We start from the raw sequence: 144,179 nt of genomic DNA, 5'->3' as shown, positions 1-144,179 counted from the left end.
CGCCATAGCAATTCGGATATCATTCGCGTAGATTTAAATTATTCAAAATCAGTCATTTACATAATGATGAGTATTTAGTCCTGTAAGGAATGAGTTAAATTTAGAAGACACCAACTTCACAAAAATAATAAAACTAATGCCCAATGCACAATAACTTTTGTTTAGTAAACATGTTTTTGACATTTCAATGAGAGTGACTGAAAAATACATCTAGTCATCTCGCTCATTCTCATGGGAAATTTTGAAAACATGTTTACAAACAAAAGTTATTGTGCGCTGGTCATAAGTTGAAATGAAAATATCACACTGTTTCAAAATATTTTATTTTTAAAGTTGATACTGAAAATCTCGAAGGAAGTCTCCCATTTATAAATGGAGTTTGATTCTCCAATAATGCCTTTCACAACCAACCGTTAAATGAAATTTTATTGGCAAAAAAATGTCGTTGATGATCGACGAATTCAAACTCAATTTTGAAATCTTCAAACTAAAATTTTCCCTGAAGGCTACGAAAATTTGCTATACATATCATAGAAGGAGCTATTTAAGGTATTACTTAGAAATTGTGTAAGCCAAGTTTGGTTCTTTGATATTCCTCACAACAAAGTAAAAACTAATGATGTTATTACAATGAAAAACGAAAATGTTTTTAGCAATTTACTGTTGTCAAGTGCTTCTACATAATTGATTTTTCTTTGTGTTCCTTCCTGTCACGTCACGACTTCTTTGATGTTTTAAAACACACGGCGAGGACTGGGGGAAATAGTCAGGACAGGAACCAACACAAAGAAAGGTCGATAATGCAGAAGCACTTAAGAACAGTAAAGTTCTAAAAAGAATGTTCAGAAGAAAAATTTCCCCTTCGGAAAACCATCTATTGGATGACGTCCCGTCAATTATTATGGAATATAAATAAATAAAGATTTCCCCTTTTCATGTTTCATTGGAATAGCACCATTATAGATGTTGGCACTAGGGTTCAGACATTTCGAAATTTGACAGAAAGTACAGTAGACTTTCTCAAATTCGGGGATTTGGGACCGAAGCCACTCGAAGTAGAGAGGAATTCGTGCGACTAACTTTTTAAAATGCAACGATTTTTTATCCATCTGCATACACATTATGAGTTTACACACTCATTTGTATAACGTAAATTGCATAAAAATCCCCTAATAATGTAAAATTACATCAAAACTATGACAAATCATGCTAAATTTGAGCATATTTGTTCATTTGATAATTATAATCAAACTTGAAAAATGACAACAAACCTTTTTCAAATGTAACTGCTGCTCGAATTAAAAAGTAGCCCGATCTTAAAAGAGCCGAATTAGCGAGAGTCTACTTTACATCTGTCACTACGCGGTCGATACGAGGATTAAAAATGTCTTTTCTTGGCTTTGAAAACCTATTTTCGATTTCTTTAACCTCTATTTAGGGTCGAAGGAACACCTCTTCGACAAGGAACCCCTATTGACACTATTGTCAACATTTTTAAATTTATTTATAAAGCATCTAATAAAATGTAAATATGACGATTTTTCCTTAATCTACGTTTTATGATAAGGATAGGTGTTCAAATTTCGTATTCCAAGTGGTACAATAAATCCTGACACGACTTTTTAAAGTGTCAATAGGCGTTCCTTTCACCCTACGAATGAAGAGATTTTGTGATTTCTAGTTTGGAGTTTTTGAGGTTTTTGGTTTATTTAATCCAATGATATCTTGTTGAATTCTCTTCTTACTTTCCTTCGCTAGGAACATGATAACACCGTCTCCAGCTTTATCTGACTGAACTTTCTTTCTGAGATCAGTCTTCAAAATACCCGATTATTTCTCATTCGAAAGGACCTCCGATGTGCAAAGTAAATTGAATATCATCCCCAATCATCCCATGGCCTTGGAATCCTTTGAGACGATGATCCTTAAGTGTCCGCGACCTCGTTTCATGTTGTTTGTCGGTCAGATGGGAAGCAGCCTGAGGTAAGTAGGTTATCAAACCATTTCTCTCCTTAATTTTCTGAACTAAGCTCTAAGGTCTAAGGTATTCCCATCTTTTTCCCAACATCTCTCACGGAAAGATTGGATTACTTCTCGAAAAGCTCTAGCACTTTTTTTCCAACCTCTTGTCCTAAAGCCCAGACTTTCGGCCACTTTCACCTGGAAAAATCTTAAGTTTCTTGAACCGAATTATAATCTTCCGGACGTGAAGTGGCTCTTCCCAATCATTATTGCCATCAAAACCAGGCTTACTCTTACTGGATTCTTGACATGAATATCAACATTTTTTTAATCTTTGAGTGCCCTTCGTCTTTTAGCAATTACTCAGTCAAAAATCAATATATTTTAACAAGAATTTCACCTAAGAAAGCTAACTAAACTCTCTTGAAACGGTAACGAATAAAAAAAAACAAAATCTAAAGCCTACATAGTGCTACTAATTTCTTGTCAAGCGGAATGGGAAAATTTTCATGCACACAATCGTGCATTGTTGTTTTCTACCAATTTTAAAAATTAATAACTTTCATTTTCAAAATAATCTTTATTTTGAAACACTAAAAAACTTTGGGATTGGCCTCAGAAGGCATATTCAGAGACAAAAATGAAAATTTTTGCAATATTGCTGCCACCTGGTAGGTGATCTTTGTAGACTGTCATGCTGAGTTCCAACTCGACGTCTTGAGGCCCCTCGAGTGCCTCCACGAGGCTCAGGAGGGCCTCATTGTGCATCTTTCGCAGTGTAAATGATGCATCAGTGGCTTTTTGAACACCAGATGGCGCTGTTACATGAACTATGCGCAGGAAAAAATCGATATTGTCGTACCAATTCGGCCCCTTGAGGTTAAACAATGCCCTTCCTTGAGGTGGTACTGACATATTGGCCACCAGTGTGATAAAATTGAAGGAATATGATGATGGTCTGGTGAAACATTCTAGATCATCGCGATCACATAGCAGCGACATGCGGCGGCAACGATTGCGACGTTCTGTGTCAACGGTGTAACCGCTGGGGCAGTGAATGGGATGACACCTGTAGCCACCGCGAGTGTTAGTGCAGATCTCATTGTAGTTCCGACAAACGTTACCAGAGGCGCATTCATCAATGTCCTGTCAAAGTCATAATGTTAATCAGACGAAATTCTTAAAATTTTGACGTTTAGGGTAATGTGGTACATTTCGGAACGAGGTGTATTATAGAACCCAATGAGAGGTATTTCCGGTTGCATCACATAAATCACACAAATATTTGTTTTCTTTTATTTTTAATTTTGATTTGCATTATTTAGCTCTATACGTATAAGAAAACAAATAATATATGAAGCTTTATTTAATTTAAGTGTGTAAAATGCGTGTGAAAACTAACAGTTAAGGAATAATGAAATAATAATAAATAAAATTATTTAATAATAAAAATTATTTTCCATTTTTAAGTTTGTTTCAATGATATAATTCAGCAATAATACGTTTTCGTGTGCACGAATAAGCCTTGTTCCGAATTACCCACATTTAGCTCTGAAATACCCACATGTTTCCAAAATGTACCACTTTTTGCTATTGTATATAAATAGGGTAAATGAAGCTAATTCAAAACCTGCTCCAAATGGAAATATATCGCTACTCCAAATGGAAACGTCATTATTTTCATGATAAAGACAGTACTAAATTGATATATTTATATATTCTCTATACCACAGTTTCATTATTTAGTTAATTTTGCTCCAAGTAAAGCGAAAATCCATTCATATTCACAAATTTTAATTTGGTAATTTCTCAGAAAAATTAAAAGTGTACCTTTTCACCATCGAATTTTTCATCGATCGATAATGTTTTCCAATGAAAAACACAATAAGGTGATTGTTATTTATTCGTTTTGTTTAACATTTAATGTCATATTTCTGGCTAATTGTAGTCAAATTAAGTGCTAATCATCATTGTTAACGGTACGTGAAGTTTAAAATGAAATAATTACGTATTTCGTAAACAAAAAGAGTTTTTCTGAAGTGTCTGTAAATGCTTCAATAGGAAACCCTGGAAATATGATTTTTTGGAGAGATTTTTCTATTGTTTTATATGGGAAAGGAGTAAAGACCAGGAATAAGAACAAATCCTGCTCTCAAGAGCAACTCAACAAGGTTTTGAAAGCCTTTCGTCGCGGTTTCAGTTACACTGTTTGTCTCCAATTAGAAACTTTCCCTTGTCTCCATTTGGATTAATATGTTTCCAGTAGAAGCATTTTACACTCGCGTATTTTTCTTGTATTTAAGAAGTTTTCAAATTATATGCAAAGAATTTTCACTAAACAGTGACGTCTAGAAGTGTCAAGGAGCAAATTTATGTAATTCTCTTCAGAAAAAATATGAACTTAATGTGTTGAATCTTCTGTCAAAGTTAAAGCGTCTGGAAATGGTTTTGAATTAGGACATTTACCCTAAAGGCCTCTACACATTGGGAGCAATTTTTTTCAAAAATTGCATTTTTGACAGAATTTTGACGTTTCTGCCTACAGCACTGCAGCCAATTTCCTTCAAAAAAGCAATTTTTGACGAAAATTGTGCTCAATGTGTAGACACCTTAATTATGCCTTTTCCAATCATTTTTTTGTAAGAATCTTATTCTAAATAGATTAAAGAATATAAATATTTATTTCATAAAAAGAAAAGATAATTTGTGAAGTCAATAGTGTGCTTGAAAGTTGAAAGTGCTAAAATCCGGTCTGAAATATACCACACTACTGACTTACCAAACAGCTGCGATTGTCCTGACCTAGATGGTATCCAGGTGGACAGGAGCAGGAATAAGAACCCAAAGTATTCTCACAATTGCCTACACACAGGTCATAACTCCGGTGAGCCTCGCATTCATCGATATCGAGACATGTTCGATTGTCTGGTGCCAATTTATATCCAGAATCGCAAGTGCACTTGTAGGCCCCCCAATAGTTGACACATCTCTGATGACAAATACCAGGCTGTTCGCTACATTCATCCACATCGACACATAGTGGTCTCGAGCCAGTGGCCGCTGCAAATCCAGCGGCGCATTCACAGTGGTAGCTACCTGGAGTGTTGAGGCACTGTGAATTGGTTGGGCAGAATCCTGACGTCGCACACTCATCGATATCCTCACACTGACGACTCTTGCCTAGTATGTAACCAGGCGGACAGTAGCATACATAGCCTCCAGGTTTGTTGCGACAAATTTGATCGGGGGCACAATTGGCCATTCCCTCACTGCATTCATCGATATCTGGAAATGGATTAACCAGGGGCATGACATTTTCTGGCTTAGACAATTCCTAATCCTCCTAATTATAACCCTTTCTTGTCCTTTCATTCCCATATATATGTATATATATTAGTTTCAGCAACACGTGCCTTCTTGGCCAAGCTGAGACTCACACCTCACCATGCTTGTTCCCGATTCCATACAACAACTGCCACTCACATTTTATGGTTTAAAAAGTAATTGTATAATTGTTAACATATAACATGTACAAAATTTGGCATATACGATCAGTGATTCAGTGGTTTCTGCCGTTTACCTGATGAGATCGGTAGTGAAGTCGGTCGGCAGCCGCAATCAAGCATAGTGAGAGAATAAATTGAATTGAATTGAATTGAAAATTTCCTATGTTTCCCATAAGTTTCTAGCGAGCCGAAAAAACTTTTGAGTTTATTAGCTGTTTTCTGTCATTGTAGAATGAATTCGCAAAAAATACTAATACAAAATAAAAGCCAATTTAATAATGAAGAGGCAACAGGAAACCCTAAATTGACAACCTACGTAGTTTTGAAGTTATCTCGTGAAATATGTACGAAAACAGGGAAAAAATTACACTAAAACCGGTCGCATTTTTCAGAGCTAATGTCACCCCCCCCCCCCCCTGGGATTAACATTGAATATGGTAATCCGATTTGCCACTCAGGTTCGTTTTTGCTGCCGATCAGACGATCATGGTAACTGATCGACGCCAATTACCCAATTTCACTCGCTAACCCTACGTAAAATTTCACTGACCTGTACATCTGCCTCTAGCATCAGCCCGATAGCCTACACCACAGATGGCGTTGCTGAGCTGCGGATAATGCGTATAGGTGGGTGATCTGTTGGGTGCAGGTTGCAAAATCGTTCTTGACCGTTCACATCTAAAGGATCCCTTAGTATTCTTGCACTCATATGGAGGTTCGCAGTTATGCGTACCAAGGATACATTCATCATCGTCATCACAAAGTCCAGTTCCAGCATTTAGGGTGTAACCGGTGCCGCAACTCTGTAATCTGATGCATGTGTAAGAACCAATGGTATTGTCACATCTCTGGCTTTCTAGGCATTCGTGATTATTGATTTGACACTCATTGATGTCAATACAGGCATTAGTTACGGGATCCAGAATGAAGCCTGTTCGGCAGTCACATCTGAAGCCACCAAGTTCATTGGTACAAATCTGATTTGTATCGCAGGCATCTCTATCGGTTTCACACTCATTGATATCGATGCATTTGGATCCGAGACGTTTGAAGCCCATGGCACAAGCCTCTGTACTCTCGGCTTCGCAAATAAAGCCACCAGGGGTGTTATGACAAGCCGTATGGGGTGGACAGCGAGCCTCATCGGAGCATTCATCAATATCTGCAAATCACAAATTATCACAGATTCTTTTTCCATGAAGATCTCTGTAGATCTTCTTCCTTCAACCCTAATAGAAAGTTATTTTGTTCCTTAACTCTTTCGTCTCCTTTGGGACTCTGGGTATCCATGGAAAAAAGTTTTTTTTTTGGACTATTTAGGATCGATAAAAAACCGATTCTTGTGGATGATTACAAACTATAAGGATGTCCAAATATAGGATATTTTTTGCAGGATCCCAATAAACTCCTGAGCTAATATATTTTTGATCAAAAATCGTGAATTTTCAATTTTCTGCTTCCTTGCAGATATTATGACTTTTTTTTATATTTTTAGATCAGAATAAGAAAAAACCTCTCGGGGTCAATAAGTATGTTAACTAACAATTACAGATTGCATAAATTCGAAAAATATTTTTTTCTTAAATTTTCAAAAAACTTGTTCAAACTTTATGGGTACTCTCGTCCCCAAAAATCTGGAGGTCAAATGTAAGGTTATCCCGCCAATGCCCGCCATTTGCTTTTTGACACCAACCTTGTAACAAAATTCCAAGCGGGAGCGACATTTTTCCAATATGGCCGATAATTTTGACATTTGGCAGTGAGGGAGATTGCTTTCAGGGAAGTTTTTCCTATTCTTCAGGATTTTGGTGAATTCTGATTGTCCAGGAAGTGTTTTTTGGCTCTTGAGAAAGCTTAATGTGTCTACAATAACATCACGTTGAGAGAAATGTGTTTTAAAGTGTTATTGTGTGAAATATTTTGAGGAATCTGTTGGAAAGCAGGAACTTGGTGTCTTCTTGGCCACTTCCTGGATATCTCAGAAGATACTGGTCAATAATTCTTCTTGTTTTAGTGATCAACCTTGTAAAGGAGTAATTTGACACGCAAAAATTATTGACAAAATCGATAATATTGGCTTTTGGAAAATTAAAGTTTGTCTCCTTTTCGTTCTTTTGGGGACGAGAGTACCCATGAGTATTCCAATTTCCCAGAGGCGGAAAAAAATCTTTCTCTACAAAAGTATCATATTTGTCCACTAAGACTTACAATAAAGTGAGTTTTACTGAAATTCGTTCGCTGGATATGTTGTGGTCAAGAAAGAGTTAAAATAGTCAGAAAAAAATGGTTTTTGTTTTTGGGACACCGTTACCCACTCGTCCTTGAAAGGTTTAAGTGGCCTTAACAGCAATATTTTTAACTAATAATGTTCAAAAAATAAAGATAATTTGATTACTCATTAATTCTTGAGAATATAAAAGGAATGCTCATTAGGAATTAGTTATCGTCTCACCTGTACACTGGTCAGTATTTGAGTCCCAAGTGTAACCATCATCACAGATTGGAACTGTAGCATTAGCCACTCTACAGGAATGTCCATCGTGGGTGAGAACGAAACCTGGAGTGCATCTGCAGGTATAAGAATGTCCAGTTGGTACACAAATCTGATGGCATTGAGCACTGGAGCAGGGATTTGATCCATTGGCAGCATTGGCAGCTGCCGCCTCCTCGCAGCAAGCTGCATAAACCTCTTGCCAAGGTGATCCGAAGGTCAAAAGGTCGCACTGTGGCACCAATTGAGCAGTCATAAGGCCTATTTTGCAAGATTCACAACAATCGCGGTAGTAGGCTGGCTCTGGGACACCAACCAGAGCATCGCGACAGGTAGCATCCCTACGTGCAGCTGATTGGCCCCCAATGCATTGTAGATGGCGCTGCTGTCGAACACAGCAGATCTCCACGGTCGATAGGCAAACATGAAGCAGCTCTACTGGTATACCTTCATCCAGGGACTGGTCGTATTCAGTGCAATTAGTACCCTCAGTTGCCCATTGACTACCTAGATGGCAGCACTGATTCAGGGTGTCATTTAAGGATACCAGAGCTCCTGCAAATAGCAAAAATTCATTTAGTTATGATATATTTTAGTAAATTTAACTAAATAAGAGCTAATGATATCACCACGATTTGAACAATTTTATAACGACTGCTAAGAACATGTTTATAGGGTAAGTGTGCCAAATTTCGGCATAGTTGCATGCAAGCGCCAAAGCCTCAAGTTTGAAATGTAATATTTTTAATACAAATTGATTTTTTTATTTTTTCTTTTGTAAGAGTATTGCTTGGAACCTTGTACAAAGTTTACCGTCTTTATTTACTCTAAAATCATTCTTAATACATTTTAAAATGAACAAAATATAGGCATAGCTTTGGTGCCCTATTTCGGCCACCTTCAGTCTCATTGTTCTTTGCCCTTCGGGAATTCTTCCAATATCTTTTTCACGTCATCTCGGTTGTCGAAGCTACATTTTCTGTTATTCTTTTGCATTGTATAATCTCTGGAGTACGTAAAATATAAAAGTTCATGTAAATTCGAGGAACAAAAAAAGTGGCCGAAATTGCAAGCTGGCCGGAATTTGGCACACTTACCCTATAGAATCTTCTCGTCAATTTTACTGTTTTCAGAAAATCAGATAGTTGAAAGATAATCAAAAACACTGATAAAGAAAAATTTCTAGTAAATGAAGATTTTACTTGCACTTGGCCTAAATTGTGAATTGCGTGGGTTTGGAAATTTATATTGGAAAATGTGAGGCGTTCTTTAGGTGACGTTCTAAATGGAATTTAGTAGCAATTGTGTGTGTTTAGTTTTTCAAGGGTGGCGACCTTGGTATGAAATCGAAGCATTGACCATTGACCTGCATTGAAAACGGCTGGTGACAATGTGAATTGGAATTGAGGGTCAAGCTGAGAGGTCAATGAAGTACTCAGCACTTCTTAACTTCTATTTCTGGGGACTTTCTGATGAGTGTCTCTGGGAGGTATGTCTTCTGGATGCAGTTCTTAGGGTAGAAGATTTATTATGCGATCGAATTTGCCAAATTTAACGATAATTTCTAATAGTTCTGTCACACTATTCTTTGTGAAAAAAATACAAGAGTTTTGGTGGGAAATTACACCTACTCACCGAAAGCCTGTGCAGCTGATGAAGCCAGGAATGTAATTAGGACAACGGGAAATAGCATCTTGAGGCTGTCAAAGGCAAAAATCTTCCTACAGCATGGGAGAATGATAGAGGCTTGAAGTTCCCGCGTTAATCGAAGCACAACACACCACAAACTGACCCAAACACTCACTAATGTAATGCTCAAGAGTCCAAAGAGAATGATTCATCGTACCTGCAGATATACACCAATAAACCATTCAAAACCAAATGACTACTGAACATAAAATTACTAATAATACCCAAAATCTACTATTCGTTTTTAGAAAAAAAAACTCTTTGGTAAGATTGCATTAAGTCCTTTACGTATTCCTTGTTTTGAATTTGGTTAAAATATACTTAAATTAGGGTAAGTGTGCCAAATTTCGGCATATTTGCATGCAAGCGCCAAAGTCTCAAGTTTGAAATGTAATATTTTTAATACAAATTGAATTTATTTGTTACGTTTTTGTAAGGAGTGTTTCTTGGAACCTTGTAGACAGTCTATCTTCCGGAATTCTTCGAATGTCTTTTTCAGATCATCTTGTTCGTCTAAGCGACATTTTTTTTGTTATTTTTTGCATTGTATTATTTCTAGAGTATGCAAAAACTAAAAATTTATTAAAATTCAAGGAACAAAAAATGTGGCCGAAATTGCAAACTGACCGGAATTTGGCACACTTACCCTATTACATTTCAAATTAAATAGAATAAAAATAAAACATTTTTAAATTATTATAAAAAAATATATATATAAAGCAATAGTTAAATTTTTTTAATTAATAATGGAGTTACATGTCGTTTTATCTTGGAGGAAGGCTCATACTATTTGGTAATAAAGTTTTTTGTTCATTCTTATTGCTTATATACCATAACAGTCCACTACACGGAGAGAACCATCGTGCTTATGATTTTGAGCATTGATTGCAAAAAATTTCAAAATGTTGTGACCCACGACCCCAATAGAGAAAAGTGGTTGAAAATGATGATGATTATGATCAATGGAATATATTTATTTTTTCATAGTTTTTACTCAAAAACAGATTTAAAAAAAAAGAATACAATATGTAATTAAAATTTTTCTTTAAATTTTTTTGACTTAACCTACACTAAGGGAAAGGCTCATAATTTTGCCCAGTTTCTTATTTTGGACACTTTGAGGATAAAATTGGACACTATAAATAAATTGATTAAAATTATGGATTTTTATTCCAATATTTGATAAATAATGAATTCTATCTAAATATTTGTTCTTTTTGGAAGATTTTAACACTAAATACGTTAAATTTTGAATATGATTTGAGTTAAAATTGCTTTGTTGCAAATTCAGTGTGAGCAATTGTTTACGAGAAATATGACAGAACTTTGTGTTTACTTCAGTCTTATTTAGCTGTGATGAAGTACTAACAATGTTTCTTCGCTTTTTTTGAGTCATATTATTAAATATTCATTGAAAATTGTGTTGATTCACGTTAGTAGTGATTTGTACATTTGACCTGAAGTGAGATTTGCCTAGTGTATTATTTTAGTGTCTTATTTTGAACAGGTGTTTTTTTCACGAAATTTCGTGAAGTTTTAGCTTTTGTGATGACTAAGTTGGACAAATGTCTGGAGAAGCAAAAGAGCATCATCTCCACGAAAGAGATGTAGAAAGAAAAGCCTTGAAAAGCTCCCGGAAAGGCCAGGGAATGAGCGAATCCGCACGTACTTGGAGTACCGAAGTCAACTCACTTTAATGAATGATATAGCAAATTTCTGGGCTTCTTGTGACATTCTAAGTTTCCCTTACATGAACAGGAAGAGGACTTGGTTAGATTGACTCATGAAATGAAGAACAATGGGCATCTTGTTGAGGCGGATTAGCTGTCCAAATTTACCGCCATGTTGTCCAAATTAATAACCAAGTTGTCCAAAATAAGAGCCAACTTCACCTCTACATATCAATTCATTTTTAAACGTATTAAAACTAATTTTAGTAAAAATAAGACGATAAATAGCTTGCCAAGTTTCTAAAGAACCCTTCTGAAAAGAGAGTAACAAAAAAAGTCAATTAGTATTGAAAATATCGCACTTAAAACTCGGAACATCGATGCTTATAAGCAGACTGTCCAAAATTATGAGCTTTTACCCTATTCCACAAGTGTAATTAAATATTCAATAGACAAATTATTGATCCAAAGAGGTATTTTTTGCTTAATGAAAATTTGATGACACTTAGTGTATTTGGTAAGAAATATTGGATTCGATGCACTTGCTTAAAATATTACTCTAAAAAATTGCTCAAAATCGTAAATTCAAAACGAATAATAACAATTTTTCGACTCTATACGTAGCAGCAGTAAAAATACAAAGAATTTTGCGAATCATTTATTTCACAAATCGCGAAAAATAGCGATTTCAATATAAGTGGCGAAAAATTGGGCACTGGCGAGAAGTGGTGATTCCACCCTACCTTGTGAAAAGAGCAAAGAGTCATTGACCGGTCAATTGCTTTTTGCTCTTAATTCGAGGTGTTTAGATTTGGCAAATTTTACTAATAAATAATTTTCTTTTTAAAGAATAATGTCTCAGAAAACGGAAAAAACATCAAATTGGCGCAAAAATTGGTTCGGTGCCGCAATTTTTTGAATATTTTTTCCACGTGTAAAAAAGCAATGAAGGCGTAAAAAAGCAATGACCATGTAGAAAAGCCCAGTCTGTTCGCTGTGATTATGTATTGACATTAAGGCAGTACTGCCAAAACTTGAAAACTATATCTTAAAAAATGGTATGCGTTTAGTACACTCCCTCATACGGTCTTCATTAAAATAATTCGATTAGTGTTTTTGTCATATTTATTTAAATAATCAAAGAATAATCCACTGCATTTCAAACTACCCGCGTCTCAAGTGTGCAATACATTAGTATTTAATTCAAAATAAGAATATTATTAATAAACAAAAAAACGTAGTAGTATGCGTTACTACTTAAAATAATTATAAGAAAACCAAGATTCAATGTTTGAGAATTTCTATCTGGAACACGAACATCTTCAAAACGCCAGTAATAACGCTGCTCTGCGGCAACATTATTTGGTGAAATTAATCGAACTTCTGTGTCCAGATGGGTTTCGAATATTCTTTGTGTTCTGACAGTTGAAAAAAAAAATTAATTTAAATAGAAAAGCAAAAACATCTGCGGACAAAATTTTCACATGATTTGTCAATATGTCACAATTTCTTTTATGCTCCAACAAATTTAATATGTGAACAAGAAAATGACACTAAAAGATTTTTTTTCTGTGACCACAACCACATTAAATTCCACAATTGATAAGATATTTGCATTTGGAAAAGTTTTGCTCTGCTTTTGGCTGTACACTAGATTAGTTTGTCGTGGACATTGTCGGTGTTATCTTGGATTTTGTGCAAGACATTGGGGAATGTCAGTGTAGACTTCTCACAATGACTGAGAAAGGGGACATTGAGTTGGGGTATTTGACTGAGAAAAGCATTAAGATGGGCCCTGTGGATGCTGTGGATGGTAGAAGGATCAACAAAAGTGAATATGCGTCAAAGAAAAGCGTGGCCGAGGGAATGATGGATATTGCACTATTGACTGCCAATGCTAATCAATTGCGCTTCCTTATCGCCTACAACACTGGATCACAGACATTCTATGTCAGTCTGGGGCTTCTTATCCTTTCTCTCGTGCTCCAGGTGGCTGTTGGAATTGCTTTAATTTTCAAGGTAAATAACATGGTTTTATCGAGTTGCTTAAGCAGTTCTCTTTATACAGAATATATTTATTTTTCTAAAAATCGTCTTAAGAAATATTATAAATTGAACCATACTCAGTATAACACGGATGCTGTCTTTTTTAATATCTTTAAGGAGTAGCTTACAAATCACAAATTTTTTTTGTCAAAATATTTCAACTATCGCATAATTAAAATATTTGACGAAACATCTTTTATATAAAGTCGAGAAACATCACTCATACTATCCAAACATATTGTTAATTGGAGAATTAAAAAATATACATTTATAGCGGGTACTCATAATGAAAAATGTTCAATAAAAATCAGTAAAGACATAGGAAGAGATTCTTGCCCATTGTTGCTGCGTGTACTCTTTCAGTACGTTAAAAAAAATTAAAAATATAATAGGGGAAACTGGGGCACCACCAAACACGGGGTAGCACCAAACACTGAGATTTTTTATTCGGATATTTGATTTCAAAGGACAAGACTTTTGAAAATTTATAGGCATTATAGGAATGCTTCTCCACTGAAAAATTGGTCGAGATAGTCCAAGTAGTTTAGAAATAAAAAATTAGTGTTTGGTGCTACCCCATGTTTCGTAGTGCCCTAGTTTCCCCTATTTTTTTTTGAGATTATTGTAGAAAATTATTATTTGACAAATTTCTTATAAAAAGCATAAAATATATGTACAAATATTTAAAATTGGCACGCGCCTGTGTACATAATAAAAATAACTAATAACAATCCTTCGATTTTGAGTTATAGAAATTCAAAAAAAAATTGTTAAGATATAAAATATGATTTTAAGGAGATAATGTTTTCTTATGACATTGAAATTTTAAACCTTGGGAAAAAATCCAATTTTTAATCCTTGTTTGTGTAAATGATAAGAGATATTATGTGCGACAGGTGATGATCCCTCTATTAGTAAGATTTCTGTAGAACTGTTTTCTTCTATTAGTAGTAGATATTTTAAGTAAAATTTATGCATTATTTCCAACACATCTCTGTAACTTCTTCGGCATTAGTACAATTTAAATTTTTTTTAATATTATCTACGTCTTGATTTCCTTTTATTAAACTTATCCCTGAACTAGGTCCTTTAAAATCGTATTTAAATGTGTATTTTGATTTCATGACATTCTTCTGAACCGATATGTCTGTCAAAGCAATTATTGACAAAATTTATTTTTTTCTGCTAGGGTCAAAGGAACACCTCTTCGACAGGGAACCCTATTGACACTTTTGTCAAAATCTTTAAATTTATTTAAAGTATCTAATGACGTTTTTTCCTTAGTCTACGTTTTCTGATAAGGATAGGTGTTCAAATTTCGTATTTCAAATGGTACAGAGTAGGATGTCAATAAGTCTTGACACGACTCCTTTCACCCTATTTTATTTTTTTACAATTTTATTTATCATAACGAAAAATCAAAGGGTTATGTGATATAGTAGTCTTTATATGGAGTTAGAGCAGCAATATTTTTTTCAAGATATGTTTTTTAATATTCCCAAATATGCAAGTGGATTCGATTTTCACTAGTTAGTAAAAAAAAAAAGCGAAATGTGATTTAAAAAAGTGAATGATGAGACTGAATTTAATATCAAATATTTGAATTTCTCTCTGTTTCATTTCCTCTCTTTCGGCTTTTTTTTCCAGAGGCAGATGAAAATCAAAGGCAGGAAAAATCAGGCGAGTCACATGAATGATTACATAGTTGGTGGTATATTTTTGGTAACAGTAATTAATGTGCTAGCCGCCTCGTTCACCATCACTGAAAAAGCTAATTAAATGCAATGATGATTTTTTTTTCCGAAATTCAAACAACAGAAACGGAAACATCGCAAAGCAGACGAACACATTAATGTAATTTTCACCAATCAGTTAGATGAATTTTATTTTTTACCAAAAACATCAGTTTATAAGATTATATGTCACCAAAATTTGCCACAGTAATTTGGGAGTAAGGGCAGAATCACATTGACAGTAAAATGCTCACCGTATTTCGTTAATTTACGCATTTTCATTGCAATTCTTACGTAAATTCTCGATTACCGTATTACCTTATCTCATACTCGGTGGCACTAGGTGAAAATAATATGAGAAAATTTAAGAAATAAAACGAAAATGCGATAAACGGTAAGAAAAAAATGTAAGATTAATTTCTCTTACATTTTCTTACTTACCGTTTATCGAATTTTTGCTTTCATTTCTTCAATTTTCTTACATTATTATATTTTCACCTAGTGCCACTGAGTATGAGATAAGGTAATACGGTAATGGAAAATTTGCATAAGAATTGCAATGGAAATTCGTAAATTAACGAAATACGGTGAGGCTACGGCGAGCATTTTATTGTCAATCTGATTCTGCCCTAAATATACAGGAAGGAAGGCATATTTTCTTCTATTGCTAATGCTGCTGTATAAACTTCTCTAACATTGACAGCATAATAAACAGTGCAATGAAACATGTTCAATCACTGATAGAATAAAATTATGTGATAGAAAAAAAATAAATATAAATAATAAAAAAAGTACGTACAACTCCAATGCAGTCGACGCATTATTGTTTCTTATATAATCTGCAAAGTTATGAATTTTAGTTAAAAATTGTCTGAGGTTATTACTTAACAAAAATAGTTTAAATCTTTGATATTAATACTGCAATTTTACATATTTCTTTACAGCGTTTAATATTGTAAATGGTTGTCTCTATCGGAGTCGTAGTGTAACCATGATAATAACAAAGTTATGCTGAAACTTGTGACTTAAATGCCATATCTCAAAATTATTTTTGCATTATTTACTGGTTTAAAACTAATTTGACCCGATTTACAAATCACTCAAAAAGTCGATCAAAAAACCGTAGAAAAGACACAATTGAATCTCGGTTCTTTATCGGTTCAGACATATTAGAATTTTCAAAACCTTTCCAATGAGATTAACATGATATCATTAAGTTGATAAATACGCTCTCTAACACCTTTTCAATCTTTGATTCAACGGTATTTTCATATAGGGGAAATGCTCATAATTTTGTCCAGTTTCTTATTTTGGACACTTTGAGGATAACATTGGACACTAAAAATAAATTGATTAAAATGATGGATTTTTATTCCAATATTTGATGAATAACGAATTCTATCTAAATATTTGTTCTTTTTGGAAGATTTTGACACTAAATACGTTAAATTTTGAATATGATTTGAGTTGAAATTGCTTTGTTGAAAATTCAGTGTGAGCAATTGCTTACGAGAAATATGACAGAACTTCGTGGCTTACTTCAGTCTTATTTAGTTTTGGTGAAGTACTAACAAAGTTTGTTCGCTGTTTTTGAGTGATATTATTGAATATTCATTGAATATTGTGTTGATTCACGTTACTGATGATTTGTACATTTGACCTGAAGTGAGATTTGCCTTGTGAATTAGATTTTTCGTGTGAAAAATGGGAAATGTTTTAAGACATTTACCAGTGAGGTGATGGCTCTTATTTTGGACAGGTGTTTTTCTCACGAAATTTCGTGAAGTTTTAGCTTTTGTGATGACTAGGTTGGACAAATGCCTGGAGAAACAAAGGAGCATCATCTCTACGAAAGAGATGTAGCGAGAAATGTCCTGAAAGGCTCCCGGAAAGGTCAGGGAATGAGCGAATCCGCACGTACTTGGAGCACCGAAGTCAACTCACTTTAATGAATGATATGGAAAGTTTCCGGGCTTCTTGTGACATTCTACGTTTCCCTTACATGAACAGGAAGAGGACTTGGTAAGATTGGTTCATCAAATGAAGAACAATGGGCATCCTATTGAGGCGGATTAGCTGTCCAAATTTACAGCCAAGTTGGACAAATTAATAACCAAGTTGTCCAAAATAAGAGTCAAATTCACCTCTACATATCAATTCATTTTTAAACGTATTAAAACTAATTTTAATAAAAATAAGACGATAAATAGCTTGCTAAGTTTCTAAACAACCCTTCTGAAAAGAGAGTAACAAGAAATGTCAATTAGTATAGAAAATATCGCACTTCAAACTTGGAACTTCGATGCTTATAGGGCAGACTGTCCAAAATTATGAGCACTTCCCCTATATGGGCAAAATGTCCGCCTGGTAAACCTCTAAAATATATTCAGAAATGGGAGAAAACATACAGCAGGTCTTCAAGCAATCTCCAAAATGTATGATTTTGAAGTGGAAGCGTAAAAAAACAGGGGCATATTAATCATTCGATCAAATTGATCCAAATTTATCCATCCTTTGCAAAAGGATCAAAATATGGATCAATTTGATCTTTTTATTTTTACCAGTATTGAATTGCGACTGAGACTGTAATTTGGAAAGGAAGAGCTTTTTTCTAGAATTGAGGAGTTCGTGATATCACATATAAATTCAATTAAAAACGCAACAATAACAATTAGGAGAAATGCTCATAATTTTGAATAGCTTCTAATTTTGGACACTTTGAGGGTAAAATTGGACACTAAAAAGAAATTAATTAAAATTAGGGATTTTTTCCCAATATTTGTTGAATAATGAATTCCATCTAAATATTTGTTCTTTTTGGAAGATGTTAACACTAAATGAATGATATGGAGAGTTTCTGGACTTCTTGTGACATTCTATACGGTTCCCTTACATAAAGAGGAAAAGGACTTGCTGAGATAGGTTCTTGAGATGAAGAACAATGGGCATCCTATTGAGGAAGATTAGCTGTCTAAAATTACAAGCAAGATGTCCCAATTTACAAACAATGTGTCCAAAGTTTGAGTCAAATTTACGTATTAAGCCTAATTTTAGTCAAAACATAGACGTTAAACAACTTGCCAAGTTTCTAAACAACCCTTCTGAGAAGTGCGTAACAAAAATTCAATTAGTATTGAAAATATCGCACTTTCAACTTAGAACATTGATGCTTATAAGTACTCTGTCCAAAATTATGAACACTTCCGCTATAGAAAAAAAAACAGTACGAAAGGACTTGATCAAAAGCATTCTGAACGTGACTGTCCTACTTTATAAAATTAAGTAACACGAAAAGTTTTATGGAATAAGATTTCTAATGTTTTCAATAAAATTTTATTACGATTGCAAAAGGACTTGTTTAATTAAATAATGTATTAACAAATAAAATAAAATTCGTTAATGGTATAATATTTTGAAATAAAATACCTCGGAAATGTTTTCACTGGTTCATTAAATATAATTCTGCAAAAGTTTCGTTCTTTATTACATAGAGGTTACATAGTAAAATTTAATAGTTGTGATAATAGTGTTTCCATTTTTCTGTACGTTAATTTTGTGTTTTAGCAGACTTCTTCTCGATGTACATATTTCATATACATACAAGGGAAGAATCACACCTCAAAAATTCGTGATCAAATCCTGTCCACCATCGAAAAAAAATTGTTTTTTATCACGGTTTGGCAAAGACGTTCGTCTATTCAATAACTATCTCATTAGATCCAATGTAAAATATAGTTCCACTAAGGAAACAAATTGGATACTTCTGCAGTAATTTGAATCAATCACTACATATCAGTAATTAAAATCAATAACCATTTTCAGTTTTGATTGAAATTTAAAGTGGCATAGGGGAAGTGTGCCAAATTTCGGCCAGCTTCTAATTTCGGACACTTTGAGTATAATTTCGGCCACGCAAATAAGTTAATTAAAATTATGTATGTTATTTTCGAATAGTCAATGAATTCATTTTGCTTTTAAATATTTATTCATTCTAGGATGTATTAACACAAAGACCGTTAAATTTTATGTGTTTCTAGCAGTCTTACGATTTGTGGTGAAGTGCAAAAGGTTTTCCTTCGGTATTTTTCATGAAAATTGATTAGTTTTCATTAAAGATTGTTTCTGTTTATGTTAATAGTGAATCAATCTTTAAATTTCGTGTGAAATTTCCCAGCTGGATCCTGTATTTCGCGTAAAAAAGTATATACTTTGTGAGCGTCTCTCCGGTGAGATAGTGTTGCCTATTCCGGCAACATCTTTTGCTTTCCTAAATTTCTTATTCATTTTGTGTTTTTTTTTTTTAAATTCTGAGTTCTACAATGTCCAGAGAAAACAAATTGCTACGAGAATCTGCGCGTAAATTTGAGATGCTATTCTTCAGGACAAATTACACGGAAGATTTCAGGGCTTGTGGGTCATATAAACGTATTAAACTAAATATTAAACTCGTTACGTTTGACGTTTTGAAATTTTCTATCCGTTGCGTCACAAAAGGTGGTCAGAAAAAAGGTGGCCGGTATTTCACTCAAAGTGGCCAGTATACTACTCAAAGCAATGTCCATATTATTATTAATTTTTCAATATTTTGGGAAGTGATTTAAAGAAAACAAAGATGATAAACTAGTTTTCGAGGTTCCACATAACCCTCCCGAAAAGGAAGTAACAAAAAATATCAATATGAATTAAAAATATTGCATTTAAAACTTAGAACTTCGGTGCTTATATGCAACTATGCCGAAATTTGGCACACTTACCCTATGTTATGTAAGGGAAAGCGCGCTACCTTCGGACGATTGAAGCGTCTAAATAACAATTAATTTTTTTCAATATGTTTGTATTAAATTTTATCCCTTGCAATAATTATATTTTAATACCTAGGCCTATGCCTAAAATTTTCTAGATAGAACCATGTGTCAAATCCATTAGAGACATAGAAAAAAATTGAGTTGTCGTAAACTTGAGTCTTCCGAAAATACCGAGCTTTCCCATACCATTTAAAGTTTCTGCCAATAAGCCCGCTTATAATAAGCCAACGACAGCCGCAACCCAAACATTAATTTTAATGAGGTGAAATATATAATTGAATTGAGTTAATTACGTTTGCCTTATTTAATAACAGAATTATTATCAATATTAATTGAAATTTTTCTTATGTTTCAAGACTTTTGTTGATTTAAGTTATTTTTTTTTTAGTTTCCATTGTTGAAAAGTCCATAATGGTTTTTAAAATGTCAGAAAAATAGTAAAAGAGTATTTTTTCTTATTCATTTAATACACTTTGTGGGGGCGAATGGTAATTTATAAAATGAAAAAATTAAGAAGATGCGCAATGATGAAAAATAGTAGCCACTTCTTGAACTATTTGAAATCATTCAATGTCACAGAGAATACTTGCATAAGAGGTTGTGATGCTTCACCCTTACCTGAAAGACTATAAGCCAAAGTGCATAAGTTTGTAAAATGGTCTTATGATGAATTGGACAGATGCGAGACTGTGATAAACCAAATGTAAATTGCAATATTTTACACAAAAATTGTCATTTATCATTTTAATTGTTGCCATCGGAGAATTATACTCAACTTATTAAAGAAATAAAAGGTAAGTCTTTAGATGAGACTCCAAGAAACTCGCAATTTTCTTAGAAAGAAATAAAGGGAAAAAAAGTGGGAAAAAGGTAAGGAAATTGATTCAGGTGAAAATGTTATGGTTTAGCTGGCACTTTCTTATTACCAGTGAAAAATGAGGGATGAAAGGTGGGTTGAATGTAACGGAAGAAAAATTGCCCTTTTTCCGTATCTTCCTGTCTCATTTATTGCTCCTGCACTTTAATATTATTTTTCACTATACCCACTTTCTTTGTGCACTTGTTCACGCTTGTTTGTAGCATTTGTTATCATGCTGTCACATATTTTACCATCACTATCTTTCTTTTGCTTATATGTCTCACTTCTGCAGCAGAAATAGAGATGCTTCCCCAAATGATTCAAAGTTTATATTTCTCTTCCTTTTTTTATGTTTTGCCCCAGAAATTTTCAAACTGCTACCATATGCACTTTCACCAAAGGGATGAGAATTCTAAAATGACAGAGTAAACTACAAATTTGTGGGAAATTGCATTTAAGACAGAACGTAAACCATGAGATTTCTCTAACTCTTAAAAGTGAATTTGAAATTTAGGCATTATTGGCCATATAGCTCAATTTCCCCATAATGACTTCTTATCTCAAGTAGTTCCTAACAGAACAACTTAAAGATTGGTCTCACTTCTGAGACCAAACTCAAGGGCAAGACTAATACACTAGGCATACTTGCGACTTAATCAGGCTCCCACTAATTAAGCCGTTTCTAAGGGCCTGGACAGACCTGAGGATTAGCAGAGAGACGGCTTAGCGTAATTATATTAGAAATAATGGTTAAATTACATTTCCATCACTTTCCACTAAGTTGCTTCTCGGCTTAAGCCGTAAGTGTGTCTAGGGCATAAGCTAACACCGAGAGACGGATCAGTCAGAAACTGATGACAATATAATCTTGTAGTAGGACTGATGAGCCTAGAGGAGTCGGAGGGAGAAAGCTCATCCTGACGAAGACTCTTTTAAGCCAACGGTACCCCAATCACTGTTCAGTTACGCCGGCTTCAGACTAGAGATTTAGCCCAGTTCCCGAAGGTCTCAAAAATATTAATAACAAGTAATTTTATTGATTTTTGAAAATCTAATGAATCATTTGCCCTTAATATTCAATCCTAAACAACAATTTCCTAAAAAATCATGCTTGATGAGAAATTAGAGGAGTTAAGCCAGATAGATAAGCCTTAGGTCTGAAGCCCGTATTAGGGTGGTGACTCTGAGGGGTGCTATAACGACTAACTTCAGAGGCACTATATTGCTAGTCTCTACGAATAGATGGAGTAAGATCGGCCGACAGATATATCCAAAGGCGTATATGAATCTACTTCCTCAACCGGCCTTCACCATTCAAACTAAAAGGAAGCCAGATTCGTGAGCTCTCGGGGAAGAGAAATGGAGGCTCTATTCCGGAAGACTGCGGACTGCATTTTCCGGTATTAGGTCTGTAGCCTTATTGCTACAATCTGATCATTATTTTGATTATAATTAGGTTAAGCCATCTCCCAGCTTAAGTCGCAATTGTATTTGAGGCATAAGATCAAGAAAATTTCCTTACAAGCGATTTCCTTAAAAAAAACAGAATCAATTCAAATTTTAAATTTTAAAGGGTTGCAGCAGAATGCTAAGTAAAAAAAATCAAAAATGGTAAGTAAAAAAATGCAAATTTGGTAAGTAAAAAATTAAAATTGGAAAGTAAAAACTCAAAATTGATAGGTAAAACATCAAAATTGGTAAGTTAAATTTCAAAATTGGTAAGTAAAAAATCAAAAATGGTAAGTAAAACATCGAAATTGGTCAGTAAAAATCAAAAGTGGTAAGTAAAACATCAAAAATTGGTAAGTAAAAACTAAAAATTGGTAAGTAAATAAATCAAATTTGGTAAGTAAAAAAAAAACGAAAATGGTGTGAAAAAAATCAAAACTAGTAAGTAGTAAAAACTAAAATGGTAAGTAAAAATATCTAAAATGATATAAGTAAGAAAATCTAAAATGGTAAGTAAAAAAAACCAAAATTGGTAGGTCAAAAAATCAGAAATGTTAAAATGTTTCACTGTTAGGACAATGGAAAATTTTCTGTTTAGGAATTTATCAGTAACGCCTGTTCGGGTTCGGGCAAAAAAAATTTTCTGTGTTTAGGAATTTATCAGTATCACCTGTTGGAGCAAATGGAAATTTTCTGTGTTTTGGCAAATTATTAGTTCTGCCCTTTGGGGCAAAGGGAAATTTTCTGTGTTTTGGGAATTTATGAATTTCGCTCTTTGGAGCAAAGGAAAATTTTCTATGTTTTGAGATGATATCAGTGTCACTTGTTGAGTCAAAGAAAAATATTTTATGTTTTCGGAAAATATTCGGCAAATTTTTTGTGGTTTAAGAAATTATTAGTTTCACCCTGTGGGGCAAAAGCAAATTTCCTGGGCAAAGGGAAATTTTTGGAAAGTTGTAAAATATTCTTGTACCATTTGTATCATTTTTGGTTTATTTACTATTTTTAATTTTTTTACTTACCATTTTTGATTTCTATACTTACCATTTTTTATTTTTTTTTCTTATTATTTTTGATTTTTTTTCTTACCATTTTTGATTTTTTTTACTTGCCAATTTGATTTTTTTTACTTACCTATTTTGGTTTTTTACTTACCATTTTTGATTCTTTTACTTACCAAATTTCTCTTTTTTACTTACCAATTTTGATTTTTGACTTACCAAACTTACAATTTTACTTACCATTCCAACATTTTACTTACAGAACCTAATTTTTTACTTACCAAAATTGATTTTTTTACTTACCAAGTGGATTTTTTACTTACCGATTTTACCAAAATACTTACCAAAAATGTTTTAGCCATTTTAAAATAACGTGAGAATTTGGATAACTCAGAAAGTTTTATAAAACGCGATTAAGTTCGCGAAAAAATCATAATGAATTTCATAAATAGCGGAAAAGTCCGTTATTTTCAAGTCAATATGAGAACCCAGCGAGCACCAAATGCTAACCGATTGCAATTCAGCTGAAAACATATGTATTTTCAGCTGAATTCTGCTAACCTTGAAAGAAAATAGGCGATTCAGTGCCATTTCCATATATTTGGTTAGCACTTTTTGTTCGACAACTGCTGATCAGTCAGCAAATTTTTGCTAGTCGATTCAGCAAAAATATGCTGAAAACACTACTTTTTTCAGCTAAGTGTGCTCGCTGGGAACTATAACTTTTCATACTGAAATAAACTACACGAACAATACTGGTCGTAAAAAGACAGATCAGAAAATAAATCGTTTCGGTGTTTTGTCAAAGGATTATTGTATGTAATGTGAATTTAAAATAAAACTATAAAATACCAGTTTTCAAAAAAAAAAAAAGAAAATGGCTTATTATAATTGGGTTTTCTGAAAATAAAACTACAATCAACCAAGAAAACAAATCGTGGGTATTTTGCAGACAACAATGTCAGATTAAAGTGATGAAGTATAATGCTTTTTGTACATATCCCACTCCCAAAATCCGGGAAACTTGACGAAGAAAAACAGGAATAAAACATTCAGTATAAATAAAAAGATTCTCTGTGTTATCCCCATTTTGGATGTGGGGAATTTTTGCAACTTTGTAGGTGGAATGAAAAAGCTTTAGTAGAAAGTGTGAGATGCCAAAATGTATATAGCTTATTCGACACATTGGAAAATGAACGGGCAGCCAGAGTGAAACAATAACACGCTAACGAGGAATTCCACGGTATTTATTTGTCGTGAAAGGGATGAAATATTAACTATTCATGGCATTTTGAAGGCTTTAGAAGACCAATGGACAACCACGAAAATCCGGCGACACGGGGCACAGTATCCAATTTTCGGGGATGATTTACGCGCCTCTATTTTACCAAAAACGATACCAACGACATCATTAATTCACACAGGAAAACAATCTTGTTAATTGGACCAAACTCACGGCAGGAATACCAAAAATTTAAAGGAACAAAGAATATTCGTTATACCTAATATGCAAGGAGAAAATTTCTCATTTAGTGGCGGAGAGAAAATTCTGCTGGACACCACCGTATAATATATATAGAAGTTCCTCGAGCACCAAGAAAAATTCCAACAAGAATTTTTAACTGGGAGAAATCCCCTCAGGAGCAATTCATCACACAAGAAAATTTGTTGGGAAAAAAAGTGTGAGGAGATGTGCTGAGAATGTAGGAGAGTTAATTGATAAGGATATCTCCTGATAAATGGCCAATGTTGGTAAATTTTTCAAGTGATAAATTTCAATGGGGAAATCTTCTGTGAAATATTACAGGATTGTCTACCATATCAATTTGTGGTTGTAGCTCCTGAAACTATCGAGTGTACGAGAGAGTGTTCCATATTCTCTGGGTGGCACTAATTTATTCACCCCTTAATTTTATTGTACCATCACAGGGGTTCACTCCCTGGGCTGCTGAAAACAAACCCCAAACCATTTTGCGGAGAATCTTGCTGTCTTGTCTTACATTTTAATACAACTTTCTTGTGTGGAAATTTATCTTGGAATTTAGAGAGATGCTGTCGCTTTCGATCTCGCAGACATGGGGCCAAAAGGATGCCCCAACTTAACCCTTGTAATCCACCATAAAGAAACCACTGATACAGTACATTCAGTATCATTCTTATTTCTTCATTATTCATCGATACAACAGCCCAGTTGCGTTGTAAAATTTTATTATTTATTTTTTTTATTATTGCATTTTTAGAGACTTTTTTCCACCAAAATATGGATTTTTCATTTGTCCTGAAAACGAATCCAAAGACATCTTCTCATTTTCGGATATGTTTTGCAGGTAACTCGTAAAAATATTTAGTCCATACTTCCTACACTACAATCTCCCCTTAATTATTTTTCAATACTGAATTCAAAACAAAATGAAATTATTCCACTAAAAGTAAAGAAAAGTGGAGCAGTTAGTAAATCAAAAAATCGCCCAACACGTTTTTGAGCAATCCCAAACATGGTTTAAGAGGGTAGCAGGAGGGGTGGGGCAAAATGAGACGCATATTAATGATCTCAGGCTTAAGTCTCAGGTCCCAAGTCTCTAATCTCTAATACCGGCTTCAGACTCGAGGTTTAGCCCAGTTCCCGAAAGCCTCAAAAGTCTAAATAACAAACAAATTTGTTGATTTCTCAAAATCTAATTTACAATTTGCCCTTAATATCCAATCCGGAGCAACAATTTCCTCAAAAATCTTGCCTGAAAAGGAATTAGAGGACTTAAGCAATACGGCTAAGCCTTAGGTCTGAAGCCCGTGTAACCCTTCGGTCTCTTAGAACTGGGAACAGCCAGACACACAGACGCACAGACAGACTAACAGCTTTACGTTAAAAAAAACTCGAAACTTCAGATTTCCAAAATTCTACCAAAATACTACCCCTTGGAGTGGTAATCAAAATATATACAGAACTCAAAATCTAGGGAATGTACAGCCCTCTCTGTGGAGTTCAAGCACTAATACATTTTCCTAACCTAAAAAAAAACTAATAACAGAAGCAATTTTCGTCAAAAATTGTTTTTTTTTTTTCAATTTTGGTGTTTCTGTCCACAACGATATTGAATATTTTCTTTAAAAAAATAACATTTTCTTTTAATGGGTTCTAGTGTAGAGGCCTTTATACAAAATCCTAGTTTAAATTCGAAATTTATTTTGAATGTTTCGAATGTGGTTGATGACATTTTTATACAAATACAATATCATTTAGCAATTTGATTTATAAAGTTTTCTTTGACAATATTTCTTACCTTTAGCAAATATCTGCAATATTTATCAGGCAAAGGGAGAATTTACATTCGGGATTTCAGTCCATTCCGGATTTTGTCTCTTCGGAAATTTGGTTTTTCGATTTTGGCACTTGGGATTTTAAACCTTGCAGCTTTGGTCACCATCTCACTAACATTGCAAATAAACTATTATATTTTATTATTCTAATATTTAAAGTTTAGTAAAATCATCCATAATGACGTGTCAAAATTTGATTTGAAAACTGGTCTTGTTGTTTGAAATGGATAAAATTGACTCGGCGCGATGCCCTGCCTCTCAATTTCAACTCAAAATCCAATTTTCACACTTTCCGAGCTGCAAGAATCTCAGCTTCCATAGGCTTATCTGGGCTTATTACTGGTCATTTTCTACTTTAAATAGTCTGAGTGGGGAAGGCTAACAAAGAAAAAAAATTAATTGAAATCGGAAAATAAAAATTAAAGATAGAGTCCGGTCCATTTGGATATAGTAAGGGTAGGGGTACAGTGGGTTGGGGTAGAGACGGATGGGACCCATTATTAGAAAGATCTTGCTCTCAGATACAATATATGCTATAATTTCATCGAAATCCCTTCATAAACACAGAAAACGCAGTCCGGTCAAGACGTTTTTAGTTATAGCTCGGGTCAGGGTACATCGAGGGAGGAGTGCAACCCACCTTTGGAAAGGTCTCAACCTCGATTAATCAAAAATCGATTTTTCGATTAATCGGACCTTCGATTAAATCGGATGAAGTTGAGGTGTCAAAAGGGTTGGAGTATTCCACAAGAGCCTTCCAAACCACTATTTCTTTTTAATTCTGAAGAATAGGACTGGAAATGTAGCTATTTCAAAATTCAATTTTTGATCCCTTATTCTTCTTATTCAGATTTTACCTCGGACCACAAAAGCTGAGATTGTAAAGAATCTCAGCTAAAAGAAAGTATTTCCAGACGTTTTTTTTAGTATATTTAGAACCTTCTAAATGGAACTGTTCTATGGAACCATTTTCTAAGAGGATATAAGAGCCCAAATAGACTGAGGCTGATCATCGAGAACATTTAGCCTGTTAAATTTGGCAGTAAAGATAATATATTGGGGGTACGAAAAAGTTCTCGCTGTTTTTTTTGTGAAAATCCAAGTTTTATTAAAGAAAATTAGAAAATATTATTTCATTCAAAATATTGTCCATTGCTTGCTACTACTTTCTCCCATCTTTTAGGCAGAATACGGATACCTCGTCGAAAGAATGAAGTATCTTTTCCCTCTTCGATTGATTGTTTTCGATAGAGGTGTCCTGTAATGGTTTCATTGGCTTTTAGGAGCTCATGATACACTATTCCCTCGTGATCCCACCAAATACAAAACATGTGCTTGGAACCGTGAATATTCGGCTTTGCCACCGATACAGCTTTATTCCCGATGATTTTTTGCGTTTCGGATTGTCGTAATGTAGAGTAAGTGTGCCAAATTTCGGCATAGTTGCTTGCATGCGCCAAGGCCACAAGTTTTAAATGCAATATTAATAATACAAATTGAATATTTTTATTACTTCTTTTTAAGGAGTGTTGCTTGGAACCTTGTAGACAGTTTATCGTCTTTATTTACTCTAGAATCATTCTTAATACATTTAAAAAAAAAATAAAAATGTTGACATAGCTTTGGTGTCTTATTACGGCCACATTCATTCTCATAGTTCTTTGCCCATCGGGAATTCTTCAAATGTCTTTTTACATCATCTTGTTTGTGGAATCTGCATTTTTTGTTATTCTTTTGCACTGTATAATCTCTAGAGTATGTAAAAACCAAAAATTCCTGAAAATTCTAGGAACAAAATATATGGCCGGAATTGCAAGCTGGCCGGAATTTGGCACACTTGCCCTATCTACTTTTGATCGCCAGTTACAATGCGATGCAAAAAAGCCTTTCTTTTTCAGCCGTTGAAGCAGTTCTTGACACGTGGAATAACGGCGATCGACGTCTCTTGGTTTCAATTCGCAAGGCACCCAATTTCCTTGCTTTTGAATCATTCCTAGAACCTTTAGGCGTTTCGAAATAGCTTGCTGAGCCACTCTCAATGATTTTGCAAGTTTCTTTTGCATCTGGCACGGAACGGATTCTTTTTGGAGCATCTAAACCAATCTCTGCATGTTGTTTCTGATGGAGCATGGTCGCCGTAAGTCTCTACAAGATTTCTATGTGCTTCAGTCGCAGATTTCTTTCGGCGAAAGCAGAACAACAGAAGTTCCCGCAAATGAGCCTTTTTCGGCCCGTCATTTTAAACTTTATGAAGAAATATGTTGTTTACACTTTCCCAAAACAAATGTATTACCAATTCCAATCTATTAATAAAGAATCTTTATGACGTTGGTTACAAATACCGCCAGTACGTACAAATTTTGACTTTTTGCACCCCTTATATGAAACTGTCATTAAGGGTTAAGTATTCTCGATTAAGGATTGTTTGCATATAGGGGAAAGGCTCATAATTTTGTCCAGTTTCTTATTTTGGACACTTTGAGGATAAAATTGGACACTAAAAATAAATTGATTAAAATGATGGATTTTTATTCCACTATTTGATAAATAATGAATTCTGTCTAAATATTTGTTCTTTTTGGAAGATTTTAATACTAAATACGTTAAATTTTAAATAATATTTGAGTTTAAATTTCTTTGTTGAAAATTCAGTTTGAGCAACTGCTTACGAGAAATATGACAGAACATCGTGTTTACTTCAGTCTTATTTAGCTGTGATGAAGTACTAACAATGTTTCTTCGCTTTTTTTTTGAGTGATATTATTGAATATTCATTGAATATTGTGTTGATTCACGTTACTGATGATTTGTACATTTGACCTGAAGTGAGATTTGCCTTGTGAATTAGATTTCTCGTATGAAAAATGGGAAATTTTTTAAGACATTTACCAGTAAGATGATACTCCTTATTTTGGACAGGTGTTTTTCTCTCTAAATTCCGTGAAGTTTTAGCTTTTGTGATGACTAGGTTGGACAAATGCCTGGAGAAACAAAGAAGCATCATCTCTACGAAAGAGATGTAGCGGAAAATGCCTTGAAAGGCCCCCGGAAAGGCCAGGGAATGAGCGAATCCGCACGTACTTGGAGTACCGAAGTCAACTCACTTTAATGAATGATATGGAAAGTTTCCGGGATTCTTGTAACATTCTACGTTACCCTTACATGAGCAGGAAGAGGACTTGGTAAGATTGGTTCATGAAATGAAGAACAATGGGCATCCTATTGAGGCGGATTAGCTGTCCAAATTTAAAGCCAAGTTGTCCAAATTAATAACCAAGTTCTCCTAAAATAAAAGTCAAATTCACCTCTACATATCAATTCAATTTTAAATGTATTAAAACTAATTTTATTAAAAATAAGCCGATAAATAGCTTGCCAAGTTTGTAAACAACCCTTCTGAAAGAAAGAGTAACAAAAAAATCAATTAGTATTGAAAATATTGCACTTCAAACTTGGAACATTGATGCTTATAAGCAGACTGTCCAAAATTATGAGCCTTTACCCTATAAATTAACTTTACATGTTCAGAAATTCTGGAGGATTAGCCTGAGTTTATTTAGACCATAAGTATATGAATTCGATAGTATTCAAAAGTATTCAATCTTTCAGCACTTATATCAAAACATATTTGTGTATCAGAACTTTCTGATGTTGCCTTTGTAATATCGTAATTTCCTTTAGTCTGGAGTAATATATTTTGTGCTGTCGATTGGATATTAGTGCGAGTACGGTAAGTGCAGAGCAACACCTGAGATTCTTGTGTAGAAGTTCCAAAAGCTTTAATTACATTATCCTGTAGCAGCGGCTTAAATTATCAATAGGAAAATTGAGGTCGCAGAAACATGTCATCAAGTATTAAATTTAATCACATTAGTTTAATCTCCTTTAAGTTCTTGGCATGGTTCTTCGCGATTTACCAAGAAAATTCTCCTCGTATATCACTGACTTTGTGCGGGGATTCTACGCTAAAGTCTCCATTGGATATCAAACACATGTGACGAACTTTATATCCAAGTGCTAAAGTTTTTGGGCATCGTGAGAGGGATGTAGAAAGAGAAATTTTCCACGTTGGTAGAACTTCTCCTATACGGGGAGGGAAAAAGCCATGCAGAAAAGGGATTGAAGTGGTGAATTTTTTACCCATTGCACTTGAGTTGCAAATTTATATTGGTGTGAACAATTCAATGATATTGCATGAAATATTTATTGTAGCGTACATGCAGAAGGATATAAAGAATTCTATGGGTGGGTGAAATGTGAATTCCAAATTGTCTCTTCGATTATTGATTTGACACGAAAGGAACAAATGGTTTGTAGGTAGTATGAGGGATTTCCCACCCCATATATCAGATTGATGGGAAATAAACTGGATAGCAAATATAATATTTTTACCACCCACTCCCAACGTGCCATTCCTCCCAGTAAATAGATTTTTAAACTTTTACAACATGGGTAGTATTGAGATGAAACCTCTTCTCAACTTTCTTGGTTGTTCGCGTGAAAGTACAAAAGCGTTTATGGATTCGTTGGAATTTGAGGAATGTATTGGAGTATAAAATATGAATATATCCGGACATATTTGCAGCCGCTGAAGCGATATATCGTATAACATTCTTGACGGTTACCATCTCAAATATTCAATGACTCTTTTCTCATGTTGGATTTCCACACAAAATGGATCTTCAAATAAAAATTTAATATCACTTCATCCTGTAGAAATTTATTGTTCATAATGAATTTTTTTTTTATCACATCGGAGGGTCCAGAACTTGTATAATTCTTGCGCGTGCACCTCAACATCCTCCCCCGTAGACATTTTCGCAATTAATTCAAATCACACAGCAAATCGCAAGGGACAATTTTCCCTAATCTTTGGTGAAGACGTAGCCCAGTGTCACACAGTGTCGAGATAACCCTTGATTGATTAAGAAACATTCTCCATTTTGGCCTCAACAATCAACCAGAACATGTTCACATTTGAAATTTAATTAGAATATCTGTGGTTAAAGGAGAAATTACTTTATTAAATTCCTCAAACATCTTTTTTTCTCTATTTTCCAAATTCACAGACGCTTTTCAACTGACCAAAACAACCCTTTATTCAAAATTGAAATTTCTCACATGAAATTTATATGTTCCACCACTCGAGATTAATGGTGTTATTTACCACATACAACTTAAAGAAGCTTTATCCTGGGTGCATAAATTGCTTCATTCCATGTAGTATTGCTAGACAGATACCTGCTCCCTAAATAATCCTTTTAGTGGAAATTGTGTGCTAATTTTAAGAAAAACCAGCGGAAGGTTTTATAAATTTTTATCTCTGTTAAAATCTCAAAGTAAAACAATCTAAATTTGTAATACTTACAAAAGATTTCAAGAAATTACAGAAAAACTAGCGTATTAGATACAGATTAAAAAAGAAAGCAATTTAAAATATAACAGACACTTATATTCTTAGTTTAACCCTTGTTAGAGACCCCAGAAATATTTTCGAGGCTTAAGTCAAATATTTATTACTCTTATAAAATAAAATATGTCGGTTACATTCTTGTAAAATCCTTTTTGGTCCTTTTATAAAAGTTACAAAATCTTTAGCTACCCTATTGCCATAGAGATTCTTGGAAAATCTGTTTATTTTAAACACGATATCTTGTTAAACAAAAAACTTTACATTCTTAAACAAAATTATTTTTTACTTACTAAAAAGGGGGTGGCGAAATGTTTAAACTCGTGACTTAGATGCTGTACATCAAAAGTACTCTCGCATTATTTATCATTTAGCGATTCACAATTAGTGATTCCAACAACGGTTAAAAGGTTTCGAAAAACCGGTTAACCTTTTAAGGACGATTGGGTCACCCGTGACCCATAGAGAAAATAATTTTTCCTGACTACCTGAAGTTATTTCTTTCTAATGTTTGTACATAATCACGAAGTATAAAGATGTAGGAATCTAGGATATTTTTTGCAAATCTCCAGATATTTGCTATATATAAAATATTTGAGCTCAAAAATAACGAATTTTCAAATTTTCACGTTACTATACTTGAATTATAATATTTCTAAATTTTTTTTAAGCAAAAACCTCTTGGGACTAGAAACTATAATAACTATACATAATATTTCTCAACAAAGTAAAATTTATAGTTTATTGGTATTTTCAAGAAAGCTTCATAATTTTCATGGGTCATATATGACCCAATCGTCCCTAAAGGTAAAAAACACCGATTTTGTCTCTAGTGGATTTTCGAAGATTTGAGGTTAGACTGTTTCATGTTTTTGTTTATATGTGCGCAAAATACTTAATTATTCGTGAGATATTATGTGATAATATCAATTAGCTGAGATTTCCCAGTGCAATATTGACTGAAGAAGGTAATACTTTGATAATTTATAAGATACTTCTGCGTATATGTTGTAAATTCATAAATTTTACTCTTGTAGATGACATCAAAAATAGAAAAAAAAATTTCATGATCAATGAACCCGAAATCATCCACATATTATGCCCGGAAGATAGCGATGATACCAACAGTTTTGTCCTGAACAAAAGTGATATAATATATTTGGAACAAGACGTGGATGAAATGGACTTTGAAGTCTTCATCTAGAACGCATCAATTCCGGAAGAACTCCCGGATTCACAGTAATGTGCAACTGTACGTCTGAAACTCCTAGAGACAAGCAACATTGCAACTATACCCATTACCATCAAACATGTTTCGAAGAAAACTGAGGTGCACATGGTGCTATCAGAAAAAATGGTTATAAGACCAATTGTATTTGTGAGGCATGCGACATTTATCTCTGTGTTACCTTACCAGTATGCGAAATTTGTTTCGATGAATATCATACATAAAAATTAAAAATGAAGTAAACAATAATACATTTTTTCATAAAAATTATTGTTTTTGTGTACCAGTCTTCAAGATTCTTTGAGACCAAAAATTGAATGAGATTTTTTAAAATTAATTTTTGATCGTTTTAATTTTTACTCGTACTGTAAATATTTTTTTTATTATTACAAATATATTCAAGTTATTTATCCTTCAAAAATAACAGAGCAAACGACTAAACTATTCGTCTGGAAAATTTTGTGCATTTTTACCTTTTAGGACGATTGGGTCATATATGACCCACAGTTTTCCAGGACTACTAGAGATGGGAAAATTTCTTTTTAACCGTAAATCTCTTATTTAGGCTAAAATATGGAGGGAAACTTGATTTCATTGAAGTTCACTCGGCGAAAAGCTTCTCGTCCTTAAAGGGTTAACCGCCCTATTTTGGGGACAGTTTTAAAACCGGTTTTTAGAGATAAAACCGGTTTAAAACCGTCTCCTTCCAAAAATTTTAAAATTTCTCTTAAGCTTTAGTTTAATTTCTTGAAAATCCAGATACACTGCAAAATATTTCCTTGACTTTAGTTAGGAACCTGAAGTGCAATATGATTTCCAAGTGTAATCTGTAGTATGGCACTATGTTAATAATATGTGAAGGATAGTAGTAATGGGTTTCCTGTACGTTTCGACTAAAAAATCAAATGTATACTGAGAAAAATATTGTAAACTATTTAGTACATGATTGTAAAATATTGTTTTATGTGTAAAAATAACAAGATGTTTACTTCTCTCTGTCTTCAGAGAGATTTTTTATTGAATCTTGTTATTTTTTAATGTAACTACACATCTTATTACATCCAAATTCACCAAGATTGTTACACAAGATTCTTGTAAAATTTTTGTCAAAATCTGGTATTTATAAGTTTCTCAATCAATGGAGTAAAAAACAACAAAGGTTTCCTTTTATAGTATTTCTTTTTTTTTTCTCAAAATGACTATGGATTTTTCGTTATCGAATTATTTGTGAATTTTGTGTAAATTATAATCATGATTCTCAAGATATATAATACCAAAAATTATGCATAGGTATGTTTTCTGTAGAGAATGATCTAAAAATTTGACTTTAAAAACCATTTCCGATCGAAAAATCTGGATTTAAAAAAAAATAATTTTGACAATACTTTTACAAGAATTTATAAAAAAAAACTCAAGGGTTTACTCAAGTATGGAATATCGACACCTTTTTCCGTTAGAATCCACAAAATCCAAGGAATCACTCATAAGATTCTAATGGAGGAATCAAATTAAATGAAAATGGAATTACGAGAACCAAATGGATTCACAGAATCATCCTTTCTTAAAACTCCGCGATAAATAATGATAAGCCAAAGTAAATACATTACAAATTCCTATCATTTTCTTTTTAATTTGCAAAAGAAGATTAGTAAATGGACATATTTTCACATTTTCAACTAAAACAATAATTGTAGAATATGTCTCATTCGAAGAGAAATATGATTTCTCCTGTGGAAGATGCAAGGTAAAAGACCTAGTCAGCAAAGGCGGTTAACTCTTTCGCATCACACTTTTATTCACCAAGTAAATTCATGTAAAATTGAGTTTTTCCTAATACTTTATGATCAAATATAATAGTTCTGAGAGGAAAAAATTTTCCATTGCGTGAAAACTTGGAAAAACTCCGGGTCATATATGACCCTATTGTCGGCAAGGGAAGTATACATACCATTTTCAAAATCTATATCACGGGCTTTCTAAGATTTTTTTTTTGCTTGGAGTTATTAATTTGGCCAAAACCATGGCAAACTGGATTGTCTTGATGAACACTGTACTCCTGGTGTTCAAGGAATCTTCTTGGTAATCCCTTGAACAGTCTCTGTCACAATATTTTGAGTGGTATTTGGCAAAAATAAACTTATCTACATATTTATCCCACCCACAATACAATTGCACGATATGGGACGCTTGCAGAATACTCTAAAATATTGCAAAATATGTTATAATTCATTAAATATAAGATGAAATGTCCAGGAGCAAAATATTTTCCTTCTGGATTTAACAAAGAAAAACAATGTCCCAACTGTCCGAACTGCATTGTTAGCACGAAAATACTTTCATAAACTTTTCCATTGCCGACAATAGGGTCATATATGACCCGGAAAATTATACGCGCTTTTCTTGAAAATTGAGAGTAGTTTATTATATGAAAATATGAATTCTACAATCTTTTGATATTCTATTTTGTGTTTCTAAAGAACTTTTTGCTGAAAAAAAATAAATGAATATAAAAAAATCGGAAAAGAAAAGTCATTTCACAAAGTTTGAAATTCGTGATTTTTTATCTCAAATATTTTCTTTTCCTGAATATCTGGAGTCTTGGAAAATTAGCCAAGAGTCTTATATCCTTCTATTTTTTCCCCGGGTCATATATGACGCCTAATGACGTGAAAGAGTTAAGGCGGACCCCCGGGATACCAAGAATAAAATCGTTAACGTTGAGGCACTACATTTTGTCTTATGTTCAGTATTTTACACAGATTGAGTTGTCCATTCTTTAGGATTGATTGATGCACCCTTGACTCTATTAAGAGTCAAGGGTGCATTAAGGATTTTAGCAAGATGGCACCCAAATTGGAGAACTATCCCCAACAGAAATAGTTTTTTTTTCGGACGCAAAGAACACGACTTTTCTCGAAAATATGAAAAAATAAGCCCAAGTATTATGAATTTGAGCTTATTTAAAAATCAATAAAAGGAAAAAGGAATCCACTTACGACCTGTTTATCGAGGTAATCACTATGCCGATTTATACGATTTTGTCAGATTTAGACAAGGGGTACAAAAGCGTTTTCATTATCTGAGTAGCTTACTGGAAATTATTTTTTAAACCTAAGGATCCCAAAACGATATTCTTACACACCAAAACGGCTACTTTTGGACTTTATAAACCTTATATGCTTGAAAAATCAGAATAAATTTAATTATAATCCGATTTTAATTATTTTAAGCAGTTCTGACGGCACATAATCAGATTTAATTGATTTCTAAAAATATATATTAGCTTTTTTGTTTTAAGGAAAAGAAATTAAAAGCACCTTTCGTTTTTTGTTTAACTTTTTTAGGACGATTTCGACAAGCTTTCTGATTAAAATTCACGTCGTTTCTTGATGATATCAAATTATTTTCAAAAACGAATACTTACAAAAAAATTCAGGTGGAAATTCTCCACCTCAAATAATGGCCAAAAATTAATGAAAATAGGGTAAAATAAATTTTTCCGACATTTTTCATTCTAATATCCGGCTAGTAAAATTTACTATCCTGCCAGTAAAAGTTACCATCCGGCTATTAGAATTTACTATCCATACAATAGATTCTACAATTTTTGACAGTCCAATTTAATATCGCGTTTGCTGGGTGACTTTTTTACTATCCGGCCATTAGAATTTTGTATGGAGGATGGTATTTTTCTCGGTGTATTCTACCATCTTTATAATTTTGTAAGATCTTGTGGTAATTGGAGTTCTTGTTAGTGTCAATCCAAGGTTAAGCCATTCTAGCTCAAAGAAATGTTATAGCAAAAAAAGACATACCAGATATAAATTTTTTGTAGACATATTCTGCAACGCCATCTGCAGAATAAAGCTGGCTTCAGTCCTAAGGTTTAGCCCAGTTTCCGATGCTCTATAAATTCAAAATAACAACCAATTTTATTGTTTTTTTTTTAATTTAAAAGATCTCTTGGCCATGTTGTCTAATCTTAAGTGATAATTTCCCAAAAAATCTTTATTAATAAGAAATTAGAGAAGTTAAGCCACATGGCTAAGCCTTAGGTCTGAAACCCGTATAAGTTGACGTTCTCATCCTTGAAAGGCTGAAAGATACAAAATGAAGAAAATCGCTCATTTTCTTGCAATCCGCAGAACAGACATGGTTTTGGAGGAAAAGAGTGAGCAATAAATGATTTTGAATTAAACTTTGTGGTGCATAGCACATTTTTTTTTATAATCAATCCCGTCAATCCAATAAGACACTATCGACAACATAATACTCATATGTGCTTTATTTGAAAAATTCTAATTCATTTTAGCCTCTCTAAATATTTCTATTGCATTTAAATGAATCATTGACCATAACAAATATAGGGCAGCGCGTAATAATACATTCCAATTTGTAATCTATATAATAGATTATTTCTAAATACTGAAATCAGTAAATTATGCATCACATAAATTTGTCATTCAAACTGCCATTGAAAGCACAATATCTGTTTGAAAATAAAGGTATATATATCTCTCAACGTATTTTGATAAATATCATATGAGGGCTGTTTTTGATAAAAACAATCAATGGTGACTTGTATGATGGAATTATAATATAATTCAATCTGCTGCATATACCAAAAGTAAACTTCGTGATAAAATGTAATTAATATACGGAAAATAAATTAATAGAGAACATCAAATAGCACGATAATACGTTGTCAATACAGAATCAACTGAATTGATGAAAATTCAGTGATTTGCATTGACACGCTGTTTATATGGGTAACACAAAGAATCTTTCGCATGCGAATTATGTCAAATGCAAAAACCATATTGGCGGTAAAATGCCACACAATATCAATTTTATGATACATCATGGTTGATAGTGTCAAGAGGACCAGAGAAATTACACGATAAAAGCCAATATTGCACGTAGTCTCTTGGTAAACTTTCATGAAATGAATTTTTAAACGGTCATGTTGTTACAATCAATTGTTTCATATAAAGGGGATTGGGATTATGATAATGTAATCCTATATATTCTATTTATATTATGAAAATTTAAACTTATAAAAAAGACATGGCACGGCTTTTCAGCTTTACGATTATAATCTAAAGTTGTCTTCAGACTAAAAATTTAGCCCAGTTCCCAAATGTTTTAAAATTCTACATATCAATCAATTTTACTGGTTTTGAAAATCTCATTGATCATTTACTTTCAGTACTTTAATCCTAAATCAATTTTTTCTTAAAAACCGTATTAACCGTATAACACCATGTCTAACACTTGACCACATCCTTACACTCCAGTAAGTAGCTTTGCATAAATTAATATAATATAGTTGTGATTGGGATTCAGAGAGAAAAAACTAGACCAGATCTTAAATAAGGTTCGTTCAGATGCTTCGGTCTTTAGAACCGAATAGAACTTGAACTCAGAACTGTAACAATTGAACCAAAGATCTCATCATCCAAGAGCCAAACACGACTACACCTTAAGACTCTTAACTGAAAATAAACTTTTCGATTTGTTCGTAGAGCAAAGGAAAATAGGGCACCACCTAATACGAGGTAGTACCGAACACTGCGATTTTTTAATTAAATATTAGACATCAGAGAACGAGACATGTATGAGTTCATAAATGTAGGAATGCTCATCCACTGAAAAAATCGCCGTCATACTCTAAGTAGTTTTGATATAAAAATCAGTGTTCGGTATTACCTCATGTTCGGTGGTGCCCCAATTTCCCCAATGAATTTATAAAATAATTATTTATGCCACCGAAAATTTTTTGACTATTAAATTTAAAAAAGGATAATAATGTCGAAGCCGGTTCTTCTATAATTCTTGCAACTGTCATATTTTAAAATTCACGAGCACTTTCCTCTCGATAGAACGGCACCGAAAGGAGCGTGTTCATGTAGAGGGGAAGTCAGTCTTGGTTGGAGCGAGAAAGAGGATGGATCGGGCTCCGTGTCCTGGGTGTAATACGGTGAATAAACGGCATATCCCAAGGCCCAGGGCATCAATAAAGCTTTCCATACTTTACGAAATATTCAGACTCGTAACTTAGATGCTGCTTCAAAAGTACTTTCGAATTATTTACCGTTTACCAATTCACAATCTATTTTTAAATCATTCAAAATATCACTTAAAATATCTTAGAAATAATGCAATTGAATTTCGGATTAAAATTAATTATCGGTTCATAACCGCGAGGCCTAATAAGCCCAAGCGTAACCCAATCCGGCTGAGGCTAATTATAGTTTTTTTTAATCTTTGGCCTTGTAAAATAACCAGTGTTAAACCCAGATAAACTTATGGTAGCTGATATTCTTTACAAGGGGCCTCGGAATGCGTAAAAATTCGATTTTGAGTTGTATTTTAATGGGGACTCAGTATTCTCCGCTATCCATCGGTCTTTAGTGGCGTTGTCCGGTAGTTCGTCTTTTGTATTTTTAAGTTCCTTTTCGTAAGGCGCCTCGGACTCTAATTATAGATGTTAATGCCTGGGGGTCTTGCTCGTTTGCTCAGTTGGATGGGTTCTCTTCCGCATCAGGGATTCAGCCTCTTCTCTGACTGCCCCCCCCCCCTGTACAGTGGAAGCCTAGAACGATGAACCCGGGGGTGCAAGGGCGCCGAGGATACTGTTGGATGCGTTTCTTTGTGCCGTTCGACGGCTGCTGGGGGGTGATGAACCCTACAAATCCCGCAATGGGGTGGGAGTACCTTGTGATTCGTAATACCTCTTTTTCCTCTTACTACCTTCAGGTGCCTCGGTTATGATGAGTCCTTAAAACTAGGATCTTAGAGCCCTGAACAGGTGCTCCTTCGTCGTCTTTCTCGAGGACCCTGTGTTTTTGCTCTCTTATGCCCTAGACACACTTACGACTTAAGCCGAGAGACGACTTAGTGGAAAATTATGGAAATGCACTTTAACCGTTATTTCTAATATAATTACGCTAAGCCGTCTCTCGGCTAATCCTCAGGTCTGTTGAGGCCCTTACATATGAAATTTTTCAATTAAAAAAAATTGTTTCGTTTTTTTTTAAATTTATTTTATTTTCTCCTTTGCTTGACGCGACACAGCGGCACCAACACGTACTCTTTTAGAGTCCTGCTGCCGTTTATCTCTCCTGGTGTTTTTTTCGTGTTTTTCCGATATCACTGATAATGTGTAATCAATGTGCTGCGTATTAATATACTATGTAATTAATATCATTGAAATGTACCTTATACTTAATATGAATTATAGTATTAACATTGTAAGTGGCTTATACGACCAGTGATCCAGGAGTTTTCTGCCATTTTGCCTGATGAGATCGGTAGTGAAGTTGGTCGGCAGGCCCAAGATTGGAGATGGAATAAATTGAATTGAATTTTCGGAGTAAATGGAACGGATAAAATTAGCTCGATACAATCCTTTGCCTCTATAAAATTCAATTAAAAATCAAATTTTCACACGTTCCGAATTGTAACCACCTCAAGAAGCATGCATTTCGAGGTGATCTATAAAAAATCACAGCCTAGCATAAGCATATCTGGTCTTTATAATTTTTAACACGTTTTATTTTCTTGAAGTTCATCTCTCATTTCATAGAATTTCCTTTTTTTCTAACTTAATAATGCAAATATAGCAATTGGTTTAAGTGGCTATCATTTTGTAAAAAAAACAATGGTATCACTATCTTTTGTATCACTAAGTAATAAATTCATTTTAAAGCTACTGACTGATATTATTTGGCACGTATGTGAATCACACGAGGATCACGACAAAAATTGAATTCAACCAAAAGAATTTTCTTCACACTGAAAATAAAACTGCTTTACATTTTAATTCAAATATATAATCTTTAGTTTGAATTAAAAAGTAAATCAGCCTAATTTTAATCACACAGAACTTAGCTCGTTAAAATATCTTAAATTATTTCTTAATCTTTTTTGACTTAATAATTACATTTTGATGCACAAAATGGATTATGTACGAATTATAAAATTACAAATATTACAATATTCTGGCATCATATATGGTTGAATCGCATTCAGTGAACTTCACTGTACTTAAATTCAATTTATTTGAAAAATAATTTATTTAAAATATTATATAATAAAAAAACAGGACACTCACCCAATTTAAAAAAAAAAAATCTGCTTCACGTATACAAACTTCAGTTCATCAGAGAGCTTGAGTTTCCTTAACTTAACAAATTCATCTATACAATATACTGCTCTCGGTTTATCACGAATTCTATTATCTCGTTTTAATTAATGAAAAACAAACGTTATCAATTGCATTTTTTTATTATTTTTTTAGTGTCACAAAAACCAAAATAACGAAACACATATTATTTGAAATGAGATTGTAAAGGCTCTGAGCGAATTCATTTTTGTGTTGGAATATCAGGATATCTTCATTTAATTGTAATTAATCAGTAAATGCACCAACAAACAATAGGAACAACCCTGTAAAAATAAAAAGACACAATTAAAATTAAAATGATAGGTCTTAAATTCTGCTAGAAGCATCTTCGTACCTAGAAGAAATTGAAATAATTCAGCACCTAGAAAAAATGGTTAACATAAGATTTTAAACAATTATATTTTTTCTTATGGCACAAGTTTATACGTGGAGAAGCTTTTCATTTTCTCTCAGTATATCATTTACTTTGTCCGTATCAATTTCATCAAAATGAATAATGAATTTTAAAAAGAGTTATAGAGTGTCCTAGATTTGCAAAATATTTCGGCTTCAATGTCACACACTAAATATAATTTCAAAGAGGTTTAATAGAGTTCTAACAACTCATGGGGAAAAGGATCGTATTCATGAATTCGAGCATATTGCAAAATTTGGTTTTTCACACAAAAACTGGGCGAATAAAGATTTGCCTGTGAGCCCACTAATTTGATAATTCTGAAAATCAAACATAGTCGAGATGCTTTGTCACCCTTGTACCAACAATGACATTTCAAGAATACGATTCACTTGTGAATATAAACGATCGTAGAATAAAACTATACGTCGAAACATATCTGAACTACTGCACTGATAAATATAAAAGGATCAAATTAAATCATATTTGATCCTTTGCAAGGATCACTAGTGTCTCTTGAAATTGTTGTATGCAAATTTTTCATGTTTGATTATGTTTAATCGTAAACTAATTGCTCATATCATATTTTGCTCATCTGAGCGAACACTAAAGATGACTTTTTTTTGTTTTCAATTGTTTATTCCGGAGTTAAATAAATGTCAACATGTCGGTAATCCTTTCATTTTAACCGGTGTGCAACTTACCACGGATCGCAGAAAGCTTGCTGTGTCACGTAATCAGTTTTCGGCTATGAAGATCACTTGACAACTTCACAAAAATTTAGAAAACATTATATAAAAAAAAATCAAACAATTCAAATAAGAATGTAATTTTACCAAAGGATAACAAATATTTTAATAGTGAGTTCATACTTGAAATTATAGCGTAATTTCTATACTTTAGAACACACAAGTTTTGTTTTGAGTAATTATAATCTAAAGAATTCGGGGTTCTTGCTTGTAATTTAGAAATTGAAAATCTTCATAAATAAGAGATTAAACCTTGAGTATGAAGACCATCTAAAACGTTTATACTACGTCTCAGTGTACGATTTTTTAACGTTGCACACTTCACGTAAAATCATTACCGTCAATTTTAATTTCTGTTTATAAATTTCAGTCCTTTGCACAACAATTAAAAAAACACAATTTAGAAACTTTATAGGGAGCATATGGATAAGAAAACAGTTGGCATACCCTTCTATTTCGCACTCACTTCAAGGCTTTGCTATTAACGCTATGATCCCATCTAACTTTATATTATATTCTTCACAAGTTTCATATTGAAAATTGGGATTCTGAAATTAGTGGATTAGAGTCTCCATATAAAATTTATTATAATTCTGACTAAATATCCCTTTTCACGATCACTTCATTTCATGTTATTCGATAACCTTTAGAAGAATTAGAATTCTTTTTTGTAACTTTAAAACGAATATAGTCGCGGAACACTTAAATTGTAAGCGAGAGCACAAATCAGCCCATAAAGCTTTCCACTTTCACTTGTAAATGATTTGAAACTAGATAATTTGATTATACCTCCTCCTAATCCTCCTAACATCTCAGAAATATCCTCAGGATTAAAATTTAAACCACTGGTCATTTCTCTCAAATAGTCTAGATTAGGTAGTGAACCTCCTGTAGCTCCGCCTGGAAATTACCCAAAACAGAAACAAAAGATGAGATCTTCGCAAGATATTATTCAAAAAACTTTTTTTTACCTGCAAGGCCTGTAACAGCTCCAAGAATGGGAACGGGTTTTGCCATTGAGAAGTCTGAAAGATTCCATGTGAAGAAAATTAAAGGTAAAATCATGAGGACGTAAGTTTTTGGTGGATTAATTGAACTTACCAAGGAAAACCACCAATAAGGGGATAATCCAAGTTGGCTTAAAGAAAAGTCTGGGTCCTTCCATTGCGAATGAACGAATAGTTTTCTGCGCAAATTTACAAGTAATTTATTCAGTTCTTCACAAATGTTGTTATCTTTTAAATAAATCGTGTTGATAGGACTATAAAAATATCCAATTGTTTTATAGCAAAATCGTGAGGATTGTGCTGCTAAAATTCTGTGTAACCAAGTGGAATCCGTGAAGTATTGAATTATCATAAGTTTGTCGTTAAGTGATTCATTCATTGACCCTATTGGACCTATTATGCCTAAAAGCTCTAAAAGTCATCGTCAGTAATTTAAAGATAAATCAGAAATCTTGATTAAAACCTTGCATTTTGATCGTTTTCTTAAACTTCAAGCTTTAACCCTTTAACGACGAGACACTTTTCACGGACCGAAAAACAATAATAAAACTTTAACCGATAAACAAAATCAATTAAACGTCTTACATCTGACTTTGGAAAATCCAACATAGTCTAATTCAGTGTATTTTTGTCATTATGAACGATAGGGGCAAAAATAGCCCAAAAATTTAAATTAATTTTCCAACAATACCAATTAACTAATAGTTTTCAGTCTTATGAAAAATATTATGTATGTATTGTAGTTTCATTTTCCAAAACGATTTTGCTAAAAAAAATTGGAAGTATAAAAAATAAAAAAAAATATTTTTTTAAATATGAGAATTTAAACCAGTGATAAGCCCAAATACTTATGATAGCTGAGATTCTTAACAGGCGACCACGAAATGCGTGCAACTTGGAGTGTTTGCAACTTGGAATGAGTGAAAATTCGATTGTGAATTGAATTTTATGGGTAAAGAATCTCGTCGAGCAAACGGTTCTCGCCCGTTTGCACCGAATGGATTAAATTAATGAATTAAATGAATGGATTAGATAGACCGAAATGGATAAAATTGGCTCGATGCGATTCTTTACCCCCTAAATTCAACTCACAAATCGAATTTTCACGCATTCTGAGTTACAAGCACCCCGAGTTGCACGTATTTCGAGGTCGCCTGTAAAGAATCTCAGCTAACATTAAGAATACAAACATGAATTTGACTGTAATATCGGACAAATAATCCGCCTCAATATGACATCCATTGTTTTCCATTTCAAAAACCTAACTTCCCAAGTCATCTTCCTGTTTATGAGAAGGAACTGCAGATGGGTTGGATATCCTAAGGAGCCCTGAAACTTTCCATATAATTCCATAACTTTGATCAATGTATTTGTTATACCCAACTTTACCATCAAAGTGTCCAAAATTACAAGCTGTCCCAAAATACAAGCAGTTAATTATATTAATATGATTTTCGGCGTATTTAGATGTAGTCTTTTAATTTTTTTTGAAATTCTGTAACATCTTTATAAAACAAAGCGTCGCCGCTTTGCCGAGTGCACGAACTCACGAGAAAAAGCTCTCCACGTGTTATATTTTCTCATACCATTTGGGTGCTTACCGCTTTACTACCGACATTGTCTTTAGATCCAAAGCTAATTGGTTCATAAATTTAGAAAACCTTTCTGAAAGAAAAAATTGCTTAAGAAAAGCATATTTTAAAAAATTTTAGAAAAAAATAAAAAGCTTACGGACCATATGGATACATTAAAAATTAAATGCCAGAAATGTACAGTAGAGTCTCTCAATTTTGAATCTCTCAAATTCCAACGACTGACGTTTGGATTCAAAATGTCAATTTTGGGGTTATGTTAAAAAATTCGTATTTTCTGGATGAATGAAAGTCATACAGTAGACTCTCTCAAATTCGGGCATATGGGACCGAAATGTCAGCCGAATTAGACAGGAATTCGGGCGACAAACTTTATGAAATGCAACGATTTTTTATTCATGTGCATACAGATATTGAGTTTACAAACTCATTTGTATCGTAAATTGCATGAAAATCGCTCAATAATGCAAAATCACATCAAAACTAATGGCCTCTACACATTGGGAGTAATTTTTGTCAAAAATTGCTTTTTTGAAGGAAATTCCCTGCGGTGTGGCTATATGGACCCGAGTGAGTCCGACAGCCTTACATAAAACAGAAGAAGAAGAAGAAGAAGAAATTCCCTGCAGCGTCGTAGGGGGAAACGTCAAATTTTTGTCAAAAACGCAATTTTTGACGAAAATTGCTCCCAATGTGTAGACGCCTTAAGACAAATCATGGCAAATTTGAGCATATTTGATTCATTTGATAATCATAATCAAACTTGAAAAATGACAACAAACTTTTTTCAAATGTAACCGCTACTGCCCGAATTGAAAAGTAGCCCGATCTTAAAAGAGCCGAATTAGCGAGAGTCTACTGTATTTATGTGCTTCGTCCTGAATGTTTACATACATTATGATCGTATAAAATGGAAAGGAAGTATGTTACCACTAAGACTTGTGATAATAGGAATTTGATTCAAAGTGCAATTTAATCTCACACAAATTTCGTTAGTTTTGAAAAAATCATTCGAATTTCCCAGCGAGCACCAAATGCTAAGCTTTTTCAAATCAGCTGAAAACATATATTTTTTCAGCTGAGCTCTGCTGACCTCGAAGTTACACTAGCGATCGTAGTGGCAATTAGTCAAAGTTATTCTTTTTCCCCAATCGAGTGAGAGACTTTAATGCACTTGGTTTTTGTCTTTGATGAGTTGAGTAGAAGCTAAGGTTAACCTTTTCCATTATTACAATTTTATGATTCTTACAATAACCACATTTGACATTAAAAAATAAAGAAAAAAATTTAAAATTCACAAAAATTTTAAAAAATCATATTTATAATATATTTTGAATAATATGTATTCTTAAACCTTTTCCGACCAATAAATTTAATTTTTTTTGTCTAATTTTATCAAAAAATATTGTGAATTCATTTATAAAAAAATATACTACACCTAAATTAAAATTGCATTGCCAAGAATTCTTGTCCGCTGTGATTTTAGAAAATTAATAACCCAAGAAATTCTTGGGAATTCTCAAGATATTTTGATATTTAATGAATTCTAAATTCGAGAAATATTGAAAAAACTTCGGAACCTCATGGAAATACCAAGAAGATCAAGAACATATAGAATTTAGAGCCTCTATAATTTTATTTAATGGTATACACAGTCTACTCAAAATTATTTGAAATTATTTCCAACAAATTAGCATATTTTCCTGACTTTAAAGGTATTTAAAAACTCTCTTCTAAAAAATATAAATGCATATCATTTTAATTTAAAAAATGAATCATCAAATTGAATAAATTTTTCATTTAAAAAAGAATACGTACAGTATTAAAAAAACGATAATTGTTGGTTTGTTATTTTACCACGATAATAAAAGTAGTTTTTTGCGTAAAAATGCGCTTTAGAAAATTTATAATCGAAAATTTATAAATAGAAAAGTGCAGCATATACATTATGCATATGCATCGTGCACGGATCATACATTTATTTCACTTGTAAAATATAAAACATTTTATAACATAAAAAAAAATATATTTTCCGCATTTGCCGCAACAAACAAAAACGCTTTTATGTAAATTTTTCAACTTAAATTGTGATAAAACAATTATATTTTATTTTGTAGTATCCATAGAAATTTTTTGTAGTATTTTTAAAAGGCATTATTGAACTCATTAACTCTTTCCGGACCGCAGCATATACTGTAAGCCAATTTCACTTTTTTTTTAAATCAAAAATATCTTTGCTCAGAAATTAATTGGGGTCCTACAAAAAAATATTTTACATTTAGACATCCTTATAGTTTGTAATCATTCACAAGAATAGGATTTTTATCAGTTCTGAATAATAAAAAAAAAAACATTGTTTTCCACAAAGTATTCATATGCTGCTTTGTGTACTCAGAGTCCCAAAAGAGGCGAAAGAGTTAAGTGGGGGAGTCACAACTTTTAAATGGATTTTTTTAAATGCATCTGCAACTTTATTTACCATAAAAAAGTTAAAAAAGTAGAAAAATCCTGTTTCAAGATCAATTACAATAGTTGTGACCGACTGTGAGCATAATACATCAATGGCTGTTCCAGGAAAGATGCCAATATTTAATTGCGAAAATTGAGGAAAATATGCTTTTTGCAAAAGAAAAAACATATTTTTCATAAATAATGAATAATTTTATAACCCCCGACTGAATATTTCCTCAGAAAAAAATAATTTTTTTTCACGGGAAAATAATGACGCAATTCACTAAAAAATGCAACATTTTTGGTCGGGAGTATGTTTAATACTCTTATTTGGCCATTCTCTATAGGCAGCATACCGCAGCATAATTCCTATAATAATATAAGTTATAAAAATCGTGATTATAATATCCCCCAAGTTGGTAAATAATTTCAGGGGAAATTCCAAGTCCATTTTGACATTTTGAGAGAAAAAGAAAAAAAAATGAAAGAGAAAATTTGCTGCTAAATGCTTCCTGGCGCCATCTACCGGCAGTATTTAGTTCTGCCATCATCCACTGCGAGCGCTAAACAGTGCCATTTTCATGTATTTGCTTAGCACTTTTTGTTCGAGAGCTGCTGATTGGCCAGCAGACCGATTCAGCAAAAAAATGCTGAAAATCCTATTTTATTCTGCTAACTGTGCTCGCTGGGTTGTGAGGTGAGAAATGTCAAAAATACCCCCCGAGCGTTCGAATTTAAAATCGATTCAGTCAGCTGGAAAATTTGACCTTCCAAAGGCTGGAAAATTAGCCGTCCAAAGTGGTTAAACTCTAACCTTCGAAAATTTTATATCGAAATGGTTTTCTAACATAGGTGTCTATAGGGGAGACTGGGGCACATGTAACCATTTTGGATAGATGCGAATTTGAGGTGATTTTCCAAGGACACCGTGATTTTTTGGAAAATATTTCTTAGCTAATGTTTTACCCTTGGGTATAGGCAATACATCGAAGGTAATGCGGATGCTGGAAAACAATTGAGTTTTCCATAAAAATAAAATTTGTGTCCCTGTGCATTTTTCTCTTTTCACAAAATACCTGGGGTAGAAGTAACCACTTTCTGGGGAGGATGTAAACACCTTTTTTCCCACTCTTAAAATTAACTTTGCACTACTCTCGATTATTTTAATTACTTAAGAGATATATAAAGACTGTATATTTTTCAAAAAATCATGACACTTTTTACAAAGAATAATTAAAATAGCAAAAAAACTAAAAGCATGCATATCAAAGACATTTTTCAATGGATTTTCCCCATATTTTGACATCATGTGACTTTTTATTTAACACAGCGCCACCAATTTTTTTCGTAATCTATGAATTATAGATATTTCGCATGAAGGTCAATTTCCCGCTCTTTTACCTACTCATTTTGTGAAATTGAAATTGCCTGGTTACATCTACCCCAAATGCTGTTTTCTGACCAATTATTAATTCTTTTGAAATAATGAGAATCTCAATTTGTCTAGTAAATCCATAAATATAATCCTAAAAGATGTAGGTAAGAACTGGTATTGCTACATTTCGATTATTTTACACAGTTTTTAATTTCCAGGTGGAAATCCAAATGACCAAAATAATTGAAATATCAACATTTTCGGGAAAAATGATTTTTATTTTTAAAGTATTAGGATTTTATTGACCAATTCTTCTGTGGACATACATCCCCATGGTATCTATGAATGCTTATGGGTTTTATCCTCTGGAGTCTTAAAATTAATGAAAAAAATCACAGTGTTTACAACTACCCCAGATTACTACTGCCCCAGTTCCCCCTATGGACAAAATATTCGCCTTGACTACCTCCACAATATATTCGAAAATGAAAAAAAATCTAGGAGGTGTTTTCGAAATAAACCAAAAAACAGGGTTTATTAGGGGAAGAAGTGGAGAGGAGGAAAAAAGATAAAAAGACTGTCCTGGATAATATTGACTTATGGGGGATCGTCGAAGACAGGAAGTCAACATATTTTACAGTAGAGCCCCGCTATAGGCCATATTTGTTTCCAGATTTGACACTTGGGTCGCACTATAGTCCATGTCATTTTTTAAATATCAACGACTTTTAGTATTGAAATTGCTCGACGGCTTCCACTTTCTTTGCGATTGTGGTACTTGTCCTCGCTGTCTTCATTATGGATCACAATTATCACAACTACTCAATAAAGTTTGCCAAAAATATTAAAATAATTATGACAACATTTCATGTCGCGTACTAAAAAACATAACCAAACCCAAAATCAGTGTTTTGAAATCAACGGTCGATAAATTGTGTCTTAAAATTAAAAATAAAAATAAAATTTAGTCTCTAGCAGTGTCACAACGTCACGAGTTGAAAAAAAGTCGATTATATAAAATGCTCTCTCTTTGACTTTGAGCAACAAAGGAACCAAAGATCTATGTAGGGAATTTGTCTAACATTTTATTAATAAATTCAATTAAATTTGTGCAGATTTCCCCTGTAAATTTTTCTGCCAAAGTACCAGAATTCCATATAGGGGAAATTAAGTTTTTAATTGCGTGTAATTTGTACAAAAAATGTTTGTATGAGGCTGATAAATATTTCAATGAATACTAAGGGAATTATATATTTAGAATAAAGAGTGATTACCCCAATATTCCTTCCAAGGCAAACTATAAGATACCACTATCTAATACTATAGGGGGAGGCTTTGATGTTTCGCACATACGCTACCATCGGACACTTCGAATTTCTCCGGTATTACTTTATAACTTTCACTGATGGCTATATATTTTAGTAGCTAGTCTTAAATCACACCTTTCCTGAAAAAATTGGGAGTCTAATCCTTTTCCCCTAGTTTTAGGAAACAAAAATTAAAAACAGGTCCAAAACTGTAATTTTGCTGTGCAATATTTCATACGATTGTGCACAATTAATATCACTTTTCTGAAAAACTACTATCACACAGGGTAGAAGGGTTATTAGGAATCAGATTTAAGTAAAAATCTTTTAGGCTGAACAGGCACTTTTTGTGGGTGGAACAAAATTCACAAACTTGACTCAGATTCATCGATCGCACATAGAAGACATGGCTTCTCTCACATTTTCCAAGAAACTTCATTTTAGATGCGATCCCTCATATTCACATCTATTGTAATCTACCGATTTGATCCACCACTAAAAAGGAAAACTTAAAAATCGTAAAGTTGATAAACAAGAAGTAATTTGACTCAAATAGGTTGCAGTTGAGTAATTATTAAGCAATTTTGCATTTCTTTGATATAAAAATATTTTTCAAGCTTGCACAAACTGAATGTGTAATGAAAGAATCACATCTACAATAAGCTCACACAGTTTACAACTGGTTTTTGACAATCTTTGACATAACCTCACTATTGTGTTGTTTTTCATGTCAAAGAAAAGAAATTGTCCGTAAGAAGATGTTTTGTGAAAATTTTAGCTTGTTCACCTGCTGAAGCTCAATATCTGTGCTAAATCCCGATTCCTGCAGCTGCAGGAACAGGGAAATCTTCAATGATGCGCATTCAAAGGTTTTTGTGCATATCCGGCTCCGTGGAGGAATGGTGGAATCTTGTGTGGTCTTCTCGCTTGCAAAGTTTTAGTCAATTTTTAGCTTTAAAAACTTATTGATTCGTGTAAATTTGGTGATATTTGGACTTTTCAAGAAAGTATTCATCAGATTTAACCGTTTCCGGAGTGAAATTCTCGTAGAATCAAGCAAAAAAATGGTTTTTAATGTCAATAAAACATCTCTCATAAAAGTTCCAAAAAAGTGATATTAAAATGTTTTATTCCTTATAAAAATGGTTTAATCAAGTAGATTAGAGTTCCCTTTAAACAATGATGTGCAACTTTTAGTGTCCGGTGCAAAATTTACGGTGAAAATGGGGTGTTCAATGATGGCGTGAATCGTGTGCGATAATAGAAACTTGATTCATCTATCGGACAAATCGCCATTCAATTTTCATTTTCCTCTGGAGGAAAATCTAAGGATTTCCTGGGATTTTGTTTGGTGGGATTATGAACCTTATAAGTAAGACATTTTTTTGGCATAGTTGGAGAATCCATACGGTTTGCATGGTAGTCAGAAAAAATCACTGAACTTGAACATCATTTTTGTGTGCGAAAGTTCAAAGCCTCCCCCTACGTGGCTAATCTGCCCCGGCCTTCCCTACTCATATTTTGTATATTTTTTACTTTCCCGGGCTTTGTTGTCCACCGCCATCTAGTTTCGTAAATTGAAATCCAAAAGTTTTAGTACTATGAACTGAAGGAGGGGAAATTGAGCACATGGTAACTCACACACTTAAACGAAAATACGTTGTTTGCAGGGGAATATTCTTTCTCAATCCCCCCACCATCTCAAATGTCAAAAAGTGGCGTTTTGAGACTGTAAAAGCTGCTCTTAAATATTATTGATATTCGTGTGTTTATTCCTGATTTTCTAACAAATTAAATCCTGTGAAGTGAAAAAGAAATGATAGGTTATGAATTGTTGTAAGAGTTGTTAAGAAACGGTAAGTTTTTGAGCTAAATTCGGGTTATTTTGTATCATCCCAACTTCAGGTTGTCAAATTTATTTTTAAATTTCCAAAGTATAATAATTTACCTGTAATTTATTGTAGGTGTAATTTATAGGTTTTTATGCAATATCGAGTTTATTTACATCGAAATTTTTACATATAATTTTTTGTAGTTAATTCAATTTATCCTTATTCTTTAACAAAGGGTAGAGTTACTACTTTACGACACTTTAGGTTTTAATGATTCCGTAAATAATGAAATTCTTATCAAAATAAAAGAAAATGTTAAATTTGTTGTAAGCCTCATTGAACAATACACTTTTTCGACAATTATTCTTTTTGCAATACTTCTGGCTACTCTTGTTTTAATACGATTTTTATTTAACACTATACGGGCTAAACACGAACAACTACATTTCATATTACTATCAAATTGTGTCAATATTTTTCGCTATTCAAATGTTCAAAAAAGGTCTTAAATCAGCCTCAAAAACAAAGAAAACCTAAAGAATGTCAACTTTTTTGTTGTGAATTATGCTGTATTTTAGTATTAAGTCTAAATGAAATTTAGCATTTAGAAAAGGAAATTTTCAAAAAACGTCAAAAAAAATACAAATCAACCTTTAATGACTAAAATTGGTTCAAGGCTTAAAGATTTGTCTCAGAATTGCGATAATACATAGGTATATTAAAAATGCAATGAATAATAAATTCCTCTTTGTACCTGATATTTTTCACATGTCAGTCATATTTGTGTACGCAACTGCATAGTAGATTTTCACTTTCTTACACAGTTCCTTTTGGGCCTTTTGTCATTTCAGTTTTCAAATATCAAACAGCTCGTCCTAATTCTGTTACTACGAAAGAGATTTTGATTATTCTTGAACTAAAGGTTTAAATACACGTCCAATGGCCCAATGCGTGATTTCATCTTGTGGTAACCACAAGCAGAGCCTGCTTCACAAATTTCCAGTTGATCGAAAACTGAGGATAGCTTGGTTTAAATGTCTACTCAATCAACGTTTGTCCAATGCTGTTCAAACGCCATACTTGTGTGAGAGGCATTTTAGAAGAAGTGATTATCTTTTCAGCACGAAAGTAAAAGGTAGAAAGAAACTGAAACCGAATACTGTGCCATGTATATTTGAATACCAAGATCTCTGCAATATCAAACCAGTTGTTTCTTTAACTACAAAATCCAAGAGAACAAATCCATCGGATGTGGTTGATTTTAGTGAATTCAAAAAGAATTTCCGGCAACAAGTTTCATCATACACCTTGTCACAGTATACCATTAAAGAAACGGATGACTTTGTTAGTTTCTACATAATGTCTTTTACACGTGGTGTGCCCGTAGTCAAGGTCAATGTGTCCATCACTAAGAATTTAAGAGTTGCGGTTTATATTGCAAATGAGAAGGTATATCCCTGCAATTTATTTTGGGTCCTTTCCAAGGATGGAAAGTTGACGAAATACACACAACTGGATATTCTGTTGAGATACTACAAAGATGGTAATCAAGTTTTTGTGCAAGGAATAAATAAGTACATCAACAATCTCGAGATGATTGACTCTTTGATAGATCAACTTTGCGATGAATGTTATGTTTATGAAGGTGAAAGATCAAGCAAAATGTCATATGTCTTATCAATAGTTCAGAGTCAGGTGAATTTTCTATTTGGTGAGAAGGAGTCAGAAGATCTGATTGAATTTTCCGAAGAGCTTCTCGGTATTTCTGAAGATGCATATGGGATTGCTAAAACGATGCTGAAATTGCCAGAAGAAGATCCGTCACATTGTCCACAGCATATAGACAAAAATATTGATATGTTTTCGGATTTGTAAACAACAACGAAAAAAGCATATTTATTTTTGTATATGAAATTTTAAAGGAAAAATTATCTTTGTTTTACATCCAAGTTTATTGTCGTACATAGTATATTAGATTATTATGTAATTTAAGGTAAATTAAAATTTCAGTAAGTATAATAAAATTGTTTTAATTGGAACGTCTTTGAAATTGTTGAAAACATTTTCTTTCTTACAAAGACTTGTTACATTGAAAAACAAGTTGACATTGCTCTTAACAATACCGACCGTATAGTTACAGGGTGCTTAAAAAGCACTCCTGTGGACAAATTCTATCCCTTAGCAGGAATTACCCCACCACGGGTGAGGAGACCAAAGTCAAGTCCCCTTCTCCCCATGAAGCAGAAGAGAACGGATAAAGACACAAGTATGGGGTAGTTTGAATTACCCCAATTACAAAAAGAATGTCACATTCCGAAAAGCCTCATCGTTGCCTGTTGTCTCTAGATCGCGCTACGCTGCTTCTCAAACGATTGAGAGATTTCCACGTCGTCCGGAAAGACTTTATTCAAGTCTGGCCTCCTCCGGATATGGGTCAACTGGTTTGACAAAGTAACAAAAGTTCTTGCGAGACTTCAGTTTTGCTGTTGTTTTTTTTTTGTCATCACAGAGAAGATGTTTTGTTTTGGAAGGAATTTTGAAAATCTCACTCACTACTGATGATGATTTGTCTCCTCAGGTAAGTTGGGTTTCAAATGACGTGGTCCGCTATTGGGCAAGACATGTGTAAATTTTATGCCTTGACACGAATAATAATAATTAAGAAATTTGGTAAATTGAAATTTTATTGGATTTGTCATTTAGTGCTGGTCAGCCTTTCTCTAGTGAAGGACAAGGTAGAAGTATCCAATGCCATAAATATTAGTGATATTAGTGTTCTTGCGTAATTCTAGTAAACTATTTTCTGAGACATTCTGTGAATAAAAGATATCTGACGAAAGATGTTTTTTTTAATAGGTCCTCGAAAAGATTTAATATGATAGGTAACGAAAGATCTTGTAATCGATCCTCGATGAAGACAGGAATTCTTCCCATTACTATTTACTATTGAAAAGATTTAAGTGATTTAAATGTAACTCGCTCAGATTGATGATTCTTTGTTCAAGAATAACTTTTCTGTAGCATCTTTTAAAGCTAAACTAACTAAAAAAAATGGCGGATGGAAAATTCGACATCCCATCAAATTTGTTAAAATTGGCCTTCATCCTCTTTCCTGATTAGAATTATGATTGCCAATGTGTTTACTTGGATAGTTACTCTATATAAATAAATAAAGTTTGTAATAAATTAATGTACAGAATTTAAATTCAGTGACCGTTAAAACGTGTGTTTGACAGAGGCTCCCCGCGCCCCCATAATAGATCATTTTTTTCTTTTCAAAAAAATCATCTATTAATCTGTAAGAACATAATTCCAAAATATAAATATTCTACCTCAAGTATTTCTAATCCATTGACTGAAAGGGTTAACTAGGGTGGAGTAAGTATTTTTGGCCACTTTAAGGTTTCATGTCCTTGTAATTTTTATAATCTTTATTTAAATAAATCGAAATTTTGTACAAAAATACCTTAAAGCCGTTTCTTCATAATAATCCAAGATAATTTCCAAATTTTTTGGATATTTTAGTGAAAAATGTATTTTATGCAACTATGCATGTTTCGGTACTTTTAGCCACTTTGTAAGCACTTTTGGCCACTTGTTTCCAATAGAATTTTAATAAAATAACAGAAGAAATAGCTTTCGAAAACTTTCATAAATACACAGCACAAGTCCTATTTTTCTTTAACACCAATTTTATGTGATTATTAGAGTATTTGAAACGACTTTTTGCACATTTTCTATTTGATGTAAAAATCAGTCAAAAGTCACGATTGAAAATCTAATTGAGGATGATATCACAATAGAATTTAGTTCATTAAGAAATGGACTTTCATTGAATAACACCAAAATTTTTATCAAAAATATGAAATAATGCAAAATATTTCTCTTAACAAGTTTTTGAGAATCCCATTTTTTTTAGTAATTGTTTACCTTGTCGAGAATTTCTTTTAATAATTTATAATTAATCGGGGGAATTCTGTAACCCTGTGAAGTAATCACCTCTCAAAATTGGTGAACGCTTCACTAAAGTGATCGCAAAAGAGATTCTGTAACTTGCGACAGCTTCGCGTGAAGGGATCACTTTTAGGTTATGTGTTTCGCTTGTCAATTTTTAAGTGAAGATGATGTTATCACTCGGTGAAGCCAATGAAATTATTTTTCATACTCAGCTTGAAAAACAGCACTACATCATTTCTAATACTCAATTCTAGTGTTTTCCATTGTTATTTAGTTCAAACATTGATGAAAATCATAAATTGAATAAAATTTTCAACACACTTTCCCTCTCTACTTCACGCAAAGTTACAGAATAACTTTTCTAGCAGTCGTGAAGAGAAGCCCGTGAACCTTTCACTAGTGAATCGTTTACTAGTGAAGCGTTCACAGAGTTAGAGAATTCCTACCCAGGTCGATACAAAATCAAATATGGTTTTCTGATTTGCTAGATTAGAGGTCACGAAATAAGACCCATTTTCCTGTTCTAAATAAACTCATAACTGCCTCACAATGTGATTTTACTTTAGGTGGCAAAAAGTGCTTATATGGCCAAAAGAGCTGACTCTACCCTAAATTGAATTTGGCACGATAAGTTCGAAAAGAAAAAGTGCAAAAGAATAGGATAGACTCATGAAAATAATTTGAGAAGGAAAAGGATGTGAATTTCGACTTCTTGAAATTTACTTCATCTAAATCTAAAAGGTGTTACCAGCACCGTGAAAGAATAAATATTTAAAAATTACTCCATTTTTTTTTAAAGTTTTTATACATTTTATTACTCGACCGACGTATCACGTATAATTCTTGTAATTTAGTGTCATTGAAGGGGAAATATAGTACTAAAAACGTACATCTTCATAACCTCATACTTAAAGTGAAGTTGTGTGTTGTGTTTATGTTTTGATAGCATTTGGACATTCTTTTGCAATAATGTTTCCAGCAATGTTGCAATTTCTCCTTCTGGAGGAAATGTATCAGGAAGAACTCTCCAATCAAAGGAGTCAGAAACGCAGAAAAATTCGCAAACAAACTGCAATGGAACTTCCTGACAGCCAGTAAGTTCTACAAAAATTCTAATGCGTTCCAAAATAATTATTATCGCATTCTAGGTTCATCAAGAAGTATGGAATTACCAAAGGGATGTTCAGTGAGATCATGAACATGATTGAGGATGATATTCCAATGCCCAGCAGAGTCTCTTCCTACTCTAAGGCGACACAAGTTCTTTCAGTGTTAAAGTGGCTGGCGAGTGGTGAATTGCAGAGTGAAGTAACTAAGGATGTTACAGTCGCAGGAAGTCAGAGTAGTATCTCGAAGATCATTAATAGAATTCTTCCTATTCTGGAGAGAAAGATCTGTCCTGCTTTCGTCCTTTGGCCAAAGTCAAAAGACAAAAGAAAAAGGATAAGGAATGGATTCCTGGAGAAATGGAGCAGTCCTTTAACTATTGGCATCATTGGTGAGTTCTTTTCTTCATTGATTAGGGCGAATACCCTCCCACCTCCTACCCTGTTTGCTTGCGTATTACAATTTTTTTTCTATTAGGGTGGAGTAACCACTTGTCGCCATGTTTAGGAAAAATAGGAATTAATTTTATTATAACTTTTGAACTCTTATTACAAAATAATTCAAATTTGACACAAAATTACTTAGATGTATTGGCTCTAGATTCGTGAAAACAATAGTCCTACAATTTAACCCTGGACTATACTTAAAAAACTGATTTTTATTAACAATGCAAAAATAACCACTTCGTCGCCACTTTTCGCCAGTTTTGTAACCACTTCCCGCCACCCATTTGAAAAAGTCCAAACTCGATTATTTTAGGCAATGTTATAAAAAGAATACATTCAGAATATCTTTTTCCTCATGATCACCTTAATATTACTCTCTTTAAATGATTTTTCTTCACTTTTATTTGAGAAATCAAATTATAGGTGTATTGCAGAAAGTAAACAATGTAGATTTGACAACTGAGAATCTACAAAGTGAAGTTAGCGTCTGGCTATATGGACCTGATTGAGTCTGACAGCCAAAACATAAAAAGAAGAGAGAGAGAGAGAAAGTTAGCGTCGCCTGAGATGGCGACAGGTGGTAAAATCAATTTCAAAATCCTCTCGTTCAGTAATAACCTTCCCGATTTGAGAGCTCTCTCCGGTTGAGGTTTTTTCTTTACCGATTCGAAGGTATGGTATATCAAAGAGAACTTACCTAAAAACCCGTTGGAAGTTCGGACGTTTAAACCAACGAGTTACTCAAAAGTGAGCAAGTTCATGAACAGAACTAATAAAATTGCAATTCAAGCGTTGTTCCCGTTCTGTCATCCTGAAATTCTACAAAACTACACAAAAATTCTTCTTCTTCTTCTCCGCTTTAAAGCTTTAGGCCGGACGTTCTGACAACATCCACACAGCCCCCTGTAGCCGATCGGCCGCAAAGCTTCACAGTAACAGAAAATTCCCTGGAATTTATCTTCTATTTTTCCGCGAGAGTTTCCGTGGAAATTTACGCTAATATTCCGCTTGGAATTCTGCGGAGTTATCAGCTTTTTTTCGCGTGGATTTCCTGGAAAAAAAAGTGCGAGGAATTTTCTTGCAACATATCTGAGTGCATGCCTTCAAAATTTCCTTTGAATATTCCAAGTATATTTTCTGATATCTTTCCGACCAGGACTCCATGGAAGTAAGCGCGACAATTCTGCAATTATTTTTCGCACTAACGCTATAATTCTTGCGAGCTAGACATACTCAAATTTCAATATTTTCATATGCAATATTTTCAATTCAAAAGTAGAACAATTGAGTGTTCGTCTGATAGATGAACGCTCTCCAAGTTCTAAGCTGCTAATTGGCACTGATCGTCCATTATTTGTGAATGTTTTTTTTTTCTGGAAATTCTCTATGAAAGTTCCACGAAGATTTTTAATCAATTTTTGGAATTATTTTGAAGAAAAATATTTTTTAAAATCCACTGGAAAAGTCGTGGAATTCCGTAATATTAAACCACTGAAGCCTCTAAGGCCGTTGCTTGGAAATTTCCACGGAGAATTTCGTGGAAATAAAGAGGATTTTTCCAAATTTTTAAAGGGCTGTCTGCCAATTATACGCTAATAATCCATAGGAAAAGCCGTGGAAATATTCGTCAGAGAAAATTCCATGGAAACTCGCAGACATTTCTTATTAGACGGTCCTATAAAATAAAGAGTTCCACAAACGTCCATGGAACGCTAGGAAGAAACTTAGCGTCAAGTTCTTTCTCGGAAGCTTACACGGATTTTGAGCGGTAAAATCCAGGGAATTCCGCGCGGATTTTTAGCAGTAAAATCATCGGACATGGCAGAAAAAGCTGCTGGAAATCCAGTGGAATCGCTGCAGCCGTTGGCTATAGGGCCTACACAAAAATTCACTTTTTGCAGCAAACGTTTGCACACTCTGTTGTCGACATTGTTGAAGATTTAAATGTCAAGAATATCGAAATTGGAAATGGCAGATCAATCAGCGCTAAAGCGGCGGGTATATGAACTTGCACTTTAGGCTTCCGGTAGATTTTCAAATGGGTTTGGCTTGGCTTTGGAGTGGCTTTGGAGAGCCAAAAATTAGACCCCCGATTTCGGAGGGCTAATTTTTGGCTTAACTCTTTCCGGACCACAACATATCCAGCGAACAAATTTAAGTAAAACTCACTTTATTGTAACTCTTAGTGGTCAAATATGATACTTTTACAGAGAAAGAATTTTTTCCTCCTCTGGAAAATTGGAAAACTCAAGGGTACTCTCGTACCCAAAAGAACGCAAAGGATACAAACTTCAATTTTCCCAAAGCCAATATTATCGATTTTGTAAACTATTTGTGCATGTCAAAGGACTCCTGTACGATGTTGATAACTAAAACAAGAAGAATTATTGACCAGTTTCTTGTGGGATGTCCAGGAAGTGCTAAAAAAGACACCCAGCTCCTGCTTGCCAACAGATTCCTCATAATATTTTACACATAACACTTTAAAACACATTTCTTTCAACACGATGTTATTGTAGACACATTAAGCTTTCTCAAAAGCATGAAAGACACTTCCTGGACAATCAGAATTCACCAAAATCAGGAAGAATAGGAAAAACTTCCTTGAAAGCAATCTCCCTCGCTGCCAAATGTCAAAATTATCGGCCATATTGGCAAAAATGTCGCTCCCGCTTGGAATTTTCTTACAAGGTTGGTGTCAAAAAGAAAATGGCGGGCATTGGCGGGCATTAGCGGGATAACGTTACATTTGACCTCTAGATTTTTGCGGATGAGAGTAGTCATAAAGTTTGAACAAGTTTTTTGAAAATTTAAGAAAAAATTATATTTCGAATTTATGTAATCTGTAATTGTTAGTTATCATACTTATTGGCCCCGAGAGGTTTTTCCTTATTCTGGTCTAGAAATATCAAAAAAGTCACAATATCTGCAAGGAAGCAGAAAATCGAAAATTCACGATTTTTGACCAAGAATATCTTAGCTCAGAGGGGCAATTCACGAAATTAACCAGTCAAAATTTTGACTGGTTACTGCATGTTTTCTGTGAAGCGAATTTCGCCAACCCGGTAAAAGGTACGTCTCCTCGCTAAAAATGGAGGGTGTACAAGGTTTTGGGTCTTGTACCTGCTGGAATTTCTGGGTGTACCCAGACAATTTCACCCACCAGCTCGAGACCGGCGGGTACGATTTTTTTACCAAAATCTTACGAAAAAGTTATTTATTTGCATTATTTCATTTAAGTAAAGATATCCAGACACAACAACAATAATAAAATATTGTATTTTAAAATTTTATAAACGTTAAATACTTCATGCGTTCTGAAAAATAGATTTTGGGAAAGTTCAGTGATTAAAGGAATTACTATTTAGGGATTTTATAGGTCTCAGATTGTTTATCGTTAAATTTTACATCTGACATTATTTTTCATCAAGCTAAGACTTCTACATTGATATTAAAAAAATTGTGATATCAAATTAACCTTCTCAAGACCACTACGTGTCAATAAATACACGCATCAAATATATTATATTTACAACGTTTGAAGTACCATTTACCACGTTTAAGTACAAAATGAATAAAATTTTTATTATCAGAATAAATACAATTTTTCTGATGCTACTCCTGACTCCCGGGAGGTAATTGGTCTTTACAAACTTACAACATTTATTATAATTCTTAGAAAATATATGTGACGACATCTTTAATACCCAAATAATTTTTTAACATTCTAATATTTAAAGTTTAAATTGTATTTAGAATTTAAAACGAACTCAACGTTATTTTGGAATAATGGATTAAAATATAAACATTTATATTTGCATTAAACCAATATTGCGATATTTATTTTATTTGATATGAAGGATATGAAGCAATATAAGTAACACCATTCAATCTTAAACAAACTACAACAAAATATAAATTATATTGGTATTTGAATTAGAATTAGAATGCTTCTTCAAGTTCTTAAAATATTATAATGACTCCCAATTTTAAATACGCGCCATAAATTACCTACCAATTGCGTTTTGCCTACTTTTCGGCGAATAAAGATAGACTGAAAAATGCATTAATTAGGGTTATTTCACTTTTCGCCACACCAAATGTGTCTCCGCCATATTCGCCATCCAGTCAATTTTGACTGGTTATTTCGTGAATTGCCCCTCAGGAGTTAATTGGGATCCTGCAAAAAATATCCTAGATTTGGACATCCTTATAGTTTGTACTTATCCAGAAGAATCGGATTTTTATCGATTCTAGATAGTCCAAAAAAATTCTATTTTCCATGGGTACCCAGAGTCCCAAAGGAGACGAAAGAGTTAACTTTAACTCTAGAATAACGCTAATCTGTGGTACAACTGAAGTTATTCTTCGTTTCAACATTCAGCTGTAAAGGATTAACTATGGAATAAATGAATAAAAACAGTGAAAAAGTCATCTTTGGTGTTCGTTCAGATGATAAAAATATGATACGAGTAATAAGTTTACGATAAAACTTAGTCTATCGTGATAAATATGCACGTAGTATACCTAGTAAACCGTTGAAATGATCTATCCTTTTGGAAAGCATCAAATATGATCCAACTGGACCCTTTTATTATTACCAGTGTAAAAGACCCAATTGTTCTAAAAAAAATCAATGCATTTCAAATTTCAAAGTATTTCCTACGGTTTTTCCGGGTTCCTATGTCTCTAAATTTCCAGTTTTCCGGAAAAAATTACGTAATTCTATAACATTCTCCATGGGCTTCCCAGGTTACTAAACGTTTCCTGTTGGTAACTCGATTTGTAAAGCGTTTTCCGTAGCGTCCGTAGGTATATTATAGTACACCATGCGGTTTCTCAATCTGAATGGAGAATTTAAATTAAATGGAATGTACAAGTTTTTCGGAAGTTTATCAGGCTCATCAGGTCATATCTCCCATTTATAAGTTCGACTACTGACCCACATCGGTGCAAGTTGGAGTGCCATCCATCATGCTCATACATTGCTATTTCCCAGGAAGCCACGAACCGAGTTTCCTCACAGGTTAATCGTTAACGGTTGAACGCCGACTAAGGAGCCGATTCGTATATAGCAGGTGAACAAGAACCGTTTAAAACCGAAAAAACGTCAAAATAACTTTGTCCAAGTAGCATTTTGACCATTAACGTACAACGGTCTTCGGGATAATTCATCGGACGCTCAGCACTCCATCTATCGGCGACATAATACCATTTGTAGTTAGTCATTAGCATCTCTCAGAGTCACCACCGCAAGTGAACAGTGTTGGTATCGTTAGCTTATAACGGTTTTTGTCAGGACAGGCCTTCTCCCTTTAACCGCTCGAGGCTCAATAGTCCTACTACAAAACTGTATCTTTTTAAACAATACGATGCTTACATTATTTTGATTTTATTTATCTCTTCTAAACGACCTAAACGACCAAAGGTGGATCTAAGCTTACCGCTAGTTTTTTACTAAATCTTCCAGCCTGTACACACGTTGAGATCGGAAAGCCTGACAATGCACACTTGCATATGAATCAGTACGATAAATACAGTATGAATGTCTCTCTAATTTGCGACGATGAAGGTAAGTTTATGGCAGTAGATGCAACGCATCCAGGAGCTACACACAATTCCGAAATTTGGAGTATTTCGGAAGAGAGGCAATTTATGGAGGACTTGTACGACGATGGCGGGGAGAAGTGTTGGCTGTTGGGCGATAAAGCCTATCCTTTGGAACCATGGCTTATCAGTCCCTACAGAACGTACTCTCAAGAGGACATAGAATTCAACAAGAAATTCACATCAATCAGATCTGTAATGACGCGAAACATTGGGATTCTAAAGAGTCGCTGGAAGGTCCTCTCTAATATCCTGAACTATAGTCCTGAGAAGATTATTCGCATAGTCAACGTATGCGTAGCTCTTCATAACATGTGCAAAATGCACAATCTTCCGGATTTTGAAATCGATCCTAAATTGCCGGAAGAGGAGAGTGTGGAGTTTGATGAAGTCGATACGGTTCACGAGGATGCTGAGAGTCTCCGAGAGGAAGGTGCAGTAAACAGGGAATACATCAAGAAAATGATAATGATTTAAATTATTCATGAGATAATAAAATAACAAAAAATGAATAAAGGTATTCTCTGAAATTTGACTTTTTGACATTTCTTTTGGTAAAGGCATCCCCATGACATGCTCTCTTTTCTAGGGGAGACTGAGGCACATGTAACCATTTTCGATAGATGCGAATTTGAGGTTATTTTCCAAGGACACCGTGATTTTTTGGAAAATATTTCTTATCTCATGTTTTACCCTTGGGTATAGGCAATTCGTCGAGGGTAATGCGGATGCTGGAAAACAATTGAGTTTTCCATAAAAATAAAATTTGTGTCCCTGTGCATTTTTCTCTTTTCACAAAATACCTGGGGTAGAAGTAACCACTTTCTGGGGAGGATGTATAAACACCTTTTTTCCCACCCTTGAAATTAACTTTGCATCACTCTCGATTATTTTAATTACTTAAGAGATATATAAAGACTGTATATTTTTCAAAAAATCATGACACTTTTTACAAAGAATAATTAAAATAGCAAAAAAACTAAAAGCATGCATATCAAAGACATTTTTCAATGGATTTTCCCCATATTTTGACATCATGTGACTTTTTATTTAACACAGCGCCACCAATTTTTTTCGTAATCTATGAATTATAGATATTTCGCATGAAGGTCAATTTCCCGCTCTTTTACCTACTCATTTTGTGAAATTGAAATTGCCTGGTTACATCTACCCCAAATGCTGTTTTCTGACCAATTATTAATTCTTTTGAAATAATGAGAATCTCAATTTGTCTAGTAAATCCATAAATATAATTCTAAAAGATGTAGGAAAGAACTGGTATTGCTACATTTCGATTATTTTACACAGTTTTTAATTTCCAGGTGGAAATCCAAATGACCAAAATAATTGAAATATCAACATTTTTGGGAAAAATGATTTTTATTTTTAAAGTATTAGGATTTTATTGACCAATTCTTCTGTGGACATACATCCCCATGGTATCTATGAATGCTTATGGGTTTTATCCTCTGGAGTCTTAAAATTAATGAAAAAAATCACAGTGTTTACAACTACCCCAGATTACTACTGCCCCAGTTCCCCCTATAGAGTTCTTTGAAGCCATTCCGAAATCCTAGAAAAGCTATTAGAGCGCCTCATGTGTCTGAAAATTTAACTTGTTAATCATAGTAATGCCGGAGTCGGCGATATTTAAGGTTATGAGGTGTTGTGAAATTCTAAGCTCTAAGAAGGTGAGAAAAGTTCATAAAATCCATAAAAATTGTGAAAGTGTAGTGTAGGTTTCCTTTTCAGGCAAAGACATGAAGTGGTTGTGGCTTTCTGTAGTGTTTCATCAATAAAAGAACCCCAGAAAAGCGACATTTCACAGGTGAGTGTGCAATGTTCCAAAAAAGTTCCCTAATGTGGATCATTTTTCGTATTGCTACATGCTTAAAAAACTTATTTAAAAAGGGTAGAATCATTTAATTATAGTGAAATCGAGAAAAACCCCTTAAATATAATTGAGAAATTCAATTATCGGGATTTGTGGCTTAAGCTCTAATTGTTCTTAGAGCTGTCCGACAAGTCCAACGATATTTCCACAGAGCCGCCATTGGACCAAACTATTTTGAAAATATTCTACACTAGACTCTCACTCAATCGGCTCTTTTTCAATCGGGCGACAAATTTTGTTGACAATTTTCACGTTTAATTATGAAGCTAATTCGCTCAAATTCGCTGTATTTCTTCCTATTTTATCGTGATTCTTTATAATTGAGCACTTTTTGTGGAATTTACAAAGGCTTTGACGCTCAATTCTATCGCTAAACCGGATGACATTTCGCCCCATATTCCCGATTGAGAGAGAGTTTACTGTATTTCTTGAAAGCTAGATTCCCTAAATCCACTTAATGAATTACATCAAAAATTTTACCTCGGGGTACCTAAATTTGGCCTCGGGTTTTAGAGTTAAAACTGTTTCTTTTTTATTCTTCCAAAATGTGTCGTATTTTGATAATTTTGGTGTATATTTCGTCCATATGAAAATATCTTCAAATTCCGTGAGGACTAAATTTTGAGGTAAATTAAGCAATTTAACACAGCGATGCAACTTTATTTTCGTATCTTATAAGATAAGATGTCAAATTTTGAATTATAAGAATTTGGTATGCAAGATTAAGTTCTGGTGAGATTCTTTGAACAAGACTGCCATGCACCATACGAGAAGACAATAGATTTTTCTTACAGATCTTTGAATTCTTTTGCAAAGAGGTTCATCAGAAAGGGTTTGTTGGCATTGCAGGGTACAACCCTGAGGTATTGCTTGCATACTTGTTAAACTTTGGAATAGACTAATACTTGAATGAAACAGGAGGATCAAAGAGGTCACCGGGAGATGAAATAGTTGCAGAACTGACACTATAATTTATCCAGCAAAAGAAGAATTGTGCATAACTTGAATCAAGAATTGGTGAAACAAGAGGATGGTGCTGGACGAATGATTTGTTTTAATGAACGATCTATCAGAGATTGGACAAATATTTCATTCCTAGCGAGTGGGTTGGATTATGAAGCGAATATAAATGATCCAACGCCCAAAATTGCAGTCTTTTTCATCTCCCGGAAGTGTTTTCAGATTATTCTAGACTTGATTATGCGACCAGAAAGGATAGAATAATCCCCTTAACCGGTAATAATGTAAGCAGAATTATCAATCCGTTCGAAAAAAAGAATTGGGATTGTTAGTCAATTTATAAAATAATATTTTCTAAAAAATATATAAATCCAATTTTCCAAAGAAAAAAATACTTTATTTTACTGAGTTAAATATTTATCAACATCAAATAAAGAAAACAAGTAGTAAAAGAATTATTCTTTATTTTTTCTTCACTTCTGAAAGTGTCCAATAGTTATGAGACGTTTTGAGGTTGGAATTCATATTTTATAAAATTCACCACTCAGGGTTGCATCGCAAATCTCTTAAGTTAATAGACTAGACGAGATCTGTAAAGTTGCATCGCTCTGTAAATCACTTATAAGTCAACTGTAAAATAAACAAAAACAAAATGAAATTAAGAAAAAATTATGCATAAAACATCTATTCTGTAAATAAGACTCTTTCTCAATCGGGCACATGGCGCAAAATGTCATCCAAATTATCGAGAGATTTTGGCATCAAAATCATTGTAAATTCCACAAAAAGCGCTCAAATATGAAGAATCACGATAAAAAAAGAGGAACCACAGAGAATTTGAACAAATTTGCTTTAAAATCAAACGTGAAAATTGTCTACAAAATTTTGCGCCCGATTGAAAAAGAGCCGATTGAGCGAGAGTCTACTGTAATCTCAGTGGAGACGTTAATTCAAAATTCTACGTCTGAAAAATAATCGCTCCGCTGAGTACTAAAAGGTTTACAAGCCCTGAGAAGTTTGACAGACCGGTAGAAACATAGAGAAAGTCATTGCATCTATCTGCATCAAGTTTAGAGATTGTGAAGATTTTAATAACACTTTCATCAATTTATAAGGTAAGTTTGCTAATATTGATAGATTTATTTGGTCCGTTTGTATAATTTAGATATTTCCCACGTGTTTCATTACTATTCCTCCTGTTATTCTACTTTGAAACGTATGTTTTCTCCAAATAGTAAGTTTTGTAGTAAAATCAATGGCCGTCAGGCAAAATGTTTCTTTGGGTGAGAAAGGTATTTTTGTTTGACAATCTTACATTTTTACAAGTGCATCAGTTTTTTGTGTAAAAAACTGAAATATTAAAATAATTTAGTAACTGAAAAAATGGCAATCATCTCAGCTTTTAGAAATGCTCGAATAATTCACGAAATAGAGCTCTCCGTGAATTACCTTTTTGGGCGGTTTTTTGTCCATAAAAGTGTAGGCGTAGGAGGGGAAAGCGCGCTACCTTCGGACGATTTATGCTTCAAACAAATCATGTTTTTCAATGTGTTGTAAATAAATTTGACCCATTATGATAATATACTTTAATAGCTACTAGTTCAATGACTCAAATTTACAGAAAAGGCAAATGGGGTGAAATTCATAAGGAACATAGAGAAAAAATTGAATTATCCGAAGCTTGAGTCGTCCGAAGGTACAGTAGACTCTCGCTAATTCGGCTCCTTTAACATCGGGCTACTTTTTAATTCGGGCAACAGTTAAGTTCGAAAAAAGTTTGTTGACATTTTTCAAGTTCGATTATGAATATCGAATGAAGCAAATTTGCTCAAATTTGCCATGCTTTATCTCAGTTGTGATGTTATTTTGCATTACTGATGGGCTTTCATGAAATTTACAATTAATATGAGTATGTAAACTTAATATGAGTATGCAGGTAAACAAAAGATAGTTGCATTTCAAACAATGTGATGCCCGAATTTCTCTCTAATTCGGTTGACATTTCGGTCCCAAATGCCCGAATTTGAGAGAGTCTACTGTAGCGCGCTTTCCCCTACTTTTATATGTTATTCCTGGGACTGAGATCTACTACTGGTGAAAATTTGGTAGTCATCCGACCTCTGGGTATTTTTCGAAAAAAAAAAAAAAAAATACACGAGAAGAATAAGAAATCGCCAACTTCAAATAGTTCTCTTGAAAAGTCATTTACGGGTACTTTATCGATTAATTGCCGAATTAGTATGGTGTACTCGAGTTCAAAATTTCAAAACCATTCCAAAAAATCCAGATTTAAGCAAATCAGTTGAGAACTATACCATCCTTATTTGATTCTTTTCAGTCAAAAGTAAAACACGAGATCGTTATAAAGATTGCAATTTTTTAAATTAGATATTAGACTTCAAAGTACGAATTTAACATAAAATAGAAAAAGAAGAGAATACATCTAAATTCACACAGTTTTAATTCGAAAAGAAAGATAAAAATATTTTAAATAGAATGATATGGAGCTGAATAAGTCTTCAACTTATGATTGGACTCAAAATTTGAAATCTAGGGTGGAATCACCAGTTCTCGCCAGTGCCCCACTTCTCGCCACTTACATTGAAATCGCTATTTTTCGCAATTTATGAAATAAATGAGTCGCAATTTTTTTGTATTGTTTCTGCTTCTACGCATAGAATCGAAAAATAATAATTATTCGTTTTGGATTCACGATTTTGATCACTTTTTAGAGCAATATTTTAAGCAAGTGCATCGAATCCAACTTCTCTTACCAAATGTACTAAGTGTCGTCAAATTTTCATCAGGCCAAAAATATCTATTTGGGTAAATAATTTGTCTATTGAATATTTAATTGCACTTGTGGAATACATAAAATTTGTATTTAGTCAATTAATATTTCATTTTATATTATTTTTGTATAAAAATGAGGCATGGCGAGAAGTGGTAATATTCTGGAATTGATTTTACCACCTGTCGCCATATCTTTTCAATAGGCGACGCTAACTTCACTTCGTACATTCTCAATTGTCAAATCTGCATTGTTTACTTTCTGCAAAAGCCCCATAATTTGATTTCTCAAATAAAAGTGAAGAAAAATCATTTAAAGAGAGTAATAATAAAGTGATCACAAGGAAAGAGAAATGGTGAATGTATTCTTTTCATAGCATTGCCTAAAATAACCGAGTGTGGTTCTTTTCAAGTGGGTGGCGAGAAGTGGTTACAAATTTTACAAAACTGGCGAAAAGTGGTAAAAAGTGGCGACGAAATGGTTATTTTTGCATTATTAATAAAAATCAGTTTTTTAAGTAGTCCAGCGTTATGTTCTAGGATTATTGTTTTCACGTATCTAGAGCCAATACATCTAAGTAACTTTGTGTCAAATTTGACTTATCTTGTAACAAGGATTCAAAAATTATGAATAAATGAATTTAATTTTTTCCTAAACATGGCGATAGCCGGTTATTCCACCCTACTTTTCGGAATGTTAGTTTTTTAAATAATGTTACACGAACACTTTCGAAAATGCAGTAAAGATTATCAGATTTGACAGAACAGTGCCCAATTTTGCATAAGATGAATTTTCATGCTTCTATTTTTTATTCTTTTGTAGTCAATTTTATTACAACTCCTTACAAATTTGTACTATTATTTATAAAATAATTAACCTTATAATGATAAACCATGTTTTGTTTAAATATTTATTACAAATTTAAAATAAATTGAATACCTAATTTCACATTTACAAATGCAGTTTCTTATTACCTAAAAAGTCGACACTGTGAAAACATTATACTTAGTTCTACTGTTATCTAATTGTTGTTAATGCATTCTAGATGCCTTTCAGGTGCACAGTAAAGGGATGTCCCTCAAAAATAAGAACACAACCAGGAGTTTCTCTCTTTAAGTTTCCTGATGATCCAAATGTTTTCAACGATTGGATCAAAGCAATACCTAAATCTAACGATTGGGAATATAAAACATCTCATAGAGTATGTAGTCTGCATTTTGATGACCTTGATTTCCATCCTCAACTTGCTACAGAGAAACGGAGAATTCTGATAAAAACCGCAATACCACATATCTTCTACTACTACAATTATGTAAGAATTGTCTTCTGTTGTCCAGTTATTATTCTGACTTTCATTTCTTTGTTAAGTTTTGAAAAATCCGTTTTTTCTCTCAGAGAACATATTTGATAATATGTACTACTAACTTTATATTTTTCTATATAGAGAAAGTTTGGAGAATCTGACGAAGATTCCGATAATATGCCAGATTCGTGTTGCGTTGAATACTGTCGCAAGAAGCGAGGAAAGAATGCGGATGTGATTCTTTTCCGTTTTCCAAACGATGAAGACGTTAGGAAAAAATGGGTAAAGGCCATTCAGAAAATTTATCCAAACTGGGCTCCATCGAAATGTCCGAAGATTTGTATAGATCACTTCAAGGAAAATGACTTAGCTGGGACTGGAGGAAAAAATTCTTCAAAAAAATGTTACTTGAAGAAGAATGTAGTACCGTCACAATTTAAAAGTAAGTTTGCAATTATCGCATAATAATTAAATTTTCCAATTCATAAACGATGATTTATTCTGTAGGAAAAGTGGATAATTCCTGTATAACCACAATAGAAAATTATTTGAAGGTAAGTAAAGATTTCAAAAACTTAGAGCTGAATGTTGATGAGAAGAAATTTTGTTGTGTGTTTGGTGGGATTGGACGGGAATCATCTGACAAGGGAATTACTCGAGTCTTCAAATTCAGAAAAATCTGTGGCTTTGCTCAAACACGCAAAAAGTCATAAAATGAAACGTGGTATATTCAAAAAGTGCGAAATTTGGTTAATTCTTTAAAAAAAAAGTCATCAAAGTTTAAAATGACACGTTACGCAGCACACAATAAAGAAAATTTGTATGACGCTGTGTGCAGCGCTAGCACAGCGGTATAGGGCAAGACAATTAACGAAAGTGCCACGGGTTCGATCCTTGGCTCTGTCACGTTTTTTTTCTTTCGATATCTTTTTTTTTATAATAAATATATTTTATTTTAGTTGTCAAGGCATTCCACAGTGTTTTGTTTTTAAATATAATTCTTTGTCAAACAATTATGATGCGAGAAATTATTACGTATACCCAAACGAATATATGTGGTATCAAGCTCCTACTTTGGCTTCACGAATATGCCATACAAATACGTAGAACTGAACTTGCCATTTTGTTCCGGCCGGGATATTTCAAAGTGACAATGTTGAAGACTGACAACTTCAATGGCTCCAGGGTAATCATTTACAGCCCATTTAATGTTACAGCCTCAATATTATCAGTTAAAGCAGCTTTAATCACTTTCCAAGGCATGCCATAATGGCTGCTTTCGTACAAATCGACATCAAATTTTTAATTTCCTGATAAGCAGAAATTGGGGCCTTGATACTTTACCGATTAATTGCCTATTGAGTTTGGTACAGCCGAGTTCAAGACCCTTCCAAAAAATCCAGATTTAAGCCAATCTGTTAATAATATACATGTTGCAGATTCGAATTTGAAATGAGTACTAAATGTGAGGGTTCAGTCATTCTTCTAGTTTAGTGTTGCCATAGAACAAGTGAAATGTCATTTTGTGAAAAAGATTCCGAGGACGAACACGAGATTTAGAATCTGTGAAAATCTATTGAAAACCTGTAAATAGGAAACAAGGAAAATCGGGGTTATGAGAAACTTAAAGATGGTTCTATGTATAGGGAAATTTATATTGAAAGAAAAGCGAGAATTTACTGAGATTTAAAGAGAGCAAGTTGACTGCTCAGGTATGTAAGGTTAGGTTTAGATAAAATAGGCAATCATGACTGAGTCCCTCTTTTCAGATCTTTAATCAGACACTCATACAGTTTAGACATTGAAATTATCGCACTAGAAGAATTTGAATTTATTAAATAAAGAATATTCCGATGGAAGAATTTGACAACACAATACCCTCCTTATTTACTTGAATTTTCGAAAACTTGATAACGAGACTTTTTCAACAAATACTATAGATATCCTTGTACTCTGAAGAAATGGTAAGATAAGTAGTGCAGACATAAAAGTGAGTCTTCACAACTACCCTATGTTTACTACTGCCCCAGTTTGCCCCTGTGTAATCGTTAATCGATATTTCTTCTTTTGACATTCAGCTGTTAATATGTTTAGTTTTTGTGAAGTTTTCAATAATATTTTCGAACAACAGACCAGAGCTGCATGTATAGTTCATGATTGCGATTCACATCTCAGTGGGGAACCTGTCACTCACCTAGGCCTTCCAAGTACACCTGAATTGAGACAGACTTGGATAAAAGCGATTCCAAGGCGTCAAGGGATGTTTTTCAATGATAAAACACTAATTTGCATTAATCATTTCAAGACTACAGATATTATGCGTCGATCACGTACCAATGGTATCAGATCACTGAGACCAAATACTGTTCCTTCAATTTTTCCTCCAAGTGCTGTTCTTCTCAAAGAAAAAGAACTAAATGCCATTAGGCTTGAACAAGAACGAATGGAAAAATCGAAACAGTATTTCAATGATCTTACATCAAACTTTGAAAAACTCAAACAAACTTACCTTGAAAGGATCAAGAAAACCATTCTTGGGAAGTTTCGTGCCAGAATCACAGATACCTACATCACCTTCTTCCGGATTGATTTTAGTGCTAATGGTGTACCAACAATAAAATCAACTTTAACTGTGTCCGACTCCATGGAAATCACTATCACTATCAACAATCAGTTGGTTCATCACAAATATTTTGAACAGTACATGACCCATGGGACAAAGTTAATAACCTTTTCGCAACTCGAAAATCTTCTCAATGCAATTTCCGTTGACTTCGATCAGTGTCCAAGGCCGCAACTACCTTACAAAGATTCTCTGAAGAGTCTAAAGAAAACCATTACAGATATGGTTGAAGATAGCGATGATTATGATGATTGTGACTCAAATGAATTGCAAATGCTGCTTATTAACCTTCGAGATATTATTTATGCTCAAGGAAATACTCCAAGATATCCTGTAGAAATGATCGTTCAAGGAGCAAAACTACTAAATATGGCTGGCACTTCCTATAATATGATCCGTCGCTTGATTCTGTATCCTGGAGAGAAGAATATTCTCAATTACATTTCGCCAGATATGAATCAACTCCCGTGGAATTCTAACGAAAGAAAAATATTACAACGAACGGATGAAGAAATGAATACTTAGATGTCTTGGACAAGAAATTTTCGAAAATGTGACATTTTCGAAAATGTGTGATTTTGTAAATAAAGGTTCAGCGAATTGAAGTTTGTTGCAATTAATTGGATGAACTTGTGTTGTAGTTTTTTTTAGCCCATCAGTCGTTTTTCTGTGGAGGTGAGTTATCGGCGCTGAGACGGCGGTGGACGTAAAATATCAAATCGAAGATAATCACATAGTACTGCGCTCTGCTCTATGGTCAATGAAATAAAATATTTATCTAATAGATATACCCCTAAATTCCGAAATAAAGAAAACCTAAAAAAGATTCAAGTTAAGTATTTGGTTACAAATTTAGGAATTGTAAACGCAAGTTAAAAGACTTGGGGTTTTTGGTCGGTTGAACTGATTTATTGGCAAAAATCGATCACCTAGAATAATACATATATAATGTATAATAATACATAAATTTTGCTTACACTAACAATTTTATTATTGAGGGGAAATTGGAAATATTGGAAAAATCGCGGGGAAATTTGAAATATTGCCGGTATTTATACTAATACATGCATATAAAACTAACCGTTAATTAATAATCACAATATAAATTTTGATAATATGCCTTATGGCTTATGCTCTATTTATTGATCTTATCGTTTCATTATAGTGAAGTTTGTTACATCTTAGCTCAAAAGCTTAACGAAATTTGACACTTTGTCCTTATCGATCCACGAATCGCATTTTAACGGCCATTTGAAAGTCTTAACACGTACTTAAGCTTCTTAGAATTTGCTGAGTTTTAAATGGTAAAGGTGCCTTTAAGTTTGAAAATAATTCTCTGAAAATCATAATTATTACATGGTAGATTATATACGAGTACATGCAAAACAAGAAAGCGTCTTATAGAAATTTTCGAACTTTTAAGTGCTCGAGCGGCTCGAGCTCCAAGAGAGAGCAGTTTTAATAATCTTTAACTCGACCTTTACCTTTAAGTTCACATTGTACTGAATATTTGTCTCAGTGTTTTAGCACAAACGCACTGAATCCCAACTATGTGAAGAGGACTACTAAATAGCCGAGATTCTCACCATTATTTTTTAGCCTGCATTCAAGTATAAAGAGGGGAAAAATTCGAAACAAAGGCAATCGAAATTTCGAACGAAATGTCAAAGTCACTGTGCCATTTGTGTTTTGTTTGTGTTATTCAAAGAGAATTTTCTTAAAGTATTCAGTGATTTTTTAAGGTAAGTTAATAATTTCTAATATGATTTTCAATAAAAACAATACGTTATCGCTTCCACCAGTTGATATTGCAAGAGGTATACCAAAATATGTACCATAATTTATTAAATGATATTAACGATATTGGCTCAATTTGCGGGCGGGCTCAGGGAAGGTACAGCATTCATTGCAAAAATTAAACAAAATGCTGACCCGGTGTTTAAATATTTCATCTGTTCATATAGTCTATGAGTCAAAAAATGCTTTTAAATGATAAGTATTGATAAGCCTAGATCAGGGTATTGTGGGTAAGATTCTTTAAGTCTGTAAACTTGGATTACATTGAAGTTCGATTTGGAGTTGCAGTTAGAAGATACAGTAATTTTGAGTCAAATTCCTGAAACAAATGCAAATTGTATATTTTTAAAATGTAGACCGGAGTAGGGGAATATGCCCATGCTTGGTACTATCCCAGGCTTCGTAATGACTAAATTTTTCCTATTATTATTTTTTTTTAATATAAATGTGACTACGCAATATATGTATTTTAAAAACTGGGCACATAACCCTAGTTCCTAAAATCTGCGATGAGACATATTTATTTGAAAACATAGGAAAAATTTAGTCATTACGAAGCTTGGGATCGTACAAAGCATGGGCACTTTCCCCTATCCTCTATAATTTTCCTTAAGAACATAATCGACTCCAGAGCCGCTCCTGGTGTCCATGTGACGAACTACACTATAACAGAGAATGATAGAATTTTGAGCTGTCTTTCTTTCAACCTTATTTTAAGTACTGTGGTTGACAAAAAGTGGTCACATCAATAATTCGTCAGTTAAATCAGTATTTGTCGTAACTTCATTTTTTGCGATTTTGAGATATATACATATTTAGAATCGGCGTAATTTTGTTTATTAAACGCACTTGAGAAAAAGAAACTTTTATAAGCCCATTAAAAATAATTTAAAACAAAAATTATCGTAAGTGCCCTCAATTAATAATAAAATTACAGTAGACTCTCTCAAATTCGGGCATATAGGACCGAAATGTCAGCCGAATTAGACAGAAATTCGGGCGACATGTGCATATAGATACTGAGTTTACACACTGATATATATAGTAAATTGCATGAAAATCCCTCAATAATGCAAAATCACATCAAAACTAAGACAAACCATGCCAAATTTGAGCATATTTGATTCATTTGATAGTCATAATCGAACTTGAAAAATGACAACAAACTTTTTTCAAATGTAACCGCTGCCCGAATTAAAAAGTAGCCCGATCTTAAAAGAGCCGAATTTGCGAGAGTCTACTGTATCAGAATTCGTCCTAACTTTCATTTTTAGGGAAATTACGACAAATTTTCATACAAAATTTTCTCTGATCAGCACTTGCCGTAACTTTTGCTCGTTTGCGTGGTTTGTAATTTGCAACAAAAATGTAATATTTCTCATTAAAACGTTCGCAAACTCTTCCAAATATTCAAAGATAGTGAGAATAATGCACCATTAAAACATTTTAATTCAATTTTGTAAGAAAAAAAAGTAAGAAATAATCCCTGCCCATCTGTCATTAATTCAAAACAAAACAAGCGACGCGTCGCATAAAATTTATTGAATAAAATTTATGAAAAAGCTTTTAGGGACAGAGATAAGAGTTTAATTGATTAATTTAGTCAAATTAAATCGCTTATTATCACAAGAGCAATTGAAATTAATATAATGCATTTTTTAAAATTGTCGTAACTTCCAAGACCTCCTTACATTGGCAGTTACGGCTTTATAAACGATGGAAGTTACGATAAAATCTTATTTTGTTTCTTCTGACTTATTCTTCTATAATATCTGCTTTTAAATTTTTTTTTAAAAGATTTTCTCGAGTTACAGTTTATTAGTGCCACTTTTATTATTTTGCCTCAAAAGTATTAGATTCGGGGGTCATTTTTAAGAAAAATGATGCTGAACTGAAAATATCGTCTCCTGAAAATTTATCAAAGGGAAGTTACGACAAATGCTGATTTAACTGATGAATTGTGTAGTGTACTTTCACAGCGTTATTCAGAGATAAAGACAGTTATTTTCTACATTAACCCTCTAACGGGTAAGACCGCCTCCAGGCGGTCTTCATAAAAATCACCTTTACAGCGACAATAAAGGTTTTATTTATTTAAAAGTGCTCGGTTTTATTTATTTAAAAGTGTCCTCGGTAATAGTTTTGTAAACATCTCTTGAAAGTTTGAACTCATTTTGACTCTTCGTTTTGTTGCTATTCCCAGTTTTGTGTGACTGGTCCGAGAAAAAGCAACAAAATATATTTGTACAAAAAACTCATTTCCAATTTCCATAAAAATACCGATTTAAAGCTATCTGACTAAAATAAATTTATTTTTTACTGAAAGATATGTCATTCTACTTTGTATATTTTATTTAAAAAAAAATGAAAAAACTAAAAATGTGAAGTTTAGAAACAAAAAGAGTGTCAAAAATTTTTTTATATTTTCTCACCTAGCGCCTAAACTAATAAAGATAATGAAGAGTGGATTGTTTTTTCGACTTTATTGGATCATTATTATCCTAGAAAGCATTGTTTTAGAACTTTTTTCGCATAATAAAGAAAACACCGTTAGAGGGTTAAAATAATAAAATCGGACAAATGGCATAATATGAGCAAAAATTTATGTATGAACGAAATATAAATATGAATACCATCTACAATTAGGACCTTGACCTTGACAGACTTGAGGATTAGACGAGAGACGACTTAGCGTAATTATATTCGATATAATGGTTAAAGCGCATTTCTATCATTTTCGACTAAGCCATCTCTCGGCTTAAGTCGTAAGTGGTGTGTCTGGGGCATTACGCCACAATAATCATCAAGATCGATTATGCGGATGTTAAGATAATTGAGATTATGTATTATGAAAATTGCTTTTTCGACTGCGACGCCTCTAGCGTTGGTCCCACAAAGTTCAATTATTTTAGACAGTTATAGTATAACAAACGGACATATCACATTTTATATTTCGTGAACTTTGACTCCTTATATCTCCGGTTCTATTGCAGCCACAGCAAACCCACAAAAACTTTCGAGAAACTTCATAGCCTACACAGTAAAAAATTGTGTGAGAAATAAGGTTGTGTATGGGAAAAGTTGTGTAATGTCACAAGCATTTTGGTTGTAAATTGTACAATTACACAGTAAAAAATTGTGTGAGAAATAAGGTTGTATCTGGGAAAAGTTGTGTAATGTCAGAAACATTTTGGTTCTAAATTGTAAAACACTCTGAAATTATATCAACTTGCACAATGCAATGGCGTCTTTGATCAAAATGAGTTTGAATTTTGACCACAGCGCCACCAGTGGTGATTTTTTTATGTTAAGGTCAAATAGAACCGGAGATTTGACTATTTGAATTTCGTAAACTTTGACCCCTCATATCTCCGGTTCTGTTGTAGCCACAGCGAACCTCCATCACTTTTTGTAAACTTCATAGCCTCTAAAATTTTATCAAAATGCACAAGGGTATTTTTGAAAAGCTAAGTTTGAATTTTTACGTTACCCGTGCATGAAAGGGATCATCGAGACGAATACACACCTAAAAAGTTAAGTGCACAAAATGATAACTGGAATCAAAGTTACAGGTTGGTCAGTTTCCAAATAAATAAAATAATTATCAAATTCTTAGGGTTAGAACCGTAGCAAAAAGCATTAATCCTTTAAATACGAATGGGACACCGGTGTCCCAAAAATAAAAACTAATTTTCTGGACTATTTAGGAGGATGAAATATCTTTCTATAGTCAAAAAAATTGTTTATGTGTTTGAGACACCGGTGTCCCACTCGTCCTTAAAGGGTTAAAGAAAAAATTTACTCCATCTAGCTCAGGCAGGGGGCATTACGTAGGAACTGATATTTTTTAATGAAAGCTTTCATGCTCAGTTGTCGTAGCAAAATTTGAGCCCGTACGGTGTTATAGGATCGAAGTAGTTGAGAAGACGAAAAAGGGTAGTTTTCAAAATTTCGTAAGATAAGGATTTTGGGTGAGTTGCTAATGCACCAAGTTACAATTTTCATTCAATATATAACCCGATTTCGTTTATATAACTTTTAGTCTGTATTGGAGGAAGCATAACGAATACAGTGGGTCCTGGGATTATGCACATTTTTGGGACCGGAAAGACCGCACGAAACGGTATTATGCATCCAGAAAAATTGTTGCATACTTGTAGGAGATCTTTTTCAAATAAGTCAGCTGTAGAACGAATTTCACGCTGAGTAAAAGTAGTCTGTACAAAAAGATTTAACTCTTCAAAAGAAATGCATTGTAAATAGTTTTTGTTGGCCTCGTTCCATAATAAATTGTTAAAATATTCAAAAAAAAAAAAAAAACTTAATAATTGTTTCTTTCTGATAAATGAAGTATTTTCGAATTTTCCGTGTCACATTGAGGCGTATTTTTTTTTTAAATTATTTCTCAAAATTGGCTCCTAATGGTAAGCAAAAATGCATAATTAAGTGTACGTACATAATCCCGTCAGGTGCATAATCCTAGGGCCCCTTTTAGAACGTAAACCTACCACAACAAATGAGGTTGTAACAATGCTTTATTACTCAGATGTCAGTTTGCGTGGTGCGTGGTTGTAGCTCAAGCGGCCACCATATTTACGTATTTCCGGAAGATGAAGAAATGAGAGAAAAATGGTTCAACAGTTTCGTAGGAAAGGAACGCTATCGTGAATTTAATAAGTCGCTTGCCGGAATTTGTTCAAAGCACTTTAAGCCTTCTGACTTTGAAGAAATCGAACTAGACACAATGCATGGCGAACTGAAATTCGACGCTGTACCGTCTCAAAATCTCTTCAGACCCGGTCAGTGTTTGACAATTACTCTAGATATGTCTGACAGTGAGGAGGACGACCTAGTTTTATCTATTGTTAAAGATGAGGAAGAAGTAGTGGATGAAGCTGATGTCAAGGTTACATTATCAGATTACATACAAAGTTTTCTAGAACTTCAGACTGAATACCGCAACCGGATTAATGCATCCCTTCTGGAAAAATACTCAATTGAGTGTCTTGACAAGTATATCACCTTCTACAAATTGGACTTTGAACCAAATGGTCAAGTAAGCATTTCTACTAGCATAACAATATCAAGGAACTTGAACATAACAGTGTTTGCCCATGGTGAACAAGTCACAGAATCCAGTAATGAGTTACAGGTAACTGGAAAAATCAATCTGTATTCCAAGCTTCAGGACATTCTGCAAGCTTTTGTGGATTTTAAGAGTAATTCCCTCCGGAATTCCCCGTCTTTCAAAAACAATCTCGCCCTAAGTATTTATGCACTGGATGAGATTCTAAAGAGTCGACAAGAACTATCTGATAGTGATACAGAACTCACAGTAACCAATATCAATACCATCAAAGATCAATTGCTGCAAATTCAGAACAGAGATAATAAGTTTTCCGTCTCAACGATCGTCAATTGTTTTAATATTCATGCTGCGTCTCCTGATGCTTACGAATATCTAAGGACCCTGATGTTTCTACCTAAGGCGAATGAACTTAAAGAATTAATGAAAGCTGAGACTGCAAACATGTCAACTGAGAATACTGAAGGAGATCAGGGAAATGTCAATGAAGTATCTTCAGATGAAGGATCAGACGTTGAAATGCATTTTCACAGTTGCAAATAAATTAGTTCAAGTGATTCTTACAAGTTGCGTAGTTTTATTTTATCTTCATGGGTTAATGGCCTCTACACAATAGGAGAACTTTCTTTAAAAAATGCCTTTTTAAAGAAAATTTCCCCTATCCTTGTAGACAGAAACGTCAGAATTTAAAAAAAAAAGGCTATTCTTGACGAAAATTGCTTCTAGTGTGTAGTGTAGACAGACACTAGAATACAAAATGTATGACACAATATCGTCGGTTCCGAAGAAGACTATCGTAAGTCTACTTACAATAGTATAAAAAGATGGTATCATTGGATGCAGAAACCTTGCTTAGATCTTATATCGCCACAAAATTTTATGTTGATTAAGATATTCTTGCAAAAGTTACAAGGAAAAAACTTAAAATCAGCCTGCCAAATTATTGAGTTTTTTGCCCACAATTTTGCTATAATTAATTTAAAAGTAGTGTTAACTAGAATATATTCAATGCGTAAGTATGATGGAATAAGTTTCAAAAGCTGAAAGTATACCAATTGCAGTGAAATTAATGAAAATAAATTTTAGCTGTCAAACTTTAAACCTCTTTCTGTAAAGTTTACATTTTGGACTTACAATAGTCTTCTTCGGAACCGACGATATGTCATACATTTTTTCAATGTGTAGGGACCATAATAGAGAATATGGATATGGCTCTAATCATCCGATCACTAATACTGATTCGTGCTGATTTACTCGCTGACACTTATCCAGTAACTTTGAAAATGAAACTGAAGGAAAGGACGAAACGGTAAGTAATATCGATTTGTGATTCACGGGACACCTTATATGTATATTTATCACTGCTGCTAACCTTAGCTCGCATCATTGAAAGAATCAATTAATTGGTCCCTACTAAGGTTAGTATATCGCCGGTTGCATCAACTGCTATCATATTTGCATTTCCTTTGTGTCGGTATTTCACTCAAGATGCGAGGTCTGTAGATTATCATTTGTTCTAGTCTCTAACATAGAGGTGCAAAATATGAACTTCGCAGAAGCTGTCAAAAATCACCTTTCAACATCACTCAAGAAAAAAACAGACTTTTCTTTCAAAAATGGAATTTTCTAAGCTCTTAGGAGGACAGTTTCACATCGAACAGACTGGGCTTTTTTACATGGTCATTGTTTTTTTACTCCTTCATTGCTTTTTTACTCCTTCATTGCTTTTTTACACGTGGAAAAAATATTCAAAAAATTGAGGCATCAAACCAATTTTTGCATCAATTTGATCTTTTTCCGTTCCCTGAGACAATATTCTGTAAAAAGAAAAGGATATTTTAGTAAAATTAGCCAAATTTAAATACCTTGAACAAAAAGCAAAAAACAATTGCCCGGTCAATTGCTTTTTCTTGACACTTTCATATTACATAGTCCGTTAACATTCTCTATTTGAATTCACTGTTCGAAATTTCATCGACCACCATCAAAATCAGCTGATGCCGGGAAAAATCAAAACAAAGGAAATTTTACTCATAAAACTCTTGTGAAAACTTTTGAAATACATTTAAAAAGTGTCTAGGCTTAGTGAAATTAAAGTTTAGTATAAAATACATGTGAATAATGTGAACTACATTGTTTTGAACAACTGAATATATTTCCCGCCTTGGACATTTTACTTACACTGGATGGCGCTGTTCTCAGTGAGTTATCTAATCGAAAAAAATGAAGGTGTCATATCACTTCTCCATTGCTTCTTTGAAAATCGATTAAAAGAGCAATGGCCCAGTCTGTTCAATGCTTTTGTTGTTAAGATCAACTGATTTTTCAACAAGGTTATAAGTATTTGAAACTTGTACAGGATTGGCACTATCAATGATCTGAGCGATCTGAGCATAACTCGAAAGGGATTTCTCTTACGATTGCACTCTTCTCATACCTGCATTTGGGCGAGCTCTATATTTTTATTTTATTAATTTTTTTTTGTAACTTATTAGGCTTATTAGTATTTTTTTGGGGGCGTGATGTATAGTGTTAAAGTTGGAACGCTATGTCCCGGCCTATTATCCCGTACCGAGGTCTCTCTCTCTCGGCTTCACCGAGCTCTCTCTCCGCTATTTGTAACAGGGTCGAAGGAACACTTCTTTGACAGGGAACCATTATTGACACTTTTGTCAAAATAATGAAATTTATTTAATTAGGTGAGATTCTTAACAATCTCACCTACTATAATCCTAACAAAATTTCATGTCGTCCGATCGACCTCAAATTTGGCCAAAATGTGTTTCGCCACTTCCTGATTCCGAATATATATGTGGCTAATTTACGTTCCCGGCCGGCCGGCCGGCCGGCCGCTCTTTGGAGCTTAATAGCTCCTAAACTAAAAAAGATATCGACTTGCGGTTTTCGGCAAAGGTTATATATCGGGTGAAAATTGCAATTTGCTGCATTGACCCCCCACCCCCCACCCCTCCTTCCGCCATTTTGAAGACCCCCCTTTTTTTGTTTTCTCAATAGCTCCGCCCCTATGGCATCGAGCGGGCTCAAATTTTAGTATGTTATAGCTGGGCCTTAGAGCTTTCCATCAATACCAAACTTAAGGTCCCCCGACCCCCCTGACCCGAGCTATAAGGGTCCAAAAAAAATTTCTTAAAATGGCCATAACTCCGGTTCTAATTGTCAGAATTTAAAAAATGAGGGCTTTTTGGAAAGCTCTCGTGAAATGCCACTTCCCCTTCTAACATCGCAAGTTCATAAAACCACCGCTGGGGGCGCTTTTTTTAAAAAGAAAATTTTTAAATCTTAAAAGTTAAATAACTCACAAATTCCATTGTGCATCGGGCTGAAAATTTAGTATGTTGTAGCCGTTGATTATACCTATCAAACAAAAAAAACCTTAAGTCGATCCATAACCCCTGACCCGAGCTATAAGGGGTCAAAGTTCGAACATTGACCGGCCTCTATCTCCGGTTCTAATTAACATAGCGACATAAATTTTACCTTTTTGGTTTCGTCTCGATGAGCACTTTCAGATGGAAGTTCAAAAAGTCACCACAGGTGGCGCTGTGATAGCGTCAAAATTCATCGAAATTCAAAGTCACTTTTCTCAAAAACGGCATTGTGCAAGTTAATGAAATTTTAGTATGTTGTAGTCCAGTCTAGGACGTTTCCAAAATGGTGCGTATGCGCGCTGTGGTTAAAACAGAACCGGAGATATGAGGGGTCAAAGTTCACGAAATTCAAAAAATCATATCTCCGGTTCTATGTGACCGATTTTGATGAGTGAGGGCTTAAACGAAAGATCTCACCAAATGCTACAACTTTCTAGAATATTTGAACTTCGTGGGACCAACACCAGGGGCGCCACAGTCGAAAAACCAATTTCAATATCACATAACCTTAATTATCTCGACTGTCGCTAAACCGATTTTGATGATTACTTCGACACTATTGTAGAACACATTTGTCTCTACATTTCGTCCATACATCATTTTCCGCTCAGACTACGCTATCACTCCGATTTTGCCGTTTAAGTGTGAAAAAAATGATTTTTCCCATAAAAACGCTTTGAAATCACTCAGATGCCAATTTGACTGCCTCTACTCCACCAAGACACTTAAAATAGGGGTTTAAATGGAAAGTCCCACAAAATACAACAATTCTTTGAAATAGTTGAAGCTCAACAAATGACTACTTGGGGCACTCTGGATGAAAAAACGAGTTAAGAAACAAAAAACCTCGATTACCTTGGCTTCTGAGTAATCGATGAGATCATGTTCTATGGGAAAATTATAGAGAACATTCTGGTCTACATTTCATCCATATATCACTTTTCTATCAGTTCATCCAAATCCTTGATATTTTGGTTTAAATACAAAATTTGTATAATTTCACGAATTTGATTCAAGATAACTGAATGGCGTCTCCCAACTTCAGCTCTAAATCGAATTTGCATGCACTCCGAGTTAGCTCACGTTAAGAATCTCACCTACATAAGCCGGTTAGGATTATCTGTCCCTTCTTCCAATAAAATCTAAGTAATATAACGTTTTTTCATTAATCTGCGTTTTTCAATAAGGAAAAGTGTTCGATTTTTGGTAATTTCCGACGATTAATTCAATAGGTGTGGAAACCGGTGAGCGTCGAGTAAGAAGAAGCAAAGAAAATTCTCAAATTCTTCCCAAAGCTTTCGGCTCGGACTGCATGCCTTCCTCAGTGGTCAAATTTTTAGTCTTTTCTTGCTTTGTCAAAGGGTCTTTTTTGTTCACAGGGCATGGGGATTTGGGGCACTGCATTTAATTTTCTACTTATTTTTAAAAATTTAGCAACTTTTCTCTCTTTTTGTGTGTCTTTCTTAATATTTCTTTGTGAAAGAAATATTAAGAAAGACACAAAAAAAGTCAACAAAAAAGACCCTTTGACAAAGCAAAAAAAGACTAAAAATTTGACCACTGATGAAGGCTTGGAGCCCGAGCCGAAAGCTTTGGGAAGAATTTGAGAATTTTCTTTGCTTCTTCTTACCCGACGCTCACCGGTTTCCACACCTATTGAAAAGTGTTCGAATTCGAGTAGGATGTCAATAATTTCTAACACGAGTTCATAAAGTGTCAAGAGGTGTTCCTTTCACCCTAGTATTGTAGAGCACGAATGGGCTTGCATCAGCAGGGACTGCCTTCTGGATCGCCTATTCTGTTATGTGGATTAGGGCGGCCGTGCGGTATCCTGAGTACTGATGTGCCTAGATTATGGATCCTATGATTAATGGCTTTTGGATTTAACTATCCCAGATTAACTAATTAGGTTCTTTTGTTTTTTTGTGTGTTTTTCTGTTTCTTTCACATAATTTTAACTTTTTTTCTCTTATTTCCTATGTTGAAAATCCTTTGAAAACTAAAAATCCCCTTAAAAAGTGATAGCAAAATCATCAATCTATTTAATTACTATCTGACAAATACTGGGGAAAAACGTACTGAATTTTAACTTGTAGGGGAAAGGTGCCTGCCTTTGAATCCGGCAGCCTTTCAATATTTAATTTTTTTCTTATTTTCCAAAGAAAAAACCTTATTCTCTAAAACAATAGTCCATCCAACTATTTTCTATTAACTTCGATTAATAACATAGAATATTTGCTTTGGGAAATAAGAGAAAAGAATAAATGTTCAAAGGCTGCCGCATTCAAAGGCAGACCACTTTCCCCTATAGTGACTTTTACACTGCACTAGGGCTCATGCCCGTTTGGCTTACAGCTCATTTGAGCTAGTCATCCTACTCTCGCAATGCCGTGATATCAGAAGAGCAGTAGTGAACTGTTTCGTTTTTTTCTTTTTAAATTGTTAAAGTATGTGATTTTGTAAAGAAAGTCTAAGCATGAAAGATCAGTTTTTCTGCAACGGATTATACAACGTGTGAAGGAGGATTTCCATCGTTTGCCTCTGAAAGTTTTTCACAAACGTTAAGACGGCGGTGGACGCAATGAAGGAAGATAAGTCTCTGTTTGTGTCATGTTGTTGCGTTTTAAAATGATGAATAAATATCTATCTATCTATCTTATAAAGATTATGGTAATTCTAAAAAAGATTAGATGTAGATATTTACTTTGAACACTGAGAAAAAAAAGAGGGTGCGATTAACTTTTTTCCTCATAACTTTAACACTTTTTAGGTATAAAAATATATCAACATTTTTTAATGTTAATTTTACACCTTTTGAGGGTAAAATCAACATGAAAAAAGGGTAACTTTAGCCCCCAATACACCTAAAAAGGGTAATATTTACACCGATTTCGGATCAATAATGGGTGAAATGATAACTCCGTCTAATTGTCCCATCGCTACTGTCGAGTGTCGATTATGGACAATCGAGATGATAACTTGCATTTTTTATCGCTAGTGTCGATAATTCTCGCCACTAATTTATCGACACCTCTGGAGCTGTCGATTTGTACTCTCAAGTGAAATTTTTTGAAAGTTTAACGTTTTTCGGCAGTAAAAATCTTTTATTTTACTCCTTTAATTTACATTTATTAATTGTTGTTAATGATAATATAAAATATAAATACTATTTATTCTGTGCCCATTATAAACCGCGCTATAGCATGGAAATATATTGGCCAAATCGGATGCAAAATATTCTATATCTATTCAATTAATTATGTTCAAATACAAAAATATCTTCACAATACACAAACTGGGAAATGCTCATGAGAGGAAGCATCTGTATGTGATTGAAGCTGCATCGTTTGAGGGACTGTCCAGGAAGTTGACTAAGAGTTTTTTTCGTGGATTCCTTGTGGTGAAATTGAACACCTCTAGCAGGAGCTCAAAAGCTCAAGAGCTATCGGAGATGACCACACTTTTGTCTGCTTCCTTCGAATCTTCTGCTCCTCTTTTGTGAACTGTAAAACGCCAGAGTGTAACAGGAATCCACGCATCGATGGAATGGAGGACGACGTATTATGAGAATTTTCTGGAATAATTTTTTCAGCATGTGTTCTTTCAGCAATTCCTTCAGAGTCAGTAACTATGTTGGAATCTGAAGAAAAGTAAAAAGATGTGCGTAAATAGATATAAATTATAAAGATGAACATTTGTTACTTACACATCTTCCAGAAGCTTCAGAATTCTCTTAAGGCCGCAATTTACTAGTCCTCGTCCAAAATGAAATTTGCACTCCCTCAGGATCACAATTTTCTTTAAAACTTTTCTTTGGGTCATCTTTTTTTTGATTAAAATCACTAAAATCACTAGAGAAAACTTTGATTGCAAATCAAAACAAGTAACTAGTGAGGTTATGTTGCACTGTCCTAAAGTGTCACAATAACGAGTCGACACAGCGAGAAGAGCCGACAGTCATTTCATCTCATCATTTGGATTTAACGATACTAGAGATTCGATAGTGTCGAATCGATACTAGCGAGAGCCAAAGTTATCATTTCACCCCAGGGTAAAATTAACATTTCCGGAATGTTATTTTAACTTTTTCGGATTTCTCTTAGTGAATGGACAACAAACTTACGCAAATATCAAGAAACCGCATTTTTAACCTTTAAAATCCGACAGTTTTTTTCATTGTTTCATAATTACAGTGCCCGCATTGTAATCCGGATGATTGGGAGACAATATGACAGATGTCCGCTTCGTAATCCGGATGGATTTTTTGAATTTGTTCAACGTCTCGCAAATATAATACAAGTTTTTTCTGTAGAATTAGAATATAAGTTTTAAAAAAGATTAAAAAGACATAATTAGAGAATTATATGCTATTATACTTCATTTATTAAACAAAAACATCACAGGATAACTCATTTTCATTCCTGAAGACGCATGCATACATAACCTCAAAATTATTTTAAATGAAACCGTCGATGACTCCTCCGGATTACGGCGATCCGGATTAGAGAGCGGGCACTGTAAATGAAAGATATTTAATTTTCTTAGAACAGAAAAATAAAGCAAAGGAACACAATATTAATATCTTAGCATTTTTTAATTTTAAGGATCTCAACCGAGGGGTATGTCATAACAGAGAAATAATTGACAGGTAATTTCTGTTTCTAGAAACATTGGGATACTGTTTCTTATTTTCTTTTTCCTCCATATTGTCATACTGCGATTCTACATATAGCGTGTTTCTTTATGATTGTTTAATAGATTAAAAATAACTTCATTATTATTTCAAATGACCCATCGCGTAGAGGCGTGGGACATGTTTCACTATTTCAATTTTATTTTTATACCAATTTTGTAGTTAGTAAACCGAGTTCAATTTTTTTTAATTCAAAATGCATATTCTAAAGATGGTCTTCAAACTGAAGGTTTAATCTCGTTCCTGAAGGCCTTGAATTTCTAAACATCGATGTATTGTAGTAATTTTGCTAAATACAATCCTATACAATCCTAATTTAAAATTTCATCAATCATTTCCATTTTTAATTAATTACAACAGTTAATCTATTTGGATAAATTCGATAAACCTTAAGTCTGAAGACCGTTTAAAGATTATGAAAATTTTATGAAACCTACATTTTTGGCCAAATAAATTTTCTATGTTTTCTATTGTGTATTCAAATACTCGTTGTAAAAACAAGCAAAATTAGTATTTATTTAAGTTAATATTTTCTTTTTCATTATCCCTATCCGAAACTAAACTATGAAGGAAAATGATAACGTAATAAGAATAATTTTCCCATTATTATACAGAATTTTTCAATAATTGGCGCTGTATTATTTTAAATGTTGATATTTTTAGCAGTAAAATGAATTGTGCCTAGCGCACAATAAATTTTGTTTATAAAATTGTTTTCAAATTTTCCTATGAGATAGAGCTAGATGACCAGATCTAGATCTCACTCACTCTCACTGAAATGTCAAAAACATGTTTACTAAACAAAAGTTATTGTGCGTTGGGGATTATTTTTGAAATAATAAACCACAAAATCGTGCTAAGTTACTTAATTACGAAAAGAATAAAAAAAGTTTAAAGTGTGATCTTACAATTAAAATGGTTTTTTCTGTGTAAGATAATATTTTATCCAGCCAACCTAGCTGTTTTTATTTTCTTAATTTCTTACTAATCTTCTTTGTTTTAATATTCGTTTGTTTAATCTTCTTTAAAAAATATTTGTTCGTCACTTTTATTACCTGAAAACACCTCTGAAGATGTTACGATTTTGGTCTTTTGGTATTTTCAATCCTGTGAAACTTACAATGCAACTCTTGGGATTGCAACTTCTTGCAGATCTGGAGACTCGGGCAAGATACTATCTACAAATACAGCCCAAGATGGAAAGACGTGAGATACTAGAGAATAAATTATGGTTGTATAGGTCACATCTGCCTGCTCATGAATTTTTACAGTTCCCTCAGTCACGGTAGCGCCTTCTCAGCGAGCTGCCACATTTGCTGATAGAAATTTCTCGTGACTCAGGAGCGCTAGAACTGATGCGCAGAGACCTTTTTCTACCGGGGAAAGTGCCATGTGACCACGCGTGAGTGAAGTTTTGACAGAGACGAAAAGGCAAATAAACCGCATAGAAACAGTCATTCACCCACGCTACCACTTGTACTAACACCTTGTCTCATTTTTTTTTTCGGGGAAATGTGCTTTTCAAAGAACTTTTCGCCATTAACACTTCAACTGTGATATTTGGCCAAAGAACTTCTGTGACACTCAAAGTGTAACATTGTGTGGAGCAGGAAAGACTCAAATCTTGAGAAGTGTAGATTTTTTTTTTCGTAAAAGTGGTTTCAAAATTTGTTGTTTCTCAGAGTGATAAGACATCCGTTAATAGTATAAATATTCTTCGAGGCATCTCTGCTGCTTTCTTGTGATTGTCCTAGTTCTTAAAAAGAATTTTTCGCCCCCTCGTGAATTATTATTGTCGCATTGGTGTCCACAGAAGCATGTGAAAATCAATAGGTTACATCCCCATTTGGCGCATATTCCTCGTAAATAGAACTCTAACGATTTCACTTAATTGCTCTGCGGGTTGAAGAGATGAAAAATTATTGCTGCATTAATAAAACCCTTGAGAAAAGTCCCCACAAGGATATTCAAAAATTGCTTTATCATCTTCCACAGTCCTTTTTCTCAGAAAGTGCTAAATTTTTCGTCACTGTCACGTCTAAGGGTAAAAGTGGTGAATGTGAGGGGAAAGACTCAGGTATTGTTCAATACCACGAAATAGCAGTCAAGGAACAGTAACTAAGACAAAATTGTACTATTTGTATTTCTAATTTCAATACTATGAAAAACACATGTAAAATTAAATTTTTAGACATAAAACTTAATTAAAAGTTTAAAGATTTTACAATTTTTTCTAGATTAATATTACAGTGGACTCTCTCAAATTCGGGCATATGGGACCGAAATGTCAGCCGAATTAGACAGAAATTCGGGCGACAAATTTTCTGAAATGCAACGATTTTTTATTCATGTGCATATAGATATTGAGTTTACACACTCATATATAACGTAAATTGCATGAAAATCCCTCAATAATGCAAAATCACATCAAAACTAAGACAAAAAATGCCAAATTTGAGCATATAATGATTCATTTGATAATCATAATCAAACTTGAAAAATGACAACAAACTTTTTGAAATGTAACCGCTGCCTGAATTAAAAAGTAGCCCGATCTTAAAAGAGCCGAATTTGCGAGAGTCTACTGTATTTATATTCGGGACAAAGTTTTCGTATTGAGAAAATGACTTTTGTTTAGAGTAATGATTAGCATTTTCCAAGGTAATGGTTATTCTGACTTAAATTAAAATTTGGAATGCTCTTTGTGGTATAAAAGAGTATTTAGGAAGAGCTAAAGCAAGGGTAAAGGCCCAAATAATAGATTAAGGCTGATCATTGAGAGCTCGTAAAATTTGGTAGTAGAGTATCAGGTTCGAGTTGAATCCATTGACCCCCCCCCCCCCACTCTCAAATTTTACGGGTTAAATGTTTCTGAGAATTACTTTTTGAGTCTATTTGGGGCTTCAGAAAAAGACTTCTGAGTTATACTGGCTTCAGACCTAAGGCTTAACCATGTGGCTAACTTCTCTAATTTCTTATCAATCAAGATTTTTTGGAAGATTATCACTTAAGATTGGACAACATGGGCAAGTGATCCTTTAAATAAAAAAAAAACAATAAAATTGGTTGCTATTTTGAATTTCTAGACCATCGGGAACTGAGCTAAACCTAACGTCTGAAGCCGACCTTATATGGGCTTCAGACCTAAAACTTAGCCATATGGCTTAACTTCTCTAATATCTTATCAGTCAAGATTTTTTGGAAAATTTTGACCTAGGATTGGATTATTAAGGGCAAATGACCTATTACATTTTGAAATATCAATAAAATCGGTTGCTGTTTAGGGTTTTGAGACCCTCGAGAACTGAGCTAAACCTCTAGTCTGAAGACGGTCTTACTGTCGCAAAGGATCATCAAACGATTAGTGGTAAATATTGGAAGCTTTAGATGAGCGCCCGCTCCCAATTAAGTTAACATTTGCACCACTTGGGTCTGGGATTTCCAAAGAATGTTCTGGGAGTTTTTGTTTTAGTTTTTGAATGCATTTCAGATGTTGCCTAAAGGCTTTAAGGATTCTGAACACTAAAAGTCTTTAAAAACGTGTGTTCAATCAATTTTTTGAACAAGTGTGCATTTTTTGAAAAACCTCTGAATCCTGAAAGAGTCATGATTATTATTATTTTATAATATACATAAATTCTGCGATATTGTAGAAAAAATTTTAAAACGAAATGGATCTATTTGAATTGGGAAAAATAAAAAAAAATACTTCGGAATGAAAAAGAACTCTGCGAGCAATTCAATTCAAACTCCTTCATGATCATTCGATTCACATTATTCGATCAAGATTATTTGCTCATACGTTTGAAAATTAAGAAACTTTATTAATCCACACAAACGATGCAAAATTAATTTTGGAGTATATCATCCAAGTCTTAAGACGTGTTTTGTGTTTTAGAATATTATATTTTATTTGGATAGTATTTCAGAATATCGTCATTTGGAATTCTAGTAATTCTTGTAACGTTTCTAATAACAATTGGGAAACACAAAATTTAGGCAAGATGTTAAGATTAACGTGATGAGTAATTTACGTTATTTTCTGATCCATTGACGACACGTTGTGGATGAATTTATTAATTGTAAATGTTTCATGTGAGTACTACAAAAATTAAAATTTAACGATGATGCTTTGATTCTGTTGAAATAAAAATACAGTCAACAAGTTTCTGCCCTTGATCATTTTTAAAATTTTATTGATAGAAAATTATGTCGTACCGAAAATGTAATCACTAAGCTATTTTTTACTTCCAGTGTTTATCAAATAAATCTGCCCATTTTGAAATTATATGGCAGAGTAGGGCCACATTGAATAATGCCCAACGCACAATAACTTTTGTTTATTAAACATGCTTTTGACTTTTCATATATATATATTCTGCGGCCACAATGAATGTGGCCGAACTTTCCGGTTACTTGTGGCCCGGTCGCCTAATTTTGGTGACGAGAGGGGACGGCTAGAAAGCGAGTGAGATCTAGATCTAGTCATACCGCGCAATCTCGTAGAAAATGTTGAAAACATGTTTACAAACAAAAGTTATTGTACGCTGGTCATAACAATTTAATTTTCCAATTCATATGTTTTTCAAAGCATAATTAAAACAATAATATTCAAGTAAACTATTTTTAAAACCAAACCATCAACAATCCATGAAGACCCACTGAGAGTACAAACAATAAGTTCATAGATCTCCCGTTTAACCCTTTAAGGACGATTGGCACACCGGTGTCCCATAAAGAAAATAATTTTTCCTGACTACCTTAAGTTATTTTCTTTCTAATGTTCATAGGTAATTGCAAAGTAGAATGTTGAAGGAATTTCGGAATTTTTTTAAAAATCCCCAGCTATTTGCTATTGTAGTAAATTTTTAAGCTCAAAAGTGAGGAATTTTTAAATTCTCATATTGAAAATTGATTTCATTTTTTTTATACTTCCAATTTTCTTTAGGCAAAACCGTTTTGAAAAAAACTGCAATACTCAAACATACCATTTTTTATTAGAGTGAAAATTATCAGTTATTGGTATCGTCAGAAAAATTACTTAAACCCTTGGACTGTTTTTGTCCATATCGTTCATTGAGACAAAAAATACACCAAATCAGACTCTGTTGGCTTTTCGAAGTTTAGATTTAAGATGTATTACAAGTTTTGTTTATTGGTTTCATTTTTATTGCTGATTTTCGGTCAGCGAAAACTGTCTAGTCGTTAAAGAGTTAAGCGCTAAGGGAAAGTACTCTCCTTTCGAACGTTCATGCCTTCGAATAATGTGAATTTTCTTTTAGTTTTCCTAAGAGACTTACACATTTATATTAAATATTAGTTGGCTTATCATCAATTGTTGATAATTCCATGATAATTTAGTGTAAATCTCTTACGAAAAACATAAAGAAATTCACATTATTCGAAGGCATGAACGTTCGAAGGGAGAGCACTTTCCCCTACTCATTTAGTCTTTTTGTTCGAATTTATGTGTTCACTAGGTCAAAAGTTTCTTACTTGCAACGTCGTTTTTAAGTTAGTCTTTTCAGATGCACCTTTAAATCGATAAGATCTTACCCTCTCAAATCTGGAAGTTCATTAAAACGACTATTACTAAATCGAAAGAATCATAAAAATGCATTTTCATTATTATATAAAGGAAAAGATATGGCAAAGCGTCCTAACTTCGCAGAGTGCTTGATCTCACGAGAAAACCTCTCCGTGAATTATCTTTTCGCACGGTTTGTGAATCTATACTGGTTTATATACTGGATGTATCGATTCAATAGATACATAAATTTAAAAAAAAAAAATTCCGAAATAAAAAAAGGCTAAAGAGAGCACATTTTTGAATGTTTTAGCATGAGGACAAATAAAAAAAGTAAATTCGAGAAAGCTCTAACATTTTCGGGTACTTTACCCATTCATTGCCGATTGAAATCGATGTTGCCGGAATGGAAATTTCAAAGCATTTCAGAAAAATGTTAATTAAGACAATCCAGTTAAAAAATAGGCCATTCAATATGATTCAATTTTGACCCTTGAAAATTCGATATCGAAATATTTTTCGGTTATAGGTGTCTATGGACGAAATATTCCTCTTCACTTCTTCCAACATATTCGAAAATAAAAAGACATTCTAGGAGCCATTTTCGAAACAAACATGAATCTGTGGGAACGGAAAGTATTAGGGGGAAGGAATAAACCGTTTGGAGATAATTATTTGCTTATGGAGGATTGCCGAAGACAGTAAGTTAATATCTCTTACCGTTTGTACTACTGGCCAGTGATAAATTTAGAAAAGTGGATGATATTACTGCTTTCTCTTTGAATTCGCGCAGTAATTATCTTTGTATTAAGTAAGGTATCAAGATATAAATTAGTCATTCGATATAATGATTACTTAATATTCAATTAGACTACATCTACCTATTTACAAGTAATTATGGTTATCAGATGAATTTATGAGTTTAATAAATATTGATGTATAAATGATTTGCAAATATGTTTTTCACATGATCATAGTGCTATCAGATATATCGCGTCAAAAAAATTATAACCTTATTTAGACGGAAAACTTGAAAAGATTGATGCTTCAATCAGTGTTACAATGTTGATATAATAGAAAATGTACAAATGATCGATGTTAGTAGCAATAACACAAAAGGGTTTTGCAAAAACTTCCAATCAATTTTCTTATACCTTTTATTCCAAAAAAAAAATTCTTTTCAATACGCGGAATCCCTTACAAAAGCCGCGAAATTGCAGCAAATTAAAACGTACCGCTGTAACAATCTTCACAATAATAATTGGCTCTTTCAGAGTTATACCTTTGCAAGAATCTTCAATAATTCTGTGGATAGAAGAAAAAGAATTAAACTTACTATCTTTGGATGGATTTTATTTATTATATCCACAATTAGAACTTCTACTCATCATCGCATTTTCTCGACTCAGATAATTTTAATCAGTAAAATAGTTGCTGTACAGAACAAACATGATCTAAGAATAATTCGGTTGATGCATCATAAGGTTGAAGCGTGACCCTTGTGATTGCATTGGAAGAAGATGCGCACGATAGATAAAACTAAATGCGTTTAACAAATTTAAGAAAGAGTAGAGAAGTGCGTTAGTTTATGCGATGTTTATTTTACAACAAAAAAATGTTTGTTCTGCAACGGATAAAGTTAGAGCAATTAGCAAGTTGATCTTATTTATTTCGAAATTCATTCTCTGTTAGGGCATCAGACTTGCAAAGAATTGTACAAGTCTTCGGAAATTGCAATTCTTCTTCATTCTTTTGAAGTTTGAAGAGGTTGTTTTGAGAGAGCAGTTGTGATACGGCTAGAAGCCAAACAATAAGAGATATCGACTTCCGTTTTTCGACGACCACCCCCTCCATAAGCCAATATTATCTAGGACCGTCTTTTTTTCTTATCCGCCCACCCCCTCCTTTTTCTTCAAAACCGTGTTTTCTTGGTTAATTTCAAAAACAGCTCCTACGAATTCTTTCATTTTCGAATATGTTTTAGAACTAGTCAAGACGAATATTTCGTCATTGGACACCTATGTTCGAAAACCACTTCGATATCGTATTTTCACAGATCAAAAATCACTTTGGATGGCCTATTTTTCATTCGATTTGCTTAAATTTGAAGTATATTTGAAAGATTTTGAAATTTGCAACTCGACTACATCGGACTTAATCGGTAGTGAATCGGAAATATACTTGGAGATGATTTACCTTTCACAGATTTACTTTTTTATCTGTTCGAAAGCTTGTTACTCATACTAAAATATACTGAAATCTACTTTTTTAAGCAATTTTTTATTTCTGCATGGTTTTTGAAATTTATGTATCAATTTAATCTGTAGTAAAGCGGTATGTATCCGTATGCGAAAAGATAATATATGGATAGCTCTTTCTAGTGAGTTCGAGCATTGCGCAAAGCTGGGACTCTTAGCCATCTGTTATAAGCTCTTATTTGCTATAACGTTTTGGAAATCATTTTCCTTTCATTAGGTCTACAAAACGTTTTTGAATACTTTTAACTACATATTGAAAATTTTGTTAATTTAGTGTAAAAGGCCTAATTCAAAACAATTTCCAGACGCTTTAACTTTCACAGAAGATTCAACACTTTAAGTTCAATTTTTTTCTGAAAAGAATTATATAAATTTGCTCCTTGACTCTTCTAGAATGTTACTGTTTAGTGAAAATTCTTTAAATATAATTTGAAAACTTCTTAAATACAAGAAAAATACGCGAGCGTAAAATGCTTCTATTGGAAACATATTAATCCAAATGGAGACAAGGGAAAGTTTCTAAATGGAGACAAACAGTGTAAGTTAAACCGCGACGAAAAGCTTCCAAAACCTTGTTGAGTTGCTCTTGAGTGCAGGATTTGTTCTTATTCCTGGTCTAAACAATAAGAAAATCTCTTCAAAAAATTATATTTCCGGGGTTTCCTATTGAAGCATTTGCAGACACATCAGAAAACAATTTTTGTTCACTAAATAAATAATTATTTCATTTGAAAACTTCACGTACCATCAACAATAAAAATTAGCACTTAATTTAACTAAGATTAGCCAGAAATATGGCATAAATATTAAACAAAACCAATAAACAACAGTCACTTTATTGTGCTTTTCATTGGAAAACATGGTCGATCGATAAAAAATTCAATGATGAAAAGCTATACTTTTAATTTTTCTGATAAATTAACAAATTAAAATTTGTGAATATGAATGGATTTTCGCTTTATTTGGAGCAAAATTAACTAAATAATGAAACTGTGTTATAGATAATATATCGTCAGTTAAATCAGCATTTGTCGTAGCTTCCTTTTGACAACTTTTCAGGAGACGAAATTTTCAGTTCAGCATTATTTTTCTTAAAAATAAGCCCCGAATGCGATACATTTGAGTCAAAATAATAAAAGTGTCACTAATAAACTGTAAGTTAACTCGAGAAAATCTTTATAAAATGATTTATAAGCTGAAATATTGAGAAATATGTTAGGAGAAACACAATAAGATTTTATCGTAAGTTGCATCGTTTATAAAGCCGTAACTTCCAATGTATGGAAATCTTGGAAGTTACGACAATTTTCAAAAATGCGTTATATCAATTTGAATTATTCTAGTGATAATAAGCGCCTTAATTTGACTAAATTAGTCAATTAAACAGTTATCCCTGTCATTAAAAGCTTTTATTTCCTAACTTTTATTGAATAAATTTCGTGCGCCACGTCGCTTGTTTTGTTTTGAATTAATGACAGATGGGTAAGGATTTTTTCTCACTTTTTTCTCGCAAATATTGAATTAAAATGATTTAATGTTGCATTATTCGCACTGTCTTTGGATATTTGGAAAAGTTTGTGAACGTTTTATTGAGAAATATTACATTTTTGCTGCAAATTACAAGCCACGCAAAAAAGCAAAAAAAAGTTACGACAAATGCTGATTACTAAAAATTTTGTATGGAAATTTGTCGTAACTTCCCCAAAAATGGAAGTTATGACAAATTCTGATAAATTATTCTTAATTAAGGACACTTACGATAATTTTTGTTTAAAATAATTTTTATTTGGCTTATAAAAGTTTCTTTTTCTCGAATGCGTTTAATAAACAAAATTACGCTAATTCTAAATATGTATATATCCCAAAATCGCAAAAATGAAGTTACGATAAATGCTGATTTAACTGACGATATAAATATTACTGCATTTATCATGAAAACAATGACGTTTCCATTTGGAATACAGAAAAATTTCCATTTGCAGCAGATTTTGAATTAGCTTAATTTATCCTACACAGGAAATTTACATAGGATAATTGTAAATGATATTAATTTGATATTATATCGATATACTTGACTTGCCTACTAGTGTAACGATATAGATACTCAATCGGTAATATAGTAGACCACTCGCTCTATGATGCATGTGTCCTGTGGGTTCGAACTTCCTTAAGATTCCTTGATCTAATTTAGCACTGAAGTTGTTCGAATTGCATACAGTGGAGCTTTACTTCACTTGATTCCACGGGACAATTGCCCCCTACCAACCCTATACCTGTAATAAAAGAAATAATAATGCATGTTCCGAGCTCCTCTTGCGGGAAGGCCTAATTCCTCTATATGGAATGTTATGCCAGCGTTAATGTTACTAGTGTAACGATCTACACCTTACATATTTCAACTCTTATTATTCTATATAAGCTTCCTGTGCAAAATGTAAAGAAAACCGAATGTGTAACCAGTTTTTTTTCAAAAAAATTTGCAAACCTGATGAAGACCATATCAGATTCTTGAAATGTTCTAACGAATACAGAAAATCCTCAAAATGGTTTTCATAATCACAATGGTTTTATGAATTAAGTCAAATCATAAAATATATAATCGAATCACTTTTTGATTTTTCGAAGCCAACCCATGGGGGGGGGGTTCGCCTGAAGGTCCAAAGTCTCTATTTTCAACCGTTTGGTAGAAAACGTAGAAACAAACACACCATGTCGTAAAAAGACTCGAAACATAAGATTTTCGGAACTCTACAAAAATACGACCCCATATGGCTTCTACACATTCGAAGTAATTTTCGTAAAAAAAACTTTAAAAAAGGCATTTCTCCCTACAGTAACACGGACAATTTGCCTTTAAAAAAGGCATTTTTAACAAAAAAATATGTGAACATGGCCCAGTACATCAAAATAAATTAGGAAAAAATTTAAAAGTATCTAAAACGAGTATCCTCTATTTTTGGCCTGCTCACCCTTTTTGCAACTAAAAATAAATATTGCAGGCTTTGAATTTTGAATGTTTAATTTAAAGCTTTATTAAAATTTAAAAGGTTTTAGTCGCTGTACTAGTCAAAGTTACTGGTCCTTGATCCTTCCTTCTTCGAAATTAACTGTGGTGATGGTGCTAATACAGACTGTCTTCTACCACATAAACACGTTTTTGTGGACATCAGAATTCTATGAAAAAACCAAACGATCATGAAATGGGAAATGTTTAAGAATTTGTATAGAACAACACATGAAAATACCAAAGAGTCGCCTGATTCTAAATGCTATTGACGTTTATCCCCTCTTCGTTCTTCTTTTTACTTTTTCCTCACATTTTCCTGGTCTACAGACATGCGCTCTCCGGACAAGAATCATCCCATCCTATGACGTCACACACCGGTGTACTTCACTGTATCGTCTACCACGAATATTTTTGACACGTGAAAAATTATTCAGTCTGTGAGCTTTTCCTGGCTATCATCACTGCCAGTATGAGCATTTTTCTACCATTCCAATCAAAAGACATTCTATCCAGAACATCAACTGGATTTGTGTAAAAGCTTAAATTAGTTGAAATAAAAAAAGTTATTGGACTTTTTTCGACAAGAAAAGACGAAGGAATATCTCAATGGCGGAAAAGTTAGGATGTTGAAAAAAGTTGCGTGAACCACAGATCTGCAAAAGTTTTATGCACTAGAGGCAGACCACTGAGAGATTTGCAGAAATTTTCCAGGAAATATCTGGAAGAAATATCACTATGACAAATCTCACGCATTTATGTAAGTTTGTGACTTGCTTATATTTTTGTGGTGTAGGAAATTTTAGAAATTATTAAGATGCATAAACAGAAAAATTGGGCTATTGGACTTTGAAAGGGGACAGAGTGAATGGCAGGAATGGAGAATGTTATTTGATAAAGAATTTAAAAGTATAAACAATACAAAATAGATGATTAGCATGGTATGAATGTTAAGTTAAAATGATAATGGAGTAATCTATCGCCACTTTCTGGATCTCAAACCGTATACATTCTGTCCCCAACCGTTGACGGTGAAGCCTCAGAAAATATTAGCTATTTTTCAATTGTAGAAAAATCGTTCGTTTAAACTCAAGTGGGTGGGCCTGAGGTTTCCCAAACCCAAAAGAAACTTCTGTTCTAATTTTGGATGTGTTTGTCTTTCGCAGTGGAGGAAGTGGATGGATACCTCCACTACCTGGGTGGACCGGCTGGGGCAATTGCTCTGACGGGCATCGCGGCGGCGTCTGCTTACTACTTCGCCTCGAGACCATCACCTGAAACACCATTAGTGCCTCTCGACAATCAGAGTCCAATACTTGAGGTAAATGCCTTCATAAAATATTTCTATTTTTCGAACACACGAAAGCCTCCTTCCCCTCTCGCATATTTCCCAGTCATATTTAAATTATTTATCTGTCCGACAAATCGATAACATTTCAAAAAAATATGATTCCAATCAGTGCAAAGCTTATTTTTTCAGCACCAGTCACACCATTAAATTGCTCAACTTTATTGTTCAAAACATTGCTCTATTTTGGTTATTTAAAATGGATAAAACAACGTATACGTATAATGCAGTCCATTGATTTTCTTCTCCATATACCCCCCGGTTTATGAATTTTCCGAGCGTGTTTGCCAAGAAAATCTTTTAGGCCATTTTGGGGCATATGAACAGGCTTAGGATTTATTAGCACACAGTACCTATTCATACAAACTTTGGCATATCGATCGGAAAACCACTAGCAAAACGATTTATCATTTATCTTCACGGTTGTCTGAGCAGAAAAAAATAGTCATCAAATGCGTAATTTTCTTTTTTGTTTCTAACAATTAAATATTTCGAAATATTTCGTTTGCTGAAATTCAATTTAGGGTAGGGACACCACTTTAGTCTCATGCTCTAATCAATGTCAGATAGCGGTATTATTTGAAAATGAGTCTTTATAAAATTCTAAAGTCAAAGAATTGAATCGGTAGGGGAAGGTTGGACATTTTCACGCACCTGAAAGATTTTGCAAGACTCATGTTTCAAAAAAATCTGAAGTATTTTCAAGCGAACGAAGTCGAGTTAGAGCACTCATTGAGTAAAATTAACCCTCTAACGGTGTTTTCTTTAATATGCGAAAAAAAGTTCTAAAACAATGATTTCTAGGATGATTATGATCCAATAAAGTCGAAAAAACCATCCGTTCTACAATTTTTTTTTTAGTTTATGCGCTAGATGAGAAAATATAAAATTTTTTTGAAACTCTTTTTGCTTCTAAAATTCACATTTTTACTTTTTTCAAAATTTCTAAATAAAACGCACAAAGTAGAACCACATATCTTTCAGTAAAAAATAAATTTATTTTAGTCAGATAACTTTAAATCGGTATTTTTATGGAAATTTGAAATGAGTTTTTTTGCACAAATATTTTTTGTTGCTTTTTCTCTGACCTGTCACACAAAACTGGGAATAGCAACAAAACGAAGAGTCAAAATGAGCTCAAACTTTCAAGAGATGTTTATAAGACTATTATTGAGAACACAATAGCACTTTTAAATAAATAAAGCCTTTATTGTCGCTGTTAATGTGATTTTTGTGAAGACCACCTGGAGGCTGTCTTACCCGTTAGAGGGTTAAGGAGTACTCACTCTATGTTGCAAGTGTCACGGGTTCGAATCGCCTTTCGGTTGCCTGATTTTTTTCTGGCATTAACCTTTAAGGACGAATGGGATCGGTATCCCAAAAATAAAAACTATTTTTTTTTAGAATATTTAGAGGACAAAATACCTTTCTTGGGCACTCAATGTCTCAAGTGGTTGAGCACTCGCTCTATGATGCAAGTGTCCCGGGTTCGAATCCCCTTTAGGTCACCAGGAATTTTTCTGGCGTTAAAGGTGTTCGGATTGCACCCAGTGAGCTTCACTGCACTTGATTCCACGGGCATGGGACTGACAACCTCATCTCATACAAGAAAAAATAATAATGTGTGTCTAGAAATCCCCTTGCGGGAAGGCCTTGTTCCTTCATGGAATGTTGTGCCAGTATTATAATTAAAATACCTTTCTTTAGTCAAAAAAAATGTTTTTTTGGGATGCCGGTGTCCAACTCGCCTTTAAAGGGTTAAAGATGTTCGAATTGCATCCAGTGAACATCATTCCATAGTGCATGGGACTGACAAATTCATTTTTACTGCTAAAACTCCACTATGAGAGCAGTTACTCGTTACCACCTAAGGAGTCGTATTCTGGAAAAATTTGGAAACCGGTTCCAATCGTTTATGAACCGATCATATGAAATTCAATTACTCCTAAACTATTTTGCTCAATCTCTTAAATGATTTATAAATCGTTATACTCTCCTCAATTCTTCCGGTGTTTGTCCGAAAATATTCCCCTTTCAAATTAAAAGAATCAAGTTTTTTCTCCAAAGCTGTCGACCCTTAGTATGGGTCTTCTTCAGTGGGTCAATTTAGAAACTTTTAAATATTTGTAAAACGTCTAACGTCTGTTTTTGTATTTTTTTAACGATTCTTTTTTGCTACTTTACTTGGATCTCTCACTATTGCTTTTGTCTACCTTTGTCTTAGTTGAATATCCCTGGGAAATTTAGAGCGAATGTGGCGTTACGTAGTTGTTAATCACATGTTAGACGTTTTGCAAATATTCAAAAGTTTCCAAATTGACCCTCTGAAGAAGACTCATACCAAGGGTCGAAAGCTTTGGAGAAAAAATCTGGTTCTTTTAATTCGAAAGAGGAATATTAGGTGAGATTCTTAACAATCTCACCTACTATAATCCTAACAAAATTTCATGTCGTCCGATCGACCTCAAATTTGGCCAAAATGTGTTTCGCCACTTCCTGATCACGAATATATATGTGGCTATTTTACGTTCCCGGCCGGCCGGCCGGCCGCTCTTTGGAGCTTAATAGCTCCTAAACTAAAAAAGATATCGACTTGCGGTTTTCGGCAAAGGTTATATATCGGGTGAAAATTGCAACTTGGTACATAGACCCCCCACCCCCCACCCCTCCTTCCGCCATTTTGAAGACCCCCCTTTTTTTGTTTTCTCAATAGCTCCGCCCCTATGGCATCGAGCGGACTCAAATTTTAGTATGTTATAGCTGGGCCCTAGAGCTTTCCATCAATACCAAACTTAAGGTCCCCCGACCCCCCTGACCCGAGCTATACTTACTTACTTATCCGGCGCTACAACCAATTACTGGTCTTGGCCTGACTCAGGACCCGTCGCCACTCGAGCCTGTTACGCGCCACTGTTCTCCAATTCCGCACCCCTAATGAGTTGACGTCCTGGTCCACGCCGTCGGTCCATCTGAGGCTGGGTCGGCCTCGTCTCCTCGTAGCATAAAGTCCGCCCCTAAAGACTTTCCAGGCTGGGTCGTCCTCATCCTTGACCCGAGCTATAAGGGTCCAAAAAAAATTTCTTAAAATGCCCATAACTCCGGTTCTAATTGTCAGAATTTAAAAAGTGAGGGCTTTTTGGAAAGCTCTCGTGAAATGCCACTTTCCCTTCTAACATCGCAAGTTCATAAAACCACCGCTAGGGGCGCTTTTTTTAAAAAGAAAATTTTTAAATCTTAAAAGTTAAATAACTCAAAAATTCCATTGTGCATCGGGCTGAAAATTTAGTATGTTGTAGCCGTTGATTATACCTATTAAACAAAAAAAACCTTAAGTCGATCCATAACCCCTGACCCGAGCTATAAGGGGTCAAAGTTCGAACATTGACCGGCCTCTATCTCCGGTTCTAATTAACATAGTGACCTAAATTTTACCTTTTTGGTTTCGTCTCGATGAGCACTTTCAGATGGAAGTTCCAAAAAGTCGCCACAGGTGGCGCTGTGATAGCGTCAAAATTCATCGAAATTCAAAGTCACTTTTCTCAAAAACGGCATTGTGCAAGTTAATGAAATTTTAGTATGTTGTAGTCCAGTCTAGGACGTTTCCAAAATGGTGCGTATGTGCGCTGTGGTTTCAATAGAACCGGAGATATGAGGGGTCAAAGTTCACGAAATTCAAAAAATCATATCTCCGGTTGTATGTGACCGATTTTGATGAATGAGAGCTTAAACGAAAGATCTCACCAAATTCTACAACTTTCTAGAATATTTGAACTTCGTGGGACCAACACCAGGGGCGCCACAGTCGAAAAACCAATTTCAATATCACATAACCTCAATTATCTCGACTGTCGCTGAACCGATTTTGATGATTACTTCAACATAATTGTAGAGCACATTTATCTCTACATTTCGTCCATACATCATTTTCCGCTCAGACTACGCTATCACTCCGATTTTGCCGTTTAAGTGTGAAAAAATTGATTTTTCCCATAATAACGCTTTGAAATCCCTCAGATGCCAATTTGACTGCCTCTACTCCACCAAGACACTTAAAATAGGGGTTTAAATGGAAAGTCCCACAAAATACAACAATTCTTTGATTTAGTTGAAGTTCAACAAATGAACACTTGGGGCACTCTGGATGAAAAAACGAGTTAAGAAACAAAAAACCTCGCTTATCTTGGCTTCTGAGTAATCGATGAGTTCAAGTTCTACGGCAAAATTATAGAGAACATTCTGGTCTACATTTCACCCATATAACACTTTTCAGTCAGTTCATCCAAATCCTTGATATTTTGGTTTAAATACAAAATTTGTATAATTTCACGAATTTGATTCAAGATAACTGAATGGCGACTCACAATTTCAGCTCTAAATCGAATTTGCATGCACTCCGAGTTAGCTCACGTTAAGAATTTCACCTACATAAGCCGGTTAGGATTATCTGTCCCTTTTTCTGATGAACACCGGAAGAATTGAGGAGAGCATAAAGTTTTCCCTCAGACTCCAGAAGAAGACATATAAATCGGTTTAAATCGGTTGTTAACCGGTATACGGTAAACGGTGCGAAAATACTTTTGAGGTATTGCATCTTAAGTCACGAGTTCGCAGATTTTGTAAAGCGGGAAGTTTTGTCACTCCTAACGCATGTTCCGAACTCTTCTATTGAAGATCTGTCTAAAGAACGTTGTACCAGCATTATTATCATTAATATTAAGTCCGCTTGGTTTATCTTAGGTATTTTTGGTATTACCTATTTAAATATATGTGGTATGTTCTCCACAAATTTATTTATCAGCCCTAAAATTTATATTTTCGAAAGTTATGCATGTTTGAAACTACCCAATCTTCTCCTATTTTTTATTGCAATTTAAATGAGGATAAGGTAGTTTTAGATTCACGTAACGTTCGAGAAAATAAAGTTTTGGAGTAATAAATGTATATATAAGTTTATAAATGTTTCGAAAAATAAGTCTTATTGTAGAAAAACAGCATTTTATTTGGGGAAGTATTAAATGATGCATTGCTCAAACTGGTTTTGCTTTTGTAATTTCGGTTTTAGATATATGACTCCATTTCTTTCTGCATTCAGAGAAAATTAAAGTTATTTGAAATACTGGCGAATCTCTAGAAATAAAGAAGCTCGATAGCCCAACATAAGATACCGCCACACATTTTCAAAGGCTAATTGTAAAGTTATTAAAGTCAGATAGTGAACATTCGATTCGATTCGATCTAACTCAAATAATTTATTCGGAGTCCATTTATTTATCCTGTTTCGAAACATGAAATAATTTTTTCGTGATAAAAGTTTTATACCTAATTAACAGCAGTAGTACCTGTTAATTTAGGTATTAGATGTTGTTCATTTTCGTATCCGCTTCCTTGACTTTCTAGTAAACCTTAATGACAGACGTTACATAAAATTTACCTTTTATAGTGACAAAACACAATATCTTGGGAAACTAAAAAAATTATACGTTCCTCTTTTCATGTTAAGTAGGGAATATTATATAATTAGCTAAATTTTTGTACATAAAATCGTTTTTCTCATTTTTTGACCCTGGTTATGGTTGTCCAAATAAAAAACAAACATTCACCTCATTAGAGTAAATATTCACACTTAGATCAGTGGATAAGTAGCGTTAAATTTCACATCATGGATAATTTTATATCAGTTTATTATCTGTTTCGGGATTTTCTAAAAAAGCTTTAAAAACGGAAACATGTACGAACACCAAAACAAAAACAATTAACTTGGAATTTATTGGGAACATATCTAACAACTCATAGTTGTTTCAAATTTAATAATATTGAGATATCAAGGAACATTTAAAAGTGTAGGGGAGACTGGGGTAGAATTAGCCACCAAATGAAATTTCTCATTGGGTATAGTTCGTACAAAAAATGTTTGTATGAGGCTGATAAATATTTCAATGAATAGTATGGAAAGTATATATTTAGAATTGTAAGCCCAGATGGGGCTCACTTAAATGGAATTACAAACTTAGAGGGAAATTGGAGAACTGAAGGTGCCACCCATTTTTCACTTCATGAGAGTGAACCGTCCACGGCGACTGATGCTCACTCACTGAAGACTGATGACATTTACCTAACAATAAAAGCCCCAAAGCAACCTTTCAGCACCCATAAGGATGGTAGGGGTTGGGCGTGTCAAAGGAATGAAGGATTAGGATTGGTGGGTTATGGCCGTCGACTGGGTTGACATGTGTCGAATAGGTCACACGCTCTACAGAATAAAAAGTGGTTTCCCCACTATTCCTTCGAAGGCAAACTATAAGATACTTCTATCAAATGCTGTATGTGGCTAATTCTATCCCGGTTTCCCCTACCTACAATTTTATTGTTATTTGTTGAAAATATGCTTATACGACCTGTTTAATTTAATATTTATCTTATAGTTTAGCCAAAACGTCTTGGCATCTTAGAAAATAAGGATCAAGATTAGGTTTATCCCTTAAAATAAAACAAATTAGAGGAGATGTAAAGACTTTCCAACTGAATCCTAATTTACGACAATCAGCTGAAAATTAGGTTTTTTTGGATGTTTTGGATTTTTTTTAAATTTTATCTTGAAACTTATCGTATCTTTTCAAGGTCACTGAAGCTTGTGGATGAAATGTTATAAAGTTATCTCTTTAGGTTGTCCAGTGTTCATTAAAGATAGTTTCTCTTTCTTAATTTAATAAAAATAAAGTTTTCTTCAGAATTAACGTCACTTGGTCGGGGTCTTCCTCATGACAAAGACCAAAAGGATTCTAGACAAAGTGATAGAGGGTGAGCTACCACCCTAAAATACTCAAATTATAAAATCAAAAGATATTTAAAAGATTATTATTTTTGTTAATCGGGGAAAGCCTTCTAGCTTTGTACACACTTGACACTTTCTATATTCCTTTGATGAATCTGACCTGAAAAAATAGATCAGATTCGTTAAATAAATATGGGAAAAATATGAAGTGTTCGAAGCCAGAGTGTGGACGAAGCCTGAAAGCTTTCTCCTAGTAGTGGCGTGATGTTTTAAGAAAACCGGAGAGAGCTATATAGAATATTCAAAAGATTTTAACTGAACCACGAAAGTCGTCGAAGTGTCGAATATTCTAGTCTAAACGTGAATTCTTTTACAGTCAAGTGTGCTAATCCGGGCGCTTCGTTATTTGGGTCTTTTATGACTAATCCACTTAAAATAATTATTTATTTTTATTTCCGTAATATAGTCACTACAGTAACATAATATAACTATTCAAGTTTAAGAAAAAGCAAATAAGGTAAAGTACCCTTACTCGACCGGGTTCCTCTATTCGACCGGTGGGTCAATTTTTGAATATTTGATGGTGAATTTCATCAATTTCTATGAATTTGTCACTGATTCGTATTATTTAAAGAATAATTGACCTATTAATGTTAGATCATACACAAAATATTATAGCAAATATAATTAAATTGAATAAATAAATCTACCGGTCGAATAGAGGAACCGGTCGAATAAAGGGTACTTTACCTAATAGTATTTTTATCCAGTTAATAAGTGTGTGTAATCGACTCATTTCAATCTTGTGCCAGTTGGGTTCGTTCTTCACTAAAAATTTTCTAGCAGTGATACTTTCGCTAATGACAGCTGGTTGATTGAAAATATTGATTGTTTTTTCCTTGTGAAAAAAAGTATTTCAAATCCAAAGGTTTAATTAAAAGTGAATTAGCGAAAAGACGACCCAGTTAGTGTATGCTGACTTATTTCAGTATTATCTTTATTTTATAAATTTTCTTTAATATTTTTAATAATTTTTTTTTTATATTATGTTTCTGAATGAAACAGTGAATAATTCTATGGATTTAGAAGAAGTAGAAAAGAACTTCATCAGTCCAAAAACAAACGTTTAAGTAGCACTCTTCGGAAAACGATCCAGTTACCCCATCTTACTATAATTAAAAAATAGAAGTCTCTGAGGAACACAGTAAGACCTGAAAAAAGCCAGACTTAAATATTATACAGTTACTTTTAAATTGTACCTAAAAGTAAAAAAGAATCCTTGTAATCATATTCCAAAAATATCCTTAAATAGTTTTTTTAAAGAAACTTGGCCGAAGGAAAAATTAGAATCATATACAAATTATTATTCTAGGTGCGACGTTTTTCTCAAAAGTTCAGTTAGTCTATTTGTGAATTGGAAATTATTTCCCTTCACTGTTTAGTATCGGTGATTCCCGTAGATTTTCCAGTTTATTTTTTTCCGTGTAGATAAGAATACCATACTTGTATTATTTTTGCTTTATTTTATGCGATGTAAAGTTAATAAGTAATTAAGGAATTAAAAATAAATGTTAAATACAAAGTCTAATTATAAGCTTTTTGTTTAATTCAAATGAGTTCGTGGGAAAGAAAACACGCCAACAATTATTTGTTTGCTTGCCGGTGACCTTTGTCGATTGATTAGTTTATCATCTTCGTTTTACATCAACTGTCTGGTTCTATTAATTAATGGGATCGAGGATTATTAATTGATATTGAATTATGTTATCTTTAACTTTGACTTGGTAATAAATCATAGATTATGTAATCCTAATATGCTTGGTATGATATTTCAATGTCTTTAAGGAAATTTAAAGTTTTTTTCTGGCCTTAAAAGGTACTAGAAATGCAATCATAAATTTCTTGAATGTAAACCATTATCTTATGGTGTTAAATTCTAGCAATGTAAAATCTGTTTAAAGAAAAACCAGGACAAAAAAAAGTAATTAAACTTTAATTCCATTTTCCACTAATGAGAAGAATACTATAAACTCTTATTTTAATGCATTAATTAAATGGCATTTTTCGTTTCGTTCATGACGTCTATATGAAAATAAATTTCTAAGTAAAATTAACCCATCAGGTTTTTCTTCTCAAAAAGTCGATTTTTCTAATAAACGGAGAGCTGAATTTATATTTCAGATAATCTTAGAAAAAATTTTTGAAAATTTAACAAAAAGTTTGTCAAAAAGATGTTTTTTTTTATGAAAACGAGAAAACGTTTTGGCAAATTAGAAACCAACATTTCCTTAGCAAGTGTTACGAAATATTCAAATTTACAAAATATTCTCTCAAAGTAAGGTAATGCTCCGCCTTAATAAAGTTATCAAATTTAATAGTTTTTTTTCTCTTTTATAGGTTTTTTGTGGTAAATTCGTTGTTTTTTTGTAACGTTATCATATAATACAATGGGTTAAGGTGGTAAAAGATTTGTATTATGATGCCTGCAAGTATCTTTCGATCAAACCTCCTTATTTTCTTATCATCTGCCCTGCTAAGTTTTAGTATATGAAGAGCAAAGTAAAAAATTATAGAAAGCAGAGGGGAAAAAAGTAATAATCCGGGAAAACGATTATATGTAAATTTACAATGCCTCTGTGTATCACTGAAGGGCAAATTCAGGTTATAAAGGAGCAGTTTCCAAGGAACAATTATCCTCCCTAAGTTGAAAAACTGCCGAAGATTTAAATTATTAGATTACATATTTTATAGACTTTAACTTATATTATAACGTAAAAGTATCATTTAATGCCACAACCGGTTTGATGCCAGTCCTAATAAAAATTTATATCTAATTTTTCAGTATTTTAGCACTTCAGCATTGCAAAATCAATAAAATATTTGATTAATATAATGCACTTCTAAAATATTGAAATAAATTTAAAAAACTGTTTATTAGGGGTGGCAATAAATTATTCCTCTGTCCTAATAAAAGCAAGGATTTTATTGTAGAAGTTTTCTGCTATTTGTTTATAAGGTTTATAAGTAGGGTGCGTTGCGTAGCCAGGATTTTAGTAAAAGGGGATCTAAATTTAAAAGTATTGAAAAACCAAATAAAACTCTTTACTAGGACATTATGTCTTTTGATATTTTGGAGAAAAATTCACATTGGAATTACTTTTAGATCCACTTTTTCAATTATTTTGACAATTTATAGCTAATGTCCGATAGGAAATGTTAGACCAATATAAATTTAGACTTTGCTTCAAAAATCGGAATAAATCCTTTCAATCCGGTTTTGATGATTTTAAATGGTTCAGATGGTTGATAAACTTTTTAGCATAATAAACTTTTCAAGAAGTGAATATGTGTCGTTTGTTTTGTTTTTCTTCAAGACAAGAACCCAAAAGTATATTCAATTCTTCTCTGAAACTCCCTTCAAAAAAGCTTTTTTCTTAAAAATTCGACATTAATCCATTTTCATATTACTTTTTATGATCTAAAAATTGTCAAGTAAAGGCAAGAACATTATTCCTAAAGAAAATACCAGAAAGCTCAGCTAATTGATCAAAACCTGAATGTAAAATGCTCTTTTCGAATCTCAAAAACTTTACAGCGAAAGTTTATTTCAAAAATTCACCGAAAATTCAATTTTAATTATTTTGTGGAGGGAGAAGGATAGCAATTTTGAGAATTTGGGGAATTCTCTATAAACTCCTCTAAGACGAGATTTTAAGCTTTTTTCAATAAAATATGACTAAAGGTTTCCCTAAATTTATCCTAAAAAGTTTATTTTTTTTTTTAAATATTAGATTTTGTTTAGAGTTAATTCAATTTCAACATATTTATTTTGTGTAAAAATATGCTTAAGATGAACTTAATCCTAGCGGTCTTAAATCATTTTTTGTGTTATGTTTTTTTTTTTTTTATAAATCGTTAAGTATCGTCGCACAGAGGGTAACCGGCCCTCCCTAATTATACCGTTGTTTATAAGTCGGAAAACATAATACTTAGTCAAATCCCTCATAAATTACTCGATCTTGTAAAAAATGTATGCATGAACATGTTTCGTACATGACTGGCATCAGTGGCAGCCAAAATCCCGAAAACCAAAATCTTGAAAGCCAAAATCCCGAACGTCAAAATCCCGAAAAGGCCAAAATCTCGAAAGCCAAAATCCCGAATGTTCAAAATCCTCAAAGGGATGAAATTATATGGAGGTAAATGTTTAGAATAATTTCCCAAGACACAGAAGATTTCCCTTTGGCTCCAGCAAGCGCGGGTGCAATCGTGGGAGTAGCTATGACACTTTTAAGAATTCGGGATTTTGGCTTTCGGGATTTTGGTCCATTCGGGATTTTGGCTTTCGGGATTTTGGCGTTCGAGAATTTGGCTTTCAGGACTTTGGCTTTCGGGATTTTGACCGGGACCCGACTGGCATACACAACCTAAGAAAGAGCTTTTCCACCGTTTTGCTCTGTGGGTTGGTTACCAACGCTAAGACGGCGGTGGACGCTAAAAACTACGTGGTCTATCTATCAATCTGTGCATGAGAATCTCGAGTGTATCTTTCACCGAGATAAATTTGGATGGTATTTTCTACCAATCGTGTCTTTAAATTCTACTGCCTCAAAAGATAATAGAAAATACCATCCTCCATAGAAACTTTCCTTTAGAATCTACCATCTTGACATTTTAAAATTTACTATCCTATGGATAGTAAATTCTAATAGCCGGATGGTAAAATCTACTATCCTCCTTTAGATTTTACCTTGACCTCTATTAGATTCTAATATCCGAGTAGTAAATTTTACTGGCCGCATATTAGATGTTAGAATTTAACTAGAAGACAGTAAATTTTAACGGAGTATAGTAATTTGGATTGAAATTACTATCCAAACCAGTAAAATTTGCCATCCTGCTGTTAGAATGTCATTTTGGAATATTGTGTGTGCCGATGCAACGGTTCCCGATATGCTTTAAATACATTATAGCAATTCGTGGCGCAGCTGCAATACGCTGGACTGTCATCACAAAGGTCGCGTGTTCAAATCTCGGCGCAGTCATCAATTTTCACGCACCAAAATGACTTGAAATACAGAGAATATCATCCAAGAAGGGCCCCAAGCCCTCAAACAATGGCCAAAAATCAATGAAAATAAGGAAAAATAAATTTTCCCGACATTTTTCATTCTAATATCCGGCTAGTGAAATTTACTATCCTGCAAGTAAAATTTACCATCCGGCTAGTAAAATCTAATATCCGGGATATTAGAATTTACCATCCGGCTATTAGAATTTACTATCCATGCAATAGATTTTACAATTTTTGACAGTCCAATTTAATATCGCGTTTGCTGGGTGACTTTTTTACTATCCGCCCATTATAATTTTGAATGGAAGATGGTGAATCTTACCATCCACATTTTTCTCGGTGTTACAAATAAATAAAATAAAATAAAAATAAATTTTGATAATTTTATGTTCGAAGTAATAAGTGTAATGAAGTTCTAATACTCATCGGAGTCCAATAACTTATCATCGTAACGCTCAAGGACTTGCTTGTTTCTCAGAATTATATTTTATTAATAAATAATTTTAATAATATATTTTGTAAGAGAACAAGAACAATTCGAGAACAATTCTCGTCCAGTTATCATGTTACGAACAACATAGTACAAACTTTTACGATTTTGTAGTGGGTTATACGTTTTACGAGCATTTTGTGATTTCGCTGTAGGAATTTAGAAACACTTACGAACAACTTCGAGAAATACTTTCTGTTTTTGTGTAATTAGAAAGTGAAATATTACGTAGTCTTCTTGCAAATTGAACGACTTTTTTTTTAATATTTTGGAAGTTCTGCCAGACCTTAGGTAAGGGGGGAGTGTCAATTAGAAAGCCAAAACTTAGCTGTTTTTCGCGATTTTTTGGAGGACAAGGAAACAACTAAGATTCTTAAAATTTTTGGTATATAATTTACACGTATTTAGAGTACTTAAATTTTTTTTTTCGAGAAAAAATATTATAAAATGGCGGACTAATGCGTAATCCAATAGAGCACCTCGTCGTAGTACTCCCTTATTTGTGGGAAATCTTCAGCTCGTAATTTTTGTCTGAGAAACAAAATTAAAAAAAAATCAATTTTCATTAGTGTATTTCTTAGTTAAACGGTTAAACTAAGAAAACCCGAAGAAAATCGCGAAATCGGAATTTTTTCAAGATTTAAAAAAAATGCATTTTCGGGACATAATTTTGACTTTCACATGCTGTAAAAGAAAAAACGAAAAATAGGTTTTCAACAATTCTTTTAGTGCAACTAGAAGAGAATTTAATGCTCAAGAGAATAATCGTTTATTCATTTCATTCGGTCCATAATTTTTTTTTAATCTTTTCCGCAAATTCGACACCATTTTAAAAATGAGACATGGATAAAACACACCTCAAAGTTTTGGATATGCGCTCGAGCGCATACAATTTTACTCAGCGCTCATTTGCTTTCGGCTCTGTATCTTCGAATAAGCTTCTGAAATACTTATGGTATATTCTTAGATGGCTTATCGATTTAAACAATAAAAAAATATAGACTACTTTTGACCTTTTAATTGACACTCCCCCCTTAAGCTAATACAGTTGATGGGTTAATGTTACAAATTATAAATATTTTTGTTTTCAAATATTTCTTTCATAATCTATACCTGGTTTCAGTCTACACCGTCTAGGCGGTGGATAAAGTTAATAAATTTGTCGATTGCGCCGTCAAAACAAATATAATTAAGGGTGATTTATTCAGAACGTGGTGGTAGTGCATTTTAATTGGCAAGTTTATTCTAACATATACTCGGTGAGTGGACTTTCTTTTTCATCGTTGCTGTAAAAGTGTGAAAAAGGAGATTGTCATCTAATGAGAACACTTGAGAGATTTGTTAAAAGCGTTATTATAGGAAAATCACATGCTTCTGATGATCAAGCTCCTTGTTGTCGCACACATTCTCATCATGTGTTATTTTTGTTTACAAAATATCACAAGATGGGCAGATATTGCAATATAGCCAAAATCATCCAGATTTATAAATAGGTTCGCGCTACTTTTAGTCATATGACAGTAGAATTTATAGCAAAAGATTTTCTTTTTGTCAATTGTAATTGCGGTTGTTGATGCAAATGGGGACATGTTGCAGACTGTTGTTCATTGACTCTTACAACATTGTGATTTCTGCGGTGGAATTTATCATTCATTGATAAGGTATTTCGTTTGATTTTAAATTTAGCTTTTTCGTATAAATCAATCAGTTAGTTGGTTAGTCGTCACTTTGTGCCAATAAACTGCTTTTAAAAATTAATTGAGATTGGCAGCCCAGTAAATTAAACGTTTCACACGCGATCAATGATGATCAGTCCGTGGCTACTGTACTTTCTTCCTTGTTGGCCACTCATGTTGGTATCTTTTTGGCAAAAGTGATCTTAAGCCAAGTCGTTGCACGATTAATTTTTCGTCTTACACGATCGCTTCAGTTTTATTTCGAAGCCAGCTGTTGGCAGTTTCTGTTTAGCGATCGTACCACTTAGACAGAAAAAACCTCTGCGTTATGATCCTCATAAAACCCATACCGCACTCTTAAATTTTCGAAATTGTTTCGCGATAGCAAAAAAAAAATTAAATTAAGTGTTTTATTGACAAAGGATAACTAAATACTCGTTATTTTTTTTTTAAAGCGTTGAAAAGGTGTCTTGTGAGTTCAATGAAGTAAAAAAAAAGCTGCTTACACTCCTTCTTGAAGCATTATTATTAGATCCATTGAGTGGATTCAGTGTCTTCGTCGTCTTGTGTCTAATTCGGTTCACCCAGATCTTTATATTAAAATTCGTGACTGTGCGGCAACCTTTTCCACTTACATAATTCAACAATTTAAGTTGATCCTCAAAACACCTCAATTTCATTTGTTGTGCCCTAAAAGAAATATGCCGGAAATTCTTGCAAAATGCCTTGGCTACTCGGAAGTGTTTAAATGATTCCTCAAATCAAAAAATAATCCACTGTCCGCCATTGTGAAGAAACTTCCTCTGAAAGCTTTGTCCAAAAATAATTTTTGAAATAATAAAATAAGAGGAAAAGCTCTAAGAATCATTGAAAAATGTCCTGCTGCAAGTCTATAGAGCCCTTGAGGCCACCAATTGACATGTCCAAACAAACGGACGTGATGAAGGTAAACCTATATTGAAAAGCAATTAACATTTTAGCATCTTATCCTTGACACTTCTCACGTATCATCAATGGGAATAAAAGGTGATCATGTGAAGAATACAGGAAAGAAAAATATTTTTTTCTAACAAAGTAGAGAGATCATGGTTAAGACTTTAAAATTGTGAGTGTGTAATTTGGGCAATTGCCAAATATCTTGTACCCCAACTCAAATATTCTCCTCTGCACAAAATGCTTTTTTTCTCTTAATTCTTCTGTGTAAATAGAAGAGAAAGTTGATTTATAAAATCATCGCCCGGGAGAACTCGATAAAATATTTATGCCTAAATTGAGCAGAATATACATAAATCATTCATAATCTCAACGGATGTGTAAATGAAACTTAAACTATCTTGATCTCATGGATATTTCTGGACAGTTAAGATTACTAAATGGCAAAATGGTAATCTAGTCATAAAGTATCACTTAGGGCACCATATTAGGAATTGAGCGTGAGATTTTGAAATTAAATCAAGGACTTATTATTTCGGATATACGAATTAACAACTTCGAATTTTGACATCCACTTGTCACGCCATCTTCGCGTTAAGTGGTCTTCAGAATAAAGGTTTAGCCCAGTTTCCGAAGATTTCAAAATCCTAAATAACAATCACTTTTACTGGTTTTTAAAAATCTTGAAAAAAATTACTTTTAATATCGATCACTCAGAATAAGAAACGAATAACTAGCAGTAGGCAAATTTTACAGGAAAGCGATTTGAAGCTGAGATTTTATATTTCGAGTATAGGATTTTTGAGATTTAAAATATTAATAACTTTGAAAATAATTTACTTTGAAATATAATATTCACAGGAAAGGTAGAGGGTATAAAGAAGTATTCAAAAAACGAATAAAACGATTTTTGTAAAAAATCAGGTTGTACGACTTATATTCTAATAAGTCGATATTTAATCCTCAATGAGCCCAAACAGAAGTAGATTTTGATTCTCCAATAGTGTCTCGGATAAAAGGTAAATGGAACTCAATTTGCACAAAAAGTCGTTGAAGTTCGAAGAATTCAAATTCAATTTCAAATTTTCATAATACAGTAGAGTCTCGCTATAGGCCATCGCTCTATAGTCCACAATTTATCGACCGTTGATTTCAAAACACTGATTTTAAGTTAGGTTATGTTTTTTAGTATGCGACATGCATAATTGTGATCCATAACGAAGAGAGCGAGGATAAGTACAACAATCGCAAAGAAAGTGGAAACCGTCGAGCAATTTCAATACTAAAAATTGTTGATAATTTTAAAAAATTACATGGACTATAGTGCGACCCAAATGTCAAATTTGAAACCAAATATGGACTATAGCGAGACTCTACTGTAAGTTTTCGAACAAGGTGGGTAAAATTTATCAAATATCACACTAAAAATCTGGCAAAAGAGTTACTCAGTGATTATAGAGTGATTAAATAATGGGAAAAGAACAATAATCGTCATTGTTCTGTTTTTCTTCTTCACAACAATGTTAAGACCGTCACATTTTGACACTTGAGCACTTCGAAATTCGAACAGTATGTAACTTCCGCCACCTTGCGAAAGTATTAAGAAGTAAAAAAGTCTCTTTTTTGTATCTTCAAATAGATTTTCGAATTTTTCTATATCTACTTCTGTACGGAAAGGATCAAAATTTTCCCAAAAACCTTGACCAACAACCTGTTAGAGAACTTAAGCCATTTGGCTAAGCCTTGGGTCTGAAACCCGTATTACACAAAATACCTATAGCTTCTATCACTAAAATACTCAATTTTTTATGCTTCTTTTTTGCTAAAACGGTCTTCAGACTAAAGCAGAAGTGTGCAAGGACCATTGAAAACGAATACACGTCAAAATAAGTTTATTCTGGTAGCGTTTTGACCATTTGGCTATATGGGCCCGAGTGAGTCCGACAGCCTTACATAAAATAGAAGAAGAAGAAAAGTTTTGACCATTGACGTACATATGTTTCATTTGACGTTTATTCGATTTTAACGCGATACTTGCACGCCTCTGGACTAAAGGCTCAATCCAGTTCCCGAAGGTATCAAAATCATAAATAAAAACCAATTTTATTGGATATTTAAAATCTAGTGGATCATTTGGCCTTAATAATCCAATCCTGAGTCAAAATTTTCCAAAAAATCTTGCTTAATAAGAAATTGGAGAAGTTAAGCCGTATGACTAAGCCTTAAGTCTGAAGCCCGTATAAGATCAACTCTAATATTTGAAGATTACTCATGATTAAGAAAAATATTGCCTTGAAAAGAATTTGACTTTTGAAACAAAATAAAACTAGTTTTAAGACGATGTTTATTTTATTTAGTACAGTTTAACATTCAAAATTCTTTTTAAAACAATTAAAAAAAAAGTTACTGTGTTATAAAACCTACAAGTACAACAAACCTAAAAAACTGCACAAACGTAAGCTCAAAATGTATTTCTATATAAATCACTTTGTATTCGGTTATGGAATAAATCCCTCATTCTGAAATTGTACTTTATGATTTAAATCTTAAAGTAGGGGAATATTTGCAGACTTTGCAGTCACTCTAGCTTCGTACGCTTCATTTTTTTTTACCATAGTGCCTTAATGAATATGACCTATGGCTATATTGATAACTAGTTTAAGTCACACATTTTCAGTTGCCTGAAAATGTGAAGTGTTAGAAGCCAAAAGGTTCATTCATACTTAATTTTCGATGTAAATCTTTAAAGTTCAAAATTACTTTGAGCTTAAAATTTAAAACGTAACAAATTAGAATACCTAGGCCAAATATAACAAGACAGACATAAGTCTTTTCTCAGAAGCTTCTAGAAGACCTAATATATTTCTAATCAATATATTTTTATAAGCAATGATACGTTTGATAGCAATTTCGGAAAAGTTTCTCATACCTCAAAAGATAATGGGCTATTAGAGTCATATTCCAAAAGTTGATTTTGTGAAGTTATCCTAGATATGCGACACTATAGAAATGTTTCTCTGTTCAATAATTAAAAATGTTCGTATGCCAGATTGCGACTTATGGTGCTATTCAAATAAAAATAAGCATAGTTTTTAGAACTTTATTGTTGTCAAACACAATAGATTTTCTTTGTATTGGTTCCTGTCACGACTGTTTGGTGGTTTGAGAATACGGGAAGAACTGGGGAAAATAGTCAATACAAGAATCAGCACAAAGTAATGTCGATAATGCAGAACCACTTAAGAACAATAAGGTGCTAAAAAACATATTCATTTTTCAGTGGAATAGGACCATTATTCCTATGGGTTTATCGAAGTGAGCATAATGCATCTAAGTTTACTTTAGCTTGAATCATGGGATGAAGATCATTCGCAGGAACGCTAAAATGTCTGGGAAAATTCTTGGCGGGCAGGCAGCTTATTCTTCTCTTCTTCGCTTTTCAATGTTTAAAACTGAATCTAAAATTTCGTATAATTTGTAGTAATTTATTGCAAATACATGTTCGGGGTTTCTTTATTGCAACTGTCATCAAGAAATGTTAGAAAATTAGGATCATTGAGTATGAGTATCAGTCTTAAAAACCTTTAGGTCTGTACGGCTTTCAAAGTAGTTTATGGATAGTGTTCTTGCCTGCCATTTTACCTGTCATCAATATCAAATATGAATTGCTCCAATAATATACAATTATAAGAAGTCATAACTCTGTCACATCATCTTAACTTATTGCCACATTCAAGTGTACAAGTTATCTTTCTCAGTATTTATGTATAAAATTTCATTTTCAGGAAACAGACTCACGAAGATCGGTTTTGTCTTAATTTTGCTACAAGCATATGAGTTAGTAAAAGTCTGATGTGAATTATTGCTTTAGGATAAATACTGTTAGAATTATAGGGAATACCTGCCCATGACGCAAGTTTTTCATCTAAACATTAGCAAACAATCATAAATATATTATTCACAGCCAATAAACATCTGTGAAATATCTTTGGGGAGATTTTCGCATACATCAAAAAGAGTAATTGGGCAGTCATTTATTTTGCCTTCTTTTTAACTGGCTCGAGGTGAATACAGTTCAAACAGGATGTCTAAACTAGTTGAGGAATGATGGGAAGAAATTACGGCAATTTCCCATTGAAATTTTCACATATATTAACTTAATGCAGAACCTGTCAATCGAAGATTTAAAGCATTTTTAATGTTTTGTTTCAGGGTCCGGAGCAGATTCACGTCTCCAAGTTCTACAAAGAATCAAAAACTGGAAAATTTGTGAGTTATATCACTGATGATGCGACAACTCTGTATGAGACCTTCAGAAAGGGTGTTTATGCATCGAATAATGGACCTTGTCTGGGTTGGCGCGATAACCTAGCATCGCCCTACCAATGGATGAACTTCAATGAGACCCTGCTGAGAGCGAAGAATTTTGGATCGGGTCTGATGTCTCTGGGGCTGCAACCGCACAATCTAGTAGGAATTTATTCACAGAACAGACCTGAATGGATTCTACTGGAACAAGGTGCCTATTGCTACAGCTTAGTTATTGTACCGCTCTATGACACATTGGGACCAGATGCTTGCGCCTTCATCATCAAGCAGACAGATATGGCTGTGGTGGTTGTTGAGGATGACAAGAAGGCCAATCTACTGCTGGACAAGTGTCCTCGAACACTCAGGAAAATCGTGGCGATAAAACCTATGAGACCGGCTACGACGCAAAGAGCAAGAAATCGTGGAATTGATATATTTTCCTTTGATGAAGTCGAGAAACTAGGATCACAAAAGGCCCATGTTGAGGTCCCTCCGCAACCGCAGGATCTCTGCACAGTCTGCTACACATCAGGCACAACTGGAAATCCTAAAGGAGTTATGTTGACGCATCAAAATGTTGTAGCAGGGGTATGCGCTGTTCTTTTGCAATTGGGTAAGATCTAGTGAATTGGCTCAAAAGACTGTACTTATTTCACATATTTTCGCAGGTGACCACAGACCACGAGTCGGAGACGTGATGCTATCTTTCCTACCGTTGGCACATATGTTAGAACGTTGCTGTGAGAACGGCGTGTACTACTCCGGAGGAGCTGTAGGCTTCTACTCTGGTGATATTCGAGAGCTCACCAATGACCTCAAAGCTTTGAAACCTACAGTAATGCCAGCCGTACCACGTCTCCTAAATCGTGTATATGACAAAATCCAGACGGAAATCAGTCAATCTGGCCTCAAGAAGATGATCTTCAACATGGCACTGAGGTCCAAGGAGGCCGATCTAAGGCGCGGTATCCTCAGACGAAACAGTATCTGGGATAAAGTCGTCTTCAAGAAAGTTCAGGAAGCTTTTGGAGGCAATCTCAGGCTAATGGTCGTTGGGTAGGTTTGACACTTTACGCTTTCTTTTACATTTCGTGTAATCTCTACTGAACTTCTTTCAGTTCCGCTCCCTTGGCTGGAAATGTTCTAACCTTCATTCGATGTGCTTTGGGATGCGTCGTGTGTGAAGGTTACGGTCAGACAGAGTGTACAGCTCCAGTAACCCTGACAGTTCAGGGTGACTTTGTTCCCGAGCATGTTGGACCACCAGTTGCATGTAATTGCATTAAGCTGGTTGATGCACCCGAGATGGAGTACTACGCCCATGAAAATCAAGGCGAAGTATGCGTCAAAGGTACTAATGTCTTTGTGGGATACTACAAGGAACCCGAAAAAACAGAAGAAGTAATCGACGAAGATGGATGGCACCATACAGGTGATATTGGAATGTGGCTGCCCAACGGCACCCTCAAAATCATCGATAGACGAAAGCACATCTTCAAACTAAGTCAGGGAGAGTACATTGTGCCTGAGAAAATTGAAAATATATACTTGCGTAGTCAGTATGTTGAGCAAGTTTTTGTGTACGGAGAAAGTCTCAAGGTAACTGCCATTGAGATTGATTATGAAAAATTGTCGACTAATGATACTTCTGTGTTTTGTAGAGTTGCATTGTTGCTGTTGTAGTGCCTGATGTGGATGTTCTCAAGTGCTGGGCTCAGGAAAATAATATCCCAGGCACCTTGAGCGTCCTCTGCAATAATCCCAAAATTAAGGAGCTCATCTTCAACGACATGCTCACATGGGGACGTGAAGGAGGTCTCAAGTCATTTGAACAGGTACTTTATACCACTTTACACTATAATACTAGGTGGAATTGTTAATAATCTCACCTAATATAAACTATATATCTGAAGTATTACTGAGAATGAGGAATACGTGCCATTTTGTGTTACTTTTATACATCGCCATTTTGTCTAATTATTTTGCAATTAGTAGGTTCGAAAGACTGTATTTGAGGAATTTTCGAATGTCACATTGTAAAATTACTTTTACTCCATTCTTAAGTACAGTTTTAAATTATGAAAGCATTATAATTTAATAAGAATAAAACAAAATGCACTCAACCGAAACAGCGTCTAACTCGGTGTGTAAACTCAGCAAGATGACAGATTAACGGTGTGAAGTTTGTTACAATACAATTATTGTTGAATTTTTTTGATCTGCTCTCAGTAGGCCATGTGGTTATTGACAATATTCACGTTCTTCACGTATGACTAATTTTGTCTATTGAAGGAAATATCTTCAAATTTTCTTTGATTTCCCTTATGGCCTGTACACGCTGGAGAAATTTATGTCCATATTGAAGACTTTTTGCTACACAAGCGTAGGAAATTTGCTTCAATATGGAAATAAATTTCTCAAGGGTGTAGAGGCCATTACTTTCATCGTGATTCTATATTATTTAAGTTTCTTTGCGGGTTTTTCAATAATTACAAACATCATGAGTTTGCAAATTTAATATGAGTTATGTAGTTAAAGGAAAACTCGTTGGATTTCTTCAAACGGTTTCACGGTCAAAGTTCTTGGTAATTCAAGTAACATTTCGCTCCAAATGCCCAATATTTTTAATTTTAAATAATTTTGATTAATACTAATTAAATTAATAAAACAGTTAAACCTTAAAATAAAGAAAATACTTAGTAAACAATAGCGAAATTGATCAACATTTCATGGGCTAGGGAGCTAGATCAGTAAATATGTGGTTTTGTTTCTAAAATGGGATAATGATACCAATCATCAATAAGTTCATAGGGTGGAATCACCTGTTCTCGCCAGTGCTCCACTTCTCGCCACTTAAATTGAAATCGCTATTTTTCGCAATTTATGAAATAAATGAGTCGCAATTTTTTTGTATTGTTTCTGCTTCTACGCATAGAATCGAAAAATAATAATTATTCGTTTTGGATTCACGATTTTGATCACTTTTTAGAGCAATATTTTAAGCAAGTGCATCGAATCCAACATCTCTTACCAAATGTACTAAGTGTCGTCAAATTTTCATCAGGCCAAAAATACCTATTTGGGTAAATAATTTGTCTATTGAATATTTAATTGCACTTGTGGAATACATAAAATTTGTATTTAGTCAATTAATATTTCATTTTAAATTATTTTTGTATAAAAATGAGGCATGGCGAGAAGTGGTAATATTCTGGAATTGATTTTACCACCTGTCGCCATATCTTTTCAATAGGCGACGCTAACTTCACTTCGTACATTCTCAGTTGTCAAATCTGCATTGTTTACTTTCTGCAAAAGCCCCATATTTTGATTTCTCAAATAAAAGTGAAGAAAAATCATTTAAAGAGAGTAATAATAAAGTGATCACAAGGAAAGAGAAATGGTGAATGTATTCTTTTCATAGCATTGCCTAAAATAACCGAGTGTGGTTCTTTTCAAGTGGGTGGCGAGAAGTGGTTACAAATTTTACAAAACTGGCGAAAAGTGGTAAAAAGTGGCGACGAAATGGTTATTTTGCATTATTAATAAAAATCAGTTTTTTAAGTAGTCCAGCGTTATGTTCTAGGATTATTGTTTTCACGTATCTAGAGCCAATACATCTAAGTAACTTTGTGTCAAATTTGACTTATCTTGTAACAAGGATTCAAAAGTTATGATTAAATGAATTTAATTTTTTCCTAAACATGGCGATAGCCGGTTATTCCACCCTAAGTACTCAATAAAGCAGGTTAAGTAAGGGAAGATTACCCCTTATCGGAATGTTGAAAGACATGCTCCATATTTACTTGAAAATATAATCCTCAAAACACTATTTGATATTTTTATGTATGCTAATTGGTATTTTAGTTATCTCTTTAACTATGGCCTCAATTGTGAGACCAAGATCAAGATCAAGAAAATTTCAAAATTTTGGTATTCTGAAATCAAAAAATCAAGATCAAGATGTCAAATCTGTCAAATGTCTTGGAATCTTGAAATCCAAGACACAAACCGTGTGGATATCAAGATTTGCAATTCCGGAACCAATATTTAAAGTTTTCAAGACGTCAAATTTCTTGTTTTCTTGAAATAATTCCAAGAACCTCTCGGAGGTGCTTGGAATTTTCAAGATACTAACAATTTGAAGAGTATCATGCGGAAATTGTTTTTGATGACGAATATTTCCATAAGAGATGATACAAAAAGAGAAAATCATCATGAAAAATGCTTTTGATTTTGATCTTGTAATTCAATCGTAATGGTACGTATTTCTAGATGTACGTTTCGAAGTACAACACCCTGAGAATACCTGCAAGAGAATCACATCTTGAATAAGCATTTTCGAGTTTATCACATGTCACAAGTTTAGTTTCTAATTCTTTTATTCTCAATTATGGACTGTAATATATTATTTAATACAACATATAATTAATTTTTCTAATTTATACGGCGAAATTTTGACAAATTCGGCAAAGAAATGAAGAAATTTGTCAGAAGTGACGTGTCGTTAAGTGTGGAAAATCTTGAAGTCTTGGTTTTTAGCTAAGACATTTTAAGTTTTATTAATGTTTCGCGTCAGAATATGAAATCTTGATCTTGGAAATATTTGACAGCTTGAAATTTTGATCTTAATCTTGGTCTCAGAATTGAGGCCTATATCTATGCATTTGAATTTTTAAAATATGTGTAATTGCAAACTTACAATCTGTATTCAGGATTGTCAGGAATTTAATCAGGTGTCTCTCGGAAAATTGATTTTATAAATTACATCTGAGCTAATGCCAGGGGCATGACGTTTCCTATGTTTCCCATTTGTTTCTAGCGCGCCGAAAAACTTTTGAGTTTATTTGTTGTTTTCTGTCATTGAAAAATGAATTAGCAAATAATACTAATACAAAATGAAAACCAATTTAATAACGAAAAGGCAACCGAAAACCCCAAATTGGCAGCCTACGCAGTTTTGGAGATATTTCGTGAAATGTATACGAAAACAGGAAAAAATTTACACTAAAAATGGTTGCATTTTTCAGAGCTAATGTCACCCCCTGGCTAATGCAATGTGAGAGTTAAATGGTAAAAAGTAGCTAATATTTTTAAAAATTCATTTGGTTTGGAGCAACAAAATGCGATATTAACCTGACGGTCCGAGGAACACTGCCGATCGCTGACTTTAAATTATTAGGGCAAAAAAATATTTCAATGATTTTTTTAAAATAGTTCTATTTGTAAATCAAATAGACAAAATATGTCTAAATAATTATTTTATATTTGAAAGGTTTTTGAAATTCATTCTCATTCCATTCGAAGTTTGAAAGTTATGTTTAGCATAACTCCTCATTGTGAACTTTCTTAGCTAAATAACTAAATTAATGAAAATTGAAAATATTTTCCTTTTGCCTTTCAGGTCAAAGACATCTATTTACATCCAGATCCCTTCTCAGTTCAGAATGGCCTCCTGACGCCGACCTTCAAATCGAAACGTCCAGAACTTAAGAACTACTTTAAGCCCCAACTGGAGGATATGTACAAACAATTAGCCTAACCACGTTACATTCACTGAAATACATCGATATTTCAGTTGAATTTCTTGAGCGGAAAATGCAAAAAAAAACTTTCAAAACAAATACTGGTAAATACAAACATTAAAAAATTCTTCTTACACGTTCCTCAAAAACTATTTTCTTTTAAACTACGAAAAAAACGAGAGAAATTAAAAAAAAAACTTTTTGCTATATAAAAATAATAATGAAAAGAAAGGAAATTCTGAAAAAAAGAACAAAAAAAAATATTGGACACGTTTTTGCCTCAGACATCTGATACATAATCAATGCACGCAATAAGTAATTTTTACCTCCTAAAAAAATAAAGTGAAAGGAATATTTAAAGGTTATTGTATCTGTAGTAAAACTTATTCGTTTTTTTTTTATTTAGAGAAAATTAATTAGTTCTTTGTCATAGGAAATGGGAAAAGTGGTGGGAGTCTGGTTGTATAATTTTAATAACCGAATTTATCCTAAATGATAAATATTTGCGTAAGAAAATGTTGATTATGAATTAATAAAGTTGAATTATAAAAAAAATTGATTATTGCACTTCGTATTGATACGAAAATTGAAGAGATCTCAGAAATGTTCTAATGAAGAACAATATTTAGTTTGAAAAAAAATAAGAAAAAAAAATGCAATAATTTTTCAAACATTTTCAATAACACTTTAATGGACTGGTTGATAAATAAATATATATAAAAAATATATCACTTTTTGCCAAGACGATAGAAGATCGAATGAGATCTCTTTTAAAAGCAAAGGAATAATACTTCAATTTAAAACAAAAACAGACTAGAATGACTATTGGGTCAATTATAAATCGAGTATTGAATAGAATTACTGAACGAGTTTCACATTTTTGAACCATTTCAATTACATACTAAAAGGACTAAAAGTCTTTATCTTTTGAGTGTAGATTTTTTTTCAAATATTGCCAATTAATTTTGTTTCGTATTCGAGATAATAGTGCAATATTTTATAGAGGAAAACAGCATTAGGGCAAATTCACATTGACCGTCATATTCTTACTGTTATCGTCAATGTTTCACTTGGTTTACGGATTTAGCCAGTTTTCAGAAAAATTCGCAATTACTATTTTTTTTATCATAATATTCCAATATGAAGCAAATAAAACAAAATTAAAAAATAAAGATACAATAAACGGTAATCAATATTTGCTATATTTATGTGCCATTCTTGCGTGCACAGTTTCCCGTTCATTGCGCAATTACGATTTAATATTCTTAACTGTAATATTTTCGTAATCACAACCAATTATTATTCTTGAGATTTAGTTAATTATCTACGAATGAGCTGATAATGCCACTCGGGTTATACAGAAACCCGTGGAGAGCTAGAAAAATCCATCAGGAATTAGCAGATCTCATTGGTAACCCGAGGATCATATGAAGAATTCGGGAAACCCGTTATCAGGAAATCTGCGAAAAATGTTTTAGCATCTTATGGATCATTAGGAACCGACTAAAAGCTTACATAACCCACTAGGAACGATTTGAAAATATGTTTTCGGAGAATACTGACTTCATCAGTTTGTAATATGAGTTACGAATTTAGAGTGATCATAGCCCAATTTCCCCCGAGAGCAAAGACATTCGAAGATCGATTCTGTTAACAAGAAAAAGACATTACTAACTTTTTCGAAAGATTCGAGAAATTGCGGTGTCATCTTGTGTCAATTTTTACTAATAATCATTCGATAGTCCTCTTTTATTATTAAATCCCTTCTTATCACCGAGTAACATATTTGTCATCTTCTTAGAGAGATATTTCAAATAGGTGTAATTAGAAGGAATCACACCTAAAAATTGTATAATTTTGCGCGAATTTTGAGTATGAAAATTCGAAATTCTGTTTGAATTTTACGAACAAGTAAAATTCAAAATATTTTATTGTACACGTATAATGCTACCTTTTAATTGAGACACTTTAAGAAAATCAAGACCCAGTTTTAAGTACATAGATTGGGTGTCATTGATTTTTGTAATCAAAAACGGTTTTACCGTTTTACCATAGCGGTTTCAGAATCAGAACACAAAGATACGAACGCTTTTTTGATGATGCATACTCAATCATCCCCGCTAGATAGATAGGTTCTATAGTTCACCAATATTCATAAAATTTAACAAATAACCTAGACAATACTTGATCACGATTGTTCAAGGATAGTATCTCTGAAGAGAATACGAAATACAGCTTTCAAAGATCGGACGCGTTCCAGATGGCGGATAGGGGAAGCTTGTATTTGGTCCTAGAATTTGTCCTAGGACCCCTTGAATTTGTTTGGAAATTGCGCTGCAGGCGCGTAGTGGTATTTTTAGATCAACAAGAAGTCCTTTGTGAATACTGAACCGTAGATTAAACCAAATGATTTAAATAGCAAGATTTATTTGAGTATCACGAGGTGGAATCAGGAAAATAAAGAATTGTGAATTTGTCTGAAAATTGCGTGAAAAGCTGCGGTAGATGTGGGTGAAATTAGCCCCCTGAAATGATTTTGCCCCCTACTGTCCATATGTTTTTCTTTAATTCTAGCATTTAACGGTCTTGACCGATCCGATCTATCATATCTGCTCAGTGAAAACCATCCTTAAGTGCTGGAATTTAAGAAAAGCTAACAAATAGCCGGGAAGAAAAGGCGAGTCCGCATCTACGGTACTTAAAATGACTAAACCGGACGAGGTGTTAAGTCGTAAGAATTTGAAGGTCGTTGTGAATATGCCAATTGAAAAAAAGGATAATAAATTCACATATAAAAGATTGTAGAGAAATTCTGAAAAACTAAAAAAAAATAACCAAAACTTAGTGATAGTTTTTAGGTAAAATGTTATTTTATCACTTTTTACGGAAATGCCTGATAATAAAGTAGATTACTTCAAACAAAAACGAAGTTTACGTTTAAATTTCATTAGTACTGGATTGAGTCTTTGCTTCACTCAAGTGACTCAAGTATTTTCTTGGTATTTCTCGTAGTATTTTTTTCAGTGGATGACTGTGACTGGAGTGGCACCAATAGATGGCACTATGTGTATTAAAAAATTTTCTTCAATAATAGGTAAACAAGTTTTTTTTCGCTGCTCACCCAATTATTCTCTTCCTAATACGATAAGGAGACACTTTATCTGTCCATTTAAAAGCACTAGAGGTACAAAGAAAAAAACATCAGACATAAAATTTTCCTCTCTCGGAGGATTGACGAACAAACAAAAAAGGTGACTAATAGTTGTGAAGTACAAAGAAGAAAAAAGATTTTCAACCACCTTCCTAAATTAATATCTGGAAGTGCAATGAGAGGCATTCATGAAAAACAATTTATTGATCATCAATCACTTGTCTGATGCTTTCTTCTCTCATTTAGCTACCGTGCAAGAAAGGTCCCTTTCGTTGTACTGAGCGCATAAAATGGGTTAAAAAGCATAGCAATATAAAATTGTTTATTTCAGTTGGCAAAAAGCAAAATAAGAAGAGAGAGAGAAAAAAAAGAACGACTCTGCAGCAATAAAAGGTTTCTTTTTGTACACCTTTGTCGAACGTGTTTTTCATCTTCGCTCTATCCCTTCCTCTGCGTTGACTTTTCAATATTTGTTGGCAAGAAATAAAAAAAAAGAAATAATAGTTGTAAACATCTTGGAGATATATTAATGATGTAAATATCATAATAACTGTATAAGCTTTATCAATTTATATTCAAAAACCTGATTATACATATCGACTGAAGTAAACATAGTAAAACCGGATCCCTATGCGCAAGGTGGACACTCTTTCTGGTGCAATTCGATGTTGAGACACTTTTAATGAGTTTGCCTGAGTGCAACAACACATTTAATTGATTTCATTTTTGTTTTGCTCTTTTAGACACGTAATTCTTGTATAGAATTTTACAATACGAAACTCTTAGATCATGAGATCAATTAGGAACAAGTAGCGAAAGCCAATTATTTTCAAAAATCCAATAAAGTAGGGAATCTTGGAACAGAATAAAACTGATTTATACCATTCTATCACTAGTTAACTAGAAGGTCTGAGACATTTCTGATTTGAAGTAAATTTATCGCTTTACAAGTTCGGGACATAAAACAGGGGCTATAGTAAACATGGGATAGATGTAAACTGTAAACACTGCGATTTTTACTGCTTTAACTCAAAGAGAGAGCAGTTATATAATCGTTTTTTTTTTCAACTTGTCACCATCCTGGAGCTTAACCCTTTAACGACGACATAGTTTTCGCTGACCGAAAATCAGCAATAAAAATGAAACCGATAAACAAAATCAGTAAAAGGTCCGAATGTTTTTTTTTTTTTGGTTTTTCTCTAAATTGGCCCAAGTTTTTTCAATGATTCTCGTATATGTTTAGAGGTAGTCCAGTAGGGGAATTCTGTAACGATATGACATTGTCATATGACAAATTTTTGTGGAAAATTTGGGACTAGGACAACACTAAAAACCAGTGAACATCAAATCGATATTACAAGGAGCTCTGTAAGGCTCCTTTGACACATAAAAATTATACATTTGTCATATGACATTGTCAGATAGTTACAGAATTCCCCTACAGGCGAACATTTCGTCCAAACATACATTTGACCGGAAAATTCACCATTTTGAATTATTGAAGGTCAAAGGTTAACCACTTTGTAGGGCCAACTTTTCAACCGATTAGGTTAAATTTGGATCTTTTGCAAAGGTATTGAAATTCTGAACCCGGCTGCATTGCTCTTCATCGGTAACGAATCGGTTAAATACTGATTTTTGAATAATTTCTTTCGGAAATTATTTTTTTATTTGACCTTAAATTTGTTCCAATAGTCAAATAGTAAGAGATATAAGTGGCCGTGGTGTCACGTATTAGATTAATATTAATGTTAAGAAAAGCCGGAAAGAGAAGTATATAGTATGCAAAATTTGAAATGGAAAATCACATGTGTTAGAAAGAGTACACTATAGTGGAATAATATGATGAGTAAGATATTACTGTTCGTATTAATTGCTTTCTGAATCTTGTTACAGGCAATTCGAGCAATTTTCCATGAGTGCCAACTGTGATTCGGTCACTTTTCGAGCGAAACGAGAGAGAGAGGCATGATAAAACACTTGCTATCTTTTTTTGGCATTCTCGCAGTTCAGAAAGTATTAATCTTATATGCGACATTGTCATGAAACTTATGTTATTATATTATAACTCTCGAACTCTTATAATAAAGTAGCTCAAATATCTAATAGCTCAGTTGGTACAGCACTCGTTTGGCTAACGAGAGGTCTCCAGTTCGATCCTATGGTGGAGGCAGGAATTTTTCCTGTCTTTACTCCGGAGAAAACTGGATGATTTGAGTGTCAATTGCTCTGATTGACCATTCTCTGTAGAAAAATACAGCAACTTTTTTCCTGAACAAACACAATAGAAGTGGGATACTTTCGAAATGGGGCAGCTTTGAAATTGAACTTTTTGTCCTAGCTGTAAATGAAGCTGGACCATATCTTTATATAATTTTGTTCCACAAATCAATTGCGAAGCTAATTTACATTATAATAAGGTTCAATTCCATTTAATAGTACACAGAAAAAAATTATTTTGGAAAAATATTCGTAGATGTTTGTGAATTCCTCCTATTAAGGACTTACGAAATGCTTGTAAATCGTATAATCCACAAACAAGTTCGTAAAAGTTCGTACTTTTTTCACAAACATTGTTCATAACATGATAACTTGACGAGCCTTTTTTGTACTTTTACGAACATTTGTTCGTAAATGTTCGTAAACACACAAAAGTATTCGTAAAATTTTGTCATTTGTTCGCAAATGTTCGTTAAGAAAACAAAAATTTACGAACAAATGACAAAATTTTATGAACATTTTTTGTGTGTTTACGAACATTTACGAACAAATGTTTGTAAAAGTACAAAAATACTCAAAAAGTGATCATGTTACAAACAATGTTTGTGAAAAAAGTACAAACTTTTACGAACTTGCTTGTGGAATTCACAAACATTTACGATCATTTTTCCAAAATATTTTTTTCTGTGTAGGAGAAAAAGCCCAATTTCAAAACTGCCCCAAAAGAATCATGCCCCACTTCTCCCTACTATTTTTTTATAAATTTATATATTATGTATGTCACAATCTTATTATATTTGATTCTATGGTCTCCAAATAAATCGAAAATCCACTCATATCAATAACTTTTAATTAAAAAATCTCATTTAGAGCAGATTTTGCATTAAACTACCCTATCTATCCTCATGTTATCAAAATTGTAATAACGTTCTTTAATAGAAAAATCGTTCTATTTATTATTTCATAAAGTTAATTGGAAAGGAAAATTAGAATTTTTCGTTCCTGTTTTCTCCTTCATTCCCAATTTCTCCTTGTCATGCAGTTTTTAGTTAATATTTTGCCTTCAATTTCTTCTACCTGACACCTTTCTGCCCTCTTCAATTGGCTACAATACAGAGTTTATTCCTCACTTCCGTACTTTCTTTTCACCCAAACCACTTATTTGTGAAATAAGAATGCACCCTTCATATAGCCCTGTTGATGGACACTTTTGGAGCAAGGAGAGGAAAAAAGACAAGATCATTTTCATGTTATTCGTTCGACAGGGTTTAATATCCTAATCAGCCACTTATCGTCAGAAGGGTGGCTTTCACAATTCCCTTATGGTCGATTTTCTGTGCACCTTTGAAGGGCTGTCAGGACATACGAATGGAAAATTCCACTGACATGCACAAACCTTCTAACCTGAGGAGGATTTTGAAAACTTTCCACTCATAAATGCCGTTTTTTTATCGCATGCCAAATGTAAAAGAAATTATCAGTTTTTTTCTCTGGTTGGTTCATATCAATAGAAGAATAGAACAAAGAACACATATGTGTAATATTTAGCGTTTTATGTATATTTTCGATTGCATTATCCATTGTCGTATAAGTAATGTATTTAATTAGCTTTTCAAGAAGGGAATTTGTAAAATTAAAGGCTTATTTCTATCAATTGTAGACATTTTAATCATTAAACATCTAATAAATTAAATGTGTTCAATTAATAATCTTTCAAGTTTTATAAGAAAAAGATTTCAAACTTGAATTTTTTAACAAAATACTGTAAATATTTTGAAACGATAGTCAAATCGAAATTGCTGAATGTATAATGACCAGCGCACAATAATGCCCAGCGCACAATAACTTTTGTTTGTAAATACATTTTCAAAATTGTCTTTGAGAGTGAGCGAGATGACTAGATGTAGATCTCACTCTCTCTCACTAAAATATTAAAAACATGATTACAAAACAAAAATCATTGTGCGTTGGACATAACTTTTGTTTGGAAACATGTTTTCAAAATTTTCTGCAAGAGTAAGCGAGTTGACTAGATCTAGATTTCATTCATTCTCATTAAAATGTCAAATGTTTTGTTTACAAAACAAAAGTTATTGTGCGCTGGTCATAAAATAATTCCCATTGGAGAAAATAAATCGATTTTTGCGTTTACAACAAAAAACTCTGGTTGTGATTTTTTAAGTGTATTTTACTTAAATTTTATTAATTATTCAGGGATAATAAATTATTTTTAACTTCTTATTAAAACGCCTAAAAATTTTGAGTCAGTAATAAACGTACACTTGATCACAACCATATCTGAGATTACAAAATTAATCATAATTTCTAGAATTTTCCTTTGCCGACTAATTCTTTATTTTTCATTACTTGAAAATGCAATATTTAAGATTTAAAAAATGATATAATATTCATTAGTCGATTTTATAAATATATTTCCCAATCTGGTGCAACCTTTAAAATGCATAAAAAGCTGAAAAGTTCCAAAATGCTTATACGACATTAGGTGACGATAGCATCGATATATCAGAAAATCCTACTGTAATCAAAAAAGTGTTAAATAGATTGTCTCAGATCATTGAACCCTTGAGAAAGTAATAATACTGTTCGTCAAATCCATTCTTACCATCTTCATTGCCATTTTGCACAATTTTCTTAACCTTCATAAAAAACCCTTTTTATCTATTTTGTGAAATTAAAAACTAAAATTTACTAGGGGGAGGTGGGGCTACTTTGAGATGTAGGGCTACTGAAACTGAGAGTTAACACAATGGAATTTAATAGACAAAAGGATTATGGATCTAAATTAAATTACGATAAAGCCTAATTTCCTTTACAAATTTGCGAAAATCTTATATTAATGTAGCCCCACAGGTCAAAATAGACCGACCTCCCCTACAATAGTTTTATTAAAACTTTTAGTAATGTTGCGCTCGTTAACTTTTCACATATTACGCAATACATAAGCACTATTCAATCCTTCTCTCCAGTCTTCAAAAACAAAATTTTATAATTACAAGATTTAAAATTGATCAAAATTTAATTTGTTTTTCAAACTTTTTAGCACCATACGTATTCAAATTGGTTCAGATCTTCTTTTGGACAATATTGTTTAATTTCAATAAACACTTATTTTTTTAATTTGAAATTCTATTCTAAATTCGTAAATGAAATAAATTTCTATGCATTCTAAGTTAAATATTAAGTATTAAATACTAATTTTCAGTTTTACTGCCGCTTGAAATTACATTAAAATTTTCATTATTTTTTGAAAGATTCTTGATACACCCTATGAATAAATTTTTAAATAATTCTTTATTCCAGATAATAATTTTGAAATTTAAAGTATCAAATTATTTTAATCTCCAAAATAAACTTATAAATTTCAGAGTACAAAAGCGAAATGATTATGACAAACTTTTCAAAGTTGTTTAAGTTGATTTTATGGTTGAATTCATTAATCAGTCAAAAGCTCTAGTCATTAACTAAAATATAGGAAATCTGAAATTTTTTACACTGAATTATTTATGCCGCTATTGTCATAAAATTGAAAGGATCGGTTTTAAAATTAAATATGAATTAAAGATGTTTTAAATTTTCATTTCTATCTCATAAAATCTCTCATAAAAATTTAGTGTAAAATCTTAAAATCTCTCCTTTTAAATTTTAAAATGTTGTTTAAAAGATTTTAATATGACTTTTTCGCCTATTTCTTAATGAAGGTGGTGCTTACAATTATTTTATTTAGATCCACAATTATTTTTTCTATCCAAATTACATTATGTTAAAATCCAGTTTCCATTAGAAATATGCAAAAAAATCATAGGGGAATGTTGGCATGGTTCGCACAGAGTGAACCTTCAAACAACGCAAATTTTCTCTTTGTTTGCAAAGAGCTAGTTCTTCATTTCTTAGCCATAAGATAGATCATTATTAAGCTCATGAAACGAGATGAGAAATGGTAGGTCAGCTCTTTGCAAACAAAAAGAAAACTCGCATCGTTTGAAGGTTCACTCTGTGCGAACCATGCCTACATTCCCCTATAACAATATAGCCCCACAGCTCAAAGTAGCCCCACCTCCCTCTACAAGTCCCCAAAATATTAAGTCCTAGATTAAAATCACGAATTGAAGCATTTTACACAGGGTTTAGTAGAATCAATTGGGATCATTTGGCATCATTTCTAATTCACAAACGAAGAACGCAAGACCTTTGGATCTCTTTCTACTGCTCTAAAGTGTTCTTCAGACTAGAGGTTTAGCCCAGTTCCCGAAGGTCTCAAAATCCTAAATAACGAGCAATTTTATTGCTTTTTGAGAGCCTAATAGGTCATTTATCTTTAATAATCAAGTTCTAAGTAAAATTTTTCCAAAAAATTGGGATTGATAAAAAATTGGAGTAATTAAGCCATTAAGCCAATTAGGTCTGAAGCCGGTATAAAGGTTGTTCACTTGAGAATCAACTCACATGTCATCTTCTGAAGATGTCTTCTGACATCTTCGGAAGATGTTGGCATCTTCTTCAACTCTCGTTTTATTTTTCCCTTCAGCGTGACTTCAGTTTTGGGTCGAAAGTTTCGGGCATACACCTTTTGCTTAAGATTAGCCCAAAACGTTTCCATAGGCCTCAATTGGGGGATGTTAGGGGGGTTTTCTTCCTTCTTGATAACAGGTATGCCAAGCTCCTCCAATGCGTTAATTGTCTTTTTTGAGTAATGGCTAGATGCTAGGTCTGGACAGAAGATCACATTGTCCCTTCGATGATACTTATTGATGAAGTCTTTCAGCTTAGGCAAGCAATCTCTGATATCGACGTCAGAATTTTGCGCTAGTCCCTTTGTGAGGAACACGGGCTCATACATTCCAGCAGGACTGATTGCAAGCCACAACAGGACCTTTTTCGGGTACTTAGTATGCTTAACGTACTTATCTTTCTTGTCTACATTGTCGTCACGTACATAATAATACTGCCCCTGCCACTTATTACCATCCATGGTGAAATAGGACTCATCGTCCATGACACAAACAATGTCGTTTTGAGCGTGAAAAACATTTTGGGTCAAAAGAGACAAACGAATTTTCTGAGTCTTTTCCTGAGTTTCTGAGACAGCTGGCTTCCGTTTTCTGGTTCTCCTCTTGATTCCCATAGACTCCAAATACTTCTTCACCGTTGTTTTGCTACATTCAAGTTTGTTACCAAGCTCACGGTACGACTTTGCAACTTTATTGGATGTCAACTTTCCAAGTCGAGCCCGCGTTTTCGATTCACTCAGTGTGCTAAAATTTCCAGATCCCTTAGCTCGTGTAGTGATTTTTCGCTTCTTATAGTTCGACAGAATGCTATAAATACTCCTTCGCGATATTCCCATAGTCACAAAATGTTTCACGACTTCAGACTTCTTCAAGGTGTGATGATTGTCCTGAAAAATACAAACTAACTTTCGTCTATATTCTCCAGTATTATTTGTGGGAGCCATGTTTCCTAACTAAATCTATCACAACTTTTATGGCATGTTAAGAACACATCTGGCAACACTGTAAAGTGGTATAAAAGTGACTAGTATACATATTATTTTTTTAATCCTTTAAACTTTTGTGCAGATTTCACTGGCCATACGTTATTCTAGAAAATCAACCTGAGTTTATTTTGGGCCTTACACTCAAGACCTCAAAAATATTTAACTGAACGTTTTTTTCTTTTCGCAATCTAGAAAACAACAAAGATGTCTTAAAATTAGATTTCCAAGATACCCCAATTTACTTTATTTAACAGTTTAGTTACATGTCCAATTTTTTTTTCCTAGACGAGCGTGGAAAATTTGCTTCAATATGGACATAAATTTCTCTAGTGTGTAGAGTCTATTAAGATATAAAAATTGATAATGCATGTGTCTACCTCACCTCATACTACAAAATCTAGTAAAAAACTTGACATCAAAGGTTCTTTCCTGATTCTTCTTCTCATTTGCACCTATATTCAGAACATTTTCTGCAATCTGTCTAATAAAACAATTGTTGTAAAGCAATATTTTGTGATTGAGAAATACAATGTGATAATTACGATAAAGCTTTCTAAAGACTTTGATCTACTAATTAAAAGCCCTGCAAGTGATAATGTGCAAAGTTTAACTGCGGCCTTCAAATATCAATTCAATGAAGCCTTACTTATGAAAATTATTGCTCATTTTGCTGGGATTATAGGTAAACTTTAATGCAAACCTCTTTGAAGGATAATTCAAGCAAAGTAATTTTCTTTTATATTGCAAAGCCTTTGCAACATATAAGATCCTCCAAGTGCTTCCTTTTGATCTAATTAAATTATGTAATTCTGTGATTGCAGAGTCATTTAACTGAATGATTATGGTTCACAGTTCATTTGATATCAAATGCAAACGAAGACTTTCAGGAGTGGAATGAAGATACAGGAATTTATTGACGTTACTTTGTAAACTCTCATTAATTGACTTAATGTTCTTGAATGTATAGAAATGTGAATTTTGAAACGTACGTTTTAAGACCATTCGACTTTAAAAAAATTATAAATGTATAGGCATTATGTTATTCTTTGCAAAATTTTAAATTCGATAGAATGTTACGATTAAATAAAATTGAACATGCAACTCATAATCAAAAAATTATTTTTGTATGGTTACATAATTATATTAAGAATGAATAGTCTAAAAGGTGCATAAAAACTTAAGTTCATTAATTTTAATTAAGTTGAATTAAAATAATAAATATCTGTTATTTTTCTTTTAGGTGACACCTTAGCATGAATCATTCTACTTTCCATATACCTCTCTATTGTTCCAGAATAGTAACTCTCAAGTTTGTTTGATGATGTACTTTAAAAGTATGATAAGAAATCCTAAACATAAATATTTCGCAGCAATATTTCAAAGAAATGGTTTACCCAGGAGAGCGTGGCCTTCAAGAGTGCTATAGCTAAGTATATAACTGGCTATATATACGACATATTTATGAATCTACATGAATTCTTAATTTTAATCTTTATTACGACAGCAGAGAATTTTTCAGTCACTTTGTGATCCAGTAACTAAAGAATTGAATAATATAATTGATAACATTGATGTGGAACCTGAAGCCTAAATATATGACTTCTTATAAAATTTGTCTCTGATGTGACGAACAAAGAAGGGTCCGGATATGCGCAGCTCAATATACGAACGTTCGGCAATATTAATGCTTAGGAGTTATATCTTATGAAGCTCTTCAAAAAACCATCTTTTGAAGTAGATTGAAGAAGACCAATAGCTGAACTGTGAAAGAGCTTAAGGTAGAAATCACCTCTTTCTTTATACGATAAATTTTCCACAAGCCCATCCACTTTTATATGGCTATATGACAACAAAAATAGTGTGTAAATATGTAAAATTTGTTTTTGTCCATCCTCATCTTTTCTCTCTTATATACCAGGGGCGATGAAAAAAAATATATAGTTGATAGAAAAAAAAGAGTGGAAACAACAATCTCTTGTATTCCAGAGACAAAGACCAAAATTTTCCCTGCAATCGACAGTATTTGCAACAAAGGACCAAACCTATATATACTTTCTCTATCCCATCGCGAAAACCTGTATAGAGCTCAGGGATCAAAGGAGTGCGGGACCTTTCTTCGTTGTTTTTTTTTTTTTGTTGTTTTTGGTTTTGAGATGAAGAAAAGACAGTGCATAAAACCTGAATTTCTCCTCGGGCTGTCTTTCGCGATAAACTGGTTACTAATTCTCGTACTAATGGAATAATTTCTGTTTAAATCATTTGTTTCATCTCCCTTCTACTCTATGTGCTCTGCCAACCCATACATTTGCAACTCGGTCTCTCTTTCTCTCTCCCAACTCCTATGTACAAGTTCATCATCGATTTTCTCCTTTAACAGCTGTAATACACTACGTCAACTGGGAATCGACCTACGTCTCGCCTTATATCTGGATAAACAAAGAAAACAAAAATTGAAAGTAGACAGAATTTCTGGATAATTGTCCTATATGCCCCTGTAGGGGCCCTATACTAGGCATTTGATGCAATAATATCTGAAAATTACGCCGTAGATTGGATTTAATTGCAAAAATCTTCCTTTCGGGTTATGGGACATACGTCAGAACTAGGTTCATACGCTGTAAAGTTGGAAGTAAAGAAGCGATTCGAGCCCCGAGTCACGTCGCTCAATCTCACCATGGCCCAAGCTAATGCTAAGTGTACATGACTTTGTTGCATATGAGATTCGTAATAAAACAAGAGAAACAATCTTTTATTAAGATTGTAAGTCTAATGCCCTACATAAATTTGCGGATTAAGCCGAGAGACGGCCTAGTGAAAAACTAATGGGAATGTAGTCTAATAACTATTTTGATTACAATTACGTTAAGCCATCTCTACGCATAAGTCGTAAGTCATAAGCATATAAGTTCGATCGAACCGTCTAAGTTGGAAGTTCAACCTAGGCCCCTGACGCACTATCAAATTAATATTAAACAGTATTTACGGATATGACTGGCACCTTCTTAAAATGGCACTTGTAGACTTCCTAACTGAAGAAGCAAATTAGCTTACCTTATAGAACCAAGTCTTTCACAAGTCTTTTAATACCCATTTCAAAAATTTATAATGAATTTTTTTTCTTTAAAGTCCTGTAGAAACTGTAGAAAGAGTGTGATACTATACTTTTTGTAGTCACAGAGACGGAATCAAAAGATCTATGAGCAAATTAAGATTATTTGTTCTATAATGTCTTACTTAAAGAATTAACCCTTTAAGGACGATTGGAACACCAGTGTCCCATAAAGAAAATAATTTTTCCTGACTACCCAAAGTTATTTTTTCCTTATGTCTGTACATAATTTTAAAGTAGAAGGTTGAAGGAATCTAGAATATTTTTTGCAAGTTTTTAGCTATTTGATATGTAGTAAATATTTAAGCTCAAAAATGGCTAATTTTTAAATTCTCAAATTCATAATTGATTATATTTATTTTTTATACTTCTAATATTTTTTAAGCAAAACTCTTTTGGCAATAAAAACTACAATACTTATACGTAATATTTTTCATTAAAGCAAAAAATATTATTCATTGGTATTGTCAGAAAAATTACTAAAATTTTTGGGCTATTTTTGTCCCTATCATTCATAGAAGCACAAAATACACCGAATCAGACTTTGTTGGACTTTCCAAGGTTAGGTGAAAGACTTATCATTGATTATGTTTCTCAGTTTAATTTTTATTGTAGATTTTCAGTCCGTAAAAAGTGTCTCGTGTCTCGTCGTTAAAGGGTTAAAAGACAATATAGCTAAGAAAATGCTTCTTTGGAAAGAATCCAATGATTAAAAGACATATCTGATAAAAGGATTTTTTATCGTTTTATCTTTGAGATTAGATCAAACCAGCTGGAGACTATTGGAATCGAACGGGAAGCTGTTTTACTAGGGATTTTGTCTTGAGATCTTGATCTAGAGCCTATGACCCAATAAGAGAGATAAAATTGAGAAAAAACTCTTGGGATATCGAGATGGATTCTTCCGCAAAAGATACAGCAACAGGGAAATTCGGAATTGATATGGATTACGAACTGGAACAACTCTACAGCGAACATGATGTAATGACTGTCATTAGGACGAAAATTTACATTCTGAGATACCGGATGGGGGTCTCAGTGGCTCAATAGGCAAGGCCGTTGGTTCTTGGGCAATGAGAGAGCTCTGACTCGTTCGAGTTAAAACTTAATAAAATACACCGCGCGTCTGGCCAAAAACACCGGGAGCATGGAAGTAGCATTCACTACGGGGAAGGCGTTCCTGGGCGATTTACGATCAACAGATTCTTCCAACACGAGACACATTGTGATGATTACATTGTAATACTAAATAAAGTGTCTCGATACGAGTAGTAATAATAACCGAATGCCTAAAAAGATACATAGAAAGCTATCAAATCAGGAACCCGATGGAGATGTCGAGATTAGGAGTCGAAAAGGAATGGAGAGTCTTAGTAAACTAAATTCTTTAAAAAAAACCGAGTCTGAGTATCGAGATATTTATATTATATGACAAGTTAATAATTTTTACAATGTTCTGTCCTGTATAGAAATTCCATCGCAAACCGCCCAGGAGCATCAAATGTTAACTTCCACACCCTGTTCTTGCCGCAGACACGGCTAGAAATCATCATTACGATATTCGAGCCAGGGATCTCACCGCCAAAGAGGAGATTTACGCTTTTACCCACCCCTCCACCAGATCTCCTGTTTATCAATAAAAATCTGCGATGATTTACAAAATGTGGATCTTCGGTGGCAGCCAAAACCCCGAAATCCAAAATCCTGAATGTTCAAAATCCTGAAAGGGATGAAATTATGTGGACGAAAATGTTTAGAATAATTTCCCAAGACACCGAAGATTTCCCTTTCCCTCCAGCAAGCGCGAGTGCAATCGTAAGAATAGCTATGACACTTTTCAGAATTCGGGATTTTAGCTTTCGGGATTTTGACCCATTCGGGATTTTGGCTTTCGGGATTTTGGCGTTCTGGATTTTGGCTTTCGGGATTTTGGCTTTCGGGATTTTGACTGGGACCCCCTTTATCGCCCATAATCAAATCCTTATTTTTGATACCATTGACTCCTTAAGTTACTTCAAGCAAATTGAAATATTTTGTACAATTGTTTCTTATGTCAACTTTTGTTAAAATAAAAATTGTCTGATTCACAGTTTTCATTAAAACGAACTAATAAAAGTGAAAAATGGTCCACTAGAACACGAAGTAAGGGCTGAAAATTCCTTTTAACCCTAGATATATTCGTGATTGGGGGATTCCGATAACCTCTTTGACAAAATTTTAGCTCGATCGGAGGAAGTGAGATTTCATAACGTGTACAACATTTGAGAATATTAAGAATCGCACCTAATACAATGAGTGCTCTTGAGCGCAGTTCGGTTCACTCGATATTACTTGGGCAATGGGTGTGAAAGAGTGCTCAGGGCTCAGCTGAGAGTTTCACTGACAGAGAGAGAAGGCTCTCTTCCTATGCTGTTGCTAGGGCACAAATTGCCTCCTCTAGAAACCCAAACCAACACATATCTGATGGAAAGCCATCGCGAACAAAGAGGTCTAATTTAAAAAAGTTAGCGTCACCGTTTTCTTCCATCCACCAATTTTCAATTCATTTATCACAATTGAGCAGTCCGGTATCTAAAAAAAGACTTTTTAGCATATAACAATGTGACAAACTATTGGCACTTTTATCGTCCACAGATGTCGTATTTTGGGCCAACCCCTAATTGATTATCCTCAGGAGCTATTTATAGTATTTGAAAGACAAATTGGCTTTTTGCATGAGATTTTGCATAGAGTGCAGCATCAGAGATTAATACTATTGACCTGGTATTTGTTGACAAAGAGTACCATTCTCTATTATGCCACAATTCTGTCCAAATGATGATACAACAATTTAATTTATCCCAATCTAACCAGTCTCAATTGGGTGCCTTATTTAACTCAATCGAATTGTATGCTGGCTCAGCCCTGGAAACCTTCATCACAATTCCCAGTTAATCAACACAACAAGACTCCAACACTCTGGGGGCTTTCGGGCCTGCAGACTAATGGACGAGTCGAGGAAAATTTGAAACTTCGAACATTGATCGATATGTACTCCTATTGCATCAAAATTGGACTGCCACAAAGTTTTAGATATTAACTTGAAATTGTACACTTGATAAACTTTATTGAATGAGTTCAGGATATGCTATATAGGAAAAGTTTTCAATTTCAATATTCAGATGGAAACTCGAGTTCAAACTCTATATTGAATGTTCTCAAAGCGTATTCATAAATGTTTAATCAAAATGCAGAACTTTCAAAAATAAATATTCTGCTTGGTTAAATATTATATGTCCACTCCGCCATTATACAATGATATAGATATCTTTCATTTCATTGTGAACCACTTATTTCTAGTGGGGCGGTGCGCTTAGGATACCCAGGTTAACCTTTCACGCCTCTTGATCCTGATTTCACTTCAACCACCTCGTCCTTTGGATCTGCTTCGAGGTCGACAACCCTTCATAATAGCTTGCAGGCTTGCACAATCCTTTAAGATTGCTATCTTAAAAAAGGATCATTAAAAATTTATTCGTATCCTGTTATAAATAACTCTACGTTGTCAAATTTCTTTACCCTTCTTTAAATTATAATTTCTCATTCTTATCAATTTTGTATATATAACTTCTTTAAGTTGTCTTATGCATCAGGAATTCCCTCAAGAACTTATTGGATAGAAGAATAATAAATAAATCAAAAAAATATTTAGAATTGAATTTTAACACTGATAAATATTTAAATTTTCCTTACATAATAAAGGCTGTGAGAATCCTGAATCAAATTGGTTAGAATAATTCATTTGAGAATCAAAATATATCATTATTTCTTTGAATAATTGAAAGGTTCCAATTTAAGCCAAGGTAAGGAAAAAATAAGGTACTTCTTTGCATGCTTGATTATACAAAACACATTATTATAGAATTATCACTATTTAGAAATTCTTGAAATATAGTTTTCGTATTATCACCAGTCCAAGTAAAACAAACATGACAGTTCTCAATTAATTTTAAATTGGTAAAATGGAAATTGTCCATCCTGAAATATTTTAGAAAATTGTGACATTTTACGAGATCCTCTTGTTAAACTTTATTTTAATTAATGCAACCGAATATAAACGATTGTATAAGCATAATGAACGTTTTCAGAGATTCCTTCATTGATCAAGCTTCAGAGGATAAGCGCTGTATTATATCTAGGGGAAAGCGCTATAGAGGAGACCGGGGTAGAATTAGCCACTAAATGAAATTTTTCATTGCGTATAATTTGTACAAAAAATGTTTGTATGAGTCTGATAAATATTTCAATGAATAGGAAGGGTAGTATATATTTAGAATAAAGAGTGGTTTCCTCAATATTCCTTCGCAGGCAAAATATAAGATACCACTATCACTAATACAATACGTGGCTAATTCTGCCCCGGTCTCCCCTACCTTCGGACAACTCAGTTTTTTCTCTGTTCTTAATGGGTTTTACCCAGGACACTTTTCAAAAAATTTGAAGCATTGGTATAATTTGGTCAAATTCATTAAAAATATATTGAAAAAATGTGAATTTTTCGAAGCTTAAGTCGTCCGAAACTACCACGCTTTCCACTAACCTCTTTATAGTTTGATTCATCAAAATTTCTACCTGACTATATCTTTGTAGATAAAATAATTTCTGAAAAATTATGTACGTTCGGTTGTTGCAAGATCTAGAAGTCGAAGTATCAGAGACAATCATTTATGCGGGCGTCAAACCTGAGACTAACATGAACTTCAGATCTAAGGCTTAGCCATATGGCTTAACTGTTCTAATTTCTGAACAATTACGATTTTTTGGAAAAATTTAACTTAGGATTGGATTATTAAAGATAATTGACCTATAGATTCTCAAAAAACAATAAAATTGCTCGGTATTCAGAATTTTGAGACCTTTGGGAACTGGGCTAAACCTCTAGTCTGAAGGCCGCCTTAGCCTTATGGCTTAACTTCAATAATTTCTCATCAGTCAAAACTTTTTAGAAAATTTTGAGTTAGGATTAAAAAATAAATATCGAAGGGCAAAAGATCCATCTGATTCTGCATGGAACTCGAAACCTCTAGTTGCAAAATTTTCAAATTGAATTATAATCTGAATACAATATTCCCTAAAGGACCATGGCCTTCTCGCAATATGTTGTACAAATCTGCCTAATAAATGCCTATAGGGATCGTGAATAATTAAAGACAGACCCTCCCCTACCTCCATAATACGCTCTAGGACCCCTCATAGCCCAAAAACCCTTGGGCCGAAAATTTAAGAATATATTCACTTAGGTGGAAATTTTACACTTAAGCATATACTTTGGGAGGGGAACATATATACTTTTGGATCACAAGGGAAAGGCAATCAATGACTGTGAAAAAGACAGAGAAAATGAGCTGGATTTTGTGTTTTTTTCGGACGATTCTTTCTACTCTTTGACCCTTCTCATAAAAAAAACTCGGAGCCTGTACTAATCCCTAACCGGGGACAGAAATTAGACAATAAAGTATCACCAAGGAAAGTCACGGTGTTTATTGCACCAAGATTATGGAGGAGTTTCTTC

At 33.5% G+C, this 144,179-nt stretch overlaps 7 protein-coding genes across 12 annotated transcripts; 6 read left to right on the top strand and 1 right to left on the bottom strand.

Annotated features, from left to right (window-relative positions):
• Positions 1–2,522: 2,522 nt before the first annotated feature.
• LOC129802323 (fibulin-5) lies at positions 2,523–9,770 on the bottom strand. Its single transcript, XM_055848045.1, has 5 exons — positions 9,595–9,770; positions 7,921–8,514; positions 6,019–6,630; positions 4,742–5,247; positions 2,523–3,108 (listed from the first exon to the last, which is right to left on the bottom strand). The coding sequence occupies exons 1-5, from the start codon at positions 9,650–9,652 to the stop codon at positions 2,578–2,580; spliced, it is 2,301 nt and encodes a 766-aa protein (XP_055704020.1). The 5' UTR covers positions 9,653–9,770; the 3' UTR covers positions 2,523–2,577.
• A 3,239-nt stretch (positions 9,771–13,009) lies between these two features.
• LOC129802342 (ninjurin-B) lies at positions 13,010–15,483 on the top strand. The gene is made up of 2 exons (XM_055848078.1): positions 13,010–13,337; positions 15,012–15,483. The coding sequence occupies exons 1-2, from the start codon at positions 13,053–13,055 to the stop codon at positions 15,141–15,143; spliced, it is 417 nt and encodes a 138-aa protein (XP_055704053.1). The 5' UTR covers positions 13,010–13,052; the 3' UTR covers positions 15,144–15,483.
• Positions 15,484–51,924: 36,441 nt separating this feature from the next.
• LOC129802334 (uncharacterized) lies at positions 51,925–54,086 on the top strand. The gene is made up of 2 exons (XM_055848069.1): positions 51,925–52,086; positions 52,914–54,086. Exon 2 carries the CDS (start codon positions 53,002–53,004, stop codon positions 53,935–53,937), a length of 936 nt encoding a protein of 311 aa, XP_055704044.1. The 5' UTR covers positions 51,925–52,086; positions 52,914–53,001; the 3' UTR covers positions 53,938–54,086.
• Positions 54,087–56,912: 2,826 nt separating this feature from the next.
• Positions 56,913–63,714, top strand: LOC129802331 (putative nuclease HARBI1). Its single transcript, XM_055848066.1, has 3 exons — positions 56,913–57,113; positions 57,168–57,517; positions 63,043–63,714. The coding sequence occupies exons 1-3, from the start codon at positions 56,989–56,991 to the stop codon at positions 63,654–63,656; spliced, it is 1,089 nt and encodes a 362-aa protein (XP_055704041.1). The 5' UTR covers positions 56,913–56,988; the 3' UTR covers positions 63,657–63,714.
• A 3,337-nt stretch (positions 63,715–67,051) lies between these two features.
• On the top strand, positions 67,052–73,355 carry LOC129802328 (uncharacterized). Of its 2 annotated transcripts, XM_055848058.1 has the most exons (5): positions 67,052–67,148; positions 69,870–70,136; positions 70,269–70,569; positions 70,635–70,681; positions 72,259–73,355. In XM_055848058.1, exons 2-5 carry the CDS (start codon positions 69,870–69,872, stop codon positions 73,273–73,275), a joined length of 1,632 nt encoding a protein of 543 aa, XP_055704033.1. In that variant the 5' UTR covers positions 67,052–67,148; the 3' UTR covers positions 73,276–73,355. The 2 variants fall into 2 exon arrangements, with proteins under 2 accessions (XP_055704033.1, XP_055704034.1); XM_055848059.1 differs by lacking the exon at positions 69,870–70,136.
• A 1,052-nt stretch (positions 73,356–74,407) lies between these two features.
• LOC129802332 (uncharacterized) lies at positions 74,408–80,199 on the top strand. Its single transcript, XM_055848067.1, has 2 exons — positions 74,408–74,492; positions 79,094–80,199. Exon 2 carries the CDS (start codon positions 79,094–79,096, stop codon positions 80,174–80,176), a length of 1,083 nt encoding a protein of 360 aa, XP_055704042.1. The 5' UTR covers positions 74,408–74,492; the 3' UTR covers positions 80,177–80,199.
• Positions 80,200–88,998: 8,799 nt separating this feature from the next.
• On the top strand, positions 88,999–127,558 carry LOC129802324 (long-chain-fatty-acid--CoA ligase 6). 5 transcript variants are annotated; one of them, XM_055848048.1, is made up of 8 exons: positions 88,999–89,117; positions 98,835–99,264; positions 99,671–99,825; positions 119,010–119,721; positions 119,777–120,164; positions 120,227–120,707; positions 120,770–120,943; positions 124,513–127,558. In XM_055848048.1, the coding sequence occupies exons 2-8, from the start codon at positions 99,243–99,245 to the stop codon at positions 124,648–124,650; spliced, it is 2,070 nt and encodes a 689-aa protein (XP_055704023.1). In that variant the 5' UTR covers positions 88,999–89,117; positions 98,835–99,242; the 3' UTR covers positions 124,651–127,558. The 5 variants fall into 5 exon arrangements, with proteins under 5 accessions (XP_055704023.1, XP_055704021.1, XP_055704024.1 ...); XM_055848046.1 differs by having other exon boundaries at positions 88,999–89,419; XM_055848049.1 differs by having other exon boundaries at positions 88,999–89,456.
• Positions 127,559–144,179: the final 16,621 nt, after the last annotated feature.

This window comes from Phlebotomus papatasi, chromosome 2, assembly GCF_024763615.1.
Source record: "Phlebotomus papatasi isolate M1 chromosome 2, Ppap_2.1, whole genome shotgun sequence".
Lineage (NCBI taxonomy): Eukaryota > Metazoa > Arthropoda > Insecta > Diptera > Psychodidae > Phlebotomus > Phlebotomus papatasi.
Note: the sequence above shows the minus strand (reverse complement) of the source record. Positions and strands in the feature narration are given on the sequence as shown.

What these genes read in the sequence shown, in the direction of transcription:
- LOC129802332 (XM_055848067.1), top strand. Translation starts at nt 79,094, where the DNA reads ATGTCAGTTTGCGTGGTGCGTGGTTGTAGCTCAAGCGGCCACCATATT.
- LOC129802323 (XM_055848045.1), bottom strand. Translation starts at nt 9,652, where the DNA reads ATGCTATTTCCCGTTGTCCTAATTACATTCCTGGCTTCATCAGCTGCA. An exon ending in ATCAGCTGCACAGGCTTTCG is followed by an intron (nt 8,515 to 9,594) that starts GTGAGTAGGTGT and finishes TGCTATTTGCAG; the next exon opens with GAGCTCTGGTATCCTTAAAT. An exon ending in AGGACAATCGCAGCTGTTTG is followed by an intron (nt 3,109 to 4,741) that starts GTAAGTCAGTAG and finishes TGACTTTGACAG; the next exon opens with GACATTGATGAATGCGCCTC.
- LOC129802331 (XM_055848066.1), top strand. Translation starts at nt 56,989, where the DNA reads ATGTTTCCAGCAATGTTGCAATTTCTCCTTCTGGAGGAAATGTATCAG. An exon ending in ATGGAACTTCCTGACAGCCA is followed by an intron (nt 57,114 to 57,167) that starts GTAAGTTCTACA and finishes ATCGCATTCTAG; the next exon opens with GTTCATCAAGAAGTATGGAA. An exon ending in TTTAACTATTGGCATCATTG is followed by an intron (nt 57,518 to 63,042) that starts GTGAGTTCTTTT and finishes TAAATCTTCCAG; the next exon opens with CCTGTACACACGTTGAGATC.
- LOC129802328 (XM_055848058.1), top strand. Translation starts at nt 69,870, where the DNA reads ATGCCTTTCAGGTGCACAGTAAAGGGATGTCCCTCAAAAATAAGAACA. An exon ending in TCTTCTACTACTACAATTAT is followed by an intron (nt 70,137 to 70,268) that starts GTAAGAATTGTC and finishes TTTTCTATATAG; the next exon opens with AGAAAGTTTGGAGAATCTGA. An exon ending in CAATAGAAAATTATTTGAAG is followed by an intron (nt 70,682 to 72,258) that starts GTAAGTAAAGAT and finishes TTCGAACAACAG; the next exon opens with ACCAGAGCTGCATGTATAGT.
- LOC129802334 (XM_055848069.1), top strand. Translation starts at nt 53,002, where the DNA reads ATGGCCCAATGCGTGATTTCATCTTGTGGTAACCACAAGCAGAGCCTG.
- LOC129802342 (XM_055848078.1), top strand. Translation starts at nt 13,053, where the DNA reads ATGACTGAGAAAGGGGACATTGAGTTGGGGTATTTGACTGAGAAAAGC. An exon ending in GAATTGCTTTAATTTTCAAG is followed by an intron (nt 13,338 to 15,011) that starts GTAAATAACATG and finishes TTTTTTTTCCAG; the next exon opens with AGGCAGATGAAAATCAAAGG.
- LOC129802324 (XM_055848048.1), top strand. Translation starts at nt 99,243, where the DNA reads ATGACAAATCTCACGCATTTAT. An exon ending in CGCTGTTCTTTTGCAATTGG is followed by an intron (nt 119,722 to 119,776) that starts GTAAGATCTAGT and finishes ATATTTTCGCAG; the next exon opens with GTGACCACAGACCACGAGTC. An exon ending in TGTACGGAGAAAGTCTCAAG is followed by an intron (nt 120,708 to 120,769) that starts GTAACTGCCATT and finishes TGTGTTTTGTAG; the next exon opens with AGTTGCATTGTTGCTGTTGT.